The following is a 135,572-nucleotide window of genomic DNA, read 5'->3' as shown; positions in this document are numbered from 1 at the left end:
GATGTTTCTATTCCTCTTCCTTCCTCTCTGAAATCAAAAAACATATATATATTCCTAATTCCACAATTGGGTAAATTGTTTTAAAAATAAGAGAGAGCCGCCGAAACCGGTTTGGCTCAGTGGATAGAGCGTCAGCCTGCGGACTGAAGGGTCCCAGGTTCGATTCCGGTCAAGGGCATGTACCTTGGTTGCGGGCACGTCCCCAGTGGGGGGTGTGCAGGAGGCAGCTGATCAATGTTTCTCTCTCATCGATGTTTCTAGCTCTCTATCCCTCTCCCTTCCTCTCTGTAAAATATCAATAAAATATATATCTTTAAAAAAAAAAAATAAGAAGAGAGAGCCCTAACCGGTTTGGCTCAGTGGATAGAGCGTCAGCCTGCAGACTCAAGGGTCCCAGGTTCGATTCCGGTCAAGGGCACGTACCTTGGTTGCGGGCACATCCCCAGTAGGAGGTGTGCAGGAGGCAGCTGATCGATGTTTCTCTCTCATCGATGTTTCTAACTCTCTATCCCTCTACCTTCCTCTCTGTAAAAAAACAATAAAATATATTAAATAAATAAATAAATAAATAAATAAATAAATAAATAAATAAATAAAAGAGAGAGCACCCTAATCCCTTTTGCCCTTCCCCAAACTCAGGAGAAATCAATTTTCTCCCCTCCAAACGTGGCCAAGTTCTGGTGACTGCCGAGCCAGTGTGAGATGGAGGAGTTCCCACGGGAAGGTGAGGGTCACAGGCGGGGTTCTGAGAGCTGAAGTCCTCAGGCGATTCCACCTGCTGTGCGCAGGGCGCTGTGCCAAGCAGTTTATAGAATTAGTTCATCCCATGCTTATGACATATTCGCAGGGGAGGTGTCATTATCCACATGCGATGGATGAGGAAACTGAGGCTCCGCCAAGTTCAGCCACGGGTTAGCTTCCTCACTGATGGATCAGGCATCTGAGGATGACCCGCCCCGTGTGGGGACCACACAGCAAGGCTTGTCTCCCTGGGCTGGGCCTGGCTGCTTTGGTGGAGGACATTTGTCCTGGACAGAGGCCAGGCACTAAGGCTCAAATGGACATGTCAGGCCAGCAGCCAGGTTCCAGGCACCACGCCGCCCCGATGTCTGCCCATTGCTGCCCCGTTGACTCACGGAGCCCAGAAAGTCCAGATTTTATAAGGTCACCCCAGTACCCTGGGACTTCACACTCTGCACTTGTTGACATGTTGGGCTAGAACAGCTTCTTCCGCTGGGTGTGCGGACATGGGTCACACACGTGCTCTCTGTCTCCTAGACCAACATCCAGTCCTAGGCGACAGCTTCTGGGCCAGGAGTGGGAAGACCAGAGCTCCAGACCCAGCTTCCCCCACCAACCCTGACCTTGGCCAGGTCTCACTGTCTCCCTGAGCCTCAGTCTACTCCTCTGAGGAAGCCTGGCCCTGTGGTTCCCAAAGGGCAGGGAAGGTGGAGACACACTTCTCCTTTTTTAAATATGTTTTTATTGATGTCAGAGAGGAAGGGAGAGGGAGAAAAAGATAGATGTAGAAACATCAATGATGAGAGAGGATCATTGATCAGCTGCCTCCTGAACACCCCCACTGGGGATCGAGCCTGCAACCCAGGCATGTGCCCTGACCAGGGATCGAACCGGCCACCTCTTGGTTCCTGGATGACACTCAACCACTGAGCCGCACCCAGCTGGGCTGGAGACACATTTCTTTTGTTCCACCCTCAGCGATGTCTCTTGCACCACAAATAGCCATTGCGTTTCACCTCCTGTGCAAATGCTGGTAGGTTAGCAGCGACTGTTTGGAAGACTGTGGGGAGAAGGATTCCACAGCTGTTTGGTGATGGATTAGCCATGTCTGTCATGGGCCAGGACTGAGGGGTGGTGATACGTGTGCCGTGCATTTACCATAACTGTGATCCCCCAAGCATGCTGTTCGAAGTGAGCCCTCAGGAAGTTCCCCAGATGCTCCCCAGAGATAAGGTGCCCCAGTAACCCCATTTCTGTGAAGGCCGAGTCCTTGGAAAAATTACGCAGCCGTTGAGAGGGGATTTTGCATTGGTTCAGGCTCTCTTAGCCACTTCCTGTTCCAGATAACCGGCTCCAGTGGCTGCTCTGGGGTTTATCTGCGAGGTCACAGCTGCTGCCTTGAGGCCTTCAATTCTCCTGTCGGAGAACAGTGCTTTGCAGGCTGCCTGCTTTCCTGGCAGTGCCCCTGCTTCTAAATGCCCCCATTACCCAAACGCACCCCCGCCTCCCCCCACCCCCTCACCCCCCTGTGACCCATTCTCTGCTGACATGCAAATGTAGACCTGGTTTATGGGGCTGAGGTGGCAGCTGCCTGCCTCTCCCAGGACTGCATTCTCAAGGCAGAACCCGAAGTCTTTCTAACGATGGAATTCCAGACATTGTGGCAGGTCCGTGGGGACACATCGGAGGCTGTGGGGGCGGCCTGACATTCCTCAGATCAGCCAGGCTGGTGAGTGTCCAGGTCGGCCTGACCCCGCCTGCCACTGTTTGCCAGCCCTGAGCAGGTCTCTGCTGTGTTTCCTCCTGGGACAGACTTGTTCAGTCCTCATGGGTGATTCCACTCCACCCTGCTTCCCAAGCTTTCTGGGTCGCAGGACTCCCCACCCAGGGCCAAGCCCAAGGGGAAAGCCCTGTGCTGGTCATTGGCTCTAAATCACAGAGAATGCCCTGGCCGGTTTAGCTCAGTGGATAGAGCGTCGGGCTGCAGACTGAAGGGTCCCGGGTTCGATTCCGGTCAAGGGCACATACCTGGGTTGTGGGCTCGATCCCCAGTAGGGGGCGTGCAGGAGGCGGCCGATCAATTATTCTCTCTCACCTTTGATGTTCCTATCTCTCTCTCCCTCTCCCTTCCTCTCTGAAACCAATAAAAACATACATGTAAGTAAATCACAGAGAATGACTTGGGGTGGTGGGGAGCGTTTGGCAGGATCCCAGAACTTTCCTGAGAGAAGGAACCCCACCTCCACCCGGTGCACCTGCCCTTTCCACAACCCCTCGCCAAATGGATGTTCAGCTTCCACTTAAATGGCTCAGTTGGGAGGGCTGGAAATTCTAGGCATTCCTCCTTTTTTAAAATATATTTTTACTGATTTCAGAGAGGGAGAGAAACATCAATGATGAGAGAGAATCACGGATTGGCTGCCTCCTGCACACGCCCTACTGGGGATCAAGCCCGCAACCGGGGCACCTGCCCTTGACCAGAATCAAACCGGAACCCTTCAGTCCGCAGGCCAACGTTCTATCCACTGAGCCAAACCAGCTGGGGCTCTAGGCATCTTTTGTTTCTTCTTTGTGAAAAGTCGTTTTCCACAACAAAATCATTCGCTCAACAAATATTTATGGAGCACCTACTGTGTGCCAGGCACTGTTGAAGCCATTGGGGATACAGCAGTGAGCAAGGCAGGCAAAAACCTCTGCCCACACAGAGCTGACATGCTATGGGGGGGGGGGGGGCGCGGGGGGGAAGGAGAGGGGGGGAAGCAACAAACAAACCAATAAGGAGCATATACAGTGCGTCCACTGGTGAAAGGTATTATGAGGAAAAATTAATCAAGGAAGGGGAATGGGGAGTGCTGTGTTTGCATGTTAGCCTGCTGTAGGCAATGGAGGCACCACTCCAGCAAAGTCCTGAGAGAGGAGAACAGGCTGAGGCACATGGGTGTCCTCTGAGAGGTCCAGGTAGAGGGACGGGCAGTGCAAAGGCCCTGAGGTAGCAGTGTGGCTGGAGAGACAGGGAACCAACGGAGGCCAGCGCTCTGGAGCCAAACCAGCCAGGTGGGGACTGTGGGAGATGAGATGAGGTCAGGAAGGCACAAGGGTGGGGCAGATGGTGCTTACACAGTATGGCTTTTGTTTTGTGTGTGTGTGTGTGTTTTGTTTTTAATATATTTTTATTTTATTTTTTTAATATATTTTATTGACTTCTTACAGAGAGGAAGGGAAAGGGATAGAGAGTTAGAAACATCAATGAGAGAGAAACATCAATCAGCTGCCTCCTGCACACCCCCCACTGGGGATGTACCCACAACCAAGGTACATGACCTTGACTGGAATCGAACCTGGGACCCTTTAGTCCACAGGCCGACGCTCTATCCACTGAGCCAAACCGGTTAGGGCAATATATTTTTATTGATTTCAGAGAGGAAGAGAGAGGGAGAGAAAGATAGAAACATCAGTGATGAGAGAGAATGATAGATCGGCTGCCTCCTGCACGCCCCCTACCGGGAACGGGCCCACAACCCCGGCATGTGCCCTTGACCGGAATCAAACCCGGGACCCTTCAGTCTGCAGCCCGACGCTCTACCCACTGAGCCACACCGGCCAGGGCCATAGTATGGCTTTTGTAATGCAAGAAGCCAATCTTTTTCAACAGGAACGAGTTGGATTCTAGTTGAAGCTCAAACCCAGACAAAAAGAGAACCCCAATCTGGTCCGGGTGTGCAAGGGAAGACCACAACAGGATTGCACAATGAGAGCAGCCTTTCTGGAGCGCTAACCGTGCCTGCCGGTCATTTGGAGCCAAAGGGACAGGGTAGCTGAGTTTTTACGATCAATTGTATCGATCCAGGAAAACGGAAACCAAAATAACTCTGAGGTAAGAGGCCTGGCGGAAAGGGCTGGGCTCCCTGGGGCACAGCGGGGGTGAGGGGGGCGTTAGCGTTCTCAGGCCTGGATCTGAGGAAGGGGCGGAGGTGGGCATGGACCGGTGCCCTCCCCTGCCCCCTTGGGCCAGTGAGTGACTCCCAGGGCCAGTCTTTGGTGGGGTCCAGGCGTTCGTTACATAAACCTTAGTGTGAGTCAGGCCCAGCAGCCTGGCCTGCCCGGGTATCCAGACCCCTGGGGGCCAAACCTCCACCCTGGGTGGCCGTTCAGGAGGCCACCTTCCAGAGGACTCCACTGGGTCCTCATGTTCCTCACCCAACTATTGATACGCCCACTGACCAGAAAGCGTAGGCCACTCAGATGTTCTCCATGACATGGCCGCTAAGCTTGGGCCGAGGGCTTCAGTCCCAGGCCTACGTGACTGCCCCATCTCTCCTGGAATTCACTGAGGCTGTGACAGGGAACAAGGACAGGCCCCGGGGACAAGGAATGAGCCAACGGGCAGCAGCAGGAGGGAGGGTGGGAGATGACGTGAGGCGGGGCAGGAGTAGAGGGAGGTGGCAGGCCACAGGGAGGGGATGGCCACAGGACTGCCAGGCAGGGACCTCGGGAGAACATTCAGAACTCCCAGTCCTTCGCCAGAAGCTAACAAAAGTCATTGTTACAGTCACGGACATAGATCCTTATCTTCTAAATGGTATATTTTGGCGTGTGCGTGTTTATTCTCTTTGATGCTGGAAGAGAGGAGGCGGGATCACGTGGCCAGGCTTGGCACATCTTCACCCAGAATGGGCGCAGGGAAAGAGATCCAAGGGAGGCCAGGCCCTAAGAGGGACTGTGGGTCCCACACCCCCTTTTCACCCTCCGCCCGAGATGCCGAGTATCCTGCCCAAGCCCCGCCCTGCAGGGCACAGACAGTGAGCAGTAATGGCCAGGACCGGAGGGCAAACGGAACAGTGAGGTCCCTGCCCCAGCCACCAGCCCTTGCAGGGGTCACTGGGGTCAGCCGGATACAGGTCCACCTTCTGGCTGTGCCACGTTCTGTACACGCGTCCTTGACAAGTTGTTTATTTTTGTTAATCCTCACCCGAGGATATTTTTCCATTGATTTTTTAAAATATATTTTTATTGATTTCAGAAAGGAAGGGAGAAGGAGAGAGAGGTAGAAACATCAATGATGAGAGAGAAGCATGGATCGGCTGCCTCCTGCATGTCCCACACTGGGGATCAAACCTGCAACTGAGTCACGTGCCCTTGACTGGAATCGAGCCTGGGACCCTTCAGTCCACAGGGTGACACTCTATCCACTGAACCTCGGCAAGTTCTTTAATCCTAATGCCCTCATCTGTGAAACGGGCGTGCTTCGTAGGGTTGTTTGCAGGATTACATAAGACCTTGCATGTGAGGCACTTAGCACAGTCCGGCCAAAGAGCGAGTTCCGATAACTGTTACCATTACGATTATTTTCATCATCATTACTGCCGGCGTGACCATCTTACAATCTACTGTTGACACAGGATTTCACTGCCCGAGTGTGCGTTTGTGTTGATGATTTGTGTTGGCACCAAGCAGTCCTTTTTAATTGCTGCTGGCTAACAAGGAAAGAGCAGAGGCGGATTTAATGCGTAAATGATGTGGTGAAGCCGAGAGAAGGCCAAATGATGGAACAGCCCACTGTGCAAACAGAAGTATTGCAGTCATTCAAAGAGAGAAAAGTAGTGGGAGAACTGAGTCACCCCCAGCACATGGCAGCACCCACGGGCCTGTCACATTCAACAGGGGGCCTGCTCTCATTGGTCAGCCCCACATCTCCGTATGCGGCAATTTGGTTTCAGCCAAACAACATCATCCTTCCCATTGAACTAATGTTTAATGAATTGTGTTGAGTTTGTAGTTTTGTTTATTTTTATTGTGTAAATTTCTCTAGAAAGTGTTGCTAAGTAAAAATAAAAATTAAGCCGAAACCGGTTTGGCTCAGTGGATAGAGCGTCGGCCTGAGGACTGAAGAGTCCCAGGTTCGATTCCGGTCAAGGGCATGTACCTTGGTTGCGGGCACATCCCCAGTGGGAGGTGTGCAGGAGGCAGCTGATCGATGTTTCTCTCTCATCGATGTTTCTAGCTCTCTATCCCTCTCCCTTCCTCTCTGTAAAAAATCAATAAAATATATACATATATTTTATATATATATATATATCTGAAATCAATAAAGATATTTATTAAAAAAAAAAGAACAGAGAGGTAAATGTATGTGTATATATAATTTTTTTCTTTTTTGCAGAAAGGAACACTGGAAAGATCAATCAGATCAAATGAAAATTGGTACTCAGGTGTGGAGGGGGATTGCATAGAAGGAGCAGAGGTAGGGGCAAGACTGCTTTCTGTGTGTTTTTCTGTATCGTTTTGACCTTTGAATCATTTTGGATGGGTGGTTGCATGAGAGTGAAAAGAGGACTGTATATCTAACAACAGAAATCACTTCCTCCGTCAGCCTTGGGCGGCTGCAGGTGTCTCCTTCCTGTAAAAGGAATGAACTAGGCTCAGTTAGAGACCCACGGTCAGAGGGTTGCTTCCCAGGAGAACATCTTCCTAGGATACTATCTGGAAAGTATTTCTTCTCCCTAAAACGGAGACGGTCAGGAAGGCCAGTCCTGCCTCGACTCTCTGAGCAGAAACTTAGCAAGCACAGTGATGTGGCCGCCACTGGGAGACAGTATCCAGCCTTGGGCAAACTACGGCCCGCGGGCCGGATCCGGCTGTTCTATCCGGTTCTCTTGCTCTCCCCTCCGCTCCTTTACTTTGAATTTATATTAGTTCACACAAACACTCCATCCATGCTTTTGTTCCGGCCCTCCGGTCCAGTTTAAGAACCCATTGTGGCCCTCGAGTCAAAAAGTTTGCCCACCCCTGGTAGCCACTGGTCCCCACGGAGCCACACTGCCAGGCCCCCCTTAGAAAGCACTGCCCACAGTGTGTCTGCCATGGGTGCTGGAGCCTCCATCCCCAAGCAGGCAGCAAGGTGTGAGGCGGCAGCTGCCAGCAAGGCCCTGCCAGCCTCCATCATCCTGGGTCACGCGCCCCAGCTGGTGGCCCACATATTCTGCAAGTCATGAGGTGAACAAGTTGGGGAACCCTGCCACAGAGGACCGCGCTGACCTCTGACCTTAGAGGCAAGAGGTCAGAGGAGCGGGCAGCTTACAAAATAAGGACTAGGCACCGCGCGGGCCACGCCAAAGGCTGCTCTGAGCCCAAACAGCAGTGCAGGGAGGCTGGCAGCGCTATCGAGGAAAAAATAATAACCTGAGAGCACAAAGGAAGCGCTGCAGTGAGGGCAGAGATTTAATCCATGAAAGCCTGGGTGTAGGCCAATGAGGACGAGCTGGAAAAGCCTTCTGCCTTGGACGGAAGGAGGGGGTGACTTGATCACAGTGGCCATTGCTGAGCTGAGCCTTTACAGGCATCGCCGGATGAGCTGGGTAGCTTGTACCCCACGTTACAGAGGAGGAAACTGAGGCCCCAGGGGATCACATAGTTTACACAGGGAGCATTCAAGCGACTTTCAGAGCTGGAATTGGCCCCGGGGCTGGGCTGGGAACCTGCACACTGGACCACCGCCCATTTGTGGCCTGGACCACAAATTACAGAAATATCCACCAGGTGTGCTGGGAAGCTGCAGGTGACCAGCCTTTTCCAAGAAAGCGTCAAATGGTAATCAGAGCAGAGCTACCCACATCACATTTTCCTAAGGAAACAGCTGGTGGCTGATTCAGCCATAGTTCTCTCCCTCTTCTAGAGGCAGAAAGCTTTCTTTCCATTCTCCCTCCCCAGGTTCAAGTCTTGGGTCGTCTTACAAATTCCCAGCAAGCTCTCTAGGCCTCAGTTTCTTTTTTTTTTTTTTCAAATGTATTTTATTGATTTTTCTACAGAGAGGAAGGAAGAAGGATAGAGAGTTAGAAACATCAATGAGAGAGAAACATCGATCAGCTACCTCCTGCACACCCCCTACCGGGGATGTGCCCGCAACCAAGGTACATGCCCTTGACCGGAATCGAACCTGGGACCCTTCAGTCCACAGGCCGACGCTCTATCCACTGAGCCAAACCGGTCAGGGCTGGGCCTCAGTTTCTTAATCTGCAAAATGGGGATAACAATAGTGCCTGCCTCAATGTTGTTAGGGCCACAAAGGAGGCCATTCGTGTAAAGAACTTTGCGTAGTGCCTGAGGGAATGAGTGAAGGCTGTGTGGGTTTAACTGTTAACCCAAAGCCTCCCTGATTGCCAGGTTTCCTGCTAAAGCTGCCCGTGTGGGTGTGGTACAGGGAGAAGCACAGGAGCGCGCCCAAGCACATGCGCAGTAGAACCTCAGGCCTGGCCAGCCAGCTCTCAGCCTGTGCAGGCTCCAGCTTCCCAGGGCAATGGGTGGCAGCCCGTCCTCCCAGGCCTGCTCAGGAGCCCACAAACCCATTTACTGGATTGTGGAAGTCACTATTTCTCCAAGGCGGCCCCCACCCCGCATGGAACACAGGAGGGTCACTAACTGCCTCCTGCGGAGGGCTGTACCCCATGTGTCTCCTCCCCACAGTAGTCACAGGGGCCTTTTAAAAAGGTACATTAGCCCTGACCGGTTTGGCTCAGAGGATAGAGCGTCGGCCTATGGATTGAAGGGTCTCAGGTTCGATTCCGGTCAAGGGCATGTACCTTGGTTGTGGGCACATCCCCAGTAGAGGGTGTGCAGGAGGCGGCTGGTCGATGTTTCTCTCTCATCGATGTTTCTAATTCTCTTTCCCTCTCCCTTCCTCTCTGTAAAAAAATCAATAAAATATATTAAATAAATAAATAAATAGGTAAGTTAGTGCCCGGCTGGCATGGCTCAGTGGTTGAGCATCACCCTATGAACCAGGAGGTCACGGTTCGATTCCCGATGAGGGCACAGGCCCCGGTTGTGGGCTCGATCCTCAGTGGGGGGCGTGCAGGAGGCAGCTGATCGATGATTCTTTCTCATCATTAATGTTTCTCTCTTTCCCTCTCCTCTCCCTTCCTCTCTGAAATCAATAAAAGTATATTTAAATTTTTTTTTCTTTAAAAAAAGATAAATTAATGAAATTCTCCAAAAACTGTGCACTGCTCTGAGAATTTAATTCAACATCCTGACCGGGCTGCCATATGCTCCAGGATCTCGTCCTCGTCCACCCCTCTCACCCCATCTCTCCCCCCTCGCCCTCTCCCACACGCTTTGAGAAGTGTCTGCTCTCCAAGTGCACGAGCTCACGTGCCAGGCCTGCCTTGGAAGCCCTCTCGTCACACCTCAAATATCACTTCCTCCCAGGCGCCTTCGCTGACCACCCAAGGGACTGTCCCAGGCATAACCACATCACCCTCTTTATGATTTTTTCCCAGAGTACTTCCGATGACCCGAACTTCTCTGATGAACGGCTCATGTGCTGTCCTCTGCCTCCCTCACCGCCCTGGAGCCCTGGAGGTCCAGCACCCGGCGGGTCTCAGTCCGTGTCTGAGAGGCGAGTGAATGAAATGCCTGGTGCACAGTCCACCCCCCACAGAGGTTTTCATTGTCACACATAACATATCCCCATCCCAAGCCCTCTTCTTTTTTAAAAATGTATTTTTATTGATTTCAGAGGGGAAGGAAGAGGGAGAGAGAGAAACATCAATGAAGAGAGAGAATCATTGATCGGCTGCCTCCTGCATGCCACCCACTGGGGATCAAGCCTGCAACCCGGGCATGTGCCCCTCACTGGAATCCAACCCGGGACCCTTCAGTCCGGAGGTCGATGCTCTATCCACTGAGCCACACCAGCTAGGGCCCAAGCCCTCTTCTTGCTCCTAAGCCTCACTCGGGCTCCTGGGAACTTCGGTGGAGGTCTCCTTCAGCTAAAAAGCACTCCACTGTCCGAGAGAGGCCCCCACTGCTTGCCACCCACGGTTCTCTCACCTGGCATGTCTGGCACCCTCGGGCACTAGCAGCGCTGGTGCCTTTCATGTGCAGGTGGCACAGGGCGGACTGCTCCCCAGGTGCACGCACCGTGCCCCCCTGAGCCAGGGCACCAGCCCTCCTCCAGGTATTGGCTGGCTTTCCCCCCAGCAATGTTTGTTTTAGGGATTCAAGTTATAGGGGTGGAGCCTGTCATTTCCAGAATCATTTGTTCCTTCCCCGGCAGCCAGCAGTACATTTGTTATTTTCTTTTCCCAAGACCCTGATCACGGCGTCCCAGACATTCCTAAGGTTGTTGATAACATCACCTAATGCAGGAGAAAACTCGCCGATGCTGCACTTAGCCTTGGGCAGACTTGCTGGCTTCACGGGGGAGGCCTGGACCCAGAGTGGCACCCCTTTCGCTCTTTTTTCGGGTCCGCCTTGAGGCCCAGTCATTTTCTCCCGTTTCTCTTTTCTTTTTAAGTAGTGCAGTAACCCCCACCCAGACACACCGCCTTTATCTGGCACAGTGCAGAGATGGGCTGCCCTAGCCGGTGTGGCTCAGTGGATAGAATATCGGCCTGTGGACCAAAGGGTCCCGGGTTCGATTCCGGTCAAGGGCACGTACCGTGGTTGCAGGCTCCTTCCCAGCCCGGGCCCTGGTCAGAGGCAACCAATCGATGTGTTTCTCTCACACTGACATTTCTGTCTTTCCCTCTCTCTTCCACTCTCCCTAAAAACCAATGGGAAAATATCCTCGGGTGAGGATTAACAAAACAAAACAACAAGAAACTTAACTCTAGAAGAAAAAAAAAAAAGGAAATGGGTTACGTTAGTAAATTTTCAAAATAATGTCTTTCAGGCACCAACTTGGAACAAGTATATTTTATAAACAGCCTTGTTGAGGTGTGACTGACACACTGAAAACTGGCATGTTTAACGTGTACAGCTTGATCTGTGTTGACATTCCCGTACACCCGTGAAACCATCCCCACCATCTAGATAATGAACGTATCCATCATTCCCAAGAGGTTCCTTCTGCCCGCCGCCCCCCTCCCCGGCAGCCACCGATCTGCCAAGCAGCAAAGGCACATTTGATGCGGAGCGGCCTCACCCACTTCCCCACCCTGTAAACAGGGTGATCGGCCTGATTGTTCCCGTCCTGGCTCAGCATGATCATTAACGTTACTGAAAGCCGTGTCCTCAGATGTCAGGGAGAGACGAAGGCTGTTTGCCGTGCACACTAAATGGCCCCATTGTTGCACTGCCATGCCTGGCAGTTTGGGGTTTGGGAGTTTCTCCCTCGCTGCCAGCTGTCTCGGCACATAGTTCCCGGCAGACCACTCCTGGGGCCTCGCAGGCTGCACACCACCACCTCCTCCGCGCCATTCCCACTCCTCCCTCCCCATCAATGGTCCTCAGCCAGGGGCACTTTTGCCCCCCAGGGGACACTTGACAATGCCTGGGGACATTGTGGGTTGTCCTAATGGCGGTGGGAGTGCTGCGGGCACCTACCAAGTGTTTAGAGACAGGGGTGTTGCTAAACATGCTACGCGCACAGGACAGCCCCGTGAAAAACTGTTCCGGCCCAAGATGTTGAAGTGCTGAGGTTGAGAAAACCCTTCCAGATGCCAGAACTAACTGGGAGTAAGAAGTCATGACAATTGACTGCTTTACTTTTCTGGATCAAAAGGGAAGAGCCCTAGCTGGTTTGGCTCAGTGGATAGAGCGTCGACCTATGGACTGAAGGGTCCCAGGATGATTCCGGTCAAGGGCACATGCCCAGGTTGTGGGCTCGATCCCCAGCAGGGGGCGTGCAGGAGGCAGCCTATCCATGATTCTCTCTCATCATTGATGTTTCTCTCTCTCTCTCCCTCTCTCTTCCTCTCTGAAATCAATAAAAAAATATTTTTAAAAAAGGGAGAAGGCAGAGGTTTATTGGAGCTGCAAGGCCACATAGTAGGACCGAGTCAGGAAGACCTTAGCTGTCTCAGCTACCTCCTTCCAGGCGTGGCCGCTGGCTTCCGAAGTCTAGCTCTAAGGGACTCAGCTTGAAGCACCAGGGCCCAGCACTCAGTAGGTGCTCAATGAATGTCTATCCGATTGTCTGATTGCACCCAACACACCTACTAGGTGCCCAGTCCTGGGTAGCAGTGGCTGGACATTGATGGCAAGGCAGGAGACACAGAAGGGAGCCGTTAAACTGACCAGTGAGTGTGGGACTTGGCAGAACCAGCTGAGGAAAGATAAGTGCGATCCACCCCAGTAACTGGGAAAATGAGGGCTGGCCATGATGGGATCCTGTCCCAGCGATGCAGCTATTTCACCACCAAATCACTTCTGGCTCCTCCCCCCACCCACAGGCACCCTTTTTGCTTGTCATATAAAGGAGACTTTCCCAAAGTGGTTTAGCCAGAACTGGCTGGGCCCTGCCCCAGGGTGGGGTGGGAGGAGCCTGGCTGTTGCCCAGCAGCGCTCAGGGGGGACTCCAGGTGTCTGAGGCTGGATGGTGAAGTATGGGCATGCTCTATTCCACTCTGCATGGCTTCAAGGTTTTGTTACTTTATTCTAAGAGTTACTGTAGACCAGCGGTCTCCAACCTTTCAGACCTCACGGACCACCAGTTGGCAACCACGGCTGTAGACACTCCTGAAAACGCATGTAAGCAAAAAGCAAGCTCACAAATCCCACCCTTTCAGAGAAAACCATTTCGTTGTGTGGCCTTCTATGCAAGTATGAAGGTGGTATAGACATTTTTAAAAAATATATATTTTTTTAATTGATTTCAGAGAGGAAGGGAGAGGGAGAGAGATAGAAACATCAATGAGAGAGAATCATCCATCGGATGCCTCCTGCACACTGCCTACTGGGGATCGAGCGCAATGTTGGCATGTGTCCTGACTTGGAATCGAACCATGACCTCCTGGTTCATAGGTCGATGCTCAACCATGGAGCATTTTTATGAAAACCAGGTGTGGGTGCTGTTACCAAAGGCTTGAGGTGCCTGAGAGTGAGGAGGAGGTTTTGAGAGGAGACTGCCCGAGAGCACACCACGGGGACACTGGGAGTGCCTGTGGTGAGTGTGACGGGGTGGAGTTAGCTGGGTGGTTGTTCTACAGAGCTTCCCCAAATCCAAAGAAAAAAAGGCCTCTTAGGCTGGATACTTCTCTCCCGGGTCTCTGCTGGAAAGGTGAGAACTCCTTCACAGCCTTCCTTCCTTGGGCCTTAACTAACCATCATGCCCTGCTTCTCCCCACAGGTGGTCATCCCTCCTGTTTGCCAGGCTCTGTCCCATGGTGCCCCATCCTATTGACCTCTGAGTCCAACTGATCAAGTGGGATCCGCAGGTCAGTGCCGCTCCTACAGCCCCAAGTCCGGGCTCCTGGGCTCCAGGGGAGTTAACTCCCTAGGCCAAGCATGTCAAACTCAAAGGCTAACACGGGCTACATAAATGAAGCATGTGGCCCACGGGCCACCAGTTTGACATGCTTGTCCTAGGGCCTCAAGGCCTCTGATACAGATATCCGATATCCAGGGAAGTGACAAAGAGAACAATACCTGCCCGCAGGCCTGGCTCCAGTGAGATAAAGGACCTGCTGCCTATCAGTCTGCAATTGAAGCAAGCTGGGACTCCCCCCAGAGGGGTCTCGAGGACAGTGGCTGTAGCAACAGAATTGTGGTCAAATCAACCCCATGTGAAACCCTGGGTGAAGCCAGGACAGGTGCTCACTTGCTCAGTCCGAGCCTCTCCCCTCCCTGCAGCGATGCACCTCTGAGCAGCACGGTTTCAGGATTTCAGCTCCAAGTGCCAAGGGCAGGCGCGGAGGAACTGGGAAGTTCAGTGCTGCCTCTGTCTTCACCCCAGACCCCTGAGGCTCCCCTGGGACAGCCTCCCGGATGGGCGGGGCGCCTGGAGGCAGCCAGTATTGCTTTCTCTCGGGCTTGACCTTTCTTCTAGGTCAGAGGACAAGTGGGAAGGGCACTGGGAGACTCCCAGGCTAGATGGGGCCAGCCCTGTCCCAGTTTCCCCTCAATGGGGTTCTCTTGCTCAGACTAAGGAAGAACCGTGACTCACTTCCTGCCTCGTTGGGTCTGACTGCAGAAGTATTGTTTCTACCAACACTGGCTGCTGCTGGTGGGGCTACCCCAGTGTGGCCCCTACTAGTCAGTCCCTTGTTGGGGTAAGTTCCCACTCCCAGGCTTCTCCCCCAGCTAAGCTTTCGGAACCCCTCATTCTTCCCCAAGTTTCCGGTTTTTGCAGCCTTTGTAAGGATGCCTGTATGGTACCTTATCCTATTAACTAAATATTATCTCCATTTTTAAAATTAATTAATTTATTAATTTATTTATTTTTGGTATTCCTCACCCAAGGATATTTTTCCATTGATTTTTATTTTATTTTATTTTTTAAATATATTTTATTGATTTTTTTACAGAGAGGAAGGGAGAGGGATAGAGAGTTAGAAACATCGATGAGAGAGAAACATCGATCAGCTGCCTCCTGCACACCCCCTACTGGGGACATGCCCGCAACCAAGGTACATGCCCTTGACCGGAATCGAACCTGGGACCTTTCAGTCCGCAGGCCGACGCTCTATCCACTGAGCCAAACCGGTTTTGGCTTCCATTGATTTTTAGAGAGAGTGGAAGGACAGAGACAGAGAGAGAAGCCCCGATGTGAGAGAGACACATCGATGTGTTGCCTCCCGCATGCGTCCCCGACCAGGGCCAGGGATCAAGCCTGCAACCAAGGTACGTGCACGTGCCCTTGTGCCCTTGACCGGAATTGAACCCGGGACCCTTCAGCCCCCAGGCTGACAGTCTATCCACTGAGCCAAACCGGCTAGGGCTATTATCTCCATTTTAGAGGGGTAAATTGAGGCTTAGTTATTGTGTGTCTAAGGTAGCGCAAAATAGTACAGCAGGGTTTGAACCCAGGTTTGCTGATTGCGTGTCACAGAGTGAGTCCTTAGGAATGTCACTTAACCTCTCTGGCCCCGATTTTGTCCTATGGAAAATGTAGTGACGCATAAGGGTACCTGAAGGAGCCTGGCCAGTGTTGCTCAGTGGTTGAGCGTCGACCTAATGACCAGGAGGTCACGGTTTGATTCCTGGTCAGAGCGCATGCCTGGGTTGTGGGCTCCATCCCCTTTGTGGGGGGGGCATCAGTGATTCTCTCTCATCGATGTTTTTATCCCTCTCCCTTTCTCTCTCTGAAATCAATACAAACATACATGTTAAAGGTACCTAAGGGAAAATGTATTAATTACATCCACCTCGTAGGCTTGTAGTGAGGGAGAAACGAGTTACATGGAAAGAGCTGAGAAGAGCAGCTGGCTCCCGGGAAACACTGGGCCCTGTTCCTTTTTGTCCTTATCCCCGAACCTGTGTTGAGGAGGCCACTGGATAGGACTGTGCTGCCGGGTTATCTCACAGCGAACAGGAAGGGATGGGCAGACTGCTCGGCGACCTTGGAATAACCTAGCCTGGGGAGCTCTTGGCCACATTCCCCCCCTTTTCTCTCGCAGCTCAAGCAGGGGCGGCCTCGCCAAGTAGCACAGACGTTTTCTAGGGCAGGGACCCAGGGAGAGAGCCGAGTTGGCTAGTGCATTGCAAGTACTGGGATCCAGGCTCTGCCCAAGCGCCACACACCTCTTCCAGGCACCGCGGCCTGCTAGCTTGGGGACTCGGATAGATTATTTAAACTTTGTACGCCTCAGTTTCCTTATCTGTAAAATGGGATTAGTGTCAGCTTGAGAGGATTATGTGGGTTAAATAATGTACATAAGAAGGAGATAATGTACAGTGGCCGGCCTGGTGCCCGTCAGGCGGTTACAGGAAAAGGCGGTGGGCTTCTCGTTCTGCTTATCCACCTGTCTGTACAGATAACAGGTTCAGAGCAGATCTTGGCTCCTGGAACAGTAGGTCCGAGGTTTGCCGCCTACTGTGCAGTCCGATCACAGGTGGGGTGCCCCAGATCCGTCGTCCAGGGCACTTACCCGGTCATGCTCAAACTCGCGGCTCAGGAGTGGGAAGTGGGGGGGAGGGCCAGTTCCCCCCAGAAGCCAGCCGCCACTAGGCTCCGAGATACTCAAGTCCTTCCCAGCCCAGGCCAAGGGTTTGCGGGTCTCCGCGCCTCCGGCCGGAGAAGCTCGCAGCGCGCAGAGCCGAGCCGGGGCGCGGGCAGTGGGGCCTGGGGGATGCGCCCGGAGTCCGCGATGGCGTTGGGATCGTCAACCCCGTTTCCTACCCGCCACTACCGGGAGCCGGCGGCGGCGGGCGCCCCAGAGGCTGCAGGGCCTCCGCTGGGGGCCGGCGCTCCTCTCCACGCGGGCCGGGCGGCATGGGCGGCGCGGCGGCGGCGGGGCGGTGGGACGGAGGCGGCGACCGGGAGCGCGGAGGTGGCGCCGCGCGGGGGGAGGGGCGCGGCGGCGGAGGAGGAGGAGCCGGGGCCGCCGCAGCCGCTGTCAGCGGCCGGAGTAAACAAGCCGCGCCGCCGCGGCCCGGCCGCTGCCCCCGCCCGCGCCGGAGCCCGAGCCCAGGCCGAGCCCTGCCCTCGTCGCCGGCCGGGCCGAGGCCGCGCCGCCGCGCCGCCCGCCTCCGCGCGGTGACGCCGCTGCCGGGCGCGGGGAGCGCGCGGAGCTCAGGCCCCGCCGCCGGGCTCTCCGCTCGGCCGAGGGCGCCCGAGCCGCCGCGGCGCTCGCCCGGAAAAGTTTCCCCGCCCGGGCTCCCCGAGGTAAGCGGCGAGGGTGCGGGGCCTGGGAGCCGGGGCCGGGCCGGGGAGCCGCGGGCTGGGCCCGCGCTAGAGGCGCCCCCCGAGCGCGCGGCCCGGCCTGCCCGCGTCGGTACTTTTCCGCTGGGGCCGGGCGAGCCCTCTGACCCCAGGGAGCGCCGCGGGGCCGCCGGGGGCGGGATGGGGAGGGAATTCCAGAGGCGCCGGCGCCCCCCCTCCCGCCCCGCCGTGCCCCAGGGGCCGCCCCCAGCTCGTCCCCTCCGCGCTGGGGGAGGAGGAGGAGCTGCTGTTGGGAGGGCGGGGGTTGGACCCGGCCCGGCCTCGCCCCGCCCGCACACCTGGGCTGCCGGAGACTCAGGTGCGGGACCCGCGGCGATAGGAGGCCGGCTCAGGTAGGTTCCGGGCTGCCTCCCGCGGAGGCCTGGCCGAGGCCCCCGCTGCCCCGGACGGAGGGGCGGCCTGCCTGCCAGACAGGTCTGACAGCCGTCGGTCAGGTCGGAACCTGCTCTCCCTCCGTCCCTACTTCCTCATCCCCGGCTACAGACCCGCTTTCTCGGGAGGGTGTTGGAATTCTCTGGGACTTGGACAGCGCGATGCTAGGTGGTGATGTGGCCTAGCGAGGGCTGGGCAGCTGTGGCCAGGTGTGGACACGGCGCGGGAGAGTAGGTGACCCTGAGCCTGCTCAACCCCAGTGGCCCCAGGGCTGCTATCTACTAGATTGGGCTTCCACGTAAGATTTGATTTTTTTTTTTCTAAGGATTCTGTGGCTTTAGAAAAAAGTTTGAAAATCTCTTGGCTAGCAGTTTTTACCACCAAGGAAACTGAGGCTCAGACAGGAAGTGACTTATCTAAGATCACACAGCAAATGTGAGTTGAGCAGGGACTGGAAGTCACAATTTCAGGGGAGCCTTTAAGTGTCTGTAACAGGACCTGGCTGGTGGGAGAGACCGGAAGGAGAGACGGGATCAGGTTTCCCGGGCAGCCTGGTCCGCGCCAGACCCCAGTGCCTGGCAAACAGCAGCCGGACCTGGGGGCAGGTTCGGTGTGGGTGCCTTGGAGTGGCTGTCGGTTTCCCGAGGTTCCCGGGGCTGGGAAAAGGGAGAACACAGCCAGGAAGAGCACCCACAGCTCTCTCTGGCCACAACCGGGAGCCGAGTCCCATGTGAGAGGGCATCACGGGAGGCTAGAAATACAGCAAGAACTGGGACTCAGGGTGAGTCAGAGTCTGGGATGGGGGTGGGGAGAAGCCCATTCATTCATTGTTCTCAGCGCCTGCTCTTTTGGGAAATGGGGGTTCCCAGCTCCCTCCAGGATGCTGAGGCAGGGCTGTCTGGGGGGTGTCGGGGCTCTGTGGAAGCCGTACCCCCCTGCCACAGGGGGGAACGTTGGTCCCGGCGAGCCCGCCCTTGCTTGGGGATTGTTCGTCAGCGCCTGTTTTCTTTCCGGGTGCTGCAAGGTAATTAAATAGTTGGTTAATCACCTTTAACGCCAAGCAGCTGCCGCCCGCTCCATCCACAGTCGGCCGGAACTTGGGCCGAGATGAGCCCAGTCTGAGTGTGGGGTTCCAGCAGCAGGGCTCACACCACTGTGGTCGGGTGACTTTGCATGACATCTGGACCCAGGAGGCAGCTATCGTGGTGGCAAGAAGGGGAGAAGAGGCCTCTTTCCCACCTGTCCCCAGAGCCCCAATATCCTCTGTTAAATGAGGGGCTTGGGGTCCCTTCACCTCCTGGGGTCTGGCTGTCCAGCCATTGCTTAGACCAGCTTTCTGGAACTGGGCCGCCCAAGGCCTCCTGGGCTATGGCTTCTGAGCCTGTCCCGGGGAGCCATGTGGACTTTGACCCTCCAGGGTGAGGAGCTGCGTGGTGGATGCCGCCTGCCATCAGCTGTCAGGTTATTTTGGTGTAAACTGAAAATACTCCAGGAATAGCCCGAGTCCCCCCAGCCTGCGTGGTGGGGCTGCGACAGGAGCAGCAGTGTAGCCGCGGAGGCTGGTCATGGCTGAGGGCAGCCCTGGAGAAGTGATGGGTTCCCAGTGGTGAGCCTGCCCGCCCAGCTCCCAGGGCCCCCGGTGAGCGGGAGCTTCATTGTGCCGCCTGGCAGAGTGGCCTCCTGTGGAGCTGGGCCATGGGAGTGGCGGGGGCATCCTGGGCCCTGTGGGCAGGCCCTGGCACTGAGATAGGACACCTTCAGCACCCCACAGGGACCTCCCCCAACTCCCCGCCCCCCCAGGTGGTTGGCTTCTGGGTAGTTAGGGGCCCTCGGTGGGGACAGTTATGTGGCCCTGGGCAGAGAGGTCCCCCTGTCTGTTTGCTAAAGGAGGAAAAACAACACGCGGTCTATTGATTCAGCCTCACCTTGGTGCTCCTGGCTCGGCAGGCAGTGTTTGCCCTGGCTGCCCGCTTGCTGGGGTTGCGAAAGGCTGGTGGGCGTGGAAGGAGCAGGGGGGCTGCTGGCGACCTCCAGGCCCAGGGGGGACAGGGCTGGGCAGCCCCAGCGTCCCCCAGGAAGCAGTAAAAAGGAATCTGGGCCCCTGACTTTGATGGTGGCCGAGGGTCTGGGCCCCAGAGGGAGGGTAAGCCATTGCGATCCCTGCGCTTAGCCGGTGCCAAGCCCCCATCCCACCTGGGCTCCCCAATGTTTCTTCCCAGGGGCTGTGCCTCTTTGCAACTAACTCGGGGGGCTGGGGCTGCTTTGCCGAACCAGGAAACACCCGTGAACTTTGTAGATGCCGCCCGTTAAGAAACTTTAAAAAGCCAACATGTTATTCCTTTATAAAATATACCTGGGAATTTGGAAAGCAGACAGTGACACAAAGGGGAAAAGAGTTCCTCGTCATTCTCACCATTCTGAGAGCGCCATTGTCAATGTTTCAGTGTGTGTCTGCCCAGATTTTATTTGTGGTTATATATAAACATATATGTATAAATAGTTTTTTAAAGACAAAAGGGAATCACTTGTACAGCTGCTTTGTAACCCACCTTTTTTACTTTGATTCTGGCGAGCGTTTATTTAGTTGCTCTTATTCCGAGTGACTCAAGCCTTGATGCTCTTCGTCCCACTTCCGTGTTCTTACGTGAAGGGAGGCTTGGGAGCTGCGTGCGTGGAGGGGTCCATCTGCCTACCTCGCCGGCTGACCTTGGGGGCTGGTGTTCACGCCTCTCCCCCAACGCCCTGCGCAGCCAGCCGCCTGGAGGCCTGCATGTGTGGGAAGGAGCTTGAGCCCGTGGCTGTGGGGGACTCACTCTCTTCCCCCTTTCCTCCCTTATCCCTCTCAGAGCCTGCAGCCCGCATCCTCCCGCCACAGCCCTGCCCGTCTCGGCCCCATGCCCCCGCCAGTCAGCCCCGGGCCACAGGCAGTGTGTCGGCACGCGGGAGCCGAGGCCCTGTGACCAGGCCGAGGAGGCGAGGGCTCTGTGGTCCCAGTCACCTGTCCCCCCATGGAGCTGAGGCCCTGGTTGCTATGGGTGATAGCAGCAGCGGGACCCTTGGTCCTGCTGGTGGCTGATGCCCATGGCCAGGAGGTCTTCACCAACACCTGGGCTGTGCACATCTCTGGAGGCCCGGCTGTGGCTGACCGCCTGGCACGCAAGCATGGCTTCCTCAACCAGGGCCAGGTAGGTGTTCTTACTGCCTGCCGGCCTGCGCCCAGGACCTTCGGGGGGTGGGCCGGTGAGGGCAGGGCTTCTGGCACCGGGCGAGAACTCGGGGCTTGTCTTCTCAGGGGCATGTTCCCAGGGGCCAGGGCACCCGAGCAGTGTTTGCCCTGTCCTTGGGCTTCTAGCCGAGGTTGCTCAGAGGACCAGTGTACCCCAGGGCGGGGCAGGCCCCCTCGGCCCTCTGCACCTTCTTGCTGCGTCCTGGGCAGGGAGCAGGTGCCCTGCCACGCCCTGCCATGGTGTGCCTCCCTGGAAGCCCAGTGCCCACCCCATCCCCCACCTCCCCGGGGACTGGCAGATGGACAGCCCAGCTCCCTCTTCCTGCTCGGTTGCAGATCTTCGGCGACTATTACCACTTCTGGCACCGAGCTGTGACAAAGCGGTCCCTATCACCTCACCGCCTGCGGCACAGCCGGCTGCAGAGAGAGCCTCAAGTGAGTGCAGCCCCGGCCTCTCCTGCCCCACCCTTTCCTTCCTCCCCCCCCCACCCCCGCTCCTGCACCCACACCAGCTCCCTCACCCCCTCGCAGGTACAGTGGCTGGAGCAGCAGGTGGCAAAGCGACGGACCAAACGCGACCTGTACCTGGAGCCCACGGACCCCAAGTTTCCCCAGCAGTGGTACCTGGTACGTTGCTTGCTAAGGCTCTGGGTCCCCCTCTCATTCTTCCCCTTTCTGTCTGCTGAGCAGCCTTTCCCTAACCTCCCCGCTAAGCCTGGGGGGGGCCCTCCCAGAGTTTTGTGTGTTTTTTTAAGGTAAAACATAAGTATGTTTTTATTGATTTCCGAGAGGAAGGGAGAGATAGAAACATCAGTGATGAGAGAGAATCTTTGATCGGCTGCCTCCTGCACGACCGCAACCCAGGCATGTGCCCTGACCGGGAATCGAACCCTTCAGTGCTCAGGCTGATGCTCTACCCACTGAGCCACACCAGCTAGGGCTCCCAGAGGCCTTTACACTTCCGTGGAGCCCAGACAACCGGGTGTGGCATTATAGGAGCAGCAGTGGTGGAGGAGGAGGCTTTGGGGTGGTGAAGGGATTCTTCCAGGTACCCCCTAACTCCATCCAGTTACCCACATCTCGTAAGTGCCCCCGGTGATGAGGGCGGGTGTCTCCACAGTCTGGCGTCACCCAGCGGGACCTGAACGTGAAGGAGGCCTGGGCCCAGGGCTACACGGGGCGCGGCATTGTGGTCTCCATCCTGGACGACGGCATCGAGAAGAACCACCCAGACTTGGCAGGCAATTATGTGAGCAGGTGGGGGTGGGGCAGTGCCCCCTGTGAGGGTGTCCGGGGCAGTCCTCTTCGGCCAGCCTGGCTGGGCTACCCCCAACAACAGCCCTGTCTTTTCCAGGATCCGGGGGCCAGTTTCGATGTCAACGACCAGGACCCTGACCCACAGCCTCGGTACACACAGATGAATGACAACAGGTCAGAAACCGCAGTCCCGGGCCTCTGCCTCCCTCCTCCCCTGACAGGCTGGCGCTCTCCTGCAGTCCTGGGCCTGCGGGGGCTCTGAGGGAGGGTTTGCTCAGAGCGGAGGCGGCCACGGCCCCGGTGGAGGGTGTGGCAGGGCACTGTGCTCATACGTGGGACAGAGGTCATGGGTGGAGGGGCTTGGTGACCCTTCTGCTCCTCAGGCTGCGCCTGCCGGGCTCTGTCCACCACCAACCTACGCTCTTGGCCCCGACAGGCACGGTACACGGTGTGCGGGCGAAGTGGCCGCGGTGGCCAACAACGGCGTCTGTGGCGTGGGGGTAGCCTACAACGCCCGCATTGGAGGTGGGTGTCAGCCGTGGCCACCCACCGTCTTTGGGAGGGCCCTCTGGGGGGTGTTTTCTCTGTCCATTTTCCCACTTGGGTCCTTGTGGCCACATGGCTAATCCTTAGACGGTTCTTAGCAACTCAAAGAGCCGAACCCCCAGAGCTGGTGGCCCTGTGCTGGGGTGGGTGAGTGTTTCTTAGCAGGAGTCCCCCTCCTTCCTCACCATCCATTCCGAGTCCTTACATGGCGGGCTTTGATCACCGCGCTCTTGTGGGAACCCAGAGCCTGATCCAGAACGTTCCTTTCCTCCCCTCCCTGGGTCTTGTCTTTGAGAGGAAGAGGCAGGTCCGGGAGTTAGGGCTCCGGGTCTCCCTGCACAGCCTCTCTCCTCCCCGCCCATCCTTCGGGTGCAGGGCTGGGCGTGCTCCAGGGGGCCCCTGGCAGGGGGACCCATGCAGCATCCCTCCCCCCTTGTGGCCAGGGGTGCGCATGCTGGATGGTGAGGTGACAGATGCGGTAGAGGCACGCTCGCTGGGCCTGAACCCCAACCACATCCACATCTACAGCGCCAGCTGGGGCCCCGAGGACGACGGCAAGACCGTGGACGGGCCAGCCCGCCTCGCCGAGGAGGCCTTCTTCCGGGGCGTCAGCCAGGTGAGGCGGCGCCGGCCCGGCCGCTGCGGCTGAATGGGCTCTCTGCTTTCCACAGCTTTCTCCATTGTTTTTCTGTTTCTGTTCATTTATTTGGGGCTCAATTTTAATTGTACACAAAGCATGTTTAACAAAATGGTAGGAGGCTAGAAGGACAGAAAAAGAGAAAAAGCAAATTAAAGTCACCCATAGTGCCACCCCCTGGAATCACTGCTCTGAGCCTCTGGTGGTCCAGGTGTTCTGTGCGTTGGTGCACGGACAGACATACTGGCATGTTTACCTAACCCGCCAGGGGATTTGGGGCGGTGGGCAGGGGGTCCCTGAGAATGAGGCCCCAGCCTTCCCCGTCTCCAGCTGCATCTCTTCCTGCCAAGCCTCCCCCAAGTCCTGTTCCCCAGTGACCCCGTTCCTCTCTGTCCACAGGGCCGCGGGGGGCTGGGCTCCATCTTTGTCTGGGCCTCGGGGAACGGGGGCCGGGAACACGACAGCTGCAACTGCGACGGCTACACCAACAGCATCTACACGCTGTCCATCAGCAGCGCCACGCAGTTCGGCAACGTGCCCTGGTACAGCGAGGCCTGCTCCTCCACGCTGGCCACGACCTACAGCAGCGGCAACCAGAACGAGAAGCAGATTGTGAGTCTCGGCCGCCGGCGCGGGGAAGTGGGCCGCTTGCCAGCTCTGCCCAGACCCATCTGCCTCCCACCCGCACGCGGCTGGTGACAGTGGCTCCTGCATCATGGTGTGGGCGTTGGGGGCTCTCTGACTCTTGGGGGCCGTGGAGCCCCTGAGAAGTGTAGACTCTCCCTAAAAACAATCGTTTTTTTTTAATATATTGGTTTTTTTACAGAGAGGAAGGGAGAGGGATAGAGAGTTAGAAACATCGATGAGAGAGAAACATCTATCAGCTGCCTCCTGCACACCTCCTACTGGGGATGTGCCTGCAACCAAGGTACATGCCCTTGACCGGAATCGAACCTGGGACCCTTGAGTCCACAGGCCGACGCTCTATCCACTGAGCCACACCAGTTAGGGCTTAAGTGTATTTTTTTTTTTTTTATTAAAATATATTTTATTGATTTTTCACAGAGAGGAAGGGAGAGGGATAGAGAGTTAGAAACATCGATGGGAGAGAAACATCTATCAGCTGCCTCCTGCACACCTCCTACTGGGGATGTGCCCGCAACCAAGGTACATGCCCTTGACCGGAATCGAACCCGGGACCCCTCAGTCCGCAGGCCAACGCTCTATCCACTGAGCCAAACCGGTTAGGGCTTAAGTGTATTTTTTAAATTGATTTCGGCGAGGAAAGGAAAGGGAGAAAGAGAAACATCCGTGATGAGAGAGAATCATGGATCGGCTGCCTCCTGCACGCCCCCTACTGGAGATTGAGGCCGCAACCTGGGCCTGTGCCCTTGATCAGAATCGAACCTGGGACCCCTCAGTCCTGAGGCTGACTCTATCCACTGAGCCAAACCGGCCAGGGCCAATCATTGCTCTTAATGGCCTCCAACCTCTAGTGCAATCCCCTTGTTCACTGGGAGGCTGGGAACGAGTCCGACATTGGCTGTCCCTAGCCAGGCAGCCCTGGGACATGGACTAGCCCTGGCTGACCACTCCACCCGTGGGCTCAGGGCCTGTAGTAGAGGTGGGAGCAGGCAGGTGGCCACTCTGGCCTCCACTCACCACATGCCCAACACCACTGTTGCCCCTGCAGGTGACCACTGATTTGCGGCAGAAGTGCACCGAGTCTCACACGGGCACCTCGGCCTCTGCCCCCCTGGCAGCTGGCATCATCGCTCTCACCCTGGAGGCCAAGTAAGTGGTGGGAGCAGAAGGGGCACGTTCGTACAGCGCCCCCTGCAGGGCAGCCCTTGTCTCTAGCGCCTGCGCCAAGAGACTGAGCCCCGCCTCTCGCTCCCTCCTTTGCAGTAAGAACCTCACCTGGCGGGACATGCAGCACCTGGTGGTCCAGACCTCAAAGCCAGCACACCTCAATGCTAACGATTGGGCCACCAATGGGGTGGGCCGGAAAGGTGAGGACAGGGTGGCCCAGTGGGCCGGACTGGGGGTCGGTGGGGAGCACTCTGTGCCTCCTGGCTGACCCCACCTTCCCTTCCCCGCAGTGAGCCATTCCTATGGCTACGGGCTGTTGGACGCAGGCGCCATGGTGGCCTTGGCCCAGAACTGGACCACGGTGGCCCCCCAGCGCAAGTGCACTATCGACATCCTCACCGAGCCCAGGTGAAGGCTGGGGCTTGGCTGGTGGGGCAGGGGCCCTGAGGGGGGCAGGAGTGCCTCGGCCCCTCCGGGCTCCGCTGAGGGCCCTCCTGGTGCTCTCTGCTCAGGGACATCGGGAAGCGGCTGGAGGTACGGAAGACGGTGACCGCCTGCCTGGGAGAGGCCGGCCACATCACGCGGCTGGAGCACGCACAGGCGCGCCTCACCCTGTCCTACAACCGCCGGGGTGACCTGGCCATCCACCTGGTCAGCCCCATGGGCACCCGCTCCACTCTGCTGGCCGCCAGGTGCTTGCCCTGTCCCCTGTACGGCCCATCCTCCCCTCAGGCCCACATTCATTCATTCACTCATTCACTCACTCACTCACTCACTCACTCACCTAGTCCTGATGGTCACCGAATGCTCCCCGGGCTCGCGTTCTGGCAGGGACGGTCTTGTCCTATGGGGCTGTCCATGTTGCAGGAATCCCCGATTCCACCCACCAAACGCCACGTCTGTGTGCCTTCCCTTGCGCATTCCAGAAACTTCTGGTTAAGAATATCTGGCCTAATGGGAGGCAGAGCCAGCAGGCATTTCCAGCCCTGCGGCAGGGTTGGTGTTGCAGGGGGAGGGTGTGTGGTGGGTTTGGGGCTCCCGGCTGGGGTCCCCCCAGGCTTGAGACGGCTGTGTGCACCCTGCTCCCCCAGGCCACATGACTACTCGGCCGATGGGTTTAATGACTGGGCCTTCATGACAACCCATTCCTGGGATGAGAACCCCTCTGGCGAGTGGGTCCTGGAGATTGAGAACACCAGTGAAGCTAACAACTATGGTAGGGGGGACACTCGAGGGCGGGGGGCGGAGGGGGAGAGCCAGGGTCCCCCTGGGGTGCCAGTGCCGCTCACTCTGGCCTCCTGCCCCACCTGGAATAGGTACGCTGACCAAGTTCACCCTCGTGTTGTATGGCACGGCGCCCGAGGGGCTGCCCACGCCGCCCGAGAGCAGCGGCTGCAAGACCCTTACGTCCAGCCAGGCCTGTGTGGGTCAGTAACGGGTGCTGTCGGGTTTGGGGCCTGAGGCTCGGGGCCACGGGGTGCTTGTCCCAAGCCACGCTCTGGGAGGAAAGGGGGTCTGAAGGGATGCTGCATCCGTGGGGTGACACAGGGCTGGGGCTGGGAGCTCCCGGGGCCTCGGGGGCTGCGCTTGGGCTGCCTGGTCCTGGGGCTCACCGGCCGCCTCTCCCCGCCGGCAGTGTGCGAGGAAGGCTTCTCCCTGCACGAGAAGAGCTGCGTCCAGCACTGCCCCCCAGGCTTCGCCCCGCAAGTCCTCAGCACACACTACAGCACCGAGAACGACGTGGAGCCCATCCGCGCCAGCGTCTGCGCCCCCTGCCACCCCTCGTGTGCCACGTGCCAGGGGCCAGCGCCCACAGACTGCCTCAGTTGCCCCAGCCACTCCTTCCTGGACCCTGTGGAGCAGATCTGCTCCCGGCAAAGCCAGAGCAGCCGAGAGTCTCCGAAGCAGCCGCTGCCGCCGCCTCCGCCGCCCACCCAGCCAGCCCCGGAGGTGGAGGTGGAGCCGCGGCCCCGGGCGGGGCTGCTGCCCTCGCACCTGCCTGAGGTGGTGGCCGGTCTCAGCTGCGCCTTCATCGTCCTGGTCTTCATCACTGTCTTCCTGGTCCTGCAGCTGCGCTCAGGCTTCAGCTTCCGGGGGATCAAAGTGTACACCATGGACCGCGGCCTCATCTCCTACAAGGGGCTGCCCCCGGAGGCCTGGCAGGAGTGCCCGTCAGACTCCGAGGAGGACGAGGGCCGGGGCGAGAGGACCACCTTTATCAGAGACCAGAGCATCCTCTGACGAGCGCCCGCCGCCCCTCCAAGCCCATCCCCTCCTTGGGCACTTTTTAATTCACCAAAGTATTTTTTTATCTTGGGACTGGGCTTGGACCCCAGCTGGGGAGGCAGAGGGAGCAGGGATGGCTTCCCACCTCACCCTTGGGCCTCCTGGCTGCCTGAGGTGGGGCCCCAGGACCAGCTGGGGGGCACGGGAGGGCCTCTCCTCCCCCCTCAGCACCCTCTCTGCGAGGGAAGGCGTGAAACCTTAAGGACAGCTTTCCGAGCTTGTCCAGGCCTCAGCCAGAGTCCCCTGCGGGGTAAAGCGGGGAAGCCCTTCCCTCGGGGTTCCTGGCCCGGTTGCAGCTCTGGCTTCTTCCCTGTCCCTCTAAAGCAATAATGGTCCCCAACCAGGCAGCAGGGAGGCTGACCAAGGGACACGTGAAGGAGGAGGCCACCTCTTCAAGGGCTTGCGCATCCCCGACACCGCCCCCACCTCTGATGAGCCTCAGGCAGAAGCAGTGATGGAAGGAAGGGACCAAGGCGAGGCAGGTGCTTCCAGGGTGCGTGTGCGCACGTGTGTGTCTCTGCTCACCACAGCCGGCTGCCCGCTGAGCGAGGCCGGCCCAGCCAAGCCCCACGCTGGCGTCCTGGCCACCCCCCTCCTGCCGGGGCCTAAGTCCCTGTTTTCTGAGCCCGGGGCTGCCTGGGCTGTTGGCACTCAGTCCCGGAGCCCCTGGGTGGGTGTTGGGGAGGGACGGTGGCCCAGCCGGCCTCTCCCGCCTCCCACCCAATGCTGCTTTCCCCTGTGGGGATCTCAGGGGCTGTTTGAGGATATATATTTTCACTCTGTGATTATTTCACTTTAGATGCTGATTTTTTTTTTTTTTTGTATTTTTAATGGGGGTAGCAGCTGGACCACCATCTTCCCACACCCACTTTCCACCCTGCTATTCTCCCAGCTGCTCTGACCCAGAGGTGTGGGGGGCTGCAGCATGTTGCTGGGGAGTGCGGTGTAGCTGAGCCCCAAGTTCTGAGGAGGCTGGCCAGGGGGGGCCCTTGGAAATGGGGATTGCGGTAGGAGGGGCGACTGTTGTCCTGTTCCAGATGGGGCTCGCCGTGCCGAGGGCTCATGGGTCACTGGTTCTCCAAGTGCCAGGGGTGGGCAGGCGGCACCGTGCCCCCTCCAACACTGTGCCCTGGTGGAGAAAGCACTGGCCTGGCCTGCCCCGCCCCCCAAGTTCCGCTCTTCTGACGTGCCTTTTGCACCCCTCCCACTAGGACAATCAGTCCCCTTCTGTTTGGGAGCCCTCTTCTTACCCCTAACCCCTCCTGGCACCCCGCCACCCGCCCAGGGGTGCCCGCTCCCCACCCTCCTCTTGTGGCCAGCCCGGCTGGTTTTGTAAGATACTGGGTTGGTACACAGTGATTTTTTTTTCCTTGTAATTTAAACAGGCCCAGCATTGTTGGTTCTATTTAATGGACACAGATAACGTTAGAAGTTTTAAAGTGATTAAACTTGCATACCTATGCAATCGAGACCTGGTCTCCAGTGTGGTGGTACTGTTCTTCCCGGGACTGCATGGGGGGGGGTGTGGGTGGGGGTGGGGATCGGCTGCCCAGTGTGATGTCCTGAGTGCCTCGAGATGGGCCCAAGTCGGGACGCCAAGGCCTGTCTGCTGAGGGGTTCCAGGGCCTCCGTTAGGGAGCAGAGGGGTCTAGAAGGAGACAGCAGCTGGAGACAAGCCCCTGGGCTGGGACAAGCTGAGCACCCCATCCCACAGGCCCGGTGTCCAGCAGGGGGTGCCCCGTTGCGCAGGGTCTCCCTCGGCTGGAGGAAGTGGCCTGGCCACCAGGTGCAGGGCTGAGGCCTCCGGTGGGACCAGGAAGGCCAGGGCGCTCTTGCTGGGGAGACCCTGAGTCCCAGCTGGGCAAACTCCACTCCACTCCCCAACCCACCCGCAGGTCTCCCTGGGACAGGAAGTTCCTGCCTGGGGCAGGGGAGTGGGGCTTGGTCCATCAGAACCTGTGCCTGGCAAGCAGGCCTCCTTGGTAGATTTACTGGGAAGTTTTACGTAAATGGAGCCTGCACCTGGGTGCTCCTTGGGGAACCCTGGGGTGGGGCAGTGGTCGGCAAACTGCGGCTCGCGAGCCACATGAGGCTCTGGCCCCTGGAGTGTGGCTCTTCCACAAAATGCCACGTGCGGGCGCGCACGTACAGTGCGATGGAAGCTTCGTGGCCCGTGCGCAGAAGTCGGTTTTCAACTCTCAAAAGAAATTTCAGTCGTCGTCCTGTTGATATTTGGCTCCGTTGACGAATGAGTTTGCCGACCACCGGGGTGGGGAGTACCTGCACTACGCTCTCCGTTTCTCTTCCGGCCACTGGGCTGCTGCTGGGACTGCCCACCTGCCCGCAGCCTCTCTGTGCCGCCCCTCCTAGGCACCCTGGGGCCGCTCCATCCCCACCCCAGGCCGGGGATCGCTGGCCCAGGCTGCCCTCTGCAGGGCTATTCTTCCCCAGCCCTCCTCCCTTCCGTTTCTGCGGCTGGAGCTGGGGCTGGGCAGGAGGGCCTGGCAGGCCTGGGGGCTACTGCCCGCCCCTTCCCCTCAGCGGCCCGCCCCGGGGCCTGAGCCAACTGAAACCGCGGGAGGAGGAAGCACCGAATCAGGAACTGGCCAGTTGGCTGGGCCTAAGTCAGCCCTCTGCGCCCCCTGGAGCAGCTGCCCAGCCGTGAGTGAGGGGTAACTCCTAGCCAAGGCCCAGGAGGCAGGCAGAGGGGGTGGCCCAGGAGCAGGGGCTGGGGCTCAGCAGGCAGACAAGAGACTCAGGACCGGGTGGAACAGGAGTGGCTGCAGGGGCAGGGCCCAGGCTGTGGCTACCTGGGGCACCTGCTGGGGAGAGCTTGGCCCTGCCAAGGGCCCGGGGTGCATGCGCCCCTGTAACGGGTGCTGGGTGGGAGGGCCCGGGGAGGAGGTCCCTCCTGGTGGCTCTGTTCCAGGACTGCGGAGCGGACCCCTGGCCCCCGGCCTAGGCCTGACACACGGGAAGCAGTGAGAGTCAGTCCCAAGCCAGGTGGCGTTGGTGCCTGTGACTGCCCGTCAGCAGGACAGGCCCCCACCTTCCTCCCGCCTGCCTGCAACTTCTCTTGGCCCTCAGCCCCCAGGCCGCCCTGCCCTGCGCCTCCGTCTCCAGCAGCTGCCTCCCCGCAGACAGCCTCTGCTTCTCTGTCCCCAGAACAGCACCATGGGCTTCTCTTCGGAGCTGTGCAGCCCGCAGGGCCACGGGGCCGTGCAGCAGATGCAGGAGGCCGAGCTGCGGCTGCTGGAGGGCATGAGGAAGTGGATGGCCCAGCGCGTCAAGAGTGACCGGGAATACGCGGGGCTGCTGCACCACATGTCCCTGCAGGACAGCGGGGCCCAGAGCCGGGCTGGCTCTGACAGCCCCATCAGCCAGGTGGGCTTCGGGGGGGCCGCGGGCCTCCTCGCCCCCTTCCCGCCCTCGCCCGAGGAATTCCTGTGGGTCCCGGGGGTTATCGGGTGGCCCTTCCTTCCCCGAATGCCCCTGGGGAGGGTTAGAGAGGGGGCGGTCCCAGGCTCCGCAGCCACTGTCCCCTCCCCGTGATCCCTCCCGCCCCGTAGTCCTGGGCAGAGATCACCAGCCAGACGGAGGGCCTGAGCCGGTTGCTGAGGCAGCACGCGGAAGACCTGAACTCCGGGCCCCTGAGCAAGCTGAGCCTGCTTATCGGCGTGCGCCAGCAGCTGCGCAAGACCTACAGCGAGCAGTGGCAGCAGCTGCAGCAGGAGCTCACCAAGGTGGGTGGGTGTCCTGGGCGTCACCGGGGCCTTCCTGCCTGTACTCTGAGCTGAAAGGGCTGGCTTTGCACAAGAGCCCCTGGATTCACAGGGAAGTGCAAGTCCTGACCGCAGGCCTGCCCCCCGCCGCTTCCTTTCCCGCCTGGTTTGCTGCCTCTTGGGCTGCCCTCCAGCAGGGCCTTCCTGTGCATTTTCTGTCACTGTGTGTGTCTGGGCAGAGTGCTGGGAGCACAAGGACGCGGGGTCCCGCCATGGCCGGGGGCGCGCAGGACACCAGCTGGCTCTGGGGCTGAGAGAATGAGGGCTAGTCTGTCTGTCCTTGTCCTGGGTGGACTCCCAGGCCCGAGAGACACCACAAGGTGAGCACAGAGGTCAAAGACGGGCTGTGAAGTCAGCCTGCCTGCATTCGAATCCGCCCCAGCTCCTCCGTCTGTTCATCTCCCAGCGCCTGGAGCTGTTTATCTGGGTGTCTCAGCCTTGTAATGGAGTGATTTTCAACAGGTCTGCTGCGGCCCACTAGTGCGCCACAAGAATTTTTTTAAAATATATTTTTATCAATTTCAGAGAGGAAGGGAGAGGGAGAGAGAGAGAGAAAGAAACACCAATGATGAGAGAGAATCATGGCTCAGCTGCCTCCTGTACGCCCCCTACTGGGGATCAAGCCTGCAACCCAGGCATGTGCCCTTGACCAGAATCGAACCCGGGACCCTTCTGTCCACAGGCCAACGCTCTCTCCACTGAGCCACACCAGCTAGGGTGCCACAGGAATTTTTTTTTTAATATATTTTATTGATTTTTTACAGAGAGGAAGGAAGAGTGATAGATAGTCAGAAACATCGATGAGAGAGAAACATCGACCAGCTGCCTCCTGCACACCTCCCACTGGGGATGTGCCCGCAACCAAGGTACATGCCCTTGACCGGAATCGAACCTGGGACCTTTCAGTCCGCAGGCTGACGCTCTATCCACTGAGCCAAACCGGTTTTGGCAACCACAGGAATTTTTAAAACTTGCAATACCTGACTGTTTAGTCAGGGGCACTGACCTCTTTTCCCTTAGATTGTCAAGTGAAAAAAATGACAGCAGCCAACACAACAACAGCTATCCAGCGTGAATGCCCTGTCTTGAACCACACATATATGTCATATAATGGAGTGCGTCTTGCTGGTCATGTCACATAATAAGGTTGTGTCTGACTGGTTAATTCTTGGTACCAGAAATCCTTATATACAAGTATAGACACCTGATTTTTAAAAAAATATATTTTAATCTTTTTTACAGAGAGGAATAGTTAGAAACATCGATGAGAGATCAGCTGCTTCCTGCACACCCCCTACTGGGGATGTGCCCACAACTAAGGTACATGCTCTTGACCGGAATTGAACCTGGGACCTTTCAGTCCGCAGGCCGACGCTCTATCCACTGAGCCAGACCGGTTAGGGCCACCTGATTTTCTTAAAAGTCACTTTGGAGCAAAGGGGTAGGTAATTACTTTTTTAAATCCTCACCTGAGGATAATTTTCCATTCATTCTTAGAGAGAGTAGAAGAGAGAAGGAAAGACAGAGAGAAATATCAATGTGATTGAAATACATCGATTGGTTGCCTCTGGCGCATGCCCCAACCAGGGCCAGGGAGGAGCCCATAACGGAGGTCCATGCCCTTGACTGAAATCGAACCTGGGACCTTTCAGTCCGCAGGCCGACACTCTATCCACTGAGCCAAACCAGCTAGGGCAGTAATTACTATTTTTATTATTAGTAGTAGTATTTTGTAAGTCAATCAAAATTACCCCTCTTTCTTTTGTCAGACCGGCAAAAATATATTCTTCGGTGTGCCACAGAATTCTGGTGATTAGTTTATCTGTGCCATCAGATGAAAAGGTTGAAATTGCTGTTCTAGTTCAATGTACAGGTCCGGTCCCTGTACCACCCCCTTCTACCAGCGCAAAAGCCAGCCTTGCTATGGACCCACAGCGGCCCCTGGTGGCCAGTGTCAACCCACTCTTCTCTCTCCCCAAAAGCTTATCTAAACCAGGGTTAGCCAGCCTGGGCTGGTTTGGCTCAATGGATAGAGCATCAGCCTGCAGACTGAAGGGTGCTGGGTTCAATTCCAGTCAAGGACACATACCCAGGTTGTGGACCCAATTCCCAGGGGGGAGGGCATGCAGGAGGCAGCCAGTCAATGATTCTCTCTCATCATTGATGTTTCTATCTCTCCCTCTCCCTTCCTCTCTGAAATCAATAAAAATGTATTTTAAAATAATAATAAAATAGCCGAAACCGGTTTGGCTCAGTGGATAGAGCGTCGGCCTGCGGACTGAAGGGTCCCGGGTTCGATTCCGGTCAGGGGCATGTACCTTGGTTGCGGGCACATCCCCAGTGGGAGGTGTGCAGGAGGCAGCTGATCGATGTTTCTCTCTCATCGATGTTTCTAGCTCTCTATCCCTCTCCCTTCCTTCCTCTCTATAAAATATCAATAAAATATATTAAAAAATAATAATAATAATAAAATAAAGATAAAAACAGGATGACCTGTGGTTATAGGTAGTTTTCCTGGCACACAGCCACACCCACTCATTTATTCTCATTACCTATGGCTACTATCGAGTGACAAAGGCAGAGATGAGTAATTGCAACAGACTATGTGGCAAATATGCCTAAAATGTTCACTGGCCCTGGTTGGTTTGGCTCAATGGATAGAGCATCAGCCTGCAGACTGAAGGGTCCCGGGTTCGATTCCAGTCAAGGGCTCATGCCCCGGGTCGCAGACTTGATCCCCAGTAGGGGGCGTGCAGGAGATAGCTGATGGAGGATTCTCTCTCATCATTGATGTTTCTATCTCTCTCCCTCTCCCTTCCTCTCTGAAATCAATAAAAATATATTAAAAATAATAAAATGTTCACCAGCTGGCCCTCGAACGAAAAGGCTCAGTTACACATGGGGAAACTGAGGCTCGGAGAGGCTGGAACTGGCCCGACAGCATCCCAGTATCTCAGCACAGGAATTGGGATGAGAACTCTGGTCTCGACGATCTATTTTTCCTGCCACCTTGCAGGACTCAATGCAAAATGAAAATGTGGGGCCCTGTCCAAGAATTATTATTTTTTCCCCAAGAAAGTCATTTTATTCTCAGAAATATAATAAAACTATTTAAGCTATGCTATTTTGTTATGGCAGCCTGAGCTAAGTCATTCACCCTGCCAGACTCCTTCATTTATGGTGATTTTTTTCTTTTTTTAGCATTTTATTTTTTTTAATTTAATAAATCTTTATTGTTCAGATTATTACAATTGTTCCTCTTTTTCCCCCCCATAGCTCCCCTCCACCCGGTTCCCACCCCACCCTCTGCGCTTACCTCCCCCACACTGTCCTCATCCATAGGTGTACGATTTTTGTCCAGTCTCTTCCTGCACCTCCCACACCCCTTTCCCCCCGAGAATTGTCAGTCCACTCCCTTTCTATGCCCCTGATTCTATTATATTCACCAGTTTATTCTGTTCATCAGATTTTTTATTCACTTGATTTTTAGATTCACTTGTTGATAGACATGTATTTGTTGTTCATAATTTTTATCTTTACCTTTTTCTTCTTCCTCCTCTTCTTAAAAGAATACCTTTCAGCATTTCATATAATACTGGTTTAGTGGTGATGAACTCCTTTAGCTTTTTCTTATCTGTGAAGCTCTTTATCTGCCCTTCAATTCTGAATGATAGCTTTGCTGGGTAGAGTAATCTTGGTTGTAGGTTCTTGCTATTCATCACTTTGAATATTTCTTGCCACTCCCTTCTGGCCTGCATAGTTTCTGTTGAGAAATCAGCTGACAATCGTATGGGTGCTCCCTTGTAAGTAATTAACTGTTTTTCTCTTGCTGCTTTTAAGATTCTCTCTTTGTCTTTTGCTCTTGGCATTTTAATTATGATGTGTCTTGGTGTGGTCCTCTTTGGATTCCTTTTGTTTGGGGTTCTCTGTGCTTCCTGGACTTGTAAGTCTATTTCTTTCACCAGGTGGGGGAAGTTTTTGGTCATTATTTCTTCCAATAGGTTTTCAATATCTTGCTCTCTCTCTTCTTCTGGCACCCCCATAATTCGGATGTTGGTACTCTTGAGGTTGTCCCAGAGGCTCCTTACACTATCTTCAACTTTTTGGATTCTTTTTTCTTTTTGCTTTTCTGGCTGAGTGTTTTTTTGCTTCTTTGTATTTCAACTCTTTGACTTGATTCTTGCGGTCCTCTAGTCTGCTGTTAGGTCTCTGTACAATATTTTTTATTTCAGTCAGTGTATGTTTAATTTCTATTGGTCCTTTTTCATATCCTCAAGGGTCTCACTATATTTATCAGCCTTTTCTAGGAAATTCTTGAAAAACCTTATAACCGTGGTTTTGAACTCTATATCCAGTAATTTGCTTTCCACCATTTCTTTAATTTGTGATCTGTTTCTTTGTCTCCATATTTTCGTTGCTTCCCTGAGTTGGTAGAGTAGCTTTGTGTGCTAGGTGTCCTATAGGGCCCAGTGGCTCAGCCTCCCCAGTTACCTGAGGTGGACACGCTTGGTGCACCCCTTTGTGGACTGTGTGCTCAGCCTTGTTGTAGTTAAGTCTTGATTGTTGTTGGTATCACTGGGAGGAATTGACCTGCAGGCCAATTGGCTGTGAGGATCAGCTGTGTCTATGCTGGGAGAACTTCTATGCTGGAGACACCCTTATGAGACAAGACTTGCAAAATTGCAAAAGCCTCTGTGCTCAGCTTGGATGGGGTGGAGTCTCAGGGTGGAGCAGACAGCCTTGGCTTCCTGTCAGCTCTGCCCTATGAGGTCCCTGGGTCTCAGTGTCCCTCGGTAATAGCTGCAAGCACCTCTGAGAGAAAGCCGCCCTCGAGTTTTGCCTGCTGCCAGTCAGTCCAGTTTCTCCCTGAATGAGTCGGGGTTCCCAGAAACTTGTCCGGAACTGGAGTTCAGTGCAGTCGGGAGCTTCAGTCTTCCTCCTGCTTTAGAAAGCCAGCCGCGCACTCAGCCTCCCGTGCATTCAGCAGTCAGTCCTCTCTGTGCGCACACCTCCGGACCTCTGCCTTCTGCAGCTCCTGAGTCTCAGTGTGCTTTCTCTTTTCCTGACAGTCCAGATTCCCCCCGAATGAGTCTGGTTTCCCAGCGTCTTGCCCAGGACTAGAGTTCAGTGCAGTCTGGAGCTTCCTTTTCCCTCCCGCTTTAGAAAGCCAGCCACGCTCTCAGCCGCCCGTGCACATAGCCGCCCGTCCTCTCCGCGTGCGCGTCTCCGTACCTCAGCCTTTTGCTGCTCCTCTGAGTCTCAATGTGCTTTCCTCTTTCCTTCTAGTTGTAGAATTTCCACTCAGCCAGCTTTCCTGTGGTTCTGGATGGTGTCCGTTTTGTCTTTTAGTTGTAGTTTTGATATTGTTGTGTGAGGCAGCAGTTTAGGTGTTTACCTATGCCGCCATCTTGGTTTTCTCTTTTTTTAGCATTTTTATAAGAATTTCTTTTTTTAAAAATCTTTATTGTGGAAAGTATTACATATGTCCCCCTTTACCCCCCATTGACCCCTTCCAGCTCGCCCCTGCCCCAGGCCCTCATCACCCTATTTTCTGTGTCCATGGGTTATGCGTATATGCTTTCCAGGTCTTGTCAAAGAATTATTGATCGTTTCAGGATGGCATCAGCAGAGAACATTTCTCAGTGTGGAGCTCTATGTGCCTGCAGCTGGGCCTGCTGCCACCAGATACCCCTCTGGGCCGAGGAGGGGCAGTTGTAACCTATCTGGTCCTCTCTCTGCCCCCCCCACCCCTGGGCTGTCCTCAGCCCAGCTCCTCTGCCGTAGCCTCAGCCACAGAGGTCAGGCCCCAGAGGTCCGCCGGCACTTCCTGGGCGGTGGCCTTGGATTTGCTGCCCTGGGGAGCTGCTGGCCACACTGCCTCTTCTCTCTCCCCAGACCCACAGCCAGGACATTGAGAAGCTGAAGAACCAGTACCGAACCCTGGCGCGGGACAGTGCCCAGGCCCGGCGCAAATACCAGGAGGCCAGCAAAGGTGTGTGGCTTCCCTCGGACCGTCCACAGGTGCCCGGGGAGCGGGGGGGGGGGGGGGGGGCTGCCCTGGCCCCTGTGCTGTCACCCACACCCCCTTCCCTTAACCTGGCAGACAAGGACCGCGACAAGGCCAAGGACAAGTACGTGCGCAGCCTGTGGAAGCTCTTCGCTCATCACAACCGCTACGTGCTTGGCGTGCGGGCTGCGCAGCTGCACCACCAGCACCACCACCAGCTCATGCTGCCCGGCCTGCTCCAGTCGCTGCAGGACCTGCACCAGGAGATGGCATGCATCCTGTGAGCCCGGGCCCGCCCCATCCCGTCACAGCCCCCTCACCCTGCCCCCGTGCCCAGAGGCAGGGTCCAGAGAAGTCAGTCCTGTGTCAGTGATGGTCGTAGAATCACGTGGGACAGGCCTTGGGCTGAGGATTGGAGCCATTCAATTTATACCTGAATTACATTATCCCAGGGCCCCTTATGACAGGTTTGTTATATTTATGGAGATCATTCTAGGGCTCTGGGATACAGCAGCGAAAAATACCTATCCTCTAAGATCATTCACGTCAGGGTAGAGAGAAAAGGAAGTCAGTAAGCAAAATAAAAAGCATATGAGAAGCGACCAGTGTTCTGAAGAAAACAGAAATGAAAGGGGCGTGGGGAGACAGCCTTAAACAGAGTGGGTCTGAAAAAGCCGCGGAGGCGCAGGAGTGAGCCAGGGGCTGCTGGAGAAAGGCCACCCAGGAAGAGGGAGCAGCAGGTGCAAAGGCCCTGAGGTGGGCGATGGCCGGAAATGAGGGGAAAGCAAGGAGGCCGGGGTGACCTGTACAGAGTCAGGGGAGGGCTGAGTCAGACGCGGGGCTGCAGCTGTCCAGGCTTGGGGACTGCTGGGTTGTAGAGGGTCCAGCGGCCACTGTAAGGACTGTGGCTGTGTTGAGACTAGACCTTGGGGGGGCGGGGGCAAAGCCAAGGGCGGGGAGGACCAGACAGGAGGCGTCTGCAATAATCCAGACCACAGCCCGTGGCTGTCGGGCCCCCGGGGGACAGAAGTGGCCAGGCCTGGGTGTATGAGGAAAGTGGTGCAAGTGGGATTACCTTATGGACTGGAAGTGGGGTGTGAGAGAGAGTTCAGATGCCTCGGGGGATTTGGCCCCGAGCACCGGGAAGACACAGGCGCCGTTAGAGAAGGCTAGGGGAGAAACAGGTTCCAGGTTCAGGAGACAAGAAAAGGAATTTCCTTTTTCAACAAGTGGAATTGGGTGTCCAACGGGGCGTCTGAGTACGTAGATGGGCCCTTGAGACTGGGGCTCTGGGGAGGTGCTGGGACTGGAGACATCAAGGTGGGGGTCACAGCACATCGATGGCTGATGCAGGCGTGATTGTAGCTCACTTTTTTTAAAATGTATTTTTATTGATGTCAGAGAGGAAGGGAGAGGGAGAGAGAGATAGAAACATCAATGATGAGAGAGAATCATGGATCGGCTGCCTCCTGCACGCCCCCTACTGGGGAGTGAATCTGTAACCTGGGCAGGTGCCCTTGATTGGAATCGAACCCGGGACCCTTCAGTCCGCAGGCCAATGCTCTATCCACTGAGCAACACCGGCTAGGACTGTAGCTCACTTTTTTAAAAAAATATATATTTTATTGATTTTTTTACAGAGAGGAAGGGAGAGAGAGAGTTAGAAACATCCATCAGCTGCCTCCTGCACACCTCCTACTGGGGATGTGCCCGCAACTAAGGTACATGCCCTTGACCGGAATCGAACCTGGGACCTTTCAGTCCGCAGGCCGACGCTCTATCCACTGAGCCACACCGGCTAGGACTGTAGCTCACTTTTAACCGGCACGTTCATCTTGTGTACTGCAGACCGTGCACAGTCTCACTGGGCCCCCATTCCCTCTCCCAGCACCCCCGTTACACATAAACAGGGAGCGAAGGTCAGGAGATGGTCAGCAGTTTGCCTTGTGGACTGGTCATTTGGCTGGTAAATGAGGAGGTGGGGGCTCAACCCCACCACTGACTCCCAGCCCAGAGTCGAGCCCCCAGCTTCCCAGCCTTGCCCAGGCCCGAGGCCCGGCTGACCCGGGTCCCGTCGGGGGGGTAGGAAGGAGATCCTGCAGGAATACCTGGAGATTAGCAGCCTGGTGCAGGAAGAGGTGGTGGCCATTCACCAGGAGATGGCTGCAGCCGCTGCCCGCATCCAGCCCGAGGCCGAGTACCACGGCTTCCTGCGGCAGTATGGGTAAGCCCCTCCTCGGCCCTGCCCGGCACCGCACCGCAGCTGCTGGCCTGTTCCCTGATGGGGCCCTGTCCCCCCGCAGGTCCCTCCCTGATGTCCCACCCTGCGTCACCTTTGACGAGTCGCTGCTGGAGGAGGGCGAAGCCCTGGAGCCGGGGGAGCTGCAGTTGAATGAGCTGACGGTGGAGAGCGTGCAGCACTCGTGGGTGCAGGCACGGGGCGGGCACTGTGCACACACAGCGGGCGGCTTGCCTGGCCCTGCAGCGTGCGTCGGAGGGGCGGCTCCAACCCTGCCCTTCCTTCTGGCACAGGCTGACGTCAGTGACCGAGGAGCTGGCTGTGGCCACCCGGACGGTGCTCAGCCGGCAGGAGGCGGTCACTCAGCTGCAGCGTGAGCTCCGGCACGAGGAGCAGGCCATCCACCCGCGGCAGCGGTGAGTGATCCCACCTACGGCAGCTCCCACCCACCCTCCCTGCCGGCCGCTGCTGCAGGCTGAGCCTCTCCCCCCGCTGCCGCTGCCGGCCGCTGCTGCAGGCTGAGCCTCTCCCCCCGCTGCCGCTGCCGGCCGCTGCTGCAGGCTGAGCCTCTCCCCGCTGCCGCTGCCGGCCGCTGCTGCAGGCTGAGCCTCTCCCCCCGCTGCCGCTGCCGGCCGCTGCTGCAGGCTGAGCCTCTCCCCCCACTGCCGCTGCCGCTGCCGGCTGCTGCTGCAGGCTGAGCCTCTCCCCCCCCGACCCCCCCGCTGCCGCTGCCGGCCGCCGCTGCAGGCTGAGCCTCTCCCCCCGCTGCCGCTGCCGGCCGCCGCTGCAGGCTGAGCCTCTCCCCCCACTGCCGCTGCCGGCCGCTGCTGCAGGCTGAGCCTCTCCCCCCCGCTGCCGCTGCCGGCCGCTGCTGCAGGCTGAGCCTCTCTCCCCTGCCACCTGCCTGCCTGCAGGGTTTACCTGCTGAGCAAGAGGCAGGTGCTGCAGGAGGAGCTGCAGGGGCTGCAGGTGGCGCTGTGCAGCCAGGCCAAGCTGCAGGCCCAGCAGGAGCTGCTGCAGGCCAAGCTGGAGCGGCTGGGCCCTGGCGAGCCGCCGCCCGTGCCCCTGCTGCAGGATGACCGCCACTCCACGTCGTCCTCGGTGAGCGCCCCCCCACCCACCCGCGGGGCCACCCTGCCGGCCTGCCCAGGCCGAGCTCCTCATTTTCGCCCTCCCCCTCCCCAAGCCTGGCCACCCGCTGACGTCTGTCCCTGGCCTCAGGAGCCGGAGCGGGAAGGGGGAAGGACGCCCACCCTGGAGATCCTTAAGAGCCACATCTCAGGAATCTTTCGCCCCAAGTTCTCGGTGAGTGAGGCCTGGCCGGCCCACGCCTCTGCCTGCCCCTTCTCCACGGGGTGGGCCAGCCCGGATCTCAGGGATGCCCCCTGAGCCCCTCCCACATGGGTTGCCCAAGTAGAGAGAAGGATCTGCCCAGGCTACTTTTATTGGGTGTCCGGGCGTAGGTGTCCCCAGATCCTGCCAACCCTCTCCCCTTCCTTCTGCCACCACAGTGCTGGAGGGACCTGCAGCCTTGCTTACCTCACAGCTCTTCCTGCTCTGGGAGGGGGGGGCTGTGGCCTGGTGTGAAAGGAAAAAGCGTGGTATGGGGCCAGCCAGCCCGGCTTCCCATGGCAGCTCTGCCTGGAGCGAGCCGAGCCGGCGCCATCCTCAGCAGCCTGCTCTGGGGCATGTGAGACAGACACCCTGCTGACCCCCAGCTGGCCTCGTGGTCACCCCCTCGCTCCTCCCCTGCCCCTCCCCAGCTCCCCCCACCGCTGCAGCTCGTCCCCGAGGTACAGAAGCCCCTGCACGAGCAGCTGTGGTACCACGGGGCCATCCCGCGGGCAGAGGTGACGGAGCTGCTGACACAGTCCGGGGACTTCCTGGTGCGGGAGAGCCAGGGCAAGCAGGACTATGTGCTGTCCGTGCTGTGGGAGGGCCAGCCCCGGCACTTCATCATCCAGTCTGCCGACGTGAGTGCCAGGGGGTGGCCTCGCCAGGGTGGGAGGGGTGCCTCCCCGGCAGAGCGGCCCAGGCCACAGAGACCCCCCCAGTTCCTGCCGCCAAACAGGCTTAAGCCTTCAGTGCGGGTTCTCCCCGAAGGAGGGGAGCAGGCATATGGGGCGCCATGAGGTTATGCCAGCCTTGGGCAAACTACGGCCCGCGGGCCGGATCCGGCTGTTCTATCCGGTTCTCTTGCTCTCCCCTCCGCTCCTTTACTTTGAATTTATATTAGTTCACACAAACACTCCATCCATGCTTTTGTTCCGGCCCTCCGGTCCAGTTTAAGAACCCATTGTGGCCCTCGAGTCAAAAAGTTTGCCCACCCCTGGGTTATGCCTTTCTTTTTTCCTCCCTCCCTGCCCTCCTTCCTTCCTTTTTTTTTTTTTTTTTTAACATGTTTTTATTGATTTCAGCGAGGAAGGGAGAGGGAGAGAGAGATAGAAACATCAATGATGAGAGAGAATCATGGATCAGCTGCCTCCTGCATACCCCACACTGGGGAATGAGCCCACAACCCGGGCATGTGCCCTGACCGGGAATCGAACCATGACCTCCTGGTTCATAGGTCGACGCTCAGCCACTGAGCCACACCAGCCGGGCAGGTTATGCCTTCCTGCAGTGTCTCTGCTTCTCTTCCTGGGCAGACCCTGCTGCTCCCCCCTCCCCCCCCCCGCCCCAGGGCTCAGGTCCCCTCAGCAGTGGAGGCTGCTGACCCCAGGACCCCTGCCCCACAGAACCTGTACCGACTGGAAGGCGATGGCTTCCCCAGCATCCCCTTGCTCATCGACCACCTGCTGCGCTCCCAGCAGCCCCTCACCAAGAAGAGCGGCGTTGTCCTGAGCAGGGCTGTGCCCAAGGTAAGCCTGCGCCCCGGCCGCCCACCCTGCCCACAGCAGGCCTTGGGGAGCAGGGTTCAGGCCCAACGAATCGGGGCAAGGAGGGCCTTTCCAGGTCCCCAGTCTCTGGTCTCCATACGGGGCAGCCACCTGCTGGATTTGGAAGGTCAAGGCCACTCCCATTCACAGGCTGGCGCTCTCCCAGTCAGAGCCCCTCCCTGGTCCCCGAAATTATCCGAGTGGGATCCTGATAGGGTCCAACCCCCATGTTACAGACTAACCAACCGAGGCACCAAGAAATGACAGATGGAGCCTTGCTGGGAGATGTTCAGTCCTCGCAGGGCCCCGTACCCTTCCCTTCCCTAGCTTCTGACCACCCCCCCCTTCCCCAGGACAAGTGGGCGCTGAACCACGAGGACCTGGTGTTGGGCGAGCAGATTGGGCGGGTGAGTTGAGTGCCCTGCGGCCTCCTGGATGCCTGCGTTGTCCCCCTTTCTTTCAGCCCCTGCCCCCCCCCCCCCCGAGTCACACCGAGGCCCCCCTCCCAGAGCTCTTCTGCCTCCATGCCTCTCTGATCCCCAGCTTGTACCCTGCTCCCCTCCCAGCCACCACCATGCACCATTCTGCAGGAAACGAGGAAAGTCCCTGCTGCTGGCACCCCCCCTATTCCAGGCCCTACCCCCCCACACACCTCACAGGCCCTGCCACCCCACTCCACAGGGCTCTGCCTCCCCACCCCACCTCACAGACTCTGCCTCCCCACACACCTCACAGGCCCTGCCACCCCACCCCACAGGGCTCTGCCTCCCCACCCCACCTCACAGGCCCTACCCCCCCACACCTCACAGGCCCTGCCTCCCCCCCCACCTCACAGGCCCTGCCTCCCCACCCCACAGGGCTCTGCCTCCCCACCCACAGGGCTCTGCCTCCCCACCCCACAGGGCTCTGCCTCCCCACCCCACAGGGCCCCTTCATTCCCACCCCACCCCGCCTCCCCAGGGAGCTCTGGTGTGCAAGAGGAGATGCACCGTGCTCCTGGGAGCTATAAAATACGTGCTTAGCGCCGAAACCGGTGTGGCTCAGTGGATAGAGCATCGGCCTGCGGACTAAAGGGTCCCAGGTTCGATCCCGGTCAAGGGCATGTACCTTGGTTGCGGGCACATCCCCAGTGGGAGGTGTGCAGGAGGCAGCTGATCGATGTTTCTCTCTCATCGATGTTTCTAGCTCTCTATCCCTCTCCCTTCCTCTCTGTGAAATATCAATAAAATATATTTTAAAAAAAAAAGAAAGTGAATAACTGCCATTGCCTTTAAAAAAATAAATAAATAAATAAAGTACGTGCTTAGGAAAGAAGGCAGTTTCCTAAAGATCACAAGGCTTTTCCAACCCAAGGGAAAGTGGCTTTTGCTATTTTTGTTGTGTTTTTAAAATATATATATTTTTATTGATTTCAGAGAGGAAGGGAGAGGGAGAGAGAGAGAAACATTGATGATGAGAGAGAATCATGGATCGGCTGCCTCCTGCACACCCCCCATTGGGGATTGAGCCCGCCACCCGGGCATGAGCCCTGACAGGGAATCAAACCATGACCTCCTGGTTCCTAGGTTGACGCCCAACCACTGAGCCACACCGGCCGGGCGGAAAGTGGCTTTTGCATTGTCCATGTCACTTCTCTTTAGTGAACACGTCAGAGGTGACATTCTCTGCCTGTCCCATGTGTACTCCCTCGGTCCCCCAACCAGGGCTAAATAGAGAGCCAGGATGGGGCGCTGAGCAAAGGGCGGGTGGGGATCCGAAGGGCTGTCCCCGGAGACAAGGGGACTGTGGTCCAGAGAGGATGGGTAGGAACCCAGCCCCGCTGCAGGGGAACTTTGGCGAAGTGTTCAGCGGGCGCCTGCGAGTGGACAACACCCTGGTGGCGGTGAAATCCTGTCGAGAGACGCTGCCGCCTGACCTCAAGGCCAAGTTTCTGCAGGAAGCCAGGTAGGTGATGAAACGGTGGTCACCGCAGTGGCCCATGCAAGGGTTCCTCTGGGCACGGTGACATGGAGAGCCTGACTTCCGTGGTGCCATGTCATCCTCACAGACCCCCCACCAGGGCAGAGGGGTTGAGGCTCAGTGACCGCCCCCCCCGAGGTCACGTGTCCAGGCCTCCTGACCTCATAGGCCACGCTCGCTCTTCTGCTGCCCTTTCCCGTCCTCCCTCGGGCTCCCTGGGGTTCCTGGGGTCCCTGGGTTCCCTGGGGTTCCTGGGGTCCCTGGGGTTCCTGGGGTTCCCTGGGGTTCCTGGGGTCCCTGGGGCTCCCTGGGGTTCCCTGGGGTCCCTGGGGTTCCTGGGGTTCCTGGGGTCCCTGGGGTTCCCTGGGGTTCCTGGGGCTCCCTGGGGTTCCTGGGGTCCCTGGGGTCCCTGGGGTTCCTGGGGTCCCTGTGGTTCCCTGGGGTTCCTGGGGTTCCCTGGGATTCCTCGGGCTCCCTGGGGTCCCTGGGGTCCCTGTGGTTCCCTGGGGTTCCTGGGGTCCCTGGGGTTCCTGGGGGTCCCTGGGGTCGCTGGGGCTTGGGTAGGATGTAGAAGCCCCCACGGGGGGAGCTGAAGCAGCACTGCCCGCCAGGATCCTGAAGCAGTACAGCCACCCCAACATCGTGCGTCTCATTGGCGTCTGTACCCAGAAACAGCCCATCTACATCGTCATGGAGCTGGTGCAGGGTGAGCCCAGGGCCAGCTCCAGGGGTGGGGACCTCAGCCCCCTGGGCCGCCCCCCCCCCCCCCCCGCAGGAGGCTCAGCGAGGCTTCCCCCATCCACCCCCAGGGGGCGACTTCTTGACCTTCCTTCGGACTGAGGGAGCCCGGCTTCGGATGAAGACTCTGCTGCAGATGGTGGGGGATGCCGCCGCGGGCATGGAGTACCTGGAGAGCAAGGGCTGCATCCACCGGTGAGCGGGGAGCGCCCCACGCAGCCCTGACTCCCCTGTCGCCCCTCCCTGTAGCTCCCCAAGTTCAGGCTGTGCTGTCACCCAACACCCCTCATTCACCAGCAGGTCCAGCTCCAGTGCTGGGGTTCGCCTCTCCCGTGGACCATGAGTCCCAGGGCAGAGAGCAGTCTTTTTTCTTTTTAATTTCAGAGAGGAAGGTAAGGGACAGAGAGAGAGAAATATCAATGATGAGAGAGAATCATCGATCGCTGCCTCCTGCACGCCCCCCACTGGGCAGCGAGCCTGCAACCCGGGCCTGTGCCCTTGACTGGAACGGAACCTGGGACCCTTCAGTCTGCAGGCCGACGCTCTATCCACTGAGCCACACCAGCCAGGGCAGAGAGCAGCCTTTGTTCATGGGTGTGTCCGGGGGGCCCAGGTCAGGCAGGTGACAGGGGCTGCATCGGAGTGAGCCCCTTTCCTGCTTCACCCAGGGACCTGGCTGCTCGGAACTGCCTGGTCACGGAGAAGAACGTCCTGAAGATCAGTGACTTCGGGATGTCCCGGGAGGAAGAGGACGGGATCTACGCCGCCTCGGGGGGCCTCAGGCAAGTCCCCGTGAAGTGGACAGCACCTGAGGCTCTTAACTACGGTAAGCTAACGGCACTCAGGCCGCAAGTGCCAGCCCGGACGCACCGCCCTGTGACCGATGGACGTGGGCGGCCCTCTCACGCCCCCCGCCCCCTTGCAGGCCGCTATTCCTCCGAGAGCGACGTGTGGAGCTTTGGCATCTTGCTCTGGGAGACCTTCAGCCTGGGGGCCTCTCCCTACCCCAACCTCAGCAATCAGCAGACTCGCGAGTTCATCGAAAAGGGTAAGGCGGCCCGCAGCGTGACAGCAGCCTCACAGCCAAGTTTTTGGTGTTTTTGGTGTTTTGTTTTTTTTTAAGATTTTTGTATTGATTTTTAGAGAGAGAGGAAGGGAGAGGGAGAGAGATAGAAACATCAATGATGAGCCCTAACCGGTTTGGCTCAGTGGATAGAGCATCGGCCTGCGGACTCAAGGGTCCCAGGTTCGATTCCGGTCAAGGGCATGTACCTTGGTTGCGGGCACATCCCCGGTAGGAGGTGTGCAAGAGGCAGCTGATCGATGTTTCTCTCCCATCGATGTTTCTAACTCTCTATCCCTCTCCCTTCCTCTCTGTAAAAAATCAATAAAATAAAAAAAATAAAAAAAAAAGAAACATCCATGATGAGAGGGAATCATGGATCAGCTGCCTCCTGCACGCCCCCTACTGGAGATGGAGCCCGCAACCCGGCATGTGCCCTGACCGGGAATCGAACGGTGACCTCCTGGTTCAGAGGTCAATGCTCAACCCCTGAGCCACGCCGGCCGGGCCCAAGCTTTTGTCCCTGTGCTGCAGGGGGACTCTTCCGGGTCCCCTCACCTCCCGTTCATCTCACTGGGGCAGACTAAGGTCAGTCAGTCCTGTAGCTGCCACTGAGCAGGCACAGCAGGTGAGGCGGGAATGAATGTGTCCCTTTTACAGAAGGAAAAACTGAGGCTTGCAGAGGTCACACAACTAGCGCACGGTGGGGTTGCGATTAGGACCTCGGTGTCCTTGGGGCTGTTGGTGAGAAAGAGAGGCCCCTTAAGAACAGTGCGGTTTACTCAGTTCCCATGGCTCACGGGTGCCCCGGGGCTGCGAGGGGCCCTCAGACTCCCTCCTCACGCCCGTCCCTGCTCGTCCTCAGGGGGCCGCCTGCCCTGCCCGGAGCTGTGCCCCGACGCCGTGTTCAGACTCATGGAGCAGTGCTGGGCCTACGAGCCCGGGGAGCGGCCCAGCTTCGGCACCATCTACCAGGAGCTGCAGAGCATCCGAAAGCGGCATCGGTGAGGCCGGCCCGCTGCTCCGGCGGTGGCCTCTGCCTGCGATACTGTGCCTCCTCCCCAGCTCCGGCTCACAGCCTGGGCGCCCCTTCACAGGTCGGACTCCAGCCCCCGGCATCTGTGCCGCCGGCGGGGATGCGGCCCCGGGTCGGCTGTGCGTCTGCGCTCCTGCCAGGGCCTCCTCTTCCAAGCAGAAATAATAAACCTCTTGTGCCCGTCTGGTGCTCTTGGCATGTGCGCTCCCCTGGAGGGCAGGTCTTAGGAGGAGCAGAGGAAGGAGGACGGGCAGTGTTCACGGGGCAGAACCCGCGTGGTTCGAGGGGCCTGTGCGGATGTCAGTGTGATGTCCGAGTCTGGAATGAGGCCTGAACGTCATGAGCTTATCGATGTGAGAGAGCCGCTGACACTACGGATGTGTGCATCAATCACGTGAGATTCGGGAGAGAGGAGCGGGTCGGGGACAGTTAGAGCTTCCCTCGGAGACCGCCGTGGCCGCAGGGAAAGAAATTGCTTCTCAGGGAGTTTCTCTCTCACACAAGCTGTGCGGAGCAGAGCTTTCCCCTCCTCCCTGTAGCCCCCCTGAGATCTACAAAATGATCTGAAACTGTACCAGCAGCACCAGTGAAGGCCCAGCAGAGGAGAAGTAGGGACACACTGAAAAGCGTGAACAGGGAAGATGTAAAGAAGAACTAAGCCGAACTTGAAGGCCAAAGGGCCATCCCCCAAGAAAGTTTAGGAAACAGTTGACATCTCTTTTCAAAGACATGAAAGGCCTAGAAGTTCTTTAAACGAGAGGAAACAAGTTGGAGTATGACTAAAGGGAAGTGTTAAGAAGTGAAATCATAGCTTCATTGGAAGCGGTAGAAAGCGGAACGGAAGAACTTCTGCTTCTGGGTAGGATGTGGTCGGTCTCTGCAGGCCACCACTCTCATTGCAACGAGGAGGAGGAAACAAGATGACAGTCACCGTTTTTTAAAGCGAATGGAGAGTGTTAGGAGAAATGAGAACCAGAGGAACTAAAATGTCAAGGAGGAAAGGGCCCCGCCTAGGGGAAGGCTTCCTGGGTGGTTACTTACGTCCCTGAGACGTCCGATGATCCAAATTGTCCCAGAGAGACTGTACCGGGGAAAGGAGAAGTGAACCGTTTCTGTGCTATGGATTGGGCCCAAGAGGAGCCTAAAATACAAAGCCAGTTTTCCCCAAAGGAACATGGGCTGAGCTCTGGAGCCATTCGGGCCATTGGAAAGGGGCTGGGCTGGGAAGACAAGTCCCACAGCCTTGCAGGATCTAGAGGGGGGAACCTGAAACCAATAACCCCCCCTTAAGAGACTGGCCAGATCTCGAACCTGTGGATTGGGTGGCTAAAGAGCTAAGCCTAGAATCTCTGGAGAGCAGATTTTGAAAGCTGAGAGAGACGGGAACTGGCCAGGCTTTCAACCCCAAATCCAAGAGGGCCACTCCTAAGGGACAGGGACAATCCAGGGGGGGACTGAGATTTCCAGAGCTATCACTCTGCCCCAGCGTAGCTCAGTACTTGACTACTGACTACAACAGGAACGAGAAAAATATCTCGAGGTGACTAGCTCCTCTGGGTTGGGAGGTATGGGTGGGGAAGAAGAAAGGAATAACATAGGCTGAAGTCCCTAACCTTCTTCTTTTAAAAAATATTTTTAATTCATTTCAGAGAGGAAAGGAGAGGGAGAGATTGAAACATCAATGATGAGAGTGAATCATTGATCAGCTGCCTTCTGCACGCCCCCTATTGGGGATCGAGCCCACAACCCGGCCTTTTGCCCTTGACCAGAATCGAACCTGGGACTCTTAAGTCTGCAAGTCGATGCTCTATCCACTGAGCCAAACCGCCTAGGGCTCCCTACCCTTCTTTTACACCCAATATGCAACCCACAAACAAAAATTATGAAATGTGCACAAAAAAAGATAAAATAAAAAAAAATGGGGCCAACACCTAAGAGAAAACATAAACAACAGAAGCAAGACCACAGATGATCTAGATATTGGAGGTGGCAGATAAAGATTTTAAAAAACTATGGTTAATGGGGGGGGTGGAGGTGGACAAAATAGGTGGAAATATGGAGACTTTTAACAGGGTTGTAATTTACTTAGAAAGAATCCAAGGAGCCGATAGAACTGAAAAATGCCATCCCCCAAATTACAAACTCATTGGATGGGTTTCATAAAAATTCATAGAACTAAAGGATAAAGTATCTAAATAAAAGGTATCTAAATTGAAGTGGAGAGAGAGAGAGAAACAATAATTGAGGGAGGGAGGGAGCAGCCTAAGGCACAGATGGGACTTCATTATATGAGTGATTGGAGTTCCAGAAGGAGAGAGAGAAGTCAGAACCAGACTAAACTGACAATGACTCCAACAGGAATAAGAAAGACCACTGATACAGCAACACCGGTGAATCGCAAAGACGTTGAGTAAAGAAGTTAGACATGTTCGAATCTCACTTCTGAAACAAACAAACAAACAAAAAAGTCAGACATGACGGAGTGCATACTTTCAATCCCATTTCATGAAGTTCAAAAACAGGCCAAAACTAAGCAATGGAGAAGTCAAAATAGTGGTTATCCACTGCTGTCCTTGCAGCCCTGCAGGTCTCCACGTGGCCTTGCGGGCAAGGCTTGAGCAGTCTGCCTGGAGGCTTGAGTCTCAGAGAATGTGCTGCAATTACTGGCGGAGCGTGGGGACAAGCAGCCATATTCAACAGTAGCCATATTCAACAGTTCGTAAGGGACAGGAGAAACTGGCCCACTCCTTTAGGGGAGCTGCAGTATGCAGAGTAGTTTCGGTCATATCAGTCCTTATTTTTGCCCAGGTAACCCCACTGCTGCGAATCTGTCCTAAGGTAATAATTCAAAAAGGAGACAAATGTGGAATTAATGGAGCTATTCATTGCAGTATGATTTATTCTGCTTCAAAATTACAAAACTCTGCCCGGCCGGTGTGGCTCAGTGGTTGGGCATTGATCTATGAACCAGAAGGTCACGGTTAGATTCCAGGTCAGGGCTGGATGCCTAGTGGGGGGCGTGCAGGAGGCAACCGATCCATGATTTTCTCTCATCACTGATGTTTCTACTCTCCCTCTTCCTTTTTCTCTGAAATCAATTAAAAAATAATAATTAAAAAAAAAACTCAAAACACCAAAATGACAAAGCCCAGACGCCCAGCAAAAGGAGAATCACCCAGATGATTATATGATGTTTTAGTCGTTGGGTGGCGAGCTGGGAAAGGATACCGCACCCACAGGAGGCAGCACCCCGAGCTCGGCCTGAAAATGTAGCATCAACGTCAGGTTCTCTAGAGCGGAGCCGGCGGGCGCGGAAACCATGCTCGAGCGCGGGCGGGTGCAGCGAAGGAGGGATGTCCCCGCTGCTGTTTGCGCGCCGGCCCCAGCAAGGTCTGCGCCCAATCGTTCCGCTCTCCTGCTCGCGGTCCGCTGCGCGCCCGGGCCAGGCCGGGACTGCGGCTGCGCACTGCGGCCGGTCTACGGCGCGGGGCGGCGCGGCTGTCCCCGCCCCGCACGCAGCTCCGCCGGCGGCCGCTGGAGGAAGGGCTGGGCGGGCGCAGTGGAGCGCGCCCGCGGCCCTTGCCCCGCGGGAGCGCGGCTGCGGCGCGCGGAGTCGGGGCGACGGGTGGGCGGGCGGCCGCCTTCCCTGCGTCGCTGCCTGGCGCGGGCCGCCACCCTCGGGGATGCGAGGGGTAGCGCGAGGCCCGCGGGGCCCGGAGCGGCGCGAGGCCGGCCGCAGATGGTAATGCTCCGGGCGGACGCGGGGGAGGGTCCTGCTGTCCCGCCGAGGCCCAGTTTGGGCAGCAGGAGTGCGAGCGGCGCCTTGGGGTCGGAGGCGGCCGGCGCCCCGCACCCCGCATCGGGCAGCTGTCTCGGTCCCGGGACCGGCGGAGTCGGGGGTCGGGGTCTGGCCGACCCGGCGCAGGTGCCTGCCTCCCGGGTGAACCCACCGTCTCTCCCCAGCTCCACCCACTTTGGCCCGGAACCAGCCCTCAAGGCTAAAAATATTGCCCGGAGGCTTCTGAGCTGAATCAGATCGCGCTAAGTGCGGCACGAGGCATCGGCGACAGCGCTCCCGGGCCCCACGCACGCCGGCTGCCAGCGGCCTCTCTCCGCGGAGCAGGCAAGTGGGGGCCCGCGGGCGGGGCAGCGGGCGCTGGTCACCCGAAGTTACCTTCCCATCCAGCCTGTCCTCTCCCTACCCAGGGGGGTCCCTTCAGCATCAATCACTGCCGGCTTCCCAGGTGGTCCCCTAAATGCTGTACAAGCAGAGAGTGCAAGTTGCCTCCTGCGGCATCAGAACCAACAGGGAAAGGACAAGAGGACTCAGTCTGTGTTAGAAACATAAGCTGCTTGTTTTTAAGTCCATTCTGTATTTCCTAATGAGAGCGGAGCGGTGCCCGCCCAGTACCTGCCTGCTCCCAGAGGGCAGCGGGAAAGGCTTTCCTGTAAGTCTCTTTGGGTCTTTAACTCAAACTGGATAGGAATAGTTCATTCCTCTGGAGCTGGAAGCACGTGGTCCAGGAGCCTGGACGCCCACCTGCTGTGCCCGCTGTCTTCCTCCATCAGCTGGGGGGGGGGGGCGCGCTGGTTATAATCAGGAGGCTGTGTGGTGACAAGTTTGTTATCGCGTGTTTTTTATAGCGTCAGCCGGGGAGAGAGATTCCGCTTCACCCTAGGGGAGAGCTGCTCTCATGAGGCCGAGGAGGCAAGGCCAGCCTCCCATAACAGTCTGTGCCTCAGCCAAGAGAGTGAGATCCCGCTGGGGTGAGGGCCCACCGTCAGCGCTGGGACTCGCTGCTGCGGAGCTTGCTCTTCTTGGGAGTCGGGCAAATAGATGGTCCTTGGGAGCAGCTCTCGGGGTCTCATTGGAGCATTTGTTGGAAAGATCCCCAAAGGGATGGTGGCTGTTGGAGCTGAGCACGGTGCCCCTCCCGCCAGGTGTGTGTGGAGGCCAGGATGAAGCTGAAAAAGCAGGTGACCGTGTGCGGGGCCGCTGTCTTCTGTGTGGCCGTCTTCTCACTCTACCTCATGCTGGACCGAGTGCAACACGACCCCGCCAGGCACCAGAATGGCGGGAACTTCCCCCGGGTGAGTCACGCCTGGCGTCTGAGGTCTCCACGTACACGTCGTCAGGGCTCAGTGCCCAGCTGGAGAGATGTCAGCCCAGGACAAGAACATTCCTTCCCCAGGGGCAGCTTTTCTAGAAGCCCGGAGCTAAAAACAGTGATGCCAACGGAAGGAGGCGGGGGAAATGGCATGATGGACTGCTGCTCTGTCTTGGGAATTTTTTATTTTAAAATATTTTTATTGATTTCAGAGAGGAAGGGAGAGGGAAGAGGGGGAGAGAGAGAAACATCAATGATGAGAGAGAATCACGGGTCAGCTGCGTCCTGCACGCCCCGCCCCCTGCTGGGAATCGAGCCTGCAACCCGGTCATGTGCCCTTGACCGGAATTGAACCTGGGACCTTTGGCAAGCCGATGCTCTACCCACTGAGCCAAAGCGGCTAGGGCGGTCTTGGGAATTCTTGGCAGCTATTGCTAATGGACTGCACCATGCACTGCCACGGAGCCCAGATGCAGTCCGGGTTGAGGACAGGCTGTGAGGTGAAAACTCGGCCTCCCGGAGCCAGAGGGCGAAGGTGCTCCCAGCCCAAGTGCACTGCAGCCCTCCGGGGTGATTCGCGCCTCCTCCCTTACCTGGCCAGAGCCGTTGCCCCGTAGGCTCGTGGTTCTGCCTTCCTCGGGGCAGGCCAGGGTCATAGTCAGGCCTCAGGTGCGGGCCGCAGGCCGAGAGCATCCCGAGCGGAGGAAGGAGCGGAGCGGAGGGTGATTGCTCTCTGGTTTTCTGGCAGAGCCAAATTTCTGTGCTGCAGAACCGCATCGAGCAGCTGGAGCAGCTGCTGGAGGAGAACCACGAAATCATCAGCCACATCAAGGAGTCGGTGCTGGAGCTGACGGCCAACGCCGAGGGCGCGCCCGCCCTGCTGCCCTACTACACGGCCAACGGCTCCTGGGTGGTGCCGCCGGAGCCCCTGCCCAGCTTCTTCTCCGTCTCCCCCCAAGACTGCCAGTTTGCTCTGGGGGGCCGGGGCCAGAAGCCAGGGCTGCAGGTAAGCGCCAGAGCCGGCGGGGACCCCCAGTGGCCGGAGCGGCACCACTGAGCCGGCTCCTGCTCCGCAGATGCTGACGGTGTCGGAGGAGCTGCCTTTTGACAACGTGGACGGCGGGGTGTGGAAGCAGGGCTTCGACATCTCCTACGGCCCCCACGACTGGGACGCCGAGGACCTGCAGGTGTTCGTGGTGCCGCACTCTCACAACGACCCAGGTGAGGGCCAGAGCGCCCCGCGGCTGGGCCTGGAGCGGGCTTGCTTTTTTAAAAATATTTTTTTATTGATTTCAGAGAGGAAGAGAGATGGAGAGAGAGAGAGTGATGAGAGAGAATCATCGATAGGCTGCCTCCTGCACGCCCCACACTGGGGATCGAGCCCGCAACCCCGGGAGCATGTGCCCTGACCGGGAATCGAACCGTGACCTCCTGGTTCATATGGTCGACACTCAACCACTGAGCCACACCAGCCGGGCTCAGTGAGCTTTCTGATGGCAAGGGTAAGGGAGAGACAGCCGAAGAAGGTGTGGCACCCTCAGGGGACCCTGTGTTGCTCCCCAGGCTGGATCAAGACCTTTGACAAGTACTACTCGGAGCAGACCCAGCACATCCTCAACAGCATGGTGACCAAGCTGCAGGAGGACCCCCGGCGGCGCTTCCTCTGGGCCGAAGTCTCCTTCTTTGCCAAGTGGTGGGACAACATCAATGCCCAGAAGAAGGCGGCTGTCCGGAGGCCAGTGGCTGTCGGGAGGCGAGGGAGGGCTGTCCTCTGGGCCTGGGATGGGTGGGCAGGTTTCGCCTAAAGCTGTGGTCCCGCTGTGGCAGGAGGGGCGAGGGGACGCATGGCAGGGGTGAGGCATGATGGCGGAGGGGCCTAGATGAGATGGGAGGAGCCGAGGTGAGATGGGAGGGGCCGAGATGAGATGGGAGGGGCCGAGATGAGATGGGAGGGGCCGAGATGAGATGGGAGGGGCTGAGAATGAGATGGGAGGGGCTGAGAATGAGATGGGAGGGGCTGAGAATGAGATGGGAGGGGCCGAGATGAGATGGGAGGGGCCGAGATGAGATGGGAGGGGCTGAGAATGAGATGGGAGGGGCCGAGATGAGATGGGAGGGGCCCAGGTGAGATGGGAGGGGCTGAGAATGAGATGGGAGGGGCCGAGATGAGATGGGAGGGGCTGAGAATGAGATGGGAGGGGCCGAGATGAGATGGGCGGGGCCCAGGTCAGATGGGAGCGGCCAGGTGAGATGGGAGGAACTGGTTGGAGGGTCACTGTGTTGGGAGAAATCAGAGTTCTGTGAGAACAGGGAAGAGAAAGCCAGGAGCCAGGCCCCTGGACGCTCAGGTGGCGTCCATAGGTCAGCAGGACCAGGACAGTGGGGACGTTGGCTAGCGGGAAAGGAGGGCCCATGTCTGTCCCCTTGGTCCCAGGTTCGCGTGAGCTGGCTCAGTGAGGCCAGTGCGCCCAGGTCCCAGCCTCTTCTGTTTGGCACGACTGGGCAGATGCCCCCCTTGCTGCCCAGCCCCCTACCCCCGCTGAGTGTGAGTCCTTCACTGCAGGCTGGTGGGCAACGGGCAGCTGGAGATTGCAACAGGAGGCTGGGTGATGCCCGACGAGGCCAACTCCCATTACTTTGCACTGATCGACCAGCTCATCGAGGGACACCAGTGGCTGGAGAGGAATCTCGGTGAGGCAGGCTCAGGAAAGGGAGTGTGCCCCCAGAGCCGGGCCCAGAGGGTAGCTGGGGGCTGGAAGGTGCCGGGGTTGGCAGCTGGTGGTACCCTTGTGTGCTAATTCCCCCGTCCAGGGCCCGGGGTGATGGCAGGAAGGGAGCTGGGACCAGTCCCAGGAGGCCCGGCGTGGGGTGTTCAGGGTTCTGGCTTCCGTTCCCCTGCCCAGGTGTGACCCCGCGGTCGGGCTGGGCCGTGGACCCCTTCGGGCACAGCCCCACCATGGCTTACCTGCTGCGCCGTGCCAACCTGACCAGCATGCTGATTCAGAGGGTGCACTATGCCATCAAGAAGCACTTTGCTGCCACCCACAGCCTGGAGTTCATGTGGAGGCAGAGCTGGGGTAAGGCCAGGTAGGGTGGGGGGAGTGACAGTGGTCGCTCTCTGGGGGAAGGGCAGGGACCTCAGAACAGGTCCCCGGCAGCGCTCTGTCCCTCAGGACAGGTGGAGATCACATGGACCTGGTCTCTGTGGGACCTGCTGTTCATCCCGAGGGTCTGGGCGTGCCATCCCCGGGGAGCTGTGTACTTCGGAGCCTTCCCTGTGTCCTGACCCTTGACCTGCACATCCTCTGCAGTCTTAAGTCGAGGTCGAGCCTCCCAGCTCCCCCCCCCTTTTTTTTAATCCTCACCCCAAGATATTTTTCCATTGATTTTCAGAGAGAATGGAAGAGAGAGAGAAGGACAGACAGAAATATCAATGTGAGAGAAACACATGGATTGGTTGCCTCCTGTACGCGCCCCGACCAGGGCCCGGGAGGAGCCTGCCACCGAGGTACATGCCCTTGACCGAATCGAACCCGCAGGCCGACGCTCTAGCCACTGAGCCACACCGGCCAGGGCCGAGCCTCCCCTTCCTCAGGGGTGCCTGCAGCTGGAGCAGATCGCCGTCCTGCGGGTGCCCCTGGGCCCAGCTCCCGACACAGCCGGCTGGGGGCTGACTGCTCGCTGTGTCCTCCTCAGACGCGGACTCGAGCACAGACATCTTCTGCCACATGATGCCTTTCTACAGCTACGACGTCCCCCACACCTGTGGCCCGGATCCCAAGATCTGCTGCCAGTTTGATTTCAAACGCCTGCCTGGCGGGCGCATCAACTGCCCGTGGAAGGTGCCTCCTCGTGCCATCACGGAGGCCAACGTGGCCGAGAGGTGCGGCCGCCAGCCCGGGCGTCGGAAGAGGGGGGCGGGCTCGGGGGGCGCGTCCGGCCCACCGCCCCTTTGGGGGTCGCTTCCTTCCGAGGCTCCCTGGAGAGTGGAGTGGCTCCGAGGAGCCACCTTTCCCACGGGGCCTTTTTTCCTACGTGAGCGTGTCTTCTGTGTCCTAACGAACTGTCAGCGCCGCGTGGCTGACTCAGAGGTGAACACTTCTCACATCGGGACAGTCCTTCCGGCCTTCAGCCTGACGTGACCTCGGGCATCTTGCCTTGGCTCCGTCAGCCGGGACCCTCCGTGCTCCGGGAGCCCGGCACCCCGCGCGGGGGTGCGTGTGGTGCGGCCCAGCAGCCGCCAGCCCCTGAGAAAGCAGGCTCGTTCCCTTTGAGACAAGCACTGGGGACCCCGAGAATGTCGCTGTGGCTGAAATCGGCCCCCTGGGAAAGCGCAGGTTAAGAGGGATCAGAAACAGCAATTTAGCCAGAACCAGTCTGGCCTTAGAATGCAACAGGTTGAACTGGTTTTCGGGTTGCAGCCTCCGATTTCCATGATGTCCGAGAGGTAGAAAGAAGTACATGTGACTGGAGGGAAAGAAAGTGTCTTTTGTTTCCAGATCCAGAAACCTAAATGTGGCTATGGAGGCAGGACTTTTCTTTTATTATTTCTTTTAATTAAAAAAAAATTATTATTATTTTTAATTCTCACCAGAGGATAGTTTTCCGTTGGTTTTTAGAAAGAGTGGAAGAGAGAGGGAAAGACAGAGAGAAACATCGATGTGAGAGAAACACATCGATTGGTTGCCTCCTGCACGCACCCCGACCAGGGCCCGGGCCGGGGAGGAGCCTGCAACTGAGGTACGTGCCCTTGACCGGAATCGAACCCGGGACCCTTCAGTCCATAGGCCGATGCTCTATCCACTGAGCCAGACCGGCTACAGGTGCCAGCCCAGGTGTGCAGCAAGCAAGTCATGGAGTAACTTCATTTTCTCCTTTGAAAGACTTCCTAGGTGGATAAGTGAAGGGGAAATGGTATTTGAAGAGTCCTGTCCTGAAAACAAAATAGAAAAGTAGGAGCTGACCAGCACGGTTAAGTAGCTGGTTGAACTGCGACACCAAAATGTGATTTACCGTATTTCTGTAGGTTGATCTGAAAAGAGAAAGGGGGCCAGCCAGGTGTGGCTCAGCCGTTGAGCACTGACCCAGGAACCAAGAGGTCACCAGTTCGATTCCTGGTCAGGGCACAGGCCCAGGTTGCCAGCTCCATCCATCCCAGTGTGGGGCGTGCAGGAGGCAGCCGATCAATGATTCTCTCTCATCACTGATGTTTCTGTTTCTCTCTCCCTCTCCCTTCCTCTCTCTCTAAAATCAACAAAAATATTTTTTTTTTAAAAAAAAAAGAGAGAGAAAGAGGCTTTGATGATATGCTACAGGTACCTGTTTGTTTATTGATTTTACCAGTAACTTGGATGAGAAAGAAAATAAATGTTTATATGTAGTTTCTACTAGGTGCCAGGCACTGTTCCAGTGTTCTAGCAAGTATTAATTCATGCACTTTGTTTTAATTCTCATAAGGGTCTGATGGTAGATACTGATATTTTCCTCATTTTATGGGAACTGAGGCTCAGAGAGGTTAAGTCACCCGCCCCAGGTCACTCAGCTAGTGCAGGCGGAGCTGGCGGAGGCCCGGCCCAGCTCCTGAGTGCAGGCCCCTCCCTCCAGAGAGGCTGCCGCACTCGCCGGTGGACAGAATGAAGCCGCGTGTCAGGATCTGGATCCCAGCCATTTGGGATGTGGGTCGAATCTGACACCTGAGATTTATTAGGCACAGGTGTGAGTTTCCACCCTTAGCTTCAGAAAACAAGAGAAATTTCAGGATGAGGAGAAAAGACCTCGAGAGCCACACGCATGGAGAAACGGCCCTGTGGGGTGGCCAGGGGGGCTGCCAACCACACCCACGTAAACACGCCACACCCATGGGAGCCCCGGGCAGGACAGCGTGGGTTCTGTCTTCCCTCGTGGGCTGGCCCACCCTCGTCCCTTGTATCCATCACTGGGCCCCTGCGCGGAGGAGCGTGGGTGCATCTGTGGTATGTTTTTTTAAAATGTATTTATTGATTTCAGAGAAGGGAGGAGAGAGATAGAAACAACAGTGATGAGAGAGAATCATGGATCGGCTGCCTCCTGCACGCCCCCTACTGGGGATGGAGCCCACAACCTGGGCATGTGTCCTTGACCAGAATCGAACTTGGGACCCTTCAGTCCACAGGCCAACGCTCTATCCACTGAGCCACACTGCTTAGGGCCTTTGGCATGTTTGAAGGAGAATCCCAGGGAAGGGGGACTGGTCTGTTGTGTGTGGGGTCAGGATGTGGGGTTGGGGGGACGAGCCATACCTGCAGCCCAGCACAGGCCGCTCTCCGCCCGTCAGCACTGTGGAGAGCGCTGGGCTCCGGGACTGGATCCTACCCGCCCCGGCCTTCCCCCCTACGCCACCCCCCCCCCCCCCGGAGGTGGGCACCTGCAGGCCAGGGACTCCCCCACGGGGTGCTGCAGCGGGACGCCAGAGGCTCTGCTCAGCATCCTGTCACACCGAGCCTCACGCCGCCCTGCCCCCCAGGGCAGCCCTGCTTCTGGACCAGTACCGCAAGAAGTCCCGGCTCTTCCGGAGCAACGTCCTGCTGGTGCCGCTGGGCGACGACTTCCGCTACGACAAGCCCCAGGAGTGGGACGCCCAGTTCTTCAACTACCAGCGGCTCTTCGACTTCCTCAACAGCAAGCCTGACCTCCACGTGCAGGTGCGGCCCTCGTCCGCCCCAGCCCCGCCCTGAGGCTCCAGACCGGGGGTCCCTCCCGACCTTCCCAGGGCTTCTCTTGTCTTTCTTTTTTTTAAAGGTTTATTTTTTACTTATTTATTTATCATGTTTTTTTAATCCTCACCCGAGGATATTTTTCCATCGCTTTTTAGAGAGAGTGGAAGGGGAGGGAGAGAAACATCGATGTGAGAGAGACACATCGATTGGTTGCCTTCTGCACGTACCCAACCAGAACCTGCCACCGAGGTACGTGCCCTTGACCGGAATCAAACCTGGGGCCCTTCAGTCCATGGGCCAGCGCTCTATCCACTGAGCCAAACTGGCTAGGGCCATACTTTATTTTTTATTATTTTTAATTTTAATTTTTAAAATACATTTTTATTTCAGAGAGGAAGGGAGATGGAGAGAGAGATAGAAACATCAATGATGAGAGAGAATCATTGATCGGCTGCCTCCTGCATGCCCCCTACTGGGGATAGAGCTCACAACCCGGGCATGTGCCCTTGACCGGAATCGAACCCGAGACCATTCAGACTGCAGGCTGATGCTCTATCCACGGAGCCAACCTGGCTAGGGCTATCTTTTATTTTTTTAAGTAAACTTTTTATTGTTGATAGTATAATAGATATTTCCCCTTTACCCCCCTTTACCCCCATCCTCCCAACCCGCACTTACCACCCCCCCAGGTCTTCACCACCCTATTGGCCGTGTCCATGGGCTGTGTATATAAGTATATAAGTTCTTTGGTTTATCTCTTCTCGTCCCCCCAACCCCACATCGAGCTGGGTCAGCCTGTTCCATGCCTCTTATTCTGTTGGTCAATTCATTCTGTTCCTTAGATTCCACAGATAAGTGAGATCATGTGGTATTTGTCTTTCTCACCTGCCAGCATTCTCTCCCAGGCCCCCAGCTGGGGCGTGGGGCCAGAGGGTGGCAAGGACAGGGACTGCATAGGCAGGATGGCGGCCGCAGCCCTGGCTGCAGCACGGGTCCCCGTTCCTAGGAGGCTCTGACACTGAGGGGAACGGGTTTTCGGGGTCCCCACAGGCCCAGTTTGGCACCCTCTCAGACTACTTTGACGCCCTGTACAAGAGGACGAGGGTGGAGCCAGGGGCCCAGCCCCCGGGGTTTCCTGTGCTGAGCGGAGATTTCTTCTCCTACGCGGACCGGGAGGACCATTACTGGACCGGCTACTACACCTCCCGGCCGTTCTACAAGAGCTTGGACCGCGTCCTGGAGGCCCACCTGCGGTGAGCACCGGAGGCGGCCCGGGTGGGGGGCGGGGGGCCCTGGGAGGCCTGCGGCGGACGGGGCGCCGACTCCTCTCTCTGCACAGCGGGGCGGAGATTCTGTACAGCCTGGCAGCAGCCCACGCCCGCCGCTCCGGACTGGCCAGCCAGTACCCGCTCTCGAACTTCGCCCTCCTGACCGAGGCCCGGCGCACCCTGGGGCTCTTCCAGCACCACGATGCCATCACCGGCACTGCCAAGGAGGCCGTCGTGGTGGACTACGGGGTCAGGTGCGGCCCTGTCCCACCCGGCTCCACGCCCTGCCCACCGTCCCAGAGAAAGGCCGTGCGGGGCGGTCCGTGGGCAGGCCCCCGGAGCCTCGTCCCGCGGGCAGCGTGGACGGCGCGTGTGGTCGTCTCGCCCACGGTCCCTCTCCTGTCCCCCAGGCTGCTGCGCTCCCTTGTCAGCCTGAAGCAGGTCATCATTAACGCAGCTCACTACCTGGTGCTGGGGGACAAGGAGGCTTACCACTTCAACCCCGACGTGCCCTTCCTCCAGATGGTGAGTCCTGTCCTGGACCTGCTTGGGACCCCTGGCGTGGGCAGTCCCGCCCCAAGAGCAGGGGGTGAGGGTCTGTCTCCTCTTTTCCTGCCCGGTCCTGGGGGAGTGCAGCTGCCGGTCCCCACCCAGGACACGGGTGGGGAGGCGGCAGGATGCTGCCTCAGGCCGAGTCCCATGATGGCTCTTCCCTTCCCACCATTTTTTTAATACATTTTTTTTTATTGATTTCAGAGAGGAAGGGAGAAGGAGAGAGAAACATCAATGATGAGGGAGAATCATTGATCAGCTGCCTCCTGCACGCCCCTTACTGGGGATTGAGCCCGCAACCCGGGCATGTGCCCTTGACTGGAATCGAACCTGGGACCCTTCAGTCCACAGGCTGACGCTCTATCCACTGAGCCACACCAGCTAGGGCCTTCCCACCGTTTAATTCCAGGATGACACCCGCTTAAACCATGATGCCCTGCCGGAGCCCACACTGATCCAGCTGGACGCCTCGCCCAGGTGAGCCGGACCAGGCCGCGCCCGGGGCAGAGCCGCTCCCTGCCCCTCCGCCCCCGCACCCTCCCCCGCACCTGCCACAGGCGCAGAGGCCTCCTGGCGAGCTCACCTTCCACCCGCAGGTACGTGGTGCTCTTCAACCCGCTGGACCAGGAGCGGCTCAGCGTGGTGTCCCTGCTCGTCAGCTCGCCCCGGGTGCGCGTCCTGTCGGACGAGGGCCAGCCCCTGGCTGTGCAGGTCAGCGCGCACTGGAGGTCCGCCACCGACATGGTCCCCGACGTCTACCAGGTGACCCCCTGCCCATCCTGGGCCTCTGTCCCTCAGCACCAGCCTCCGGCCCTCCTCCGTACTCCCCAGGTTGGGGACAGGGGTCCTGGGGGAGGGGTTGCCCAGAGGACAGTCGCTGGTGAGGTTTCTGTCCTTGAAGGGAAGGCGAGGTCTGGAACGTCCTGGGGAGTCAAAGTGGCTTTCTATTGCCTGTCACTCATTCTGTCAGCAAACCTTTATTTTTTCATTTACTTGTTTTAAATAGTAATATTTACTTTTTTATTTTTATTGGTTTTTAGAGAGGGAGAGAGAGAGAAACATCAATGATAAGAGAGAATCATGGATCGGCTGCCTCCTGCATGCCCCCTACCGGGGATTGAGCCTGCAACCCGGGCATGAGCCCTGACCGGGAATCAAACCTGGGACCCTTCAGTCCGCAGGCCAATGCTCTATCCACTGAGCAACACCTGCTAGGCGTGGGGTTGCCACTTCATAGTTTTTCCAGTGTCATTTGAGATTCATAACAGTCTGGCCGGGGGCAAGTAACACCACCTCCGCTTGCTGAGGAGGGACGGAGGCCCCGGTGGGTGCAGGGACTTGCTCAGGCCCCAGGACCCGAATCCCAGGCCTGCGCCCAGAACTGATGCCGGGCTGTGCCTTTGCTTCCCCGCCCCCTGTGCCATAGGTGTCTGTGCCCGTCCGCCTGCCAGCGCTGGGCCTGGGGGTGCTGCAGCTGCAGCTGGGCCTGGACGCGCACCGCACCCTGCCCTCCTCCGTGCGCATCTACCTGCACGGCCGGAAGCTGGCCGTCAGCCGGCACGAGGCGTTCCCTCTCCGCGTCATTGACTCCGGCACCGGCGACTTCGCCCTCAGCAACCGCTACATGCAGGTCTGGTTCTCAGGCCTTAGCGGGCTCCTCAAGGTAAGGCCCGGCGGGAGCCAGAGGGTGCGGGTGCCGCGGGTGCCGCGGGCCTGGGAGCACGCCGCCACCAGCTGACAGTGGGCCTCGGGGAACTGGGGGGCTCCTGGGGGAAGTTCGTCCGCGCCCTCCCAGGGGGCAGGCCTGACATGCCGGTGTGGGGCCAGGGGTCAGGGCTGTGTTTTTTGGCAGAGCATCCGAAGGGTGGACGAGGAGCGGGAGCAGCGCGTGGACATGCAGTTCTTGGTCTACGGCACCCGCACGTCCAAGGACAAGAGTGGCGCCTACCTCTTCCTGCCTGACGGCGAGGCCCAGGTACCCTAGGGACACGGCGGGAATCCCCGGGGGCACGGAGACCTGGGCACAGGGCAGTGAGGAGGGCGTGGGCCCTGCTTGGCCTTGCCTGGGCCGCCTCTGAGAGGTGGGAGGAGGGGCGGGGAGCTCACCCGGGGGGCTGGGCCCAGCTCAGCCAAGGGCTCAGGCCAGAGCCTGCCGGGCACAGCTCCTTCCCGGCCTGGCCCTGGGCTGGCCCCGCCCTGCTTTGCTCTGTGCCGGGGCTCAGTGCCACCTGCTCGTTCCCAGCCCTACGTCCCCAAGGAGCCCCCCGTGCTGCGCGTCACCGAAGGCCCCTTCTTCTCGGAGGTGGCGGCGTACTACGAGCACGTTCACCAGGTGGTCCGGCTCTACAACCTGCCAGGTGCGCCCGCGAGGAGGAGGGCGGACAGGAGGCGTGGGCCCCGGGCTGTGACGCGCGCTTCCTCCTGCCCGGCCCTGTTGGGGCAGCTGTTCCTGACCAGCGATCGATCGCTTGGAGCAGGGCTGGTGCTTAATTGATTCTCTGGGCGTAAAGGTTGTCCAGGAAGAAACGTGGGGGATGGCCTGGGGGTGGCACAGCCTGTGCAGCCGCCTCGCCGGCCGTGGCTCAGCACACGCTCCCTCTGTCCCTGTGCCCAGGGGTGGAGGGGCTGTCGCTGGACGTGTCGTCGCTGGTGGACATCCGGGACTACGTCAACAAGGAGCTGGCCCTGCGCATCCGCACAGACATCGACAGCCAGGGCACCTTCTTCACAGACCTCAATGGCTTCCAGGTGACTCCCGGGGCCCGGGGCCGGGAGAGCCCTCGGAACAGAACTTGGACTGGGTTTTGCTCCCGTCAGAGGCACTGGGGTGAGGTCAGGAGGGGTGTCCGCCTGATGGAGAAGAGGAACCAGGCGAGAGTGGCCAGGGACCCCTTCAGACTGGGGACCCCCTGGGGTCCAAGTCGGGGCCTGGGTGCCCTTGACCTGCTGGCCTTGGCCCACAGGTGCAGCCCCGGCGGTATCTGAAGAAGCTGCCCCTGCAGGCCAACTTCTACCCCATGCCCGTCATGGCCTACATCCAGGACGCCCAGAACCGGCTCACGCTGCACACGGCACAGGCCCTGGGCGTCTCCAGCCTCCACGATGGTGAGTGGGGAGCAGGAGCTGCGTGGGGGGTAAAGGGCAAGAAAGGACGCGCATCCTGCCCGCAGAGCCTCTCGGCTCTATAGTCCCCCCTCTCCTTTCAGTTCGCATCACCCCCCGCCCCCCGTCCTGTCCCCCATTCGATAGGGGGTGAGCCAGTAACAGCTGCCAGCCACAGGCGCCACTGTCACCCTCTCCCCTGATGGAGGCGCCTGGGGGTGGGTGCCCCTCAAGAGGCATCAGAATATTGAACAGTGATTCTCTTTTTAAAGAAAAAAAATTTTTTAATTGATTTTAGAGAAGAAGGGAGAGGGAGAGAGAGAGAAACATCAGTGATGAGAGAGAATCATGGATCAGCTGCCTCCTGCACGCCCCCTACTCATAATCGAGCCTGCAACCAGGCATGTGCCTTGACTGGCAGTCGAACCCGGGACCTCTCAGTCCATGGGATGGCGCTCAATCCACTGAGCCACCACAGCCTGGCTGAACATTGCTTCTCAGCTGAGGTGTGCAGTCCCCTCTGGCCAGGGATGGGAGAGGGACAGTTGGAAAGTGCATCGGTGTAATGAATTACTTAGCAAAGGAGAAAAAGATGCACCGTTTTCCTGCTCATGGTCATTAACAAATGAGAATGACATTCTTAGGTGCAGTAGCCTGGAGCTGGGCAGCCAGGCGAGTGAGCCCAGGAGCCTCCGTGCCCTCAGGGCAACATGAACAGCTTGCACTTTAGCTCTTGCTTCCAGGCGGAGTCTGTGCAGGGCTGAGCTGAGGCCATCCGGGCCGTGCAGGGGCCGGCGGCGAGGGCAGCACTGGGAGAGTGGGCTCTGCTGCCCCTTCCCCGGGGTCACCCGGCTGTGGAACTTTCCTGTGGTCTGTCTGCCACAGGGCTGTGTCCACGCTTGGTGCTCTCCGCCCTTCCGGGAAACAGCGTGCTAAGAAATGATCGTTTTATTTTTTTATTTATTAATTTGAGAGGGGGGAAGGAGGAGAGAGAAAAAGAAAAAACAAACAAACATTAATTCTTTGTATCACTTATCTGTGCATTCATTGATTGATTCTTGTATGTGCCCTGACCGGGGATTGAACCCACAACCTGGGCCCATTGCGATGACGCTCTGAACAGCTATCCAGCCAGGGACTAAGAAATGACTGTTTTATGTGCCAGGAGTCTGTTGTAGGCTTTTCAGCTACCTTCCTGTGATTGCTTGGTGAAGACTGGAACCGCCGACATCAGAACCAGGGCTGGGATGGGGGAAAGGTGGGAGGGCCATGTGTGGGGGCAAACCCTCCAGAGGTTCTTTAAAAAGCAGGCGCTGGGAAAGCCCTCCCCCCAGCAACATCTGTCCGCTTTGCAGTGCGCCCATCCCAAGTGCGTTTCAGAGAGAGAGCCCAGGCCATCACTGCCGTCTCTTTTCCCCGGGGCATCCCCCACGACCCCTCCTCCAGCCTCTGCCTGACTCGCCATCTGGCTGTCCTCTCGCACCCCTCCTGCCCGAGGAGGGAGGAGGCCTGCAGAGCTGGAGTCTGTCCCCGCCTAGAGCAGCACGGACAGCAAGCGTGTGTCAACTGCCCGGTTAGGCCTGGGAGCAGCTGCTGAAGACTGGCCGGTGATGGCTGTGTGCTTATGCCGCCAGTCCGGATGCTCCTGCCTGGGAGACACGGGGCAGGGCCGAGATCTGCCGGGGTGGCCTGCCCTGCCGGGCCTCGACTCCGACTCCGATGTCCTCCTCTGCGAGGCCAGCCCTTCACGGAGCCCCCTCCCAGCTCTAGGTCCCAGGGCTTCTCTCCCTCCGGAGTGACTCAGCTTCAGGCCACTCCCCACCCCCACGCCCGGCTTCCCCCGGGCTCTGTGGCTGGGTTCTTCTGAAGGTCACTGTCTGTTCCGCGGGGACTCACAGTTCACTCCCGCAGGCCAGCTGGAGGTGATCCTGGACCGGCGGCTGATGCAGGACGACAACCGAGGCCTGGGCCAGGGGCTCAAGGACAACAAGAGGACCCGCAACCACTTCCGCCTCCTCTTGGAGCGCCGCACCCTGGGCAGTGAGGTAAGGGCGGGGCCTCCCTCCCAGGGGGCGGCGCTGGGGTGCAGCGAGGGCTCGGGGAGCACAGCTAGAGCTGGACAGGGATGGCGAGAGGACGGCCTGGTTCCTCAGTCAGGGGGAGTCAGTCTGACGCCCTGGAGCTCCATCTCCTGCAGCCTGGCGCCTCCCTCCCCTGCACCCCGTCTCTAGTGGTGCCCTGTGCTCACCTCCCGCCTCCCTCTCTGCACCTCCCCCGACCCTTTCCCTCGGCCCCCCGGTTCCCCAGCCCTCTCTCCGCCAGCCCCTCTCACCTCATGGCTTTTTAAAACAACATTTACATTTTAATACCTTTTTTAAAGAATATTTTTTTATTGATTTCAGAGAGGGAGGGAGAAGGAGAGAGGGATAGAAACATCAATGATGAGCAAGAATCATTGATCAGCTGCCTCCTGCACACCCCACACTAGGGATCCAGCCAGCAGCCCGGGCATGTGCCCCGACCGAGAATCGAACCCATGACCGCCTGGTTCATAGGTCCGCACTCAACCACTGAGCCACACTGGCACCATGGTTAGGGCCTCGGTCTCTCACAGCAGCAGGAGCATAACCGAGAGATAAGGGCCGGCAGTGGGTGCTGAACTCGGGTCACTTAGCAAGTTGTGGCTGGAACTGGAGCGGTGACAGCCTGGCCCTCCGTCCGCCGTGTCTGCGCCTCAGCTAGAGCCTGAGCTCTCAAATACTGACTCTGCTCTCTGGGGATTTATCCGCGGTACGTGTCGGGGCTAAGCCATGTGTGCAGAAAGATTAGGTACAAGACGGGTGTGTCCACTGGTTCTGAGGAGCCAGAGAACGTTGTGCTCCAAGGGGGTCGAGGACAGCATCCGGGAGGAGGTGCCACCCAGCGCGGCTCTGCGGAATGAGGTCTGATCTCCACACAAGGCCCCAGGCACAGAGCGGGCACCAGGGGATGAGGAGGAGCAGTGAGTCCACTCAGACTAGAGCTGCCTGACCAGTGTGGGAGCCATGTGGCTATTTAAATTCATTAGAGAGGCCTGGTGCACGAAATTCGTGCACGGCAGGGGGGGTGTAAAATAAATTAATTAACAAATTAATTAATTAGAGCTACCCCGCCTGGCGTGGCTCAGTGGTTGAGCATCAACCTATGAACCAGGAGGTCACAGTTCGATTCCCGGTCAGGGGACATGCCCGGGTTGCGGGCTTAATCTCCAGTGTGGGGCGTGCAGGAGGCAGCCAATCCATGATTCTCTCTCATCATTGATGTTTCTCTCTCTCTCTCCCCCTCTCCCTTCCTCTCTGAAATAAATAAGAAAACATATAATATAAATAAATAAAATACAAATCAATGGAAAAATAACATTAGGTAAGGATTAACAAAAAAAAAACATGCGCCGAAACTGGTTTGGCTCAGTGGATAGAGCGTTGGCCTGCGGACTGAAGGGTCCCGGGTTCGATTCCGGTCAAGGGCATGTACCTTGGTTGCGGGCACATCCCCAGTGGGAGGTGTGCAGGAGGCAGCTGATCGATGTTTCTCTCTCATCAATGTTTCTAACTCTGTATCCCTCTCCCTTCCTCTCTGTAAAAAATCAATAAAATATATTAAAAAACAAAACAAAAAAAAACAACATGCAAAAACCAATTGAAAAACAATAAATTAATTAGAGCTACATACAATAACCAATTAGTTCTTCACTCAGACTGGCCACATGTCGGGTGCTCGGTGGCCACACGTGGCTAGGGGCTACCGTGTTAGTGTAGACGTAGCGTATTTCCCTTATTGCAGGGAGCCCTGCCCGCGCCGGGCTGGCACGGGGTCTTGGAGGCAGCTGGCAGTGCGCCTTGACTGCCTGGCTAGGGGTCTGGGCTTTCCTCAAGGCCACTGAGGGATGTGAGGCAGAAGGGACGTTGTCGGGACACTGCCCTAAGCACATCACTCCAACAGCAGAGGGGGCGAGGGGGGATGTGTGGGAAGAAAGACGGGAGGCTGGGGTGCCCGTTGAAAGGCCATTCAAGTCCCAGCCGGTTTGGCTCAGAGGATAGAGTGTCGGACTGAGGACTGGAGGGTCTTGGGTTTGATTTCTGGATTGCAGGCTCGATCCCCAGTGTGGGACGTGCTGGAGGCAGCCGATCAATGATTCTCTCTCATCATTGATGTGTCCATCTCTCTCTCCCTCTCCCTTCCTCTCTGAAATCAATCAAAATATATCTGAAAAAAGAAAAAAGAAAGGCCATTCAAGCAGGAAAGGCTGGTGGCTTGAACCCGAGCCATGGGAGGGAGAAATCGGGTGGATGTGTGGACACAGCAGAGGTGGGACGAGACCAGGCAGAGGGAAGTGAGGTTCTGGGCAGGTGGACGGAGGGCGGGACTAGGGACAGAACTGCAGATCCGGGACAGTCGCTGCCCCAGAGGACAGTTCAGCGCAGCCTGTGAGTGTGACGTCCAGGTCAGCCATCCAAGTGTGTCAGTCGGCTCAGCCGTGGGGACCGCTGGGCCCGAGGTTCAGGGTCACTCAGAGGACCTTCTCCATCAGCCCGTGTCCCCAGGCGGAGTGCACATCTGCCTGCCAGCCTCCCTGCCCTGAGAATCTAATCTCTGTGAGGGAGGTGCCGCTGAGGGGAGTGTGCTGTTCACAATAGTGTCATGGGAGCAAAAAAACCCCAAAAAGTAGAGGAGAGTGAAGTAGCCCTCCCCCTTTATTTAAAAATTGATTTCAGAGAGGAAGAGAGAGGGAGAGAAACATCAATGATGAGAGAGAATTATTGGTCGGCTGCCTCCTGCACGGCCCACACTGGGCACTGAGCCTGCAACCCGGGCATGTGCCCTGACCGGGAATCGAACCATGACCTCCTGGTTCCTAGGTCAATGCTCAACCACTAAGCCACGCTGGCCGGGCAAGGAGCCCTTTCCAAGTGGTGTGCAATGGGAAGTGGCCGCACTTGAAGGGTCCTGGAGCCAGGCCCCCCTTGTATCCAGACCCATCGGGGAAGCTCTTTCCAAAAGAGCTGGCCTGGTTGTATTTCATCCTCACCTGCACCCCTCACCCCCGCTCCGTTCCCTCACCCCCATCTCGGGCCAATCTTGCAGGTGTCAGATGGCCACCCTACCAGCTACCCGTCCCTCCTCAGCCACCTGACCTCCGTGTACCTGAATGCCCCGGTGCTTGCCCTGCCCGTAGCCAAGCAGCAGCCCCCAGCTCCCGGTCTGCGCTCCTTTCATCCTCTGGCTTCCTCGCTGCCCTGTGACTTCCACCTGCTCAACCTGCGCACGCTCCAGGCTGAGGTGAGTATCCCGCTCAGCCCCGGACCTCCAGGACCAAATTCCGGCCTGTCCTCACCCAGGCTCCTCTTTGTACAACAAGCACCACCTTCGGGGCAGAGGTGCTGCTGCACCTGTGAGCCCCGGGGAGCACCTGTGAGCTTGGGGAGCACCTGTGAGCCCTGGGGAGCACCTGTGAGCTCGGGGAGCACCTGTGAGCCCCAGGGAGCACTTTTGAGCCCTGGGGAGCACCTGTGAGCTCGGGGAGCACCTGTGAGCCCCAGGGAGCACTTTTGAGCCCCGAGGAGCACCTGTGAGCTCAGGGAGCACCTGTGAGCCCTGGGGAGCACCTGTGAGCCCTGCGGAGCACCTGTGAGCTCAGGGAGCACCTGTGAGCCCCAGGGAGTACCTGTGAGCTCGGGGAGCACCTGTGAGCTCGGGGAGCACCTGTGAGCTCAGGGAGCACCTGTGAGCCCCGGGGAGCACCTGTGAGCTCAGGGAGCACCTGCCTCACTGCCTTGTGCTGTCTGTCACCAGGATGAGCCCTTGCCCTCGGCAGAAGCTGCACTCATCCTACACCGCAAAGGCTTCGACTGTGGCCTTGAGGCCAAGAACTTGGGCTTCAACTGCACCACAAGCCAAGGCAAGGTGAGCAGGGCCCAGGTGTGGGCCGGGAGCCCCTGAGGGAGGAGGGGGGGACATGGGGAAGCTGGAATGGGAGGCGTGAGAGGTGGCTGAGGCTGCAGTGAGGTCAGGCAGCGGTCGGGGGCAGGGGTCACTGGGTATTTTAGAGAGAAAAGCGGAAGCTGCTGACATTTGTTTTCAAAGCTACGGAGGCCCAGCGGGGCAAGTTCTAGACGAGAACAACTGTTTTAGCTGGACAACTGCTCATGAGTAGGGATGTCCATCAGACACAGAAATTTAAAACCAACAGCACCCCGGCCGGTGTGGCTCAGTGGACAGAGCACCGGCCTGCAGACCAAAGGGTCCCTCCCGGGCTCGATTCCAGTCAAGGGCACCTACCTGGGCTGCAGGCTCCTCCCCAGCCCGGACCCTGTTCGGGGCTCATGCAGGAGGCAACCCATCGATGTGTTTCTCTCACATCGATGTTTCTGTCTTTCCCTCTCTTTCCTGTTCTCCTTAAAAAAAAAAAAAAAAAAACAATGGATGAGGGTTAACAAAAAACAAACACACACACAAAAAAAAGCCGTCAAGCTGTATTTGTTTAAGCCGGCACCCACAAATGCCTCCACATGCCAGATCCTCAGAAGAGGACCAAGATATGGCCCCTGTCCCCCAAGAGCTCACTACTCGGTGCAGCGGTCCCAACCCCAGGTCCAAGGTCAGGCTCGGGCTGAGCACATCTGGGTGAGCCTGGCCTGGGGCAGACCCACCTGTGTACGTAGGCACGCTGCTGCTGGCGGGCACAGCACGTATTGGAGGAGGAGCTGCCCTCCCTGGCGTGCCAGCACCTAGCACCCCCCTCCTCCGCGCAGGTGGCCCTGGGGAGCCTCTTCCACGGCCTGGACGTGGGCTTCCTGCAGCCGACCTCCCTGACGTTGCTGTACCCGCTGGCCTCGCCCTCCAACAGCACGGACGTCTACCTGGAGCCCATGGAGGTTGCCACCTTCCGCCTCCGCCTGGGCTAGGGCTTCCTGTGGCCCGAAGAGGAAGGCCATGCACAGAGACCGCCTCCAGCATAAGGTCGGGTTGGACCAGCCACACTGGGTACCCTGTCCCGATCTGCCTCTCAGAACTGTGACAGACTGAGCTCGGCCCTCGCTTCCTGTGTATTGTTGTTGCTTCTGTGTTCGGGGGCAACCCGTGGCCCGTGCTGGGCGGCCAGGGCAGACGCTAGTGAGACCCAGGAGAGAAGGCCCTGGGTCAGGATGGGCAGGGCCCGCCTCGGCTTTGGGGTGTGAATGCCACCCAGTTGGGCACTGGCTCAAGCGCCCGTCCTTTTCCCCAGGTGGGATGGAGGAGAATCAGGAGAGGTGGGGGAGGCTGAAGGGGTAACCGCCTGCCTCAGGGTCGGCTGGTCCTAGGGGATCCTGTGGTCGTGTAGGGACTGTGTCCCGGGGTGACGAGCAGGAGCAGAGGGGTGCTGGGAGGAGGGGATGGGGGCCCGGAGCTGGCAGCGGGGTGGAGGAGCAAGGGGACTCACCGCTTTCTGTGAGGGCTCCCCTCTGAGTGCTCCCTGGCCCGCATGCCCTGGCGAGGGGCTGCAGCGTGGCGGAAGGACGCCCTGGAGACTGTCGTGGCCAGAGGTCGGGACACTTCAGGTGTAAAACCCCAGCTCAGACTGGGTGCCTGGTCTGTGTGTTGATCTGGGAGATGGTGGCAGGGGCGTGGGGGCCCTCCCCTCTGCGGACTCCTCTCTGGTTCCTGTCCTCTGCACACCACGGTCCCCGCGAGCCCCTTCCAGCCCCTTCCAGCCGTGGGGGGGTGTGACCCGGCGCATCTCCTTTCCCCGGGGAGAAAGCGCAGCTCCAAGGTGCCCTGTGCCTGGGCCAGCGAAGGCGGCCTAGCACCGTCCCTGCAGCCAGGCCTCGCAGCCTCCCCGCGCGTCTCCGGAAGAATCCGGGTCCTGGCACAGGGACCAGGGACATGTGGGTGACTGGGGCACTGTGGCTGCTCGCCAGCCTTCATCTCAGCTTCGATTAATAGAGAACATTTTGTGATAGTCTCTATAGATGCTGAAACGACATTTGGCAAAATTTACAATCTATCCCTTATTAAAACTCTTAAGATTAGAAAGAGACATGTTCATCCAGGTAAAGGTCTCAGAAACCAGCAGGTTAATGGCATTCGAAAGAGGCCAACTCCAGGCGTTCCTGTTCAAGCCAGGAACTAGCCGGGGGCTCACTGTTACTTAGGGAAGTCCTGGCACTGCTAACCCTGCAGCGGGCAGATGACGGAGAAGAGAAAGTGGCAGTTGTCATTTGTAGACGATAGAAGGACCGACCTATAAAATCTAAGTGTCAATGGAAGACCTATTAGCAGCATTCTGTAAGTTGACCCAAATGACACATATCAATTTCCTGTATAGACTCTGGCTCTCTCCATACAGCCCATACGTTCATGCTATTCCCGTGATTTGGGGTACTTTTTGGAATGTGACAGGTTCTAAAGTTCCTTTGGAAGAGTAAATGTGTGAGAGTACAAAGCGATTCTGAGTCCTGATGAGTCGGGGTGGGTGGGGTGGCCGTGCTGGGGCGGGGGGCCGGCACTCGTCCTTCGGGACTTCCCAAAGGACGCTCAAGGGACCGTGAGTTCAGCGCGTGTCACCTGGAGTGGGAGCAGGCCAGTGGACTGGTGGGACATGCACAGACCCAGATATTTGGGGATTTAGGATAAAAGGAGTATTTTAGGGGGAAAAGATGGATTATTTAATAAGCAGTACTTTAGAACAACTGTCTCTGCGAAAGTGAGTTACAGCTCTACCTCAGAGTTTCCACAAAAAATAGTTCCAGAGGGAAAAAATAATAAAGTTAAACTATAAAATTCCTGAAGAAAATATAGGATATTTTCAAACCTCTGGTATGGGAAGGCCTGGTGTATACATGACAATAAACCTAAAAGGTTTATAATAAGGGAAATGATACAATGAGGGAAAAGAAAGATTTTACCACAGAATATTCAAGACTTCTGTATGACGGAAGACATCAGGGTTAAAATGCAAAGGACAGATTTGGGAGACAATATTTGCCCTAACCTGTTTGGTTCAGTGGATAGAGCGTCGGCCTGTGGACCGAAGGGTCCCAGGTTCGATTCCAGTCAAGGGCACGTACCTTGGTGGCGGGCTCCTCCCCGGCCCAGCCCTGGTCAGGGCTCATGCAGGAGGCAACCAATCGATGTGTTTCTCTCACATCGATGTTTCTGTCTCTCCCTCTCTCTTCCACTCTCCCTAAAAATCAATGGAAAAATACCCTCAGGTGAGGATTAACAAAAAAATAAATAAATACATGGGTGAGTACAATTACTTTAGGGGGAAAGCTTGCTGTGGGGCCCTTAGGGAGAGCCACTGAGCCTGCTAAGCAGCTACCTGAAGCTTCGGGTGACACAGCCTCTGTTACAGGGAAGAAATGAGAGTCCTGTGAAGGGTTAGCATTGTGCAGATAGGAGCTCCACACACATGAGCTGTGATATTAATAAAGGATGCCAAGCAATTACAGCATAGCGGGTGGTGTTGTTTTTAAATATATACACATATATATATATATTTATTGATTTCAGTGGGGAAGGGAGAGGGAGAGAGAGACAGAAACATCAATGATGAGAGAATCATTGATCAACTGTCTCCTGCACACCCCCTACTGGGGATCGAGCCTGCAACCCAGGCATGTGCCCTGACCGGGAATCGAACCCTGACCTCCAGGTTCATAGGTCGACACTCCACCACTGAGCCACGCCGGCCGGGCAGCCGGTGGTGTTCGCTAGCATAATGTGTAATCAAAGGAAGGAGAATCTGTGAAGCCCCTAGGAAGTCAGCAGAATAAAGGCTCTTCCCTTTGGAGGCCTTAGATGTGCAATGAAGTTACTCATCTGCGGGGATGAGAATGTTTACTCCTACACACCGGCCTCCTGGAACTACACGGGCAGCATTACGCAGGGAGCAGTCAGGTGCACCAGGATCGCAGGTTGAAATTCCAGCTTGGCCCGTCCTGACAGGCTGCTCCTTCCAGGAGTGCTGGGATGAGGGTCTGTGGAGCTGAGCTCCGGCGACCTGGGCCTGACATGTGACAAGAAAAAGAAATGAAACCTAACTGTAGTGCATGGGGGAAAGGCAGATTCCTGGGCACAGCCTGTTGAACAGTCTCTGGGAGTAGGGACCAAAGAGTCAGCATGTTGACAAGCCCGGGTGGTGCTGCACACCTAATTTGGAAATGATCCTGCAATTTTAAGGCAAGCAGCAGCCTTGACCATGGAGCTCTGGCACTGAGGCCTCACAGTTACAATCAAAACTGGAACCAGGACCTAACGCAGAAGCAACTTCCAAGCATTGGAAGTGGGTAGAGTCCTGTTCCTCCCTGCACCTCTCCATCCACCCCCAACCATCCTGTTTCCATGAAGAAGGGAGGGCCGGCCCAGCCGGCGTGGCTCAGGGGTTGAGTGTTGACCTATGAACCAGGAGGTCACGGTTCGATTCCCGGTCAGGGCACATGCCCAGGTGGGGCATGCAGGAAGCAGCTGATCAGTGATTCTCATCATTGATGTTTCTATCTCTCTCTCCCTCTCCCTTCCTCTTGAAATCAATGAAAATATATTAAAAAAGGGCCTTTGCCGGTTTGGCTCGGTGGATAGAGCGTCAGCCTGTGGACTAAAGGGTCTCAGGTTCGATTCTGGCCAAGGGCACATGCCCAGGTTGCAGGCTCAATCCCCCCCAGTAGGGGGTGTGCAGGAGGCAGCCAATCAATGATTCTCGATCACCATTGATCTTTCTCCCTATCTCTCTCCCTTCCTCTCTGAAATCAATAAAAAAATATTTAAAAAAAAAAGGGGGGGGGGGAGGGCTGTATGGCTAGTTGGAACCTTGAAGAGAAAGGCAGATTCAAACTAAGATCTACGTTCTCCAATGCAGGGTGGGTCAGGCCCAGGCAGACCTCTGATTTGGCTTCTGGGTGAATATATAACCTTTAAGTTGATCTCAAGTGGTTCAGGGGGGAGAGTTACTTATTCTGTACTTCCAACTTGTCTGTAAGTTTCTGATTGTTTAAATTTTTTAAAATATATTTTATTGATTTTTTACAGAGAGGAATAGAAAGTTAGAAACATTGATGAGAGAGAAACATCGATCAGCTGCCTCCTGCACACTCCCCACTGGGGATGTGCCTGCAACCAAGGTACGTGCCCTTGACCGGAATCGAACCCAGCACCCTTCAGTCTGCAGGCCAACACTCTATCCACTGAGCCAAACCGGTTAGGGCTATTTAAATTTTTTTTAATTAAAAAAAATAAATACCTTCTATATTGGCTCCAGTCAAACAGTTTATCTAAGGAGCCTTAGACTCACAGTCCAAGTCCATAGCTAGTTCAGACCTGATCGTTACTCTGTCCAGTGGTTAGAATGACGATGATTGAGATCACTCTTGTCTGGTTACGGGGCCCAGCAGCATGGCAGACCCAGAGAGGGCTGGTCCTGATTCTGTCACTATGTGATCTATTTAATAATTAATGAGTCTTCTCACATCTCTGAGCTTCTTATTCTCTAGAATGAGAGTAATCCCTGCCCTCTCCAGCCCACTCATCTGATTATTTATAAAGAACAGGACATAACACGTGAGGTTTGTAAAACATCAAGTACCTCCTGATGGTCTCTTTATATTTTCATTCTGAAGGTACAGAAGGGGTTTTTGTTTGTTGAATATCCTGAAACTTAAATTGAAACCACTTAAAACTGCAGAATTGTTTTTAAAATTTGGTAAATGTTTTTAAAATCTTTTAATCCCGCCCCCTGAAAAAAAACTAATAATAAAAAAACCAACCATCCTCAATCTCCAAAAAGTACTGCACCTTGCACTGCCTTAAGAGGTAAGAGGATTACACTGAACTTCTGAACCTGATCGGTTTATCAGGGGCTGTCCTGAAACTCATTTCCTTCTTGTTAATCCTCCCCAGAGGTTATATTTCCCCCCATTGATTTTTTTTTTAATCCTCACCCAAGGATATTTTTTTCCATTAATTTTTTTTCAGAGAGAGTGGAGGGAGGGCGTGGGGGTGGGAGAGAAATAGTGATGTGAGAGAGACACATTAATTGGTTGCCTCTTACACAAGGGATCAAACCTGCCATATTTTTATTTTTTAATCCTCACCCGAGGATATTTTTCCCATTGATTTTTAGAGTGGAAGGGAGGGGGAGAGAGAAACACCAATGTGAAAGAGACATATCAATTGGTTGCCTCCAGCATACCCCCTCCCCCCCGCCCAATCAGGGCCCGGAGCCTGCAACCTGGGCATGTGCCCTTGACCAGAATGGAAACCGGGACCTTCAGCCCACTGAGTCAAACCAAACCAGCCAGGGCAAACCTGCCATTTTTTTTTATTTTTATTGATTTTTTACAGAGAGGAAGGGAGAGGGATAGAGTTAGAAACATCTATGAGAGAGAAACATCGATCAGCTGCCTCCTGCACACCCCCTTCTGGGGATGTGCCCACAACCAAGGTATGTGCCCTTGACCGGAATCGAACCTGGGACCTTTCAGTCTGCAGGCTGATGCTCTATCCACTGAGCCAAACCGGTTGGGGCAAACCTGCCATTCTTAACGGAATCGAACCCATGACCGTTCGGTAGGCTGATCAAGGCTCTAACCAATGAACAACACCAGCCATGTCAAACTCTTTTCCTTTTAAAGTCATCGTTTTGTTGCCCTTTGCCTTTTTTTTTCCTGCAGAGAGTGCACTGGGCCTTCTTTGGGTGAAAAACCATCCTGGCCCAGAACAAAGTGGCTGTGACCTAAGGGTCCCCCAAGTGCACCCTTTCCAAGAGGCTCATAAACTTCAGCGGCCCCGCAGAACCCAAAATTCCTCGTGCGATACGCCCGCCCCGCAACGCACATGCCACTCACAGCACCGCAGCCTCCCAGGTCCCGCCCACCCCGGGCTACTTGGGAGGGGCCGCTTCCGGAGCAGCCGGAAGTCCCTGTGGCTTAGCAACCAGGTGACAGGCTGCGACCCGGGCCTATCTCGTGGCCGCTCCCCGCGCTGGGCAGGAGCTTCGAGCAAGCCGGCGGCACACCTTTCCAACACACCTGCCCCCTGGCCCGACTTTCCCAAGGAGGACGACTACCATTCCAGGAGCATCTGTCAGGCTCCTTCCAGCACGTCACGCTACGGAGCCCTGAGAATTCACCACCTTTCTCCCGGATAGGACACCAGGCTGAGGTGAAGGCCCTCAACCCGAGGGACCTGGCTCAGGGCGGGAATCCCACCTGCCGGTGCCCCATTCCAGCGTCTGGAGAAGGAGCAGCAGCTCAAACTTGACCTGAAATGCTTTATTTTCCATAATGACTATGAAACGAGCGTCTATGTAAGCCCAAGTGCCCGGGGACCAGAGATCCCACCTTGCAAATGGCAAATAGACCCAAGGCCCTGAAGGGCAGTGAATGCATTAGAAGTGGACGGGGTGCGGCTGAGCCCCACAATCCAGGCTCAGTTTACTTGGCAGGAGACCTTCAGGGTGAGAAAGGGCAAATGTTTTGGGCTGAGTGAACCACGAGGGGCCGAGAGGCGCCCAAAGGCTGGAGAAGGAGTTCCCTCTGGCCCGGACGAGGCTGGAATCTGTGCCGCCTGCCGGGTCCCAGCTCTGCTCACAGTGTCAGCCCCCGCTCCTTAAACAGCTGCTTTAGCGCCTCTTCCAGCTGCGGGTTTGTGCCCTGAAGCCCTTTCACCACCTGCGCCGCCCACTCGAAGTATTCCTGGACCCGATGCTCCGACCACCCTGCATGTGAATGGACAGAAAACGGCTCGTGGAATGGCAGCAAGGGGCTGTGCCGACTTCCTGGAGGGCTTGGTGGTGGGACTTGTCCTGAAAGTCTCCCTTTGGCCCAGCTCCGGTGTTTCTGCCCGATGAAAGCATATCAGAGTGGTCTGGTGGGATTCGTTTGGGGAATGAACCAGAACGCCCAGACTTTCCCTCCTCCTCACCCCCAGGGGAACTGAGCCACCTGGGCCTCCAGAAGGTGGGCCCTCCCTGTCCCCTCCGAGCAGGTGGGGGCTCCTACCCTCTGGGGTGCAGCGATTCAGGTCCCTCAGATTGTACAGCTTGTCCGCCAGCTTCACCAGTTTAGCCCCCGGGCTGCTGTGGGGAGCATGCTCCACCTGCAGCCTCTTTCTCTCCAGCTTCGGCAGAGTCTTGTCATCCGTCACCTCCTCCACCAGCCGCCGCACCTGTGCCCCAAAGTGCAGCTCCACCTCATCGAGGGTGGTGTCTGTGTCCTCCACCGTGTCATGGAGCAGGGCTGCCTGGGGACAGGCTCCCACTCAGCCCTGCGACGCCAGCCAGGGGGTGCCCAGAGCTGAATGAGGCCCCGGTCCCCACCCCAGCCTCCTGTCGGCGGCGGAGGGGAGTTACCTGTAACACCACAATGTCAGTGATTCCCGCCTCGTGGGTCAGGATCCGAGCCACACCTGACGGGCAAAGCAGGAAATCAGACCGGAGGTGGTCCCAGCCCGTGTGTGCTGGGTTTTCTGGAGCCAGATGTGGCCCCTCGCTCACTGGGTGTCCTCGGACCTGTCCTTCACTCTCTTTGGGTGTCAACCGTACACAGGGAACAGCCATGCCCACCTCTCCCCCTCCCCACCCCCCGGATTGTTTGAGGCGTAATCACCCACAATGCGTGGTACAAACTTGGTGCAGAGTAGGTGCTCAATGAGATGCACGATCCCACCCACCCCGTCCCCCGACGCCTCTGAGGTTACTCTCAGGGCTGCACGCCCACCGATAGGGTGGTTGATGTAGGGGGTCCCTTCGGGGTCCATCCGCCGCTGCCTTCGGTGCTTGTGAGCCGCGAAGTCGGCAGCTTCCAGCAGCTGCGCCACCTCGGAGCCCATCGCGCCGGTGGGGCGAGCGACTGAGGTTCCGAGAATAAGGGAAGCCGGACCCAGCTCCACAGCGCCCCCTGGCGCCGCGGAGGCCGCGGGGATTGTGGAATCTAGTTCAGAAGAGTTCCTCTTGGGGGTGCCATCCTGGTGGGGAGTCGCGGGGGGTGGGCAGCCCCTGGTTCAATGCGCTCTGCTGGGGGCGCAAGAACATGTCCTGGGTCTCTGAGGCCACACAGTGTGCCGATTCCAGGGCCCGAAGGCACAGATGGCTGTTACTGAGGCGGCAGGGCAATTGCCTAACCTCAAGGTCAGAGCCAGCTTTTCCCAGGAGGGACTTCTCCCCCCAGGAAGACAGTCTTCAACCTATCAATGCTCTGAAAATTCCCCAAGTGCTCTAAAAATAATTCTCCCTGCAGGGCCGGACCTGGTTGCTATGGGCACGGAGCCTCACTTTTGGAACCAGAAGACCCTAGGGCCTGACCTTCTGGAAATTGGAGCTTTTGCTGGGAGCCCTGCTGAGTTGCTTCAGATTCAGGCTCCCAGCCAGCAGTGATGTTTCTGCAGGAACTGTCTTTTTTTTTTTTAAGTTAGTGATGAACATTGGAGTGGCTGATTTGTTAAAAAAAATATATTTTGGGGGGAAAGGGGTGTGGGGGGTGCGGGAAGAGACTGGACAAAAAGCGTACACCTATGGATGAGGACAGTGGGGGGGAGGTAAGGGCAGAGGGTGGGATGGGAACCGGGTGGAGGGGAGCTATGGGGGGAAAAAGGAGGAACAATTCTAATAATCTGAACAATAAAGATTTATTAAATTAAAAAATATATATTTTTATTGATTTCAGAAAGGAAGAGAGAGATAGAAACATCAATGGTGAGAATCATTGATAGGCTGCCTCCTGTACCCTCCCCCCTCCACAGGGGATTGAGTCTGCAACCTGGGCATGTGACCTTGACCAGGAATCGAACTGTGACCTCCTGGTTCACAGGTGGATGCTCAATCACTGAGCCACGCTGGCTATACAGGAACTGTCTTCTTTTCTCTCAGGTGCTGGGACAAAATTTGCATTTCTTGTGCCATAAGGGTTCGTGCCTCAGTCCCCAGGCACCGGCTGTGGGCTCTGGGGTGATGTGTGTTGCCACTGCTGTTCTGGGAGCATGACATTGTCAGGCCTCAGGTAGGCACTAGAATAACACTTAACATTGCTGGCGGGCGCCTCCAGCCGTTTGGATGAAGTCCTTTTCCGGGGAAGGCGGCTATGAGGTAATGTGGGTAAGACGACCTGCAAACCCTGCAAGAGCTTTCCCTGTGACAGGATCAGCTCGTTGCTGAGTAAACGCCAATCAGACAGGTAGCTTATGTGCTCTGGCTAGTACTGATGCAGATGAGGGCTCGGGGGGACGTCAATGAAAGGACTCACCCTTGGTTTTCAGCTAGCTTTGGTGGTTGCCACGACACAGAGGTTAGGGAGGGAAGTTCCAAATGCTTGAACTGAGGCCTCTGGGGCCTGAAACGGAGCCATCAGAATTCCCAGGGCCTCCACGACAGCCTGAAAGCTGAGAATGGTTCTAAAATGCTTATCTGTTCATTAGGCTGATGGCTCAACTTCTTTCTCACCCCTCATTCTGTCCTCTAGTCTTCTGAGCCTTTCCCCTAGAGCTCAGAAAACCTTAGGCAGTTGGAGCCACAGTCCCCACATTTTTCCTTTTTTAAAAATATACTTTTTAATTGATTTCAGAGAGGAAGGGAGAGGGAGAGAGAGAGGTGTAAACATCGATGAGAGAGAATCATTGATTAGCTGCCTCCTGCACATCCCCCACTGGGGATCCAGCCCACAACCCAGGCATGTGCCCTGACCAGGAATCGAACCGTGACCTCTTGGTTCATAGGTAAAAGCTCAACCACTGAGCCACGCAGGCTAGACAACAGAAGACAGACACTCCATCACTTTTAACTCAGAGGTCTGTGCCAGAGTGTTCATAGCCCAGGGGCCTTGGGGCTTTGATTGTTATTTCCTTATAGCTTGCAGCCATAGCTCAGTAAGAGAGATGTTGGGGTTTCTAGGACCAGGGCAGAAGTGGAGGTGACCTCTCAGGGGCTCCCAGAGGAGGCTGTCCTTGGAGCTACTACTGCTCTTCAGCTGGATGACCCTTGCCCAGCCCACCTCTCTCTCAGGTACAGCAGTCTCCTCCGTACTCCCCACCCCGACCCACTTCCTGTCCCCTACTCTCTCAGCAGGAACTGAGCTCCTCTGGGAAGCTGGCTGGGAGGAAGGGAGCCTGCCCTTCTGGTAAGAGCTGACCCCTTTCACCCTCCCCAAGGCGTGGAGTAGGGTGTGGGCAGACTATTTCTGCCTGTCTCCAGCCCCCTGCCCCCCCCCCCCTTCAGCATTGGCTCAGCACCCTCACTTGTGCCAAACCATCCACCCAGTATGCCAAGAGCCTGGTTTCTGGTCCTCAGCTCTCTGATGCTCCTGAGGTAGCCTCCTGCTGCCACCTGCAGGCTGCAGGGGCTCCGGATGCACCTGGGCTGACCTGGCCACTCTTCAGCCTCAGCCCATCCTCAGGTGACAACTCCAGCCCCAAAGCCACGGGAACACTGCCAGTGAGTTCCAGGATCTGGGGCTCTAAATTCCGGGACGGGAGGCTTGTAGCTTACAAACTAGTGGAGAGACAGACCTCAAACCGAAAATCACGTAAACATATGATTGCAAACAAGTCGGTGAAGGAAAAGTTCCGGGGGCCCTGAAAGCAGGTAACAGGGGCCATGTATACGTTGTGGGGCGAGGGCCAAGGATTACACACATTATAGTCGGGGTTTGCAATCCTGAATCTTCCCATGGATGGCTTAAGGGCACCTGTGAGCCCCTGAATTAGTGTTTACAGATTCTGCATTTATCCGGGGAGCGGCCGAGCCTTCTCTGAACTCTCACCTCTCGGTTGGCCAGTGGCTGCACTAGCGAGAGCCAGCCTCCTGACACTGTCCCCTCTCCCAGAGGCCCGCTCCTAGCGCCGGGCCTCCGCAGGCTGCTGCTCGCGACCCTGGTGACCGCAGACCTCGTGCGCTCCTGCTGCCGCGGACGGGGCCGGCACCAGGGCCGCTGCGCGTCTCCCTCGGGGTGTTCCCCCGCGCGCCCCCTGCAGGTCTCGGTGGGAACAGACTAGGCGCGCCCCCGTCTCTGCGCATGCGGAGCCGGCCGAGCGCCCCGCCCCTCCCGGCGCGCGCACGCCTCGGTCCCGTCTCGGCCGTCGCCTCTGACGTCAGAAGGGCGGGGCATCCCGCAGCGGATTCCGGAGCCTGGACTCCGCCCGCCCCAGAGACCGCGACGGCGCGCGCCCGGGAAGTCCTCCGCGATGACTGTGAGTGGTCCTGGGACCCCCCAACCCCGGCCACCGCCCCGGGGGGGTGTGCCCATCCCCCGCGCCTGTACCACTTCGCACCTGCTCTGACCACTCCCGGCCGCCCCCTCTCCCCTGTCTTGGCCCTCCATGGGGGGCTGGTCCCCGACCCCCAAGCCCACGCTGACGTTTGCACCGCTCCCCTCTGCAGGCCAGCTCCGTGGAGCAGCTGCGGAAAGAGGGTAACGAGCTGTTCAAATGCGGGGACTACGAGGGCGCCCTGACGGCCTACACCCAGGCTCTGGATCTGGGTGCGACGCCCCAGGACCAGGCCATTCTGCACCGGAACCGGGCCGCCTGCCACCTTAAGCTGGTGAGGGAGCCCTCTGCTCTTCCCCGGGCCTGCCGGGTCCGCTTTGTATATCTCGCCGCTGCGTGGGCCCTGGCTGGACATTCACCTTCTCCGGCCACCCACACCTGTGGGATGTCTTTTGGGGCCTTCGGGTCGTAGGGGGCCGGGTGATTCTGGAGAACACAGCCAGCCTCTTGTTTTTCTTACACAGGAAGATTACAGCAAAGCAGAAGCCGAGGCCTCCAAAGGTAGAGAACGTGCCCTGTGTGGAGGGAGCCGTGGGGCTTCGGTGGTGGGCAAGGACCTGGGACCACTGCGTGATCACCTTCTCCTCTTTGCCCCCTGAAACACACCTGCCTTCTTTCCCACTTCCTCGGGCCTTTCCTTTTCTGCAGCTACCCTCACCTTTTCTGAGGCTGGAGTGCTGAGCCCCACATGCGTCCCCCCACCTTCCTCTGGCCCTACTGCTCCTGCCTGGAGACGGTGGCCTCCCGGGTGCTGACTGAGCTCCCGTTTGTGCTCAGCCATCGACAAGGACGGTGGGGATGTCAAGGCCCTTTACCGGCGGAGCCAAGCCCTGGAGAAGCTGGGCCGCCTGGACCAGGCTGTCCTGGACCTGCAGAGATGTGTGAGCCTGGAGCCCAAGAACAAGGTGTTCCAGGAGGCCCTGCGCAGCATCGGGGGCCAGATTCAGGAGAAGGTATGTGAGTGACGTGGAGAACACGTGGCATTGACTGGTGGCGGAGGGACCCTGGTGAAGGGGTGTGGGTCGAAGGCGGAATCCGCAGAGAGGATGGCACGCGAGCTTACCGAACGATGCTCAGCCTCGGCAGCGGGGAGGGAAATGCAAACTAAAATACCAGCAAGGTGCTGGCTTCTCGTCGGTCCGTCTGGCACTATTTAAAGTTTGTACACTTGCCCTAGCCGGTTTGGCTCAGTGGCTAGAGCGTCGGCCTGCGGACCAAAGGGTCCTGGGTCCGATTCTGGTCAAGGGCACGTACCTTGATCGCAGGCTCCTCCCCAGCCCAGACCCTGGTTGGGGGCGCCTGCAGGAGGCAACCAATCGATGTGTCTCTCTCACATCAATAGTTCTGTCTTTCCCCCTCTCTTCCACTCTCTCTAAAAATCCATGAAGAAATATCCTCGGGTGAGGATTAAAATAAATAAATGAAGTGTGTACACTTGGCTAGAAGGAGGGAGGGAGACACTGAAGTGATGAGGTTAGGGGCGTGAGGCTGTCATGGCTGCTGGGCGGGTATACGCTGGTGCCGCTCCCTGGGAGAGCGCTTCAGCATCTCTCTTAAAATAGCAAACGAGCAGTGTGTTTACCTGTCGCACCTAAAGTCTTGGCGTGTGTGTTTATTGCAGCCTTGTCGGTCTCAATGAAAACCCGGAACTTACCTAAATGCCCAGCAGTAGGGGAATGGCTGGCTACACTGGGTGAGGTCCTACATTGCAGTTACCGAGAGTAGAGAGTAGGTGGATCCACATGCATAGACGTGGAAGGCTGACGCTTAAATGGAAAAAAGAAAAACATACAATAACACAGTCTGATGTCATCTCTATTAAGATGTTTTCCCTACTTACACACCTAAGAACATCCCATATTTTTTCTGCACGTACACTTGGGTATGTAAGTAGGGAGAAAAATAACTTTAAAAATACACATCAAAATGTTACCAGTGCGACCTCTGGGGAAAGGAATGGGATGAGGGGGCTTTTCTAAGGAGACATGGCTTCATCTGCTCATTTTTTAAAATAAAGAGGCATTATTTGTGTGGCATAGGCGCTTACATAATTTAGGAGAAGAGAATCTGAAGACCATCATGAACTTTACCCAAGCTTGAATTAACCAGATCGTTTGGTGTTAAAATGCTGGAACAGTAGAAGCAAATAATGCGATGGCTAATACCTTATTGAAAGGTTCAGACCAGGGAAAGCGAACTGTGTTCCTTTTTTTTTTCTTTTAGTATATTTTGATTGATTTCAGAGAGGAAGGGAGAGGGAGAGATAGAAATATCAATGATGAGAGAGAATCATTGATTGGCTGCCTCCTGCACGCCCCACACTGGGGATCGAGCCTGCAACCCAGGCCTGTGCCCCGACCGGGAATCGAACCGTGACCTCCTGGTTCATAGGTCGATGCTCACCCACTGAGCCACCCCGGCCGGGCCAAACTGTGTTCCTTTTAGTGCCAGCTGTTTGGTTCCCAGGGTCTGCCTAGAGCCCTGTGTTGAGAAGGATTAGGGAGCTCCTGGGCCGGGCAGGAGCCTGGGCTGTGACTGATGAGTCATGTTTGCCGTGGGTGCGAGAGGGGCAGGGACCCAGGACCGTGGGGAGGGGGAGGCCTGGGGTGATCTTGATTATTCAGATGATTTTCAAAAACTCCAAAGGAGGACCCTCTACCCAAGGGGCGTGTGGGCAACAACCTCACCACCTGCTGGCTCCCTTGCAGGAAGTGTAAGCGCTGCCCCAGCATAGATGGTGCCGCCGGGAGGGGTAGGCTTTGTCTGAGAGGATGCCTCCCTCTGAGTGGCACTGCCCTCTGCATGGGGCCGCCCCTGCTGCCCAAGCGGGAAGTCGCTCAGGGAGGAAAATAGCCGCGGGAAGTTCGGGAGAAGCTGCCAGGCGAGTCCCTTCCTGCCCACGGGAGCTGGGTGCTAGCCCTCACCCAGACACCCTCGCTGGGCCTCCCAGAGACAGGAGCCAGGCCCGGGAGGGGCCGGATGGAACAAAGGGGCTGTGTGTGTGTCTGGCCCGAAGCGGCGATTGGCCCCATGCTTTGTTGCAGGTGCGGTACATGTCCTCCACGGATGCCAAGGTGGAGCAGATGTTTCAGATCCTGTTGGACCCCCAGGAGAAAGGCACCGAGAAGAAGCAGAAGGTGAGGGGCCTGGACCGAGTGAGAGCTGGACTTCCGGTGGGGCTGCCCGGCCGCAGTGCCCTGTGTGCTGGGGTTCACCCGGGAGCCCCTGAGAGCCCCCGTCCCTGCCCTTCAGTCTTTGCCAGGGACTCAGGACCCCCGTACTCTACCTACCAGCCCTGAGAGCAGGCTCTCCCCCTGCTTACAAAGAAGGGGCCCGGTCGGCGTGGCTCAGTGATTGAGCATCGACTTATGAACCGGGAGGTCACGGTTTGATTCCCGGTCAGGACACATGCCCGGGTTGTGGGCTCCATCCCCAGTGAGGGGCGTGCAGGAGGCAGCCGATCAGTGATTCTCCTCAGGCAGTCAATCAATGATTCTCTCTCCCTTCCTCTCTGAAATCAATAAAAATATACTTAAAAAATTAAAAAAAACAAAAAAAACAAACCAAAGAAGTGTACTGAGTTCGGCGAGGTTAAACGTATAGCCAGGTCACAGCTGGCCGGAGCGCGGGCCCCTCCTGCCCGGCCCTGTGTGTGGTGTGGGGTTCCCACATGCTCCCTTTCACGCAGGCGTCCCAGAACCTGGTGGTGCTGGCCCGGGAGGAGGCCGGGGCCGAGAAGATCTTCCGGAGCAACGGGGTGCAGCTCCTGCAGCGCCTGCTGGACACGGGCGAGACCGACCTGATGCTGGCGGCCCTGCGCACGCTGGTCGGCATCTGTTCTGAGCACCAGTCACGGGTAGGCGGGGGTCTGCTTACAGCCGCCGTCAGTCCGTGCGTCCCTCCATCCGTCCGTCCTGCCTTCCACCCCTCCTCGTACTCCAAAGACAGCCTGAGGCAGAGTACAAGGAGACCTGTAGCAGGAGAGGAGAATATAACACGGCTCCAAAAAGGCCAACGTGATTTGGGCCGCCTGGAGCCGGGAAAGGGCAAAACCACCCACCGACACCGGGGTGCTTGCTTTGGGGGCGCTTCGGAGCGTGGCCGGTCGTTCCTGCAGCTGCTCACGGAGATGCCTGGTCGCTGACTCACTCGCTGTCTGTGTGGTGCAAGCAGGCTTGTCTTAGACACAGGGCACCCCTCCTTTCCTGAGCACCGTCTGGCATTTCCCAGGGGGCTCCTCACGCGGGAGGTGGTCAGCGATGTCACCACGGTGTCTCTACCCCCGAGACAGACCAGATATGAGGGGCCTGTCACTCAACTGACTCTCAGCGCAGACGCGTCAGGAGGAACATCCTGCCCAGGCCGGGCGGGAAGGCCGGCCCCCGGGGACAGGGTCTCGACCGTGGTTGCTTCTGGAGGAGCCCACAGTTCCTGGATCGGGGGTGGAACTGTGACATGTCCCGTGAAGGTGGTTTAGGCCAAACTGAACCTCCGGCCACACTTGGGACCCGCGATTAGGGCTCTCGCTCTCCGGCTGCCTTTCCCCAACCAGAGGCTCTGTCCTCTCTCCCCCAGACAGTGGCCACGCTGAGCGTGCTGGGGACGCGGCGGGTGGTCTCCGTCCTGGGGGTGGAAAACCAGGCCGTGTCGCTGGCCGCCTGCCACCTGCTGCAGGTGATGTTTGATGCCCTCAAGGAAGGCGTCAAGAAGGGCTTCCGAGGCAAAGAGGGCGCCATCATCGTGGGTGAGTGGAGGCAGGGCTGTGGCCGCCTGGGTTTGTCATGGGTGGGGCGGGGCTGAGCCGCCAGGCCTTCTGGGAAAATGGCCTGGTGACTGTTTCACTCCAGGTCCTAAGCAGCCAGGGGCTTGAGGGGAAGCTGGAGCCCAGGCCAGGGATCAGGACGCAGGTCCCCTCCCTCTTTTTTTTATTTTTTTAAAGATATTTTTATTGATTTCAGAGAGGAAGGGAGAGGGAAAGAGAGAAACATCAATGATGAGAGAGCATCATGGATCAGCTGCCTCCTGCACGCCCCACACTGGGGATCGAGCCCACAACCCGGGCATGTGCCCTGACCAGGAATTGAACCGTGACCTCTTGGTTCATAGGTCGATGCTCAACCACTGAGCCATGCTGGCTGGGCCCCCTTTCTCTTCACCTCTGGCCTCTTGGGGAAGTTCAAAGGTCAAACAGGGCTGGGCCACCGTGTAACCTAAGGTCTTCTTGCTGCCAGACCCCGCCCGGGAGCTGAAGGTCCTCATCAGCAACCTGCTGGAGCTGCTGACCGAGGCGGGCGTCTCGGCCCAAGGCCGGGACCACGCCCTGAGCCTCCTGATTAAAGTGGTGCCCCGCAAGTCTCTCAAGGACCCCGACAACAGCCTCAGCCTCTGGGTCATCGACCAAGGTAGGCGGTGCTGCTTTAGAAAGGGCCAGGGACTGAGCACACGTGTGGCCTCTCGCTTGGAGGGGCTGCGCCAGCCACGGGTCTGCCCTGAGTGCACCCTGGGGCCTGTGCCCGGCCCTCCGGCACCCGGAGGCAGACCCTCCAGCTGAGACTGTGCCCACGCACGCACACTGGGCAGGCCCGCCAGCAGGTTCCCGGGAGGCTGGATCCACTCTCTGTGTCTGAAGCTTGTTCAGGAAGCGAGTATTGCTTCTGCACTCAGGGAAAATCTTAAAGTGTAACATGTGAGCTCACACTGGTCTTTGTCCCTAAAGGATACGTAAGGAAAGCTTGGCAACAGGGCCTGCCTGAGCACACCTATCGGGGGCTCCCCTTTTGTTACCTCAGTAAGCCTGTGAGGGGTGATTGCTATTCTCCTTGATTTCAGGGAGGAAGGGAGAGGGAGCGAGAGATAGAAGCATCAATGATGAGAGAGAATCATTGATCGGCTGCCTCCTGCACGCCCCCAATGGGGATGGAGCCTGCAACCCAGGCATGTGCCCTGTCCTGGAATTGAACCCAGGACCCTTCAGTTTGCAGGCCGACGCTCTATCCACTGAGCCAAACCAGCTAGGGCTGTGATTGCTATTTTCCCCTTCAGTTTTTACTTTTTTAATATATTTTTTATTATTTTTGTTAATCCTTAACCTGAGGATATTTTCCCATTGATTTTTTTTGTTTGTTTTTTTTTAGAGAGAAATTGGAAGGGAGGGGGAGAGACAGAGAGAGAGAAACATTGATATGAGAGAGACACATTAATTGGTTGCCTCTTGCCCTGGCCCCAACCAGCAGGGCCAGAGTGGAACCTGCAACTGAGGTCCATGCCCTTGACCGGAATCGAACCTGGGACCCTTCAGTCTGAAGGCTGATGCTCTGTCCACTGAGCCAAACCGGCTAGGGCAGCCGTGGGCAAACTACGGCCCGCGGGCCGGATCCGGCCCGTTCGGCTGTTCTATCCGGCCCGCGGAGCCGAAAGAGCGGAGGGTTCTCTTGCTCTCCCCTCCGCTCCTTTACTTTGAATTTATATTAGTTCACACAAACACTCCATCCATGCCCTCCGGTCCAGTTTAAGAACCCATTGTGGCCCTCGAGTCAAAAAGTTTGCCCACCCCTGGGCTAGGGCTTCCCTTCAGGTTTACACATGAGGAACCTCAGAGCCCCAGTCCTCACTGCTGAGGCCCTGTCCTGCCCGCACAGCTGCCTCCGCGGCAGCAGGTCAGCCAGCCAGACAGCCTGCCCCGCACACGCTGCCCGCGCCCGCAGCCTGTCCAGTGAGGTCCTGCCGTCCCGTGCGTTTCCCAGAAACCTCTGCCCTGGGCCTGTCGGGGCTGGAATTGCTGTTCTGCTTGTAAACAGGGTGTCTTCTCAGGTTTGAAGAAGATCCTGGCGGTGGGGGGCTCTGTGCAGGAGCCTCCCGGGGAGCTCGCCGTGACCGCCAACAGCCGCATGAGCGCCTCCATCCTCCTCAGCAAGCTCTTCGACGACCTGAAGTGTGACGCCGAGAGAGAGAACTTCCACCGCCTGTGCGAGAACTACATCAGGCGAGCGAGGCGCCGTCTCCGCTGCCGCTGCCGGGTCCCAGCCGGGGTTCTGGCCCCTGGGTGCGGGGAGGGGTGGCAATGACAGGCTTTCGACTTGGGCAGTGGCCTGGGGGGGACGCGCAGGGGCCACGTGTCCCAGGCCCATGCCTCCTTCCACAGGGACCTTCTTTCTCAGTTCTCGTTTCTCTGTGATGCCACCTCCAGCCCAGACTCAGCGTTCACTGAGCACTTCCTGTGTCTCTTCGACCACAGCAGTGCCACCTGCCAGTCCTGCTCTTTTTTTTTTTTTTTTTTTTAATTTTTAAGAAAAATATATTTGTATTGATTTCAGAGAGGAAGGGAGAGGGAGAGAGAGATAGAAACATCACTGATGAGAGAGATTCATGGATCGGCTGCCTCCTGCACGCCCCTCACGGGGATCGAGCCCGCAACCCGGGCATGTGCCCTTAGCCGGGATCAAACCTGGGACCTTTCAGTCCTCAGGCCGACTCTATCCACTGAGCCGAACGGTTAGGGCTGTCCTGCTCTTAAGGAGCTTACAGCTGAGAAGACTCACACAGATGATGAAACAAGGACAGTTTCAGATGTCACTAAGTACAGGAGAGAAGCAGGGTGGTGTGGGTAAAAGGTGGTATGTCCTTGGGGAGGGCTCGATGATTGCCCTGCCGTCCGGGCAATGGCCTTGGCAGCTTCCCTGGCCGTTCCTGCCATGTGTGCATATGCCTGGCCGGTGGAAGGGACGGAGGGTCCCCTATGCCGGGCCTGGTGTGACGGCTGCCCCTGTGCCCTCAGGAGCTGGTTTGAGGACCACGGGCTGGCCGGAAAGCTGCGGGCCATCCAGACGGTGTCCTGCCTCCTGCAGGGCCCCTGCGACGCCGGCAACCGGGCCCTGGAGCTGAGTGGCGTCATGGAGAGCGTGATCGCTCTGTGCGCCTCTGAGCGGGAGGAGGAGCAGCTGGTGGCCGTGGAGGCCCTGATCCACGCGGCCGGCAAGGCCAAGCGGGCCTCCTTCATCACGGCCAACGGCGTCTCGCTGCTGAAGGACCTGTACAAGCGCAGCGAGAAGGACAGCATCCGCATCCGGGCGCTGGTGGTGAGATGGGCGGCCCGGGCCAGCACAGGGCCGCGGGGCAGGGTCCCCCCGCTGGCGTCTCAGGGTGTAGCCCCAGCTCCCGCTAGGAGGCAGCAGGGGATCTGCAGGGCTTGTCCAGGCCAGAGGCATGGGTCCTGCCTCCTCCCAGAGGGCTCAGGGTCCCGTCAGAGAGAGGAGCCCTGGTCAGAGAGGGCCCCTGACGAGGCACAGGCTGCCCCGTGGAGGCGGTGGGCGCAGCTCCAGGAGGGGGTGATGAGGAGTTTGGAGGACACGCTGGGCCAGGCTGGTGAGAAGGGCTGTGCGGAAAGGCTGGGCCTGCAGGCGGTCCCGGGAGCTGGTGGTTGGAGGCCGTCTGGCCGCCAGGAGCCTGCAGCCCTGCACCCGGGGAAGCCGCCCTAGGACCCTTGGTCTCTTCACCCCATAAGGATCTGGACCTTGGCTGAGGCACCTGTCTTCCCCCTACACATCTTAGCTCCACCTGTAAAAAAGCTTTTTTCCTTTTTGGGGGTGTATGATATGAAAAACACCCGTACCGCCCAGGGGTGGGGCCCAGAACAGCACAGCGGCCGATGTGTCCATCTCTAACCAGCTGCTGTGTCATGTGGCCACACCAGTCTCACCTCTTGCTGCCAGATGCTCCAGGTGGTAGCCTGGCGGGGGTGCATGGCCTCTGAGAGCCTGGCAGGTGCCAGGGATGGCCCACACCCGGGGTGCAGCAGCCCAGCTCTGCCTCCGTCCCCCAGAGGCCAACTGGTTTTTGCCTCTCCCTCCAGGGACTCTGTAAGCTCGGCTCGGCCGGAGGGACTGACTTCAGCATGAAGCAGTTTGCTGAGGGCTCCACCCTCAAACTGGCTAAGCAGTGTCGAAAGTAAGTCACTTGGCGTTGCTGTGGCCCCCACCTCTCGGCTTGCCCTCAGGAGGGGCTCTGGGAGGTGGTGGGGTCTCCTTCCCACCCTGCTCTCCCCCAGGCGACCCTCCTGGTTCTGCCCTGTGAGCTACTTCCTGTTTTGAGCAGATGCCCAAGCCCCTGGCGTTCCCCTCCCTCCCGATCCTGTGAGCCCCTTTCACACCACCCCGCCTGACGCTGTCCCTGCCTCGCCTGTCCCCAGATGGCTGTGTAATGACCAGATTGACGCGGGCACTCGGCGCTGGGCAGTGGAGGGCCTGGCCTACCTCACCTTTGATGCTGACGTGAAGGAGGAGTTCGTGGAGGACAAGGCGGCCCTGAAGGCTCTGTTCCAGCTCAGCCAGGTAACTCCTGGTTCTGTAGTCACCCGGGAGCCCAGCAGGCTTCCTCGGCAGACCTTGGCCAATGGCGCTCGTGGCCCCAGGGAAAGAGGGCTGGCAGCCGGAGTGGTCCCACTGTGTGGTGTCTGGAGTGGTCCCACTGTGTGGCGTCTGGAGTGGTCCCACTGTGTGGTGTCTGGAGTGGTCCCACTGTGGTGTCTGGAGTGGTCCCACTGTGTGGCATCCGGAGTGATCCCACTGTGTGGCATCCGGAGTGATCCCACTGTGTGGCATCCGGAGTGGTCCCACTGTGTGGCGTTTGGAGTGATCACACTGTGTGGCGTCTAGAGTGGTCCCACTGTGTGGCATCCGGAGTGGTCCCACTGTGTGGTGTCCAGAGTGGTCCCACTGTGTGGCGTTCGGAGTGATCACACTGTGTGGCATCCGGAGTGGTCCCACTGTGTGGCGTTTGGAGTGATCACACTGTGTGGCGTCTAGAGTGGTCCCACTGTGTGGCATCCGGAGTGGTCCCACTGTGTGGTGTCCAGAGTGGTCCCACTGTGTGGTGTCTGGAGTGGTCCCACTGTGTGGCGTCCGGAGTGGTCCCACTGTGTGGCATCCGGAGTGGTCCCACTGTGTGGCGTCTGTAGTGGTCCCACTGTGTGGCATCCAGAGTGGTCCCACTGTGTGGCGTCTGGAGTGATCACACTGTGTGGCATCCGGAGTGGTCCCGCTGTGTGGCGTCCAGAGTGGTTCCACTGTGTGGCGTTTGGAGTGATCACACTGTGTGGCATCCGGAGTGGTCACACTGTGTGGTGTTTGGAGTGGTCACACTGTGTGACATCTGGAGTGGTCCCACTGTGTGGCATGGGCATACTGGCCGCCCCACAGTGTTAGAAATGATGAACTCTCCAGAGGAGTTGGGGGTCACGTGCTTGAGCTCCCAAAGTCTGGAGCCAGGCTGGGGCCTGGGCATGTTCCCAGCTTCACGCTGGTGCCCAAGCGGTCTAGCCCAGGGCTGCGCTGGGGTCCTGGGCGCGGGCAGCATTGGTGTCAGCGCTGCTCTGCCCCCCTGCTCCCGGCAGTCGGAGGAGCGGTCAGTGCTCTTTGCGGTGGCCTCCGCGCTGGTGAACTGCACCAACAGCTACGACTACGAGGAGCCCGACCCCAAGATGGTGGAGCTGGCCAAGTACGCCAAGCAGCACGTGCCCGAGCAGCACCCCAAGGTGAGGCGCCACGGAAGGAGCTTGGGGGAAGGAGCTTCACTGGGACCTGTTGATCCGGGGCATCCACAGCAGACAAGCCTTTCATTTAAGGGGGTTTCTTCCCTTTTGTTTTCATGTTCATCCATCTGTGCTGTGAGGGGGGTCCCCACTCTGTCTAATGAGCCGGAGCCCCTTGCTAAGCCGCCTCCTTCCCCAGGACAAGCCGAGTTTTGTGCGGGCCCGGGTGAAGAAGCTGCTGGCTGCGGGCGTGGTGTCCGCCATGACGTGCATGGTGAAGACCGAGAGCCCCGTGATGACCAATTCCTGCCGGGAGTTGCTGTCCAGGTGAGCCTGCGCCATCCAAGGGAGCAGGTCCTGGTGCCGTGGCCTCTGGGGGGGGGGGGGGCCACGCTGCTCGGCCGCCTCCCTTCACTGAGCCCACAAGTGGGATGTCTGCCCGCCCACCACCGCTGCCTTCTCCCCGCAGGGTCTTCCTGGCTTTGGTGGAAGAGGCGGAGGACCGTGGCACGGTGGTGGCTCAGGGAGGGGGCAAGGTGAGCTGTCCACACTCCCTCCGGGTCTGTGCTGTGAAACCTGACTTGGTGGCTGCTGCACCAGCAGTTAGTGTTAGATGTGGAGCAAAAAGCATTATAACTGGCCCTGGCCAGCTTGGCTCAGTGGATAGAGCATCGGCCTGCAGATTGATGGGTCCCAGGTTCGATTCCGGTCAAGGGCACATGCCCAGGTTGTGGGCTTGGTCCCCAGTAGGGGGTGTGCAGGAGGCAGCCCATCAGTGATTCTCTCATCATTGATGTTTCTCTCTCTCTCTCCCTCTCCATTACTCTCTGAAATTTAAAAAAACAAAAAACAAAAAACAAAAAACATTATAAATGGCGGGGAGGAACGTCCTGCTGCTGAGTGGGTGATGCTGAAGGGGCTGGGCCTCCTGTTAAGGTGCTGAGTCAGCCTCTCCCTGTGTCGTTGACCTCCTTAGCCCCCTGCCCAGCACCGCCCATGTCTAGCCCTTAAATGGTATTTCAGGAAGTGTTTGGGTGGCCTAATGGGAGACCTCAGAGAGGCGACAAGGGTCTGAGCCCCGTGATCTGCAAGCCTTGGCGGGTGCGCGGGGGGCGGGGAGAACAGTGAGGGCGCACAGTCAGGGCATCGGGGCCTGAGAGCTTGGGCCTCACGTCCGGGCACGTCATGATCCCTGAACGGCTTGTCCCTATAGGCTCTGCTCCCGCTGGCCCTGGAGGGCACTGACGTGGGGCAGACAAAGGCAGCCCAGGCTCTCGCCAAGCTCACCATCACCTCCAACCCAGAGATGACCTTTCCCGGAGAGCGGGTGCGTGCCCTCCTGCCCAGCCTGGCCTCCCCTCCACCCCTCGCTGGGCCCTGAAGGCCTCTGACCCGGCGGTGGCTCCTTCTTAGGACCCACAGGAAGTGGCCGCTTTGCCGAGCCCCGGGATGGGGAGGGCAGCCTGCTGCTGGGTGGACTGCCGGCTGCAGGGTCAGTGGGCTGGTGGGGCTGGGCCGTGCAGCCCTGACAGTGGGGTGCGCATCGCAGGTCTATGAGGTGGTCCGGCCCCTTGTGTCCCTCCTGCACCTCAACTGCTCAGGCCTGCAGAACTTCGAGGCGCTCATGGCTCTCACGAACCTGGCGGGGATCAGTGAGAGGCTCCGGTAAGGCTTCTCGGGATGCGGGCCTGGGCGGGGTTTCAGGGCCTGGGTTATCCCCAGGGAAGCACTTCACAGTTTGGAAAGCAGTCTCTGGTCCTTGGATTTGAGAGCCCTCTACCATACAGCTGAGGGGAGAGTTCCATGAGGACAGGGTTCTCGGCCATGCCCTGGCCGGTTGGGCTCAGTGGCTGGAGTGTCAGCCTGCAGACCGGAGGGTCCCGGGTTTGATTCTGATCAAGGGCACATACTTCAGTTGCAGGCTTGTCCCCTGGCCCCAGTCAGGGCATGTGTGGGAGGCAAACAATCGGTGTGTCTCTCTTACATCGATGTTTCTCTCTCTGTGTCTCTCCCTCTCCTTTCCACTCTCTCTAAAAAAACAAAAAAATCAATGGAAAGGTATCTTTGGGTGAGGATTAATGAAAAGAAGAAAAAAAAGGCTCTTGGCCATAACTGCAGGCTCCAGAGTCAGACTGCCTGGGTTCGAATCCTGGTTTCTCTGGTTACTGGCGTGTAACCTCAAGCAAGTTACTTAATCTCTCCATGCCTCAGTTTCCCCTCTGTGAAATGGGATGGTTATAGTACCTGCCTCGTCGAATCATGGTGAAAAGACTTAAATGAGAAAGTACATCTAAAAGCTCTTAATACGAAGGTGCCCAGTTGGCTCCCAGCGATGTGCCCAGTTGATACGTATTAGCTGTTATTACTCATGCATGGCTCACTCCACAGCCTTGGTTTTCTCTTCTGCAAAGTAGTCATGCCAGTCACACCTGCACCTCCAGCAGGGGGCGTGGGGAGGATGAGGTCAGACAGCCTGAGTGCCAGGTCAGGGCTAGGGCTCAATGGCAGTGTCAGCATCGTCATCACCACCACCCTTGTCCCCGAACTCCTAGTCCAGAGCCATTCCCATGGTCCCACGTAAGCTCCCAGGCCTGGTTAGCAGGTTGGAAACCACTGCAGTTCACACCTGGTGCAGGAGGGCCCTTGGATATGGCCCAGGGAAGCTCTCGGCGCAGGGCCGGATGGTATGGGGACACGGTGGTGGAGGCTTTGATGGCGCCAACCCGCCCACCCTTGGCTCCGCAGGCAGAAGATCCTGAAGGAGAAGGCTGTGCCCATGATTGAGGGCTACATGTTTGAGGACCACGAGCTGATCCGCCGTGCGGCCACGGAGTGCATGTGCAACTTGGCCATGAGCAAGGAGGTGAGGCGTGACCCAGGCTGTCACGTGGCAGGGGTGCAGACGTGCCTGTGCCTGGGTGGGCTTGGCCGCAGCTGACCAGGTCACTCCCTCTTCTGGCCACAGGTACAGGACCTCTTTGAAGCCGAGGGCAATGACCGCCTGAAGCTGCTGGTGCTGTACAGCGGGGAGGACGATGAGCTGCTGAGGCGGGCGGCCGCCGGGGGCCTGGCCATGCTCACCTCCATGCGGCCCTCTCTGTGCAGCCGCATCCCCCAAGTGGTCAGTGCCTCTCCTCTGGGGGGAGTGGAGGCGGGCACGGGCCCAGCTTGGCATTGGTGGGTGGGTGTGCCCCCTGCCAGGGCTCAGCCTGTGGCTCGGTGCTCACGCGACTGTTCCCTGCAGACCACACACTGGCTGGAGATCCTGCAGGCCCTGCTCCTGAGCCCCAACCAGGAGCTGCAGCACCGGGGCGCCGTGGTGGTGCTGAACATGGTGGAGGCCTCGCGGGAGACGGCCGGCACCCTGATGGAGAGCGAGGTGCTGGAGATCCTGTCGGTGCTGGCAAAGGGCACCGAGGGCCCCGTCTCAAGGGCGGCCTTGGCTTGCCTGGGGAAAGCGGTGGAATACGGGCTCATCAAGCCCAACCAGGATGGAGAGTGAGGGGCTGTCTGGGCACCACTGCGCATCGCAGCCCAGGGGACCAGCACGTGCAGCCGTGGCCTCCTCCCCTGCTGCCCTTTGAAGTCCTCTGCCCTGAGTCGGGCCACGCTCCACAGCCCTGCTCCGCCAGCACTACCTCCAGCCTCACGCAGAGGGCTTTTCCTACCACTGCAGACACTGGGACAGGGGCGCACTCACTCAGCCAGGGTTCCCGAATCCAGGGACACATCCTCACAGGCAGTGAGCATCACTGAGCCCGCTAGCAGGACTGCCCGACCACTAATAAAAGCGTGTGGAACTCAAGCGTGTGCCCCGTCCGTGGCCTGGAGGGAGACTGGCTGCGAGTCCTTCTCTGGAGCAGGAGCTGGTGGGCCCAGTGCCCGCGGGAGCCACCTCTGCGAGGGAACCCCATGGATTCCCCACCCCTGGGCCAGTGGGTCGCTGCTTAATCCTGTTGGAGGCTCAGGGGTTAAGCCTAGAATCTAACCAATAAAGGAATAGGTTTACGGGAGTCCCGGATGCTGCCCTTTACTCGGTGACCACGCACTGTGGTGGGAGTGTCCCCGGGCTGTTTCTCCCGCACCTGGGCCGGCGGGCTAAGCCTAGTCGAAGCTCATTGGCTCATCGGGATAGATGACAGGTGCCGGAGCCAATGGGAGGTATGGCGGCGGAGGCGCCCGCCTACTACAGCTGCTTCCGGTCGGGCAACAGTCAAGCAAGCGTGTGGGAGACTGGGTGGCGGGGTGCTCCCTCCCGCGGGCCGCTGCTCGCCACCCTTTCATCTCCGATCCTTAGGAGGGTCCCCTAAGGGCTTCTAGTCTGCTCCGCGGGGGGCCGGGACCCCTCTGCCTCGGACCCACGCCCACCGGAGGTTCGTCCACTTAGCAGCTTGGGCCGCACTGGCTCCGCGGGACCTGGACTGGACCGGCCGCAGCGGGACCGCAGGCACCGAGGTGAGCACCGCCCTGCTTGCGGTCGCCCGCCCCGGCGCTGACGCCACAGCCCTGCGGCAGCCAATGGGCGCCTCGCCTGGCGCGGGCCTTCCAAGCTGTCCCCTGCGCTGTCAGCAGGCCCTGGGCAGGTGACTCCTTCCTGGGTGCCGCCTGCGCCCCGCCTCCCACCCTGGATTCTGCCCCTCGGAAGGGGCTGCCTGAGGGGATAGAGGGCACAGGGTCAAGATCAGAGTCATCCCTTGCGCCAGGATGGACATGGAAGGGGTTAGGGACCCAGGTCCGAGTCAAGGAGCTTTGGTCTCAGGGGAGACCCAGGATCTAACCCCAAAGTTCTGATCACGCTGCACTGAGAAAGCGGGGTGCTGTTTAAACCCTAGATGCCTGTCTCCCCACTGATGTGTGGGCTCCTTGGGACAGACAGCCGTCCCTCTCCGGCCAGAGTAAAAGGATCAATAAATGCGTGTGGAATGAATAAAAGACTAGATGGGGTCCAGTTGAAAATGTGCTTATAGAGGTCTCTGAAAACCCACAAACACCCAGTAATTTTCATCTACTCGAAGTAATAAGCTAGAACCTTGTGCTTATGATGGTAGTGCCAGCCCTTGAACCCTTTATTTGCATCTGTTCCACAAAATGGGTACAAACAGCCCATCCCCCACCTCCGCCTTTGTCAAAACGAAGAAACTGAATTGAACCTAGAGAGCTCAAGGATAGCTGAGGACACAAGGCCCTGCTAGCTGCAGAAGCAAACATGTCAACCCGGGGGTGAGGGTGCGGGGGGGAGGGGCTGTCTCCCTGTGGCTCTACAGCTTCCACTGGTGGGAAGAGCACTGTGCGGGGAGTCGGGGGCGGCACTGGAGTTAGCCCTCTGCCCCTCTCGGTCCTAGGCTGCGTGACTGGGTAAGAGTTACTTTCTCTGACTGTCAAATGGGGACAATTCTAGTTCCCAGCATGACATGAGACAATGTGCCGGACACTGGGAATTTTGGAGCCAAAGGGGCCCAGATCCTCGTCCAAGGCCTGAGGAAGAGGGCGCTTAAATCCCGTGGGCCCACGGATGCTGAGTTTGCTTGAGCCAAAAGGGGGGACAGGGACATGGCCCCGTCCTACGCAGCTCAGAATCCTCCTGAACCTGGTGGGACCTGAGCCAAGGCTCCGCTCCGCGAACGTGTGGAATGGATGCCGTCCAGCTCTGTGGTCCTCAGGAGGGTGGTGCTCTCCCCCTGTTACAGGTCCAGCGAAGGGCCGCCAGCGAGGTTCCAGTCCCGTCGCCTGCCCAACCGGGTGGCGGCCAGCAGAGGGCGCCCTAGGGCATGGCCGAGGAGCGCCCCGGGTCCTGGTTCGGCTTCGGTTTCTGCGGCTTCGGGCAGGCGCTGGGCTCGGGCCGCGGGCGCCAGGTGCTCAGCCCCGAGCCGCTGCGTGTGCCGGACGCGGGCACCGACATCTGCGGCGTGAGCGCCGCCTGGAGCTACACCGCGATCGTGAGCCGTGAGCGCCCCCTCCCTTTCCCGGCCTGCCCACTCCTGGTCCCGCTCACTCCAACTCCGACCCCGCCCACTCCCTCCCACTTCAGGCCCCGCAACCGCTATGTGTCCCCGCCTCCTGCTCACCAGCTCCCGTCTCGGCCACGCTCCGGCCACGTGTCTCCGCTTCCGGTTTAACCCGCTCCCCTCCCGGCACCGCCCCCTCCCTCCAGGCCCCGCCCCAGCCACATGTCCCCGCCTCCTGCTCCCCCGCTCCCCATCCAGGCCCCGCCCCCTCCCTCCAGGCCCCGCCCTGCCACGTGTCCCCGCCTCCTGCTCAGCCCGCCCCTCCCGCAGGTGCGGGCCGGGTGCTGCTGTCGGGCTCGGCGGGCGGCGCGGCTGAAGGCTGCCGGGATGCGTGGGCCTCGGAGACGCTGCTCGTGGTGCTGCGCGACGGGCGGGGACCCTGGCCCGGGGCCGAGCTGCAGGCCTGGGCGCCCGACTCGGCGCTGCGCGGGGAGCCCCTCTGGGCCCAGACCGTGGTGCCGGAGGCCGGGCGGGAAGACGGAGTGGGCTTTGGAACCCGGGCCGGGCCGCTGCCCCTGCTGCCCTGCGCTCGCGCCTACCTGAGCCCGCGGCCGCCCCTCTACCGGCCCCTGGCCCCGGAGCTGCGGGCGCGTCGGCTGGAGCTGGGCGCAGAGCACGCGCTGCTGCTGGACGAGGCGGGCCAGGTGTACTCCTGGGGCGGGGGCAGGTGAGTGACTGCGGAACGGGGCAGGAGACCCTGAGGTGTGACCGGCGCTGACGGGGGTTCCCTCGCGCAGGCACGGGCAGCTGGGCCACGGGACCCTGGAGGCGGAGCTGGCGCCCAGGCTGCTGGAGGCGCTGCAGGGCCTGCGCATGGCCGAGGTGGCCGCCGGAGGCTGGCACTCCCTGTGTGTGAGTGGTGAGTGACTGAGGTGTTGGAGACCCCAAGCCTTCCTCCTCTCCCAGGTTTTTGAGGGGCCTACCCAGTCCTCCTTGCAAGCTCATCCCACATCAGTCAGCTGGGTCATTCATGACCCCAGTGCCTCTCAAATTGAGCTCCTCTGCCACCACCGCCATCCGCTCACACTTTCGGCTTCTGTTAGGGGTGTCAGCACCCTGTCCATCCGCCTCTAGCTAGGGCTGTCTTTCTAAAATGCCCCCTCAGGATGCCTGGCTGGTGTGGCTCAGTGGTTGAGTGTCGACCTGTGAACCAGGAGGTCATGATTCGATTTCCCTGTCAGGGCACATACCTACCTGGGTTGTGGGCTCGAACTCCATCCCCAGTGTGGGTTGTGCAGGAGGCAGCCGATTAATGATTCTCATCCATGTTTCTAGCTCTCTGTCCCTCTCCCTTCCTCTCTGTAAAAAATCAATTAAAAAAAAAAAGAGTACAGCAATTAAAAAAGAATTCAATGGAAAAATATCCTTGGATGAAGACTAACAACAACAACAACAATCCTATCTAATAAAGAGGGGATATGCTAGTTAACCATCACTCCCTCACAAAGATGGCTGCACCCACAGCTGAAGCCAAGTTCCCATAAGGAGCCTTAACAAACAATCAGCAGGGACCTGAGGCTACGCCCTCCCCCACCCCTGTGGGGCTTGACAGGGGACCTCAGACCATGCCCCCGGCATCAGGCTGGGGGACCTCAGGCCATGCCCCCCGCCTGGCGGGGCTTGACGGGGGACCTCTAGGTGCGCTTCCTGTCCTGGTGCTGGGCTAGGGGACCTCAGGCTGCTCCCCCCCCCAATACCAAGTGGGACTTGACAGGGGACTTCAGGCCGCAACCCCACCCTGGCACCAGGCTGGGGGTTCTCAGACCGCACCCCCTGCCCAGCAGGGCTTGACAGGGGACCTCAGGCCGTGCTCCCCACCCAGCAGGGCTTGACAGAGGACCTCAAGGTGCACCCCCAGTGCTGGGTCGGGAGAACTCAGGCCGAGCCCCCCACCCCAGCACTAGGCTGGGGAACCTCAGACCACCCCCGGGCGGGGCTTGACGGGGACCTCAAGGCACGCCCTCTACCCCAGTCTGGGCTGGGAGACCTCAGGCCATGCCCCTCCCTCCCCCCCCCACCCCCCCGTCCTAGCGCTGGGCCAGGGGACCTGAGGCTATGTCCCCTGCCCAGTGGAGCTTGACAAGGGTGGGACTGGCCAGGTCTGGATCTAGCCCAATGGGGGCGGGGGCCAGCTGGGTCTGGATCTCATGTGATTTTGAGGCGCATGTAGGTGGGCAGGGACTTGACTCTGGGTCCCGTGGTGTGCCCCAGACTCTGACAGAAGGAAGGTTTTCATATACATTTTACTAATTTTCTTTCATCTCTGACACTTCTATTATAGAGAAAGGGCAAATAGCAATATTAAATTATTTCCTCTAATTAATTCCCTTTTAATGTGCACGAATTTTGTGCACCGGGCCACTAGTAATAATAATAAAAATAAAAACCAATGGAGGTGAGAATTAACAAAAAACAAAAAAAAAAAAGAAGAAGAAAGAAAAGTGTGACCTGAAGGCACTTTAGGGGAAGGGACCCTGTTAAGACAGATGCTGTTGCCCTAGCCGGTTTTGGCTCAGTGGATAGAGTGTTGGCCTGAGGACTGAAGGGTCCCAGGTTTGATTCTGGTCAAGTGCACGTGCCCAGGTTTCGGGCTCGATCCCCAGTAGGGGGTGTGCAGGAGGCAGCCGATCCATGATTCTCATCATGGCTGTTTCTGCAAATTAATAAAAAAAATATTTCAAATAAAAAAAAGACAGACGCTGCTGGTCCTGAGGAGGCACCCTCCTGGGCTGCTGACTCGGGCAGGGTTGGCCTCAGTTGAGCCCAGAGAGCTAGTGGGGTGGAAGGGGGTTTGGAGAGATGCAAGGGGCTTGGGAGGCGGAGGGGATTCACAGCCTGTCTAATGGGCCCCCTTTCTCTCTCAGAGACAGGCGACATCTATATCTGGGGCTGGAACGAATCGGGGCAGCTGGCCCTGCCCGCCAGGGGCCTGGCGGAGGACAGAGAGACAGATGCAGGGAAAGGTGAGTCTCAGCTATTTTTTTAAAAAATTAATTGATTGATTGATTTTAGAGAGAGAGGAAGGGGGGAGAAACATTGTTTTGTTCCATTTATTTATGCATTTATTGATTGATTCTTTTTTAAAAATAAGTTTTTATTGAATTTAGAGGAAGGGAGAGGGAGAGATAGAAACATCAATGAGAGAATCATTGATCAGCTGCCTCCCACATGCCCCCTACTGGGGATCAAGCCCACAACCTGGGCATGTGCCCTGATTGGGAATCCAACCGTGACCTCCGGTTCATAGGTTGACGCTCAGTCATGAGTCACACTAGCTGGGCCATTGGTTGCTGCTTCTTTTTTTTCCCCATTGGTTGATTCTTGTATGTGCCCTGGCCAGGGATCAAACCCGCTAACCTTGGCGTTTGGGGATGATGCTCTAACCAACTGAGCTACCTGGCCAGGGGAAGTCTCAATCTTGACTCCCACACGTTTCTGTTGTTCCTGACTCCTGGCCACAGGCTGGCCTGAGAGCTTACAGTGCTCAAAGGGACACGTGACATCCTCGGGACCCAGGACACAGGGCACCCAGTCCCTTACAGGAGGGAGTGCAGCGAGGCCGATGCCCACACCCCGTGCACTGCCGCACTTCCTGGGGGCGAGGGCCGGGGCACCAGCTTCTCAAGCTGCTGCATTAGACTCAGTGTCAGCCGTCACGACCGTCCTCGCTCTCCCTTCTCTGAAGCCACTGCACTGAAGGAAGACGGTTCTGGGGTGAAGGGACCAGCGGGGCCTGAGGATGCAGCCGCCGCCCCCTTCATCGCCGTGCAGCCCTTCCCGGCCTTACTGGATCTGCCCCTGGGTTCCGACGCAGTCACGGCCAGCTGCGGGTCCCGGCACACCGCCGTGGTGACCAGTGAGTGCGCCTGGTGGGCCGGTTCAAGTTGGAGCAGATGTCAGTCCGCCCGCTCTCTAGCTGGTGGCTGCAGGCGGGGTGTCCCCTAAAACACCACCCTCGTGCGCGTCCGGACGTGCAGAGTAGCTGCCTCAGCACGGAGAGCCCCGACCTCCCTGACGCCCCGTGGGTCTCTCTGGAGGCTGGTGCTGGCGGCCTCTGCGCAGGCGCAGACCTTCCCGGCCTCCGGTCACCTGACAGCAGCGCCCGCCCAGTCCAGCTGCGGAGACGCCTGAGCTCAGTAGCTGTGAGGTGCAGTTGGCGGGCGTGGGGAAGGCGACCGTTCTTGGGGCGGGTCCTTGACCAGCCGAGGGGGGTTGGCTGGTTAGAAAGAGCCCAGCCCGTGCCCAGTGGTGCTCTGTCCCTCCCTCGATGGACATTGTGTGGCTCAGGCTGCTGGACGGCCGCCGAGTCAGGCAGCACCGTGACCGCCCCACTGTCCCTTCGTTTGCAGGGACCGGGGAGCTCTACACCTGGGGCTGGGGTAAGTCAGGCTCTGCCGCTGTGATGCTTAAACCGAGGGGAGGGGAGGCCGGGAGTGGAGGGCAGGGCCGAGCCCCTGGCACGGGGTAGGGCCCCACGGAGGAGCTGTCTCCAGAACAGGGCTAGGCACTAGGCTCAGACGCTGACTACTTCCCATCGGCCTTTCTTTTTTTTTTCTTCCTAAATGTTTCTTGTTTGTTTATTTATATAATAAATAATAAGGCCCGGTGCATGAAATTGGTGCTTTGTGGGGGTTGCCCAGCATGGCCTGTGCCCTCTTGCAGTCCAGGACCCCTCACTCCTTACCGCCCTCCTTCTGCGGAGGCAGGAGAGGCTCCCGCCATGGCTGCTGCTCTTGCCAGCCATGAGCCTGGCTTCTGGCTGAGCGGTGCTCCCTCTGTGGGAGCACACTGACCACCAGGGGGCAGCTCCTGCATTGAGCGTCTGCCCCCTGGTGGTCAGTGCACATCATAGCGACCAGTTCCACCATTTGGTCAATTTGCATATTAGGTTTTTATTATATAGGATATAGACATTTTTCCATTGATTTTTAGAGAGAGTGGGAGAGAGGGAAAGACAGAGAGAATCATCGATGTGAAAGAAACATATCGATTGGTTGCCTCCTGCACAAGCCCTGACCAGGGCCCGGGCCGGGGAGGAGCCCACAACCAAGGTACATGCCCTTGACTGGAATCAAACCCGGGACACTTCAGTCTGCAGGCCGATGCCCTACCCACTGAGCCACACCGGCCAGGGCCCCATCTGCCTTTCTGGAGAACTGTTTGTCTTAGGGGAATAGTTAGCCAGCGTTTGTGAAACACCTTGTGGTCTGGCACTGGGCTCGGAGCCCCCGGGGACCTGAGAGGCAGCTGGCCGGAGGCTGGCCTCCTGAACTCACAGCAGACGCCGCAGGTGCTGGCTTAGGCCCACCCCGGGCTGGTTTCCTGCTTGGCGGGGAGCAGCCCCGAGGAAGGCCCACGGAGGGGATGGCCAAGGGTCTCGTTTCCCGGTAGGTAAGTACGGACAGCTCGGCCACCAGGACACGACCAGCTGGGACCGCCCCCGCCGGGTGGAATACTTTGTGGAGAAGCAGCTCCGAGTAACGGCGGTGAGCTGTGGGCCCTGGAACACCTACGTGTACGCAGTGGAGCAGGAGAAGAGCTGATGTACGTAGACAAGGGCATGAAATGAGTGCACAGCACAGTAGAGTTATAAAGCCCACACCTGTGAGGCCCCCACCCAGGGCAAGGAACGCCACGGAGGCCCCGGGGCCCCGCCTCTGCCCCACCCTTCTCGGCCTTTCCGCGGCTTCCCCTTTGACCAGCATTTCTCAACGTGGTCCTCAGGTTGGAAACACCTAGAGAGCTTTGGAAACGGGTGCCCAGGGCCAGCATCAAAGGCCCTGAAATCAGTCCAGCCGGCGTGGCTCAGTGGTTAAGTGTCGACTATGAACCGGGAGGTCATGGTTCGATTCCGGTTGGGGCACATGGTGTGGGTATGCAGGAGGCAGCCGATCAACGATTCTCTCTCATCGTTGATGATTCTGTCTCTCCCTTCCACTGTGAAAGCAATAAAAATATATTAAAAAACAAACGTGAAATCAGAACCTCGCGCTCTCCCCCCGCCCCCCCCCCCCCCCCCCCCCGGTGATTTTGCGGCAGCACCAGGATTGGACCCACTGGGGTCATCTCTGTGCCGGGTGTCTGCTTTATTGAGAATTGTGCCACCCTGTGTGCGCCCTCTACAACACAGTAGTGTGTTTGTTCTTGGACTTGAGGTAAATGCATTCATTTCTGTGTATGTTCTCCTGTGTCTCATATTTTTATTCAGGAACACCTGGCCTTCCATTGAGGAGTGTACCTCAGTTATATCTTCTTCGGTTGATGGTCATTTCAACCTATTTTTAATTGAGCTAAACTGCTCATAAAACATTTACCACTTACCTGCTGGCGTGCCTCAGTGGTTGAGCCTCAACCCATGAACGGGGAGGTCATGGTTTGATTCCTGGTCAGGGCACTTGCCTGGGTTGCAGGCTCGATTCCCCAGTAGGGGGCGTGCAGGAGGCAGCCGATACATATTTCTCTCATCTCTCTCCCTTTCTGAAATCAATAAAAACATACTTAAAAAAAGAACTTACCACTTCCCATTTTTTAAATATATATTTTTATTGATTTCAGAGAGGAAGAGAGAGGGAGATATGTAAACATCAATGATGAGAGAATCATTGATCAGCTTCCCCTTGCACGCCCCCTACTGGGGATTGAGCCTGCAACCCGGACATGTGCCCTTGGCCAGAATCAAACCTGGGACCCTTTAGTCTGCAGGCCGATGCTCTATCCACTGAGCTAAACCGGCTAGGGCACCACTTCCCATTTTTAAGTGCACAGTTCAGGGGTGTTAAATGCATTTGCACTGTTGTATGAACACCAGCACCACCATCCCATATCTCTCAGCTGGTAAATCGGAGATGCTCTACCTATTAAGCAATAGCTCCCCCTCCCCCCTCCCCCTCCCCCTGGCAGTCACCATTGTACTTTGTCTTTATGACTTGACTACTCAAGTACCCGATGTGAAAGGAATCTTACGATGTGAAAGGAATCTTACGGTACTTAACTTTTTGTGATTTAGCATCACGCCCTCAAGGTTAAGGCATGTTGTGCCATGTGTCAGAATTTCCTCCTTTTTTAGGCCCGTGTAGTATTCCATTGTATGTAGAGACCACATTTTGCTCATCGGCTCATAGTCAGTGGACACTTGGGTTGTTTCCATGTGAAAAATGCTGCTGTGGACGTGAGTGTACAGATAGCTCTTTAAGACCCTGTTTTCAATTCCTTTGGCTGTGTACCAGAAGTGGAATTGCTGGGCCATGTGGTAATTTGTTTTAAATATATATTTTTATTGATTTCAGAGAGGAAGGGAGAGGGAGAGGGAGAGAGAGACAAACATCAATGATGAGAGAGAATCATGGATCTGCTGCTCCTATACACCCCACACTGGGGATCGAGCCCACAACCTGGGCAGGTGCCCTGACAGGGAATTGATCTGTGACCTCCTGGTTCACAGCTTGAACACTCAACCACTGAGCCACGCCGGCCAGGCTGGTAATTTCATTTTTAATTATTTGACAAGCCTACTTACTATTTTACATGGTGGCTGTACCATTTTACATTCCCTCCAACAGTGCACAAGGGTTCAAATTTTCCTATACCTCATCAGCATTTATTTCCTGGGTATTTTTTGTTTGTTTGCTATAATGGCCATCCTCACAGTGGGACGTGGTGTCTCATAGTCTGGGTTTGCCTTCCCCTGTTGCTCAGTGATGTTGAGCACCACCTGTGTGCACGTGTGCACTGGCCATTTGTGTGTCTTCTTTGGGGAAATGTCACTCAGTCCTTTGCCCCTTGTTGAATCGGGCTGGTTGGTTGTTGAGTTTTAGGAGCTGTGTACGTACTGTCTGGCTACGGAACCCTCATCAGATATGTGATTTAAACATATTTTCCCCCGCTTTGTGGGTTGGCATCTTACTGTTGATAGGGTCACTTGATGTAAAAAATTTTAATTTCCATGAAGTCCGGTTTGTGTACTTCTCCTCTTGGTGTCTGTGCTTTGGTGTCGTAGCCTAGAACCACTGCCAAGTCCAGTGTTGAGACGCTTCTGTGATTCCTTGTTTATTGTATGAGGTCGTTCATTTATTTTTTTTAAAATATATTTTATTGATATTTTACAGAGAGGAAGGGAGAGGGATAGAGAGCTAGAAACATCGATAAGAGAGAAACATGGATCAGCTGCCTCCTGCACACCTCCCACTGGGGATGTGCTCGCAACCAAGGTACATGCCCTTGACCGGAATCGAACCCGGGACCCTTCAGTCCGCAGGCCAACGCTCTATCCACTGAGCCAAACCGGTTTCGGCGACGGAGACGTTTATTAAAGCTGGACCGTGACAGAAGGACGGGCCTCGCATCGCAGAAGCAGCAGGAGAGCGGGCAGGCGCCGTGGCTCACTGAGAAGCCAGAGGAAAGGGGGCCGTGGGGACGGTGCCGCTGCCCATTGCTCCCCTGGCTTTGAGTCTCGAGGGAACCCTCGAGTTTAGGGGATGCACTGTGGGGCGTCGGGGGAAGGGAAGGCGCAGGTGTGCTCCGGGAGGGAGAGCGCCCCAGTGCATTGTGGGATAAGCTTTGAGAATAGTGTCCGTGCTCTCTGTTGCTATTGGACCGCCAGTTGCCCAGCACCGTTTGTTGGAGAGCCTGTCCTTTCCCATTGGATGGCCTTGCACAGTCATCACCAGGGCAGCCCTCGCTGGTTCGGCTCAGTGCTTAGGGCATCGGCCCATGCGCCAGAGGCTCGGGTTCGATTCCAGTCAAGGGCACATACCTGGGTTGCAGGTTCCATCCCCAATCCGGAGGGCTGAGTGTGGGACACAGTCAGTGTGTCTCTCTCACATCGATGTTTCACTCTCCCTCCCTCCCTCCCCCTTCCACTCTCTCTAAAGCTCAGTGGAAAAATATCCTCAGCCCAGCTGGGGTGGCTCAGTGGTTGAGCATTGACCCATACACCAAGAGGTCACTGGTTTGATTCCTGGTCAGGGCACATGCCCAGGTGTGGGGTCCATCCCCAGTGGAGGGCGTGCAGATAGATGTTGAAGATTCTCTCTCATTGATGCTTCTATTTCTCTCTCTCCCTCTCCCTTCCTCTCTCTCTAAAATCAATAAAAATGAAATTTATAAAAAGAATAAAAGGCTTAAAAATATCCTTGGTGAGGAGTAACCAGAAGAAAAAGGAGTGGGTTTATTCCTGGGCTCCTCCTTTTATTCTTTTCCTCTGTGTGTCTGTTCTTAGGCCATTGCCCCCCGCTTTGATTACTCTAGCTTTGTAGTAAGTTTTCAGAAAGTGTGAATCCTCCAACTTTGTTCTGCTTTCCCAGGATTGTTTTGGCTGTTGGGATCCCTTGCAATTCCATATCAACTTGATGACCTGCTTTTACATTTCTGAAAAAAAAAAAAAAGAAAGAAAAAGAAAGCCAGAGGGATGGGGATAGAGATGGTATTGAATCTATAGGTCAGTTTGGGGAGTATTACCATCTTAATTAAGTCTTCCAATCTGTGACAATGTCTATTTATTTAGGTATTTATTTTTTTAAATATTTTTTTTATTGATTTTTTTACAGAGAGGAAGAGAGAGGGATAGAAAGTTAGAAACATCGATCAGCTGCCTCCTGCACACCTCCTACCGGGGATGTGCCTGCAACCAAGGTACATGCCCTTGACCGGAATTGATCCTGGGACCTTTCAGTCCGCAGGCTGACGCTCTATCCACTGAGCCAAACCGGTCAGGGCTATTTATTTAGGTTTTTAATTTCTTTCAGCAATTATTTGTAGTTTTCAGTGTACAAGTCTTTTATTATCTCCTTGGTTAAATTTGTTCCTAAGTGTTTATTCTTTCGGACACCATTGTAAATGGAATTGTTTTCTTAATTTCATTTTGGATCATTCATTACTAACATATAGAAATACAATTGATTTTTTGTGTGTTGACCTTGTATCCTATAACTTTGCTGAATTTATTAGCTCAAAGAGTTTTTTTTGTAGATTCATTAGGATTTTCTATAGGGTGTCCCCCAAAAAGGTATACATACTTTGAATGATTATAAAATTAGTGTTTATTAACATACAGTTCATTTTCAAAATTTAAAAGAATTTACAGAAATGAATAAGTTTATCTCTTTATGTATCCCCATAAAAGAAGTCTAGTGACACTTTAGGATAAATTTTCTTTGTTCAAAGTTTTGGTATCAGTCTGGCTTCCCCCATTATTCCAAATCAGTTAAACCTGAAAAGTAGTGAAAATTGAGTTATCAGCTGTTAGAGAGTGTATACATTTTTGGGGAACACCCTATATAAAATCACTAGAGGCCCGATGCACAAAATTCGTGCAAGGGGCTCAGCCCTCACAGCCCTGGCTTTGTCCGGAAGGATATCCGGAAGGTCATTCGGCTGTCCGGTCTAATTAGCATATTATGCTTTTATTAGTATAGATGTCTTCTGTGAATAGACATAGTGTTACCTCTTCCTGTCTAATTTGGATGCCTGTATTTATTTGTATTGCATAATCGGGCTGGCTAGAACTTCCAGTACAGTGTTGAATGGAAACGGGAAAGTGGGCATCCTTGCCTTGTTTCTGATCTTAGGGGACTGAGCCCCGAGGATGAGGTTAGCTGTGGGTTTTTGAAAATGCCTTTTATCATGTTGAGGAAGTTCTCTTCTAGTCCTAGTTTGTTGAGAGTTTTTACCATGAAAGGGTGTTGGAGTTTGTTTTCCCCCTCTGTTCTATTAGACATTAATAGGTTTCGGTATGTTGAGCCATCCTTGCATTTCTAGGGTGTATCCCACTTGGTCAGGGCCTATAATCCTTTTAATACTCTGCTGGATTCTGTTTGCCAGTGTTTTGTTGAGGCTTTTTGCCTTTATATTCATAAGGGATATTATTCTGTTTTCTTGTGATATCTTTGTCAAGTTTTGGTATCAGGCTAATGCTGGCCTTTGAGAACAAATTAGGAAATGTTCCCTCCTCTTCCATTTTTAAAATTTTACATGCTTATTCTTTTATTTATTATTTTTTTAGTTATTTTTTAAATATATTTTTATTGACTTCAGAGAGGAAGGGAGAGGGAGAGATAGAAACAATGATGAGAGAGAATCATTGATCAGCTGCCTCCAACACACCCCCTACTGGGGATCAAACCCACAACCCAGGCATGTGCCCTGACCAGAAATCGAACCATGACCTCCTGGTTCATAGGTTGACACTCAACCACTGAGCCACACCAGCCAGGCTTCAGTTTTCTGGGAGAGTTTGAAAAGTATTGGTGTGAATTTTTGAAAAAATGTTTGGTAAAATTCACTAGGGAAGCCATCTGGTCCTGGGTTTTCTTTGTTGTGAGGTTTTGAGTACTGACTCAATCTTGTTACAGATCTATTCAGATTTCCTTTTATTATTATTATTAATATTATTGATTTTAGAGAGAGAGGAAAACATCTACTTTGTTGTAACAGTTATTTTATTTTTAAAATGATTTAGTGGCCGAAACCTTTTTGGCTCAATGGATAGAGCGTCAGCCTGCGGACTGAAAGGTCCCAGGTTCGATTCCGGTAAGGGGCATGTACCTTGGTTGCGGGCATGTCCCCAGTAGGGGGTGTGCAGGAGGCAGCTGATCGATGTTTCTAACTCTCTGTCCCTCTCCCTTCCTCTCTGTAAAAAATCAATAAAATATATTTTTTAAAAAAATGATTTAGTGTTTAAGTGACCATATAGCAGATCACATAGTCAGTGATTCATTACTTCACACCCTGGGTGGAAAAGTGTGAAGTATTTCTGTTATACAGCTGGTTGGGACAGGGAGAATGAAAATCCAGCATTTAGATGGGTGAAGAAATTCTCATTTAAAGTCTGGGCATGTTTAAAAACACTTAGCACCTTCTTTATATGGTTGTGGATAGAAAGAGAAGACAATTTCGACTTGTATTATAATTTCAGGTATAAGTATTGCTACCCCTGCTTGTTTTTCATTTCCATTTGCATGGAAAATATTTCCATCCCTTCACTTTCATCCGGTGAGTCCTTTGTCCTGAGGTGGGTCTCTTGTAGACAGCATATATGTGGGTTGTTTTCTTTTTTTTCTTTTAAATATATTTTTGTTGATCTCAGAGAAGAAGAGGGGGAGAGAGAGAGAGAGAACATCAATGATGAGAGTCATTGATTGGCTGCCTCCTGCACGCCCCCTACTGGGGATCAAACCCACAACCAGGGCATGGGCCCTTGACCAGAATCGAACCTGGGATCCTTCAGTCCACAGGCTGACGCTCTATCCACTGAGCCAAACCAGCTAGGGCCATGGGTCATTTTCTTATGGATCCAGCTACCCCGTGTCATTTAATTGGTGCATTTTGTTCCACTTAGTTATGCATTCATTGGTGGCTTCTTGTATGTGCCCTGATGGGGATCGAACCCACAGCCTTGGCGTATGAGGACAACACCAACCAACTGAGCTACCTGGCCAGGGCCCAGGTTTCCTATTTCTTCTTCTTCTTCTTCTTCTTCTTCTTCTTCTTTCTTCTTTCTTCTTTCTTCTTTCTTCTTTCTTCTTTCTTCTTTCTTCTTTCTTCTTTCTTCTTTCTTCTTTCTTCTTTCTTCTTTCTTCTTTCTTCTTCTTTCTTCTTCTTTCTTCTTCTTCTTCTTCTTCTTCTTCTTTCTTCTTCTTCTTCTTCTTCTTCTTCATTTATTTTTAAACTAGAGGCCCGATGCATGAAGATTCGAGCAAGAATGGGCCTTCCTGCCCTGACCGGTTTGGCTCAGTGGATAGAGCGTCGGCCTGTGGATTAAAAGGTCCCAGGTTCGATTCCAGTCAAGGGCATGTACCCTGGTTGCGGGTACATCCCCAGTGGGGAGTGTGCAGGAGGCAGCTGATCGACGTTCCTCTCTCATCGATGTTTCTAACTCTCTGTCCCTCTCCCTTGCTCTCTGTGAAAAATCAATAAAATATATTTTAAAAAAATAAAATTACCTATCCATTGCACTTTGAAGTTATTTATTACATGTTCTTACAAGCTAGTGTCTTTTATTTATTTATTTTTTAAGTATATTTTATTGATTTTACAGAGAGGAAGGGAGAGGGATAGAGAGTTAGAAACATCAATCAGCTGCCTCCTGCACACCCCCTATCGGGGATGTGCCTGCAACCAAGGTACATGCCCTTGACCAGAATCGAACCTGGGACCCTTCAGTCTGCAGGCCAACGCTCTATCCACTGAGCCAAACCAGCTAGGGCAAGCTAGTATCTTTTTAAAGTATTCTCGTGATTAGCCACAAGCCTTAGAACAGAAAACACGAGTATTCTCGTGATCAGTCCGCAATGTGTTAAACACGATTGCAACTATATCTTTCTCTTTTTGATTCAGTTTTTGACTTTTATTTGTATGCAGTGTGAGGTACATACAGATTTGGGGTGCCTATGTCTTCTGTAGGTTGCCCCTTTTTATCATGAATTATCTCTATCTTGTGGGGGTGCAGGAGCGTCCCTCCTGCCGCTCTCCGTGGTGCTGATCTCTCCCCACCCAGGGCCTGGCGACTGTGCCCTGGTCGCGCCTGGTTGGTGAGTTCCCTTTGGGTTCCTTTCTGTCTTGATAACAGGTGTGCAGTGTTTACACCGCTCTGCACTAGGTTGAACGATGACTTTAGCTCCAGGTCCACACCGGCTTTCTGTTCTGTGGATACTGCCCCTGCCCCACACGGTCCTCCTTCCTCTTTGGGGGGTGGGCAGGCAGGAGGCCCGGTTCCCCTGGAACCCCGAGAATATGACCCTGTTCTCAGCAGTGGAAGGAATGCCTGCTGTGATTCTTGAGCTGAAAATGGAGGGAGATACAGGGACAGAGAGGGAGGGCCAGTGAGCTGGAGCCTGGCCTTGAGTGGCCAAGGGGGCTGACTGTCTGGACTGGCATCCCTCCCTGCACCCTTGCATGGGCACGTGAGGGTCCACATGAGCCAGGGGTGTGTCCGGGTGACTGTCAGGGAGCGTCTGTGTGCACATCAAGCCTGCAAGGGGGCACCCAGCAGAGCTCACACCCCAGAGAGCAGGGAGGGAGGGAGAAGGCGGGGAGCACTCCCTCGGGTCCGCAGCCTGGCTCGCCCCATGTATTGGCTGACCCTGACCAGGCCTCAGTTTCCCTTTGGTGAAGCAGATGCTGGCGGGACAGGATTAGACGCATCCCTGGCATCCGGGAGCGGGCCGCACAGTCCAGGACTTGTCTTTGCAGGAGGAGCAGCTGTGTTCTCGTGAGAGTACGTTGAGGCAGCTGAGCACACGTGTCCCCACCCCAGGAGGCAGAGGGGCTGCTGGGGGAGCTGCCTGTGGGACGGAGGAGGAGGAGGCCAGGTCCGTCTCCCACCAACTTTATTCCATAACCAGGGCCCCGTGTTTGGGGGTTCCCCACTTCGGGGCTCCCCTAAGGCAATCATGGCCATGAGTAGCCGCCTGTGGGTCAGGCTGCACAGTCGTAAAAGGAACAATTGCGCCCTCATGTGGTCTCTCAGGGAGCACAGTTGGGCTCCCCCTGAACCTCCCAGTCCTCTGGCCTCTGCGGCCCTCCTCCCACTTCCCCACAGGCCCCTCAAGTTCCAGCCCCGGGACTTGCCCCCTGGGTCCGTTTTCCTCTTTCACGTGTTTCTCAAGCAGCAATGCTCTGAGCTCTGGGCTCTTCCCACCTGCTCTGTGCCCAGCCCCCGGCTCTGCCTCCTGAGGCTTCACAAATGGGCTGACAGAGGCTCTGGTTTCCTCGTGATGCGGCCACTGGTCCAGGCTTCCCTGGGGCTGGGGGCAGGCGGACGTGGGGACAAGCTAGGTCACATTCCACAAGCCCGCTGTCCTGAGATTCGGCCATTTTGAATAATTTGAATATTTACTCCCTGGATTGTTGCACGTTGGTTAGTGTCTAGAGTCTGGAGAAGTTGACTTTGGCATTTTTGCCAGTGTTCTCATTCCTTTATGGAGCAGTTTTTAGAAGTCCTTACTCTGCATTCCTGCTGACACCACTCCTTTTTTTTTTTTTAAATATATATTTTATTGATTTTTTACAAAGAGGAAGAAAGAGGGATAGAGAGCTAGAAACATCGATGAGAGAGAAACATCCATCAGCTGCCTCCTGAACACCCCCTACTGGGGATGTGCCCGCAACCAAAGTACATGCCCTTGACCGGAATCGAACCCGGGACCTTTCAGTCCGCAGGCCGACGCTCTATCCACTGAGCCAAACCGGTTAGGGTGCCACTCCTTTTTTTTAAAGTATATTTTTATTGATTTTAGAGAGGAAGGGAGAGGGGGAGAAACATCAATGATGAGAGAGAATCATCCATTGGCTGCTTCCTGCACGCCCCCAACTGGGGATCGAGCCCGCAACCCTGGCAGGTGCCCTGACTGGGAATTGAACCCTGACCTCCTGGTTCATAGGTCGGTGCTCAACCACGGAGCCACGCCCAGCTGCGTACTCCTCCTCATTTTAGTTATTTTTAACTGTTAAGATCAGTCCTCCCATGAGTAGCTTGGCAACCTACTGTACTTAGAAAATTGATGCCGGCCTGATTTACCTTTATTAAGTATCTCAGCATTCACATGGCCCATCAGCATTGTCACTTTATTTCATCGTAAACACAAGAGCCACCACCTAGGTGCACAGATGTGTTAGCGGTCATCAGTGAGCAGTTCATTTCTCAGGACTGCTGATTAGAGGAACCTTTCATATTTTACTTCGGCTTACGTGTTATGCAGCCTCTAGCAGTGGTGATAAACCGTTAAATGGAGCCCTAGGGTTAGACCTCGGTCCACAGCGCTGAGGTCCACTGTGGCTGGGAACAGGCCGTGCCTAAGGGACCGCGTGCTGCTCGCCTTGCAGGGCCTCACAGGCTGCTGACCAGGACTGTGGCCGAGACCCCAGAGCACAAGCAGGTCTCCGGGCGGCTGCTGCACAGGCAGATCAAGGGCAGGTGAGTGACACCTGTGCGGCCGCCCCCCCACCCCAGACAGCTCTCCCAGCTCCCGTGGGCTTCGTGACTCAGATCCCAACTGTTTCTTACAGCCAGAGAGCATCCTGTCAGCTCTGAGGGCCGAGAACCTACGGGAGGGCTCTGTCTGGCCTCGCGCACCTGGCGAGTGGTTTTGAGATTTACCCGTGTTGTTCACGTGTCAGTTCATCCCTTTCTGTTACTGAGCAATGTGCTGTTGAATGGATATTCCACAACTTATTTTTTAGATGGAGTGGGAGAGAAACATCGATGTCAGACACACACTGACTGGTTGTCTCCGGCACCCCCTCCGCCCCCGCTGGGCTGGGAATTGCCTGCTGCTGAGGTTCGTGCCCTTGACCGGGAATCAAGACCCTTTGGTGCATGGGCCGATGCTCTAACCACTGAGCCCACCAGCTGGGCTGGATATCTCACAATTTTAAAATCCATGTGCTGACACGGGGAAGGAGAGGTGGGTCTTCATTATGGCAGGGGTGGGGACTAGGCTCCCAACTTCCCGTGCTGAGGAGCGGTTTCCATGGCAGCTGCCTGGGCAGAGCAGGTCTCCCTGACAGTGTCTGTCCTTTGCGACCCCTGTCCCGGTTCTCGGAGGGCAGTTTTGGCCGCACCTCTGGGTGTGTTCAGGGTGTCAGCCTCTCCAGCACCCATGGGATCTGAGAAGCAAAGAGGAACTTCCGGGAGCTCACTGCCCTGTCTCTGGGCCCCGAGTCCCAGCCAGGCGGCTCTGCTCTCCGCGTTTGTCTTCCTCACAGTCACTGCATGCAACGTACCGGAAGACACTGCCCGTGTTTAACAGACGGCGAGGGAGGGGCACGTGCGTGTGTCTTGTCAAGGCTCCGTCTTGTCGTTACTAGTGTTTGTGTTTTCTACAGAATAAATTGTAAGAAGTGAAGTTTGTAGGTATTAGAGTGGAAGACACGGGGAAGAGATTGCTTGCCTCGCACACATGCCATCAGCTGGGCTGGGGGGTCAAACCTGCAACCCAGGTACGTGCCATTGACAGGGAATTGAACTCGAGACCCTTTGGTGTGCGGGCTGACACTTTAACCACTGAGAAACGGCGGCCAGGGCAAAAATAAATGTCTTTAATTAATTTTGAAGTTGTAAAGAAATGTTTTAAGCCCTAGCTGGTTTGGCTCAGTGGATAGAGCGTTGGCCTGCGGACTGAAGGGTCCCAGGTTCTATTCCAGTCAAGGGCACATGCCCGGGTTGCGGGCTCGGTCCCCAGTAGGGGGCGTGCAAGAGGCAGCCGATCAATGATTCTCATCATTGTGGTTTCTATCTCTCCCTCCCTCTCTGAAATCAATAGAAATATATATATATATTTTAAATGTTTTAACTCTGTCTGATAGTGTGAGAGGACTGGCCAACAGCGGTGTTCTCAAACTTGCGGGCTGAGAGGCTGTGTCTCTTTAGTGCGTTAATTATGAATTAATTAGTGGCTAATCCTTGTGCTCTTGGTTCCTCAAGGTCCTCTGATCCTGGTCCTGAAATCGATGTTGTTGAGGAATCCCCGGAGAAAGGTATCTACTCCCCTTGTTCTGGAGTTTTGCCTGCTTTCTGTGGAAACCTCATGCCCTGGTCCGCTCAGCCTGTCACCCTGAGACGGGGATGGGGAAGGTCAGGCCCGTGAAATCATCTGGTTTGGTCCTGCCAAGGCACTAGGGGTGAAGGTGATAATTTTGTATGCTGCCCACATGATATTTATTATAAATATCCAAATGGCCCTTGGCAGAAAAAGGTTCCCCACCCCTAGTCTAAGCTGTTCACAGGTAGGTGACAGTGCTGCACACACCAGCAATCTTGAGTGGTGAGTGGCCTTTTTACTTAAAGGTATATGTGGTGGGGTTTCCCAAAACTGCCTTTTTTAAAAAAATCAAGATATATGTTTATTGTGGAAAACTCAGAAAAAATAGAAAAGCCATAGTTTTGATAATCACTTGGTAACCCCATAACTCTGAAATGCTGTTAACAGTTTAGCTTTAATAATATTCTTACAGGTGTTACTTATATACAAAAATATGTAATATACACATACACTGCAGTTTTTAAATTTAAACATTTTTACAAGCGTGACTGTACTTTACACACATTTTCACCCCCCATCGTGCTTCATGGTGGCCATTCATGACACTGTCTGAGGTGACGGCTCGTGGGCCACCGTCTTTGCACCTCTCTGGGGCCACACATCACACACCTCTTATCTTTGCTACGACAATGGAGTCTCAACCAATGGCTTGTCAAGCTCCTGTCTGTATTTGGTAAAACATGGATGTTGCTCACGTGTACATGAGAGAGTCAGGCTGGCGTGTCTCCCTGCTGACTGGCTGTGACTCTGCTTTTGTAGAAGTGAGTCTGAGAAGAAGCCCTCGCATCAAGCAGCTGTCACTCGGCAGGACGAAATCTGGTCCCTTCTATTCTGCATCTCAGCCACAGCCTCGAAGTGTGCAGAGAGTTCACTCGTCTCAGCAAAGCCGGTCAGGTAGCGTGCCTGCCCCACGTCCACGCTAACTTGGTGGGAAGTATTTTTAGGAAAAGCAGTGAGATTTGGCCTCTTGTTTCCGGACATGGGAGAAGTAGAGCAGGTGAGTGTATTTGAGGTTCAGGTGACGAACAATCCAGGATCTTTATGATCCGCATCACCCTTTGGAGTCTGACAGCTGGCCACCACACCCTTCTCGTGAGGGACACGTTCCCTGCAGAGGACGTGCCCTGTGGTTCCCACGTCCTATTGCTCTTTTATAATTACAAATGAAAGTATTTTGGTTGATTGTATTTCCTAACATAGGGCCTGGGGTTAACTGCAGTCTTACTAACACTCAGGAAGGTAGCATGATCGCAGGAGTTGCTGACATCATCCCCCTCCTCTTCTTCATGGACTGGCTGTTTGGTGCTGGAGGGAATGAAACGCTGTCACTGTTCTTGACTTGCAGACCAGGGAGGATCTCCTCCCATCCCGAGTCTCCGGTCTCCGAAGACGCTTCTTTTCGGGGCCGTGTCCGAGGTGGTCAGGCCCTCGGAGGAGGGTGCGGCTCGACGTAAAGGGCCTTCAGGAGACACAGTGGCCTCTGAGATTCCGACAGCTTACCAGGTAGGACATGTCTATCATGTTTAAAACCGTCTCGGAGAACAGACGGCCGGCCAGGGAAGCACTGTGCGGTAACCGGGAGGCTCACACATGTGTCCGAGTCGTCTTTCTTAGTGACCAGCTGAGATGAAAATTCCAACAGGCAGCGTTAGGTTGGCAAAACTTTGGTCCCGCCTTTAAAACTTTTATGGACGTTGGAGATTGTCCATGTTTCATTGACCAGCGTTTAGTCCTGAGAATCAGGTCAGTGAAGAGGTCAGCCTCACTGCATCAGGTGGGCTCCCACAGTGAGGCCTGTGTGTGAGCAGCAGCCATGGGTGTCTGGAAAAACAAAAGGAACTGTAACAAGTATAGAAGATCGATAAGGGACTGTAGGAGAAAAAAGAATACAGACAGAGCTTACACAGAGAGGAGAGATATACTGAGAGTTCAGAGAGGTAGAGATGTGGGATGAGAGAAGAGGCAGGTCAAAGAAGTGACAAGAATGAAATCGGAGGTAGAGAAGAGAAAATAGATCAGGGTGATGAGAGACTGAAAAGAAGGGATGGGATGAGGGAGGTCAGAGTAACAGAATTCAGAGAGAAGGAGAAGATCGGGAAATTAGAGTGAGAAATGAAAGGCAGAAGATAGATTTTAGAGAGGATTAATGAGAGAGAAGATAGAGTTCAGGGAGGGAGATCAGCTGGAGGAGAGAGGGAGGAGAGAGAAATGAAAGGCAGAGATAGATCTCAGAGATGGAAAGTGGGGGCAAAGAAAGAGTAGCAAGAGATCAGAGAGAAGAGCGTGAGCTCGATCAGGGAGTGAAGAGAGTTGGAGATCACAGTGTGGGAGAAGAGACATAGAGGGAATGATGCAGATCAGGGACAGTGAAAGAAATGGAGAGAGAAGGGGGAGTAGACAGGGGAGTAAGAAACAGATCAGAGGGAAGACAGATGAGAAGAGAGAAGAGTGGGAGCTCAGAGAAAGAGAATGGAGGGAAATGAGAGAAGAATGTTCAAAGAGAGAAGCAGACTCAGAGGGAGAAGAGATTGAGCTCTGAGAAATGGAGACGAGCGGGAGATGAGCAGAGAGAAGAAGATAGGCAGATGGGAGAGAATAGAGGGAAATTTGAAATATCTTCTGCCTTTCATTTCTCTAAGAGGGATTGAGAGAGGTCAGATAGAGGAGGGAGAGTTTAGACAGCAGAAGAGAGAGGAGTTGAGAGGGAAATGAGAGACAGAGTTTAGGGGGAAGAGAACGAGAGAAGGCTCAGAGATGAGATATCAATGCAAGAGAGGAGAGTGGGGAAAGAAAAAGAGTGTAGAGAGCTGAGAGAGAGAAGGCGGAAGAGAGTGAGATTACAGAGATGATCCGAGAGAGAGGGGAGGATGATGAAGGGAGTAAGAAATGAGAAACAGATCACGGAGGACAGGGAAGAGATTGAAAGCAGAGTGGGGAGAGAGGGTTCACAGAGGCAGAGAGAAGTGAGAAGAATGAAACCAGAGAGACAGAAGAGTGGGAGTTCAGAGCAGAGGGAGAAAGAGCAGAGAGGTGAGAGAGCCATCGGAGAGGTGATCAAAGGGAGAACAGGGAGATAGAGATGAGACAAAAGAGAGGCACATCAGAGAGAAAACAGGGTGATGTGTGAGAAGAGATGGGGCAGGGAGAGAGGGGAGTGAGTTCTGAGAAGGAGGAAGAGAGAAGAGCGTGAGATGGATCAGGGAGGGAAGAGGAGTTGGGAGGGAATGGGAGAACAGAGAGCTGGAGATGGGAGTGTGGGATAAGGGGAAGATTAGAGGGAGTTCAGAGAGAAAAATGAGTTCAGACGTGGAGGGCAATCAGAGGAGAGTGGGATAAGAGAGGGAGTGAGGAGAGAGCGAAAAGAAAGGCAGAAGGACGATTTCACAGAAGGAAATCATAGTTCAGAGAGAAGAGATGAGAGAATAGAGTGACATCACAGAGAGAGCAGAGGCAGGTCGAAGTGAGAGGAGTGAGAAGAATGAAATCAGAGAGACGGAAGAGTGGGAGCTCAGAGAAAGGGCAGAGGAAAATGGGGGGAGAGAGATGAGAGGAGTGCAGAGAGAATTCAGAGAGAATAGAGGGAAGTGAGATTCAGCTCAGAAAAATAAAGAGCTGGAAATCAGAGAAAATAAGTTCAGAGAGGGGATGGGAGAGAATAGAGGGAAATTAGAAAGAAAAATGAAAGGCGGAAGATTTCAGAGGGATGAGAGAGTAGAGAGAGAAATGAGAGGAGATGGAGATGAAAATATTTCAGAGAGAAGAGTGTGAGAGAGAGGGGAGAGTAGATACTGAGATTAGAGAGAAGAGAAAGTTCACAAATAAGAGATGTTGAGGGAGATCAGATGAAGGAGAGAGAAGAGTGGGATAAGAGAAAGAAGAGTTTGGCAGTACAGAGTTGATCAAAGGAGATTAGAGAGAGAAGAAAGAGTTGAAAGAAGTGATCAAGGAGACAGAGAAAGATGAGAGGGAGAGCAGGGAGATGTGTGAGAAGACATAGCAGAGAGATTAGAGAAAAATAAGGGGGAGAGAAATGAAAGGCAGAAAATGGGTCATCAGAGATTAGAAAACAACAGAAGAGAGAAGGAAAACAAAGGGAGAGTTCAGAGAGCTGATCAAAGAGGAGGAGGAGAGGGGAGTAAGAAGTGAGAGAAGAGATTGATCATAGAGGAGAAGAAAGAGTGTAAAGATGGGTGATGAGAGAATTTATGAGAAAGAGGTAGAGTTCAGAGACAGACGGTGAGAGAAGTGAGAGTGACATCAGAGAAAAGGCAGGTCAGATAATAGAGAGGGCAGGAGATCAGATAGAGGAGAAGGAAATCTGGGTTCAGAGATAATCAGAAAAGAACATAGAAGAGGGTGAGGTCAAAGAAGAACCAGTTCAGAGAGTAGAAGAAAGAGCGGAGAGAGAGGTCAGAGGGAGAAACAAGTGACAAGAATGAAATCAGGACAGAAGAGTGGGAGCTCAGAGAGAGAAGACAGGGCAGGGAGAGGAACGTGAGCTGAGAGAGGAAATGAGTTCTGAGAAGGAGGCAGGAGAGGGGAGAGGAAGAAGAGAGGGTGCACAGAGAGGAGGGAGAGAGAAGAGCGAGAGATGGATCAGGGAGGGAATGAGAGAACAGAGAGAGAGCGAGATACGGGATGAGAGGGAGAACAGAGAGCTGGAGGTGGGAGTGGGAGAGGAGAGAGAGGGAGGTACGGGATCAGAGGGGGAAAAGGGAGCATTCAGAGGCAGATTTTGAAGGAAAGAGATGAGAAGAATGAGGTTAGAGACAAGGGAGTAAGATTAGAGGTAGGAATAGGAAAGAGGGAATGGAGGAGGGCAGAGAGAGTTGGCGGTTAGAGCGAGGGAGAGATTAGAGGGAAATTAGAGAAGGGAGTTCAAAGAGAGAAGAAATAAGACTCAGAGGAGAGTGAGAGATCAGAGAGGGCGATGAGCAGAGAAAAGAAGATCGGGAGACCAGAGAGATGAAAGGCAGAAGATAGATGGCAGAGAAGAGAGTTAAGCAAGAAAAGAACCTTCAGGGAGAGCTCAGGGAGGAGGAAGAGTTCAGGAAGAATGAGCTCAGTGTAGAAGAGAGAGAAGAGATATATCCAGAGGTCACAGAGAGGTGAGATAATTCAGACAGAAAGAAGATGGAGATGATAGAGAGAGTTCAGAGAGCAGAAGAGAGAATTTAGGAGAGAGGTCTCAGAGAGAAGAATGAGCTCAGAGAGGGAGGGAGATCAGAGTGGGGTCATAGTGAGGGGTGAAGAGAGAGAGAAAGGAAAGACGGAAATCAGAGTTGAGAGAGAAAGAAGGGAGAACAGTGGGCAGAGAGAAGAGATATATTGAGAGAGGTCAGAGAGAGAGTTCAGAATGAAGAGAGTGCTATCAGTGAGAGAATTCAGAGAGGAAAGAGAAGTGGGAGGAATGACATCAGAGACAGATGAGTGGGAGCTGAGAGAGCAGAGAGCGAGCAAGAAGATGGGGACAGAGCAGGATCAAAGGGGAAATGAGTTCTGAGAGGGGGAAGGGAAAAGAAAGTAGCAAAGATCAGAGAGAGAGATGAGAAAAATCAGAGAGCAGGGGAACAGAGGGAAGAGAGAAGAGAGGGATCAGAGAGAGGAGGGAAATGAGAGGAGAGGGAGCTCAGAGGGTAAGTAAGAAATGAAAGACAACATGCAATTCAGACAGATCAGGGAGTTCAGAGAAGAGAGTGAAAGGTTGAGATAAAAGACTAGGAGTGGAGAGAGTGGGAGAAGATATATTGAGAAAGTTCACAGAGGGAGAGAGATGAGAGGATAGAATGACAGAAGAGAAAGGGCAGAGAAAGATCAAAGAGAAAAATGAGTTCTGTGGATTGAAGAATGGGGGGAGAGATATGAGGAAGGTCAGAGAGAATCAGAGTTCAGAGGGAGGGAGAGAAAAGAGACATCAGAGAGGAGACGTATGAGGAGAGAATTCAGAGACAACAAAGGGATGTGCGATTGACCTCAGAGAAAGAATAAGTTAGGAGAGGGAGATGAGCAGAGAGAAGAGGCATCAGGGAGATTATAGAGAGTAGAGGGAAATCAGAAAGAGAAATGCAAGGGAGAAGATAGATTTCAGAGGGATGAGAAGAGTGGGATAAGGGAAAGAGGACAGAGAGCTCAACAGAGAGCGGAGAGGAAATGTGGCAGATGAGAGGGGAGAGAGAAATGAGGAGGATGAGGGGCGGAAAGTAGATATTGAGATTAGAGAGGGAAAAAGTGTTTACAGACAGAGAGGAGAGATATATTGAGGGAGGTCAGAGGGGGGAGAGAGACAGATGTGAGGCAGATTAGAGAGAGTTCATGGGAAGGAGAGAGAAGAGTGGGATAAGAGAAAGGAGAGATTGGCAGTACAGAGATGATCGAAGGAGACCAGCGAGTAGGAGAGACAGGAGTAAGGAATGAGAGAGAGAAAAAATTGAGATCAGAGAGAAGAAGAAAGAATGTATAGAGAGTAGAGATATACTGACAGAGGTCACCAAGAGAGGTGAGAGAGGCAAATTAGAGAGAGAAGAAAGAGTTGAAAGAGCAGAGTGAGAAGGAAGTGATCAAGGAGGCAGAGAAAGATGAGAGGGAGAGCAGGGATGTGTGAGAAGACATAGTGCTGAGTGAGACGACTGAGATCAAAGAGGAAAATGCGGGGGGAGAAATAGAGAAGCAGCGAGCAGGAGAGAGAAATGAAAGGCAGGAGAGGGGTCATCAGAGATTAGAAAACAACGTAGAGAGAGGAGAGGGGAGTGAGAAGTGAGGGGGGAAGAGGTTGAGATCATAGAGGAGAAGAAGAAGGGTGTAAAGAGAGGTGACATGAGAATTTATGAGAAACAAGGTAGAGTCGAAACCGGTTTGGCTCAGTGGATAGAGCGTCAGCCTGTGGACTGAAGGGTCCCAGGTTCGATTCCGGTCAAGGGCGTGTACCTTGGTTTCGGGCACATCCCCAGTGGGAGGTGTGCAGGAGGCAGCTGATCGATGTTTCTGACTCTCTATCCCTCTCCCTTCCTCTCTGTAAAAAATCAATAAAATATATTTTAAAAAAAAGAAACAAGGTAGAGTTTCAAGAGACAGAAGGGGAGAGAGTGAGTGACATCAGAGAGAAAATAGTTCACAGAGAAGAGGAGTTCAGAGAGGGAGGGAGATCAGATAGAGGAGAGAGAAATAAAAGGCAGAGGTAGATCTCAGAGAAGGAAATCAGGGTTCAGAGACAAGAAATTAGAAAAGAACATAGAAGAGGGTGAGGTCAGAGGGAGAAACAAGTGACAAGAATGAAATCAGGACAGAAGAGTGGGAGCTCAGAGAGAGAAGACAGGGCAGGGAGAGGAACGTGAGCTGAGAGAGAAAATGAGTTCTGAGAAGGAGGCGGGAGAGGGGAGAGGAAGAAGAGGGTGCACAGAAAGGAGGGAGAGAGAAGAGCGAGAGATGGATCAGGGAGCGAAGAGGAGTGGAGAGGGAATGGGAGAACAGAGAGAGAGCTGGAGGTGGGAGTGGGAGAGAAGAGGGAGGGAGGTACGGGATCAGAGTGGGATTGGGATGAGAGGGAGAGCAGAGGGAGCTCAGAGAGAAGACTGATGAGGAACAGAGTTCAGAGAGAGGGCGGAGAGGGAGCAGACAGGGAGTGAAAGAAGTGATTGAGAGGGAGGGAGAGCGGGGAGTAAGGAATGGGAGACAGAAGAATGCGTTCAGACAGAGGGAAAGAAGAGCTGGAGGTCGAGAGAGGTGAGAGTTCAGAGGGAAGAGGCAGATTTTGAAGGGAAGAGAGAGGAGATGTCAAAAATAGAAGAGAGTGAAATGAGATTAGAGAGAAGCAGGTAAGATTAGAGATAAAAAAGAGAATGGAGGAGGTCAGAGTGAGGGAGAGATCAGGGAGAACAGAGGGAAATTAGAGAAGGGAGTTCAAAGGGAGCAGAAATAGACTCAGGGAAACCAAAGGGAGAAGAGATTGAGCTGCGGGAGATCAGAGAGGGCGATGAGCAGAGAAGAGGAGACGATCGGGAGAGTAGAGAGGCAGAAGATAGGGATGAGAGAGGAGAGAGTTAGCCAGGAAAAGAACATTCAGAGAAGAGGGCGAGATCAAAGGGACAGCTCAGGGAGAGTAGGAGAAGAGAGCGAGAAGATATATCGAGAGGTCACAGAGAGGTGAGAGAGTTCAGACAGAAAGAAGACAGTGATGAGAGGAGAGAAGCAGACGAGAAATCAGGGAGATTAGAGAGGTCTCAGAGGGAAGGAGATCAGATAGAGGAGGGAGAGAGAAGAGACATAATAAGAGAAGAGAGAGAAGTGAGAGGAATAAAATCAGAGACAGAAGAGTGGGAGCTGAGAGAGCAAGAAGACAGGGAAAGAGAGAGCAGGATCAAAGAGGAAATGGGGGGGAGAAAGAGTAGCGAGAAATTAGAGAGAGATGAGAAAATCCAGAGAGCAGGGAACAGGGAAGAGAGAAGAGCATGAGCTCGATCAAGGAGTAGAGAGGGAGAGATCAGAGAGGGATCAAAGAGAGAGAGTTCATGACGAGAGAACAAGGGAGCTCAGAGAGGAGGGAGATTGGGGTAAGAGAAATAGAGGGAGCTCAGAGGGGGAGTAAGAAATGAAAGACCACATGCAATTCAGAGAGAGATCAGGGAGTTCAGAGAAGAGAGTGAAAGAGGTTGAGATAAAAGACTAGGAATGGAGAGAGCGAGAGAAGATATATCGGGAGAAAAAGTTCACAGAGAGAGATGAGATGAGAGAATAGTGACATCAGAGAGAAAGAGAAGAGAGTTCAAAGAGGGACGTGAGAAGAATGAAATCAGAGAAAGAGGGAGATGTGTGAGAAGAGACAGGGCAGAGAGGAGAGAGAAAAATGAGTTCTGAGAAAAAGAGTGGGAGGAGAGATATGAGGGAGGTCAGAGAGAGTGAGAGAAAGTGAGAGTAAAGAGAGACATCGGAGAGGAGATGAGTGAGGAGAGAATTCAGAGACATTACAGGGAAGTGAGATTCAGCTCAGAAATAGCGGGAAATCAGAAAGAAATGAACGGCAGAAGATAGAGATCAGAGGGTTGAGAGAGGAGTGGGCAAAGGGAAAGAGTAGAGAGAGCTCAGAGAGAGAGGGGAGAGGAAATGTGGCAGATCAGAGGGAGTTGAGAGGGAAGAGAGAAATGAGGGAAGATAGAGATGAAAAGATTTCAGAGAAGGTGTGAAAGGGAGGGGAGAGTAGATACTGAGATTAGAGAGAAGAGAGGGCTGCAACGTTGATGCTAGAGAGAAGAGAAAGTGTTCACAGATAGAGATGTATCGAGGGAGATCAGAGCGGGGGGAGATGTGAGGCCAATTAGAGTTCAGGGAAAGGAGAGAGAAGAGGGAACTCGGAAAGAAGAGAATGTGGCATTACAGAGATGAGAGGAGATTGCGATCGGAGAGTAGGAGAAGGAAGAGCATATAGTGAGAGGAGCTATATTGGCAGCAGAGAGGAGTGGGAAGAGTTCACAGAGACAGAGAAAGATGAGAGGGAGAGCAGGGAGATGTGTGAGAAGACACAGGGCAGAGCGGGAAGGGTAAAGAGAAATGAGTTCTGAGAGAGAGGGGAGGGGGGATCTGAGCAAGAAGCAGAGAGCAAAGAAGAGAGATGGGAGGATAGAGGGCAATTAGAGGAGGGATTTCAAAGAGAGGCCAGATGGAAGAAAGTGGCGAGACAAGAGTGAGTTCAGAGAAGAAGATAGGGCGATGGGAGAGAACAGAGGGAAGGTGGAAAGAGAAATGAAAGGCCGAAGATCGATATGAGAAGACAACGTAGACAGAGGAAAGCGGACTGAGAGAAGTAAGAGACGGAGGAGAGAGTTCTGAAAGAAAAGAGAATTCTGAGGGAGATCGAGACCGAGTCTAGAGAGTTCCAAAAGCGGGCGGGTGAGGGGAGAGAAAGATGAGGCCCAGCAGAGAGAGGACAGGAGGTGTGGGATAAGAGTGAATCATGGAGGGAGAGAGAGGAGAGAATGAAATCAGAGACAGAGACTGCAGAGGGAGGAGATGCGGAAGAGACATCTGAGGTGATCAAAGAGCAAGATCAGAGAGGAGAGAAGGGGAAGGTGGGATAGATGAAAGTGAGAAGAGAGATATGTGAGGAGAGAAGCGGGGAAAGGGGAGCTCAGAGCAGAGACAGAACAGAGGCCCCTCACCTGCTTTCTGCTCACCTGCAGCGAGTAGATTTCCTCGTCTCCGCAGCGTAGATGTCAGATTTGGGGGTGGCATGTACAGGTCACCATTTTTATTTCAAACGAGGCTGAGACCCCACATTAGAACATTTTCTTGCTTACCTGTCTTTTGTCTCTGAACCTCTTGGGCAGAAAGAGTGGGATGTTAAAGGTGTTATTTTTTTTTTACCTTTACTCATATTTTTTATACCCACAGTTCCCTCCCACCCCCAACCCTTTTTTTAGAATATATTTTTATTGATTTCAGAGAGGAAGGGTGAGGGAGGGAGAGATAGAAACATCAGTGATGAGAGAGAATCATTGATCGGCCGCTCCTGCACACCCACCCACTGGGGATGGAGCCCACAACCCAGGCATATGCCCTGACTGGGAATCCAACCGTGATCTCCTAACCACTTAGCCACACCAGCTGGGCCCCCTTCACCTGTTGATACACTTTCTTGGGTATTCCCCCCCCCCCCCCCGATCCTGTCCCGCCCGTGGCCTCCATTGGTCTAACAGCAAGCTGTCCTCCAGCTCCCTGTCACCCCATGCAGGCCCTGACATTGCATTAGCCACACGCGCTGTCCCGTCCACCCCCATTGAGCACCCGATGACAGGTCAGGTTGCAGCTGTGGGAGGCATGTGGGTTTGCAGCGTCTTGGCAAGCGGGGAGGGTCGTTTCGTGTCTTTCTGGCAGTGCCCTCTGTGTGTGTCCCACGCTCCCCCCCCACACACACACACACGCATTGCCTGGCGCACAGCAGGTGCTCAGTGATCACATGGTGGATGTGGGTGTGTGGCCCGTGGTGTGACAGCAGAGGCTGCCTCAGGGACCGATCGGAAGCAGTGTCCTGTTGGAGGAAGGCTGAGCTGTGCCCCAGTGGAATATGCAAACTGCTTAAATGACTGGTCTGGGAAACAGGCTGGGTGCGCGCTTGGTGCTAGAAAACGTGGCCAGGCAGCGGCCATGGCCGTGGACACGCGTCATTGCTAAGATCGTGCCTTTGGCAGCCTGCTGGTTCTCCCCCTCTCCTTTCTAATCGCCCTAGAGGTTACCGGACCTCCATTCCTGGAGAGTGTGGGTTACTGCGTTCAACCACTGAACTGTTTTCCTCACAGACTCCTAAGAAGAGTTCCCGGAAACGCCCCAGCTCTCCAAAAGCGACGCCCCGAAGGCCCCCTCGTGCCCCTCGCACACCGCAGACTCCCCTGCGCTCCCCCGAGAGGCTGCAGAAGCTCTGTGCAGCCCGGACACCCGCCAGACAGGGGCTCTTTCAGTCCCCGAAGGCCTCCGCGCCCCACGGCCGCCACTCACCTCCTCCGCCCCCAGCCTCGCCCCTGGGACGCCCCCTGCCCGAAGGCGGCACCTCCCCCCGGGGAACGAGCCCAAGAACGCCCGGTGACCAGCCCCTGGGGTTTCTGCAGAGCCCCACCCGGCTGCCCTCAGTGGCTTCCAGTCCAGAAAGCACCCCGCGGCGTCCAGCAGCCTGGGGGGCGCCCAGAGAAACTGCCCACGTGGTTGCACCTCCCCCACAGAAACTGCAGCTCCCCCACCACCTCCGAGCCTCTTGGGGCCAGGAGCCAGCACGGAGAGGGAGAGTGAAAGCTGTCAGAACCCCGACAAGACCAGGGGACAGCCCTAACCGGTTTGGCTCCGTGGATAGAGCGTCGGCCTGCGGACTGAAGGGTCCCGGGTTCAATTCCAGTCAAGGGCATGTCCCTTGGTTGTGGGCACATCCCCAGTGGGAGGTGTGCAGGAGGCAGCTGATCGATGTTTCTCTCTCATCGATGTTTCTAACTCTCTATCCCTCTCCCTTCCTCTCTGTAAAAAATCAATAAAATATATTTAAAAAAAAAGACCAGGGACACAGCCGTGCCAGCTTCCCCGCCTGCGTCTTCTCTCACTTCCCCTGTGGGTGGCATTCCCGAGAGTCCCCCCAGGACAGCCTCGGCCGAGTCCCCTCACCCTGGACAACTGGACGGGAGAGAGCCCCCGAGAGCCTCCAGCCCTCCTCCCTCGGTGCCCCCCAGGACCTCAGGGCGAGTCAAGCCTGACGCCAGCCCCTGCCCCCGTCACCCTCCTGAAGTGGGGATGAGGCTGGGAAACACCTCCAGTCCCGAGAGGGGCTCCCTGGAGGGCCAGCCCTGTCCCTGCGCCGCTCCTGCCGCCGGCACAGACACCAGGAGGCAGCAGCAGGAAGGGGGCCCCTCTCCGTCCTCTGAAGGGCAGGGCGACCCTGGGCCTGGCTGCAGGGGCGGCTGGCACACGTCCTCCCCTGTGCTCACTGCCAGTGACACGGAGCCCCTCCCTGTGCCGGGCGAAGCCGAGGACGGGAACAGCCACCATGCCCCCGTGGGAGCCGGTGAGGGGTTAAGGCCGGCGGTTGCTGGGGAGCAGCCTTCTGACCCTGGGACTCCTTCCTCTGCGCCCGGCTCTCCTCAGACACCCCCCGGCGCCCTGCGCTGTGCGGCCCACGGAGGGCAGCGCCAGGCTGCGGCCCCACTCGAGCGCCTGCCAGCGTCCGCTCAGCTGTCAGAGGCCCCTGCCCACCCCCAGGCCTACGAGGAGGAGCTGGCCATGCAGGCTGGGGGGCTGCCCACGCTTCGAATCAGGAAGGTGGACACCAGCCCGGGGTCCGAAGCCGAGCCGCTGAGAAGGGACCCAAGTGTCCCCCCCAGCCTGGCCGTGCCCAGGGGCAGCAAGTCCTCAAGGCCCGACACCTACACGTCGCCCCCCTGCCTTCGCCCCGCGCACAGCAGCCCCGGCAAGAACGGCGGACAGACCTACATCTGTCAGTCCTGCACCCCCACCCGCTGCCCCTCGAGCACCCCCAGTCCGTTCCAGGCAGATGCTGGGGTTCCTTGGACACCATCCCCCAAGCACAGCGGGAAACGACCCCGGACACGATCAAGGACTGGCCGCGGAGGAAGCGGGCGGTGGACGGCAGCCTGGGCGCCCCTGCGGGCAGGGCCGACGCGGGCACAGACCTTGGTGCGGGCGGGTCGCTGCTGCGGCCAGAGGGCACCGAGCTGGACCTGGAGCTCGGCCTCCACAAGACTCGCGTCCTGGGGGACTTTGAGCTCGAGGGGGTGTGTCAGCTGCCAGACCAGTCCCCTCTGCTGTTCCACAGGAAGATGCCTGCCTCGCAGGGCAAGGATGCAGACGCCCCGGGTAAGACATCCGGCCGGTCTCCTGGGGTGCCCTGGGTTAGCACAGGGCTGCGGGCAGCTGCGTTTTGTGGGAGGCATAGGGACAGTGACATGCGCGGTGCCCACCCAGGGAACCCCAGTCCTACCAGGTACTTGAGGTTCCTGAAAGCGGTGGCAGGCGTGGGCGCACAGCGCAGTCCCTGGAGGCTGAGCCGTTTCCTCCCGTGTCTGCGCGTCCCGTGACAGGACCGCCCGCAGCCTCGGCAAAGCACTGGCTGAGCCTGTGCTGCACGTTAGATGGTTCCTCCTAGAATGGTCAGGGGAGCAGGAGGGGCGTCCGTGGTCCCTCCCTCAAGGCCACATTGAAGATCTGAGACGAAGCAGCACAGGGCGGCAGGGGCAGCAGGGACTCCGTGTGGGCGACGCCCCGAGGGGGAGGCCCCATGAAGCCTCCTGGCCAGGCCCTGCCTCTGCTGCGCCCTCAGCTGCCCATCTGCCTGGCTCTAGATGAGGATTTGGATGTGTTTCCCGCCACGGAGGACTCTCCGTTCAGCCGAGCCTTTTCCAGGACCCGCCCCGTCAGCAGGACGTACTCACGGAAGAAGCTGATCAGCTAGAAGGCGGACCCAGCAGGGCCTCTAACCAGACACTACAGAGCCTGTTGGGGCCTCTCTCCCTGGACACTTGCCGGCTGCCCCCTGGGCGCCGGGAATGCTGTCTGCAGGGGAGCAAGTTCCACAGGTGCCTGTGAGCACAAAGGAGCTGGGGGCTGGGTCCCAACCTCCACCACCCAGGCCCTGAGGCTGCCTGGGGCCCTGTAAGATCAGGAGCCCATTCCAGCCCCCACCCTCCCACCCCGCGACCCCGGCCTCGCTTGTGAAGGGGGAGGAAGGACCCGGGTGCGGGGCTTCCCTTCCCTCTGACAATAACGTTACCTCTGTACTTGGCGGGCATGGCTGTGGGCGTTCTCGCCGGCGCCTCACTGACCTGCCCTGAGCTGCGTGCGGCAGCCTCACCTGGGTCTGCCCCGGAGCCAGTGCCCGCACAGGCCTCGCGTCAGTGGGGAGACACACAGCAGCGCCTCTTGGTGCAACGAGTCAGTGTCTCTCGTCTGACTCACTTCCGAGCTGCTGTGTTCCCAGGTCTGATTCTTACTGCTGTCCAACACACTCTGAGTGAAAACCCCCATTTATCAAGAGGTTGTTTATTATAAAACTAGTGACCTGGTGCATGAAATTCGTGCACATTAAAAGGGGATTAATTAGAGGAAATAATTTAATATTGCTATTTGCCCTTTCTCTATAATACAAGTGTCAGAGATGAAAGAAGATTAGTAAAATGTATATGAAAACCTTCCTCCTGTCAGAGTCTGGGGCTTACCACGGGACCCAGAGTCAAGTCCCCACCCTTCCACATGCACCTCAAAATCATGTGAAACCCAGACCTGGCCGGCCTCCCTCCCCATTGGGCTAGATCCAGACGCAGCTAGTCCCACTCTTGTCAAGCCCTGCTGGGCAGGGGGTGTAGCCTCAGGTCTCCTGGCCTGGCGGCAGGATGGGGGGTGTGGCCTGAGGTCCCCCAACAGAGCACTGGGGGTGCACCTTGAGGTCCCCCATCAAGCCCTGCTGGGTGGGGATGTGGCCTGAGATCCCCTGTCAAGCCCCGTGGGGGCGGGGGAGGGCAGGGCAGGGTGTAGCCTCAGGTCCCTGCTGGTTGCTCCTTAAGGCTCCTTATGGGAACTTGGCCTCAGGTGTGGGGGCAGCTGTCTTTGTGATGGAGTGATGGTCAATTAGCATATTCCCTCTTTATTAGATAGGATGGTTTCACAAAATTCTATAAAAGGTTTCCCGAGAGAAACCAAGATGGCGGCATAGGTAAGCACCTAAACTGCTGTCTCGCACAAGAATTTCAAAACTACAACTAAAACACAAAACGGGCACCATCCAGAACCACAGGAAAGCTGGCCGAGTGGAAATTCTACAACTAGAAGGAAAGAGAAAAGCTCATTGAGACTCAGAGGAGCTGCAAAAGGCTGAGGTACGGAGACACACGCATGGAGAGGACTGACTGCTGAGTGCGCGGCTGGCTTTCTCAAGTGGGAGGGAGACTGAAGCTCTTGACTGCACTGAAATCCAGTTCCAGGTGAGACTCTGGGAACCCAGACTCATTCGGGGACAAACTGGACTGTCTGGCAGCGGGCGAAACTCGAAGGCGGCTTTCTCTCAGAGGTGCTTGCAGCGATTACCGAGGGACACTGAGACCCAGGGGCCTCATAGGGCAGGGCTGACGGGAAGCCAAGGCTGTCTGCTCCGCCCTGAGACCCTGCCCCATCCAAGCTGAGCACAGAGGCTTTTGCAATTTTGCAAGTCTTGTCTCATAAGGGTGTCTCCAGCACAGAAGTTCTCCCAGCGTAGACACAGCTGATCCTCACAGCCAATTGGCCTGGAGGTCAATTCCTCCCAGTGATACCAACAACAATCAAGACTTAACTACAACAAGGCTGTGCACACAGTCCACAAAGGGGGTGCACCAAGAGTGTCCACCTCAGGTAACTGGGGAGGCTGAGCCACTGGGCCCTATAGGACACCTAGCACACAAAGCTACTCTACCAACTCAGGGAAGCAGCGAAAATGTGGAGACAAAGAAACAGATCACAAATGAAAGAAATGGAGGAAAGCAAACGACTGGATATAGAGTTCAAAACCACGGTTATAAGGTTTTTCAAGAATATACTAGAAAAGGCCGATAAATATAGTGAGACCCTGGAGGATATGAAAAAGGACCAACTAGAAATTAAACATACACTGACTGAAATAAAAAATATTATACAGAGACCTAACAGCAGACTATTGGACTGCAAGAATCAAGTCAAAGATTTGAAATACAAAGAAGCAAAAAATCACTCAACAGGAAAAGTAAAAAGAAATAAGAATCCAAAAAGTTGAAGATAGTGTAAGGAGCCTCTGGGACAACCTCAAGCATACCAACATCAGAATTATGGAGGTGCCAGAAGAAGAGAGAGAGCAAGATACTGAAAACCTATTTGAAGAAATAATGACCGAAATCTTCCCCCACCTGGTGAAAGAAATAGACTTACAAGTCCAGGAAGCGCACAGAACCCCAAACAAAAGGAATCCAAAGAGGACCACACCAAGACACATCATAATTAAAATGCCAAGAGCAAAAGACAAAGAGAGAATCTTAAAAGCAGCAAGAGAAAAACAGTTACTTACCTACAAGGGAGCACCCATACGATTGTTAGCTGATTTCTCAACAGAAACTATGCAGGCCAGACGGGAGTGGCAAGAAATATTCAAAGTGACAAATAATAAGAACCTACAACCAAGATTACTCTACCCAGCAAAGCTATCATTCAGAATTGAAGGTCAGATAAAGAGCTTCACAGATAAGAAAAAGCTAAAGGAGTTTATCACTACCAAACCAGTATTATATGAAATGCTGAAGGGTGTTCTTTAAGAAGAGGAAGAAGAAAAAGGTAAAGATAAAAATTATGAACAACAAATACATATCTATCAACAAGTGAATCTAAAAACCAAGTGAATAAAAAATCTAATAAACAGAATAAACTGGTGAATATAATAGGATCAGGGGCATAGAAAGGGAGTGGACTGACAATTCTCAGGGGGAAAGGGGTGTGGGGGGTGCCGGAAGAGACTGGACAAAAATCGTACACCTATGGATGAGGACAGTGTGGGGAGGTAAGGGCAGAGGGTGGGGTGGGAACCGGGTGGAGGGGAGCTATGGGGGGGGGGGAGAGAAGAACAATTGTAATAATCTGAACAATAAAGATTAAATTAAAAAAAAAAAGTTTCCCAATTTCCCCAGGTCCGTGTGCCCATCTAGACACAGGCCGTCCTGTGGCCTGTGCAGGTCCGGAGCCCAGAACGTCCTGAGCGGGCCAGAGGTGGCCGTGGGCACCGCACTTGGAGGGAGTGGGTGGGGGGATCCGCTTTAGAGGAACTGAGGCCAGTTCACGCGCTGTCACGGTGAGGCAGGACCCCTTCCCACCGTACCTGTCAGGCCCCGGCCCCCCAACAAGGCCGCTGCTGGACGACAGCGGGTTCCTCTGCAGGTAGATCATGCCCGGGCTGGCCCTCCGCAGCTCCCGCAGCCGCTCACTCAGGGGCGGCCCCCACCTGGCTGGACCGCAGGCGCTTGCTCTCCAGCCCCGTCTTCTCCTGCACCAGGGCCTCCTTCTTGGCCAGGATGGACTCCCGCTTGCGCAGCTCCTCCAGCGCCCGCCGCTGCTGCAGGACCTTCTCCATCTCCTGGTCCAGCCACTTCTGCTCCTCGATCTCCCGAGAGGCGTGGGGGAGGCGGGGCGGCGCTCAGTGCTCAGCACTCACACCTGCTGTGCGGGCAGCCCCTGGGGTGCGGCTGTGGGTGCCCGAGGCCCACCTGCTGCTGCTCCAGGGTGAACACCGAGCCGCTGCTGCCGCTACGCTGCTTCCTCTGGAACGCGTGATCTTCCGCTCCAGCTCCTGGGGAGGCGCAAGGGAGAGGATGGGGAGGCCTAAGGGGGTGCGCAGGGGAGGAGCTCAAGGAGGCGCACAGGTGGGGTGCGCAGGAGAGAGGGGCTGGCGAGAGGCGCAGGGCCAGGGCGGATGGCGCCAGCTTGTCTCCAGAGCCTAGGTGCGCCTGCCCCTCCCGACACAGCCCTGCACAGCGCCCCAGTCTCACACCCCCGTCCCATCTCGCTGGGGACCCGCGCACAGAAGCAAACACTGACAGGGCTCCTACAAGATGAGGTGCCGCCGCCTTATAGGGCTCGTGACACTGGCCCTGACTTTCCTATAACTCTCCCCTGTTACAGTGAGAAACCCTCAGGGGAGGGCCACGTGGCTGAGTGGCGGGACCGGCGCCCGCCCAGAGCCCGACCTTGACCCGGTGCTGCCGCTTGCTCATCTCCGTCTCCAGGCGCCGCTTCTGCTCCGTCTCCTCGCGCAGCCGCCGCTGCAGCTGGCCCTGCTGCTGCCGCATGAGCTGCACGTTCCGCTCCAGCTCCCGCAGCCGCTTCTCGCTCTGGGCCGACAGCGACGCCAGCCGCTCGGTCGCCTGCTTCTTCTCCCTCAGCACCTGGGACCGGCACAGCCTCCGTGGGCCAGGCGCAGGGGCCGCTGAGAGCCCAGCTCAACAAGGGGGCAGGACCCCAGGAGAGGAACAGGCGAGGGACAGACGGGACAGCAGGAGGATAGGCCTAGCGGTTTGGCTCAATGATAGAGCATCCGCCTGCGGACTAAAGGGTCCCGGGTTCCATTCTGGTCAGGGCACATGCCCGGGTTGTGGGCTTGACCCCCAGTATTCTCTCATCACTTATGTTCATCTCTCTCTCTCCCTTCCTCCCTGAAATCAGTAAAAATGTTTTTTAAACAGGAACTCAGTACAATAAAAACAGAAAGACGGATGTTAATACGTACCAGGCCTACGTGCGCTGTGCATGCTAAATGACTCGAACAATCCTAGCGAAAAGTGTGATCATTGTCAGCCCCGTTAACAGATTGGGAGACGGGGCACAGAGAGGTCAGGAAACTTGACCAAGGGCACACAGCTAGCAAATGGCAGAGACGACGTCCAACCCCAAACAGTCGCTCCCAGAGCCCGTGCCCTTGGCCACTCGACTGTATTGTGTCCTGGACGCCCGACTCCGCGAAGAAGGAATGGACAGTGGATGGACAGCCGCGTGGATGGAGGGCCAGCAGGGTGGATGGACAGAAAGGTGGATGGGACGGATCATGGAAAGACAGAAACCAGGACGCAGGAATCGATAAACGGGAACAGAAAGAGGGAGAGATGAAGGGGTGAATGGATGGTTAGTCACATCAGCTGATAAGCCTGGATTAGAGCAAGCATGTCAAACAGGGGGCCCACAATGAGTACTTTTGTGGCCCAGCCAATATAACAGTATTAAGAAATGATTTAATAAAAATTTCGTAATTTTCACAATATCCTGTCATACATAATTTTTAATAACGAACTACACTAATGATTGG

At 56.3% G+C, this 135,572-nt stretch overlaps 6 protein-coding genes across 13 annotated transcripts; 5 read left to right on the top strand and 1 right to left on the bottom strand.

Annotated features, from left to right (window-relative positions):
- The first annotated feature begins 17,148 nt into the window (after window positions 1–17,148).
- Window positions 17,149–28,957, top strand: FURIN (furin, paired basic amino acid cleaving enzyme). 2 transcript variants are annotated; one of them, XM_080651551.1, is made up of 16 exons: window positions 17,149–17,287; window positions 20,563–20,901; window positions 21,279–21,377; window positions 21,474–21,569; window positions 22,063–22,191; window positions 22,297–22,373; window positions 22,636–22,724; window positions 23,189–23,361; window positions 23,782–23,994; window positions 25,076–25,176; window positions 25,291–25,394; window positions 25,485–25,602; window positions 25,707–25,886; window positions 26,286–26,410; window positions 26,511–26,621; window positions 26,831–28,957. In XM_080651551.1, the coding sequence occupies exons 2-16, from the start codon at window positions 20,725–20,727 to the stop codon at window positions 27,433–27,435; spliced, it is 2,397 nt and encodes a 798-aa protein (XP_080507677.1). In that variant the 5' UTR covers window positions 17,149–17,287; window positions 20,563–20,724; the 3' UTR covers window positions 27,436–28,957. The 2 variants fall into 2 exon arrangements, with proteins under 2 accessions (XP_080507677.1, XP_080507678.1); XM_080651552.1 differs by lacking the exon at window positions 17,149–17,287 and adding an exon at window positions 17,617–17,676.
- Window positions 28,958–29,951: 994 nt separating this feature from the next.
- FES (FES proto-oncogene, tyrosine kinase) lies at window positions 29,952–47,368 on the top strand. Its single transcript, XM_080651684.1, has 19 exons — window positions 29,952–30,141; window positions 30,646–30,864; window positions 31,050–31,223; window positions 37,158–37,254; window positions 37,366–37,549; window positions 39,356–39,493; window positions 39,573–39,692; window positions 39,802–39,924; window positions 40,423–40,609; window positions 40,730–40,813; window positions 41,272–41,481; window positions 42,247–42,369; window positions 42,741–42,794; window positions 44,213–44,331; window positions 44,958–45,052; window positions 45,156–45,279; window positions 45,753–45,910; window positions 46,010–46,132; window positions 47,013–47,368. Exons 2-19 carry the CDS (start codon window positions 30,655–30,657, stop codon window positions 47,153–47,155), a joined length of 2,466 nt encoding a protein of 821 aa, XP_080507810.1. The 5' UTR covers window positions 29,952–30,141; window positions 30,646–30,654; the 3' UTR covers window positions 47,156–47,368.
- Window positions 47,369–50,691: 3,323 nt separating this feature from the next.
- On the top strand, window positions 50,692–73,376 carry MAN2A2 (mannosidase alpha class 2A member 2). Of its 2 annotated transcripts, none has more exons than XM_080651846.1 (24): window positions 50,692–50,925; window positions 51,147–51,306; window positions 52,125–52,274; window positions 53,061–53,297; window positions 53,368–53,512; window positions 53,855–54,026; window positions 54,855–54,982; window positions 55,195–55,368; window positions 55,988–56,174; window positions 58,794–58,971; window positions 60,037–60,239; window positions 60,326–60,508; window positions 60,665–60,779; window positions 61,216–61,283; window positions 61,403–61,568; window positions 62,233–62,469; window positions 62,659–62,781; window positions 63,049–63,163; window positions 63,421–63,554; window positions 63,770–63,911; window positions 65,820–65,953; window positions 69,033–69,227; window positions 69,741–69,851; window positions 70,700–73,376. In XM_080651846.1, the coding sequence occupies exons 3-24, from the start codon at window positions 52,143–52,145 to the stop codon at window positions 70,850–70,852; spliced, it is 3,432 nt and encodes a 1,143-aa protein (XP_080507972.1). In that variant the 5' UTR covers window positions 50,692–50,925; window positions 51,147–51,306; window positions 52,125–52,142; the 3' UTR covers window positions 70,853–73,376. The 2 variants fall into 2 exon arrangements, with proteins under 2 accessions (XP_080507972.1, XP_080507971.1); XM_080651845.1 differs by having other exon boundaries at window positions 50,693–50,925; window positions 53,040–53,297.
- A 126-nt stretch (window positions 73,377–73,502) lies between these two features.
- HDDC3 (HD domain containing 3) lies at window positions 73,503–79,341 on the bottom strand. Of its 3 annotated transcripts, none has more exons than XM_080651848.1 (4): window positions 78,641–79,341; window positions 78,274–78,329; window positions 77,924–78,164; window positions 73,503–73,935 (listed from the first exon to the last, which is right to left on the bottom strand). In XM_080651848.1, exons 1-4 carry the CDS (start codon window positions 78,750–78,752, stop codon window positions 73,823–73,825), a joined length of 522 nt encoding a protein of 173 aa, XP_080507974.1. In that variant the 5' UTR covers window positions 78,753–79,341; the 3' UTR covers window positions 73,503–73,822. The 3 variants fall into 3 exon arrangements, with proteins under 3 accessions (XP_080507974.1, XP_080507973.1, XP_080507975.1); XM_080651847.1 differs by lacking the exon at window positions 73,503–73,935 and adding an exon at window positions 76,247–77,640 and having other exon boundaries at window positions 78,641–79,325; XM_080651849.1 differs by lacking the exon at window positions 73,503–73,935 and adding an exon at window positions 76,253–77,640 and having other exon boundaries at window positions 77,924–78,089; window positions 78,641–79,329.
- A 2,656-nt stretch (window positions 79,342–81,997) lies between these two features.
- UNC45A (unc-45 myosin chaperone A) lies at window positions 81,998–96,715 on the top strand. Of its 2 annotated transcripts, none has more exons than XM_080651834.1 (20): window positions 81,998–82,100; window positions 82,291–82,452; window positions 82,643–82,679; window positions 82,827–83,131; window positions 85,223–85,315; window positions 85,867–86,034; window positions 86,754–86,922; window positions 87,410–87,580; window positions 88,989–89,160; window positions 89,953–90,253; window positions 91,027–91,121; window positions 91,363–91,504; window positions 92,566–92,706; window positions 92,903–93,030; window positions 93,173–93,239; window positions 93,917–94,030; window positions 94,253–94,368; window positions 95,449–95,566; window positions 95,669–95,824; window positions 95,948–96,715. In XM_080651834.1, the coding sequence occupies exons 5-20, from the start codon at window positions 85,232–85,234 to the stop codon at window positions 96,203–96,205; spliced, it is 2,400 nt and encodes a 799-aa protein (XP_080507960.1). In that variant the 5' UTR covers window positions 81,998–82,100; window positions 82,291–82,452; window positions 82,643–82,679; window positions 82,827–83,131; window positions 85,223–85,231; the 3' UTR covers window positions 96,206–96,715. The 2 variants fall into 2 exon arrangements, with proteins under 2 accessions (XP_080507960.1, XP_080507959.1); XM_080651833.1 differs by having other exon boundaries at window positions 81,999–82,100; window positions 82,956–83,131.
- Window positions 96,716–96,897: 182 nt separating this feature from the next.
- On the top strand, window positions 96,898–128,259 carry RCCD1 (RCC1 domain containing 1). Of its 3 annotated transcripts, none has more exons than XM_080651672.1 (9): window positions 96,913–97,158; window positions 98,391–98,646; window positions 98,979–99,375; window positions 99,446–99,567; window positions 101,573–101,671; window positions 102,394–102,564; window positions 103,058–103,087; window positions 104,100–104,252; window positions 104,433–104,668. In XM_080651672.1, exons 2-8 carry the CDS (start codon window positions 98,472–98,474, stop codon window positions 104,249–104,251), a joined length of 1,146 nt encoding a protein of 381 aa, XP_080507798.1. In that variant the 5' UTR covers window positions 96,913–97,158; window positions 98,391–98,471; the 3' UTR covers window position 104,252; window positions 104,433–104,668. The 3 variants fall into 3 exon arrangements, with proteins under 3 accessions (XP_080507797.1, XP_080507798.1, XP_080507799.1); XM_080651673.1 differs by lacking the exons at window positions 96,913–97,158; window positions 98,391–98,646; window positions 99,446–99,567; window positions 104,433–104,668 and adding exons at window positions 116,128–116,180; window positions 117,005–117,139; window positions 117,591–117,748; window positions 127,531–128,259 and having other exon boundaries at window positions 98,981–99,375; XM_080651671.1 differs by having other exon boundaries at window positions 96,898–97,158; window positions 104,100–104,668.
- The last annotated feature ends 7,313 nt before the right edge of the window (window positions 128,260–135,572 follow it).

Source organism: Plecotus auritus, assembly GCF_963455305.1.
Source record: "Plecotus auritus genome assembly, chromosome: 15".
Classification (NCBI taxonomy): Eukaryota; Metazoa; Chordata; class Mammalia; order Chiroptera; family Vespertilionidae; genus Plecotus; species Plecotus auritus.
Note: the sequence above shows the minus strand (reverse complement) of the source record. Positions and strands in the feature narration are given on the sequence as shown.

What these genes read in the sequence shown, in the direction of transcription:
- MAN2A2 (XM_080651845.1), top strand. Translation starts at nt 52,143, where the DNA reads ATGAAGCTGAAAAAGCAGGTGACCGTGTGCGGGGCCGCTGTCTTCTGT. An exon ending in ATGGCGGGAACTTCCCCCGG is followed by an intron (nt 52,275 to 53,039) that starts GTGAGTCACGCC and finishes GTTTTCTGGCAG; the next exon opens with AGCCAAATTTCTGTGCTGCA. An exon ending in GCCAGAAGCCAGGGCTGCAG is followed by an intron (nt 53,298 to 53,367) that starts GTAAGCGCCAGA and finishes CCTGCTCCGCAG; the next exon opens with ATGCTGACGGTGTCGGAGGA.
- FURIN (XM_080651551.1), top strand. Translation starts at nt 20,725, where the DNA reads ATGGAGCTGAGGCCCTGGTTGCTATGGGTGATAGCAGCAGCGGGACCC. An exon ending in CAGACTTGGCAGGCAATTAT is followed by an intron (nt 22,192 to 22,296) that starts GTGAGCAGGTGG and finishes TGTCTTTTCCAG; the next exon opens with GATCCGGGGGCCAGTTTCGA. An exon ending in ACCAGAACGAGAAGCAGATT is followed by an intron (nt 23,995 to 25,075) that starts GTGAGTCTCGGC and finishes TTGCCCCTGCAG; the next exon opens with GTGACCACTGATTTGCGGCA.
- HDDC3 (XM_080651847.1), bottom strand. Translation starts at nt 78,752, where the DNA reads ATGGGCTCCGAGGTGGCGCAGCTGCTGGAAGCTGCCGACTTCGCGGCT. An exon ending in CTACATCAACCACCCTATCG is followed by an intron (nt 78,330 to 78,640) that starts GTGGGCGTGCAG and finishes TTTGCCCGTCAG; the next exon opens with GTGTGGCTCGGATCCTGACC. An exon ending in CTGACATTGTGGTGTTACAG is followed by an intron (nt 78,165 to 78,273) that starts GTAACTCCCCTC and finishes GCCTGTCCCCAG; the next exon opens with GCAGCCCTGCTCCATGACAC.
- FES (XM_080651684.1), top strand. Translation starts at nt 30,655, where the DNA reads ATGGGCTTCTCTTCGGAGCTGTGCAGCCCGCAGGGCCACGGGGCCGTG. An exon ending in TGCAGCAGGAGCTCACCAAG is followed by an intron (nt 31,224 to 37,157) that starts GTGGGTGGGTGT and finishes CTCTCTCCCCAG; the next exon opens with ACCCACAGCCAGGACATTGA. An exon ending in TCTTTCGCCCCAAGTTCTCG is followed by an intron (nt 40,814 to 41,271) that starts GTGAGTGAGGCC and finishes GCCCCTCCCCAG; the next exon opens with CTCCCCCCACCGCTGCAGCT.
- UNC45A (XM_080651833.1), top strand. An exon ending in GGGGCCAGATTCAGGAGAAG is followed by an intron (nt 83,132 to 85,222) that starts GTATGTGAGTGA and finishes GCTTTGTTGCAG; the next exon opens with GTGCGGTACATGTCCTCCAC. An exon ending in TGGCTCAGGGAGGGGGCAAG is followed by an intron (nt 93,240 to 93,916) that starts GTGAGCTGTCCA and finishes TTGTCCCTATAG; the next exon opens with GCTCTGCTCCCGCTGGCCCT.
- RCCD1 (XM_080651671.1), top strand. Translation starts at nt 98,472, where the DNA reads ATGGCCGAGGAGCGCCCCGGGTCCTGGTTCGGCTTCGGTTTCTGCGGC. An exon ending in CTACACCGCGATCGTGAGCC is followed by an intron (nt 98,647 to 98,978) that starts GTGAGCGCCCCC and finishes CCCCTCCCGCAG; the next exon opens with GTGCGGGCCGGGTGCTGCTG. An exon ending in GCACTCCCTGTGTGTGAGTG is followed by an intron (nt 99,568 to 101,572) that starts GTGAGTGACTGA and finishes TTTCTCTCTCAG; the next exon opens with AGACAGGCGACATCTATATC.